The sequence below is a fragment of the Drosophila persimilis genome, unplaced genomic scaffold, assembly GCF_003286085.1.
Source record: "Drosophila persimilis strain 14011-0111.01,24,50 unplaced genomic scaffold, DperRS2 tig00000520-arrow-pilon, whole genome shotgun sequence".
NCBI classification, from domain to species: domain Eukaryota; kingdom Metazoa; phylum Arthropoda; class Insecta; order Diptera; family Drosophilidae; genus Drosophila; species Drosophila persimilis.
In genome coordinates this window covers 2,073,879-2,218,057 of record NW_020825317.1, presented here as the reverse complement: position 1 = coordinate 2,218,057, position 144,179 = coordinate 2,073,879, and the positions used below count along the sequence as shown (strand labels likewise).

Genomic DNA, 144,179 nt, shown 5'->3' with positions numbered 1-144,179 from the left:
ACTGCAAGATATGATGTTAGCGATTTGTATACTAATGGAACCCTTGACTTAGGTCAGTTTTTCCAAAGGCTTGAAACGCAAGCCGGTAAACAAAAAATCAGCCAACTCAAAGTGGCACCGTGGGAAAATATCTTTGAATACATTTCAATAGATAATTTTAAAAATATGGGCAATAAAATATTACGAACAATAAGAGTAGCGCTACTCAACCCGGTGACCCTAATTAAAAATGAAAAAGAAAAAGAAGCAATACTGTCTACATTACATGATGATCCCATACAAGGAGGACATACAGGCATAACAAAAACCTTGGCCAAGGTCAAAAGTCATTATTTTTGGAAAGGTGTGACTAAAGAAATAACCAATTACATACGAAAATGTCCAAAATGCCAAAAAGCTAAAGTAACCAAGCACACAATAACTCCATTGACTATTACAGAAACCTTTTGATAGGGTAATAGTGGATACGATCGCTCCACTTCCTAAATCAGAACAAGGAAATGAATATGCAGTCACCTTAATATGTGACCTGACAAAATACCTTGTCGCCATACCCATTAGAAACAAAAGTGCAAATACAGTAGCTAAAGCTATTTTTGAAAATTGTATTCTAAAGTACGGTCCAATGAAGACGTTCATTACGGACATGGAAACAGAATATAAAAATTCAATAATTGAAGACTTATGTAAAAATCGAAACATCAAAAACATAACTTCTACTGCACATCATCACCAGACTGTAGGAACCGTGGAGCGAAGCCACAGAACATTTAACGAATTCATACGCTCATACATCTCAGCTGACAAATCAGATTGGGATGTATGGCTGCAATACTTCGTATATTGTTTTAATACAACCCCCTCTATGGCACATGATTATTGTCCATATGAGCTAGTTTTCGGTAAGACTTCAAACTTACCAGTTCAATTTAATACTATAGATAGAATAGCACCTCTATATAACATAGATGATTACTCTAAAGAGAGTAAATATAGATTAGAAATAGCATATAAACGAGCAAGGATTATGCTCGAGGAGCATAAAATTAAAAATAAACAGCTATATGACTTAAAGTTAAAAGATTTAAATTTAGCTGTAGGAGATAAAGTTTTATTGAAAAATGAAACAGGACATAAGCTAGATTTTAAATATATAGGACCATATAGAGTAGAAAGTATCGGAGAAAGAGATAACGTCATAATCTCCGATAATAAAAACAAAACTCAGAAAGTACATAAGGATAGGTTAAAGATTTGCAATTATTAATCATTTTTGGTATGGCCATACATAAATATAAACCATAAAAATATACTATTCTGCATTTATATTCAAATAACTTTTAAATTTTATCAATATTAATTAAAGTTCAATATTCTAATAATTGACTAAAAAGAAAAAAAAATATATATATATAAATTGTCTTTTTAAGAATACATAACTTGTATACATATATAGTAAAAGCTAAAAATAAAATAACTTCATTAGATTACGTTATTTTTCAAAAGGAGGGAGATGTAGTATGCTCATATTAAAGTAAAGTAAAGTATTCATTACTTCGAATACCCACTGTACCGACGGTACTTAAAGAATACACACTGTAACACTTTGTTTCAGTGTTTACGTAACAATAAAGTCCCAGACATTCTGGGTGATCGTATTACGATTCACTCAAGAATGCCTCGAGCGACCCAAGTGCAGCGTCAGCATGTTCCCATGACTTGACGGCACTAATATACATGCATACACACATATATCTTCCCTCGCGCTCTCGCTGCCAACAGCGCTGAGCATATTCACACATATACATACTAACATATAAGAGATAAGAACACATAGTTCTGCCGCTCCGCTGCCGGCGTCACTGGCAACGCAGCTCCGCGGCTTTTGGCTTACAAAAGCCCAAAACACAATTGTAAAATTCAGAACATAAAACACAATAAAACAGATCGGAGGGTTGAGCCCCAACGATCCAACAAAAGGATTGAACATCGTTTTACACATCCAAATCATGACCACCCTGCTGACACTCCTCGCCCTCACGGTTTCCGCCCAAGCGTCGGTCAAGCTGAACGACTATTCCACGGAGAGTTATATCCCGATTGTCGACGGCGACGTCATCTGGGACAGGCCCGGATACTTGAGCCACACAACGAACGTCACATCCTACGAAGAATACTCTGACCGAACCCAACAAACCATCGAAGAGTTCAAGGTGAACAGGATGGCCCAGGTGATACGCGCCGACCTAGAACGCATCAGAGACCTGGTCGCCACCCTGCGGATCCACCATCGGGAAACCCGAAGCATTAACATACTGTAGTATGTGCATATGTTGAGGCTACACTGTACCCAACGGTTAACCATAAATATATCAGCAACAAATTGTTGCAGTACACAAAAAAAACCGAACGCAGTAAGTAGAGTGGTATGTGTTGCAGAAGTGGCGGCGTAGTAAAACGCCTGAGAGCCAGAAAGTCCAAACTGCTCAAACTGCTAAATAGCAACGAGAATTTGCCGTGGAGCACATCTGTGAAATTACACACAGAGCTCGATCACATCAAATTGTTGCTAGCAGAAAAAAAAAAGAAAGAGCCAATGCACACAACCACCTACACTGCAATAAAAAATATCAGTAAAATACTAATCACAACTCCACCACCCCAAGCGACAGAAATACTAAAGTCAAGGAAGACCTGCCCGAACGACTGCGAGGGACCTCTACACACGCCGCATTGCGAGTACACCTGTGCAGCCTGCACCGGCCTCGTCTAGCGCAACAAGCTAGACCCGGAGCAGTGAACCGACAGCGCTTCTTAGAGCGCCCACCGCTAAAAAACCGATTCAATAGCAAAATATCAATGCCGCAGTAGTAAAAATAAAAGAAAATTTTGATAAATCATTCAAGTGTCTAGCACAAAATAGGAATATTTCAAACGAAACTATAAGTAGACACGCGACAATATTAGTTGCATGTTTATGTCCCTGATAAACGACAATAAAGAAAAGTTAAATACTCAGTATTTGTCGTATGTAAGTTAACGAGTGCCCCTCGCACATTGTTGTGTAACATAAACAATCGCAAATGTTAGCCAACAGTTGCACTCAAGATGCCAAATCAGCGAACTTCAGTTCAGCGCCCTGAATGTGACGGTCAACCGGCGGTAATCTGATATCTTGCACATGCCGCAAGATCAGCATTATCGCTTATGCCAAGTCGGCTTACCGACTGTAGCTTTGTAGCTCTAAGTACATATATTTTGTAGCTTTGCATTCTTTGGCAATTAAATACTTAAATTAAATACTCCTAGTTTTAGTTCTGTTCTTAAAACGAAAGCTAACGCTTGTTAATAAACCTTGCTCCGGCAACCAGCCGTAAACACTTTGAATTATTAATTCTATACCACTGTACCACAAGGCCAGTGATAAGAGAGACAGTTATCTCTCCAACATAATCTTCATAAAGGATTCTATACCACGGAACCCGCACGAGGACCACCGCATCAAGCAGCTAAGGCTACTTGGACATACGGACAACTTAATTGGCGCCCAACGTTAATAAATCCACACCCAGGATAGAATTAAGAGTTTCTCTCACCAATTCGAGAATCATGTAAGTGGAATGTTTGATCAGCATATGCAAAATAAACACAAATATAAAACATAAAGCTGTTGAAAAATAAATAAAAATAAAATAAAAAAAATTGCACAAGTGATCGTGAGTTCTTAAACCGAATATAATTGTTGTTGTCATTATTTTCTATCTGCTAAAGGCAGAGATATAATAAATTTCTATTCAAGTAATGCCCATTGCCGAATATATTTTTCCTTTCGGCCATAATTTAATGTGAAGTGTCATTAAAGAGTTATTTTCTGCAAAGCTAATGACCAGTTTTGGCCCATATAGGGTAGTCAAGAAAGAAATAGAAATTGAAAGTGATAGTGAAAACGAGTGGGAACCCCACCAAATAGGCTTTCAACCGTCAATAAACATGGATATGAACCAAGTGCAGGCGTTGGTAGCGAATGCCGTCAGTCAGGCATTAGCGGCACAAGAAGCCAGATTTAATGAACAGCTGAATGTAATACAACAAGATATTCGAAGACTGCACGTAAAAGCACCTCAGGTCGAGTCATATCAGAGGATTAGCATAAATCCAGCCATCCCGTGTGATTTAAAATTAGACATTATAAAATCAGTACCCGAGTTCAATGGAACTCAGGACGATTATGTGGCATGGAGACAGTCCGCCACAGATGCCTATGAGCTTTTTCAGCCATATGTGGGTAGCAGCGCGCATTACCAAGCAGTGACTATCATTCGAAACAAAATCAGAGGTACAGCTAGAGCGCTATTAGTGTCACATAACACCGTACTAAACTTCGATGCCATTATAGCGAGGTTGGACTGCACATACGCAGACAAGACATCACACAGGCTTTTGCGTCAAAATTTGGATATGGTTAGGCAGGGCAATTCTAGCCTCATGGAATATTACGATGAGGTTGAACGAAAATTGACAGTCGTCGCAAATAAAATTGTAATGACACATCAAGCGGATACAGCAGCAGTGCTCAACGAAGAAGTTAGAGCTGATGCGCTGCATGCTTTCATATCGGGCCTTAAAAAATCGCTAAAAGCAGTTGTATTTCCGGCTCAGCCCAAAGACTTACCGTCTGCACTAGCTTTCGCAAGGGAGGCGGAAGCGAGTATAGAGCGTAGCATTTTTTCGGCTACGTATGCAAAGGCTATGGAGGACAGAGCCCAGGCAGGTGAAAATAACAAGTATCAGGCACGCCCTCATGATAAACAGGGAAAAAACAACGGAGCCGAATATGGCCAAGACAAGAACCCACATTTTTGTAAAAAACAGGGTAAACAAAACAATAGTAATCAGAGTCCCAAAGAGGACAAGGGGTCAGCACCAGAGCCCATGGATACGGCATCTGGTACTTCTAAGTTTAAGCAGCCTACACTTTTTGGAAAAAATCAAGGTGCTAACACCCAAAACGAATACACGCAGGCTCAAAAGAGACAGGGCTCTGAAAGAATGACGGGTCAGAGGCGCCAACGCGTCCAGAACACCATTCAGCAAGCAAACGATGACCAAGATCAGGAATACTATAGGGTAGCTGAAGCCGCGGTCGCAGAAATTCAGGAGGAAACCGGGGAGGCAGGTGACAACGACTTGGTACATTTTTTAGAGAGCGCTCCCGGTTGCCGTTCATCGAACGACAGCTGGCTGGGAGAAAACTAAAAATATTGATTGACACCGGAGCGGCCAAGAACTATATCAATTTAGCCCGTAAAGGAGCTAAATAATGTAGTTCCGGTCAGCTCCCCTTTCACTGTTAGTTCCATCCATGGTTCTAACAAAGTAACCCATAAATGTTCAATGAAAATTTTTGGGAAATCAGCTTCATTCTTTTTATTAGATTCCTTAACGCCATTTGATGGTATTATAGGTTTCGACTTGCTAACGCAGGTAGGAGCAACCCTAGATACTGAAAATGGTACAATCAACCATGGATCTGCATCTGAAAAGCTGCAGCACCATTATTGTGACAACGTCAATTTCACTAACGTAAATGATATTGTAGTACCGGAAATCGTAAAAGCTGAATTTAGGAGTATGATTTTAAACAGGACAAAGGCATTCACGAACTCTAACGAGGCGTTGCCGTTCAATACGTCTGTGGTGGCTATGATCCGTACAGAGGACGATAAGCCAGTTTACTCAAAGCTATATCCGCATCCCATGGGGGTCAATGACTTTGTCAAGAAGGAAATTAAAGATTTAATTGACAATGGCATCATTAGGCCTTCAAGGTTACCGTATAACAACCCAACATGGGTTGTTGACAAAAAGGGACATGACGAAAATGGGAACAGAAACAAGCGAATGGTGATTGATTTTAGGAAACTAAATGAAAAAACCATCGCTGATAGATACCCAATGCCCAATATCTCAATGATATTGTCAAACTTGGGCAAAGCCAAGTACTTTACGACATTAGATCTAAAGTCCGGCTATCACCAAATTTATCTAGCAGAACAGGATCGCGAGAAGACGGCCTTTTCCGTAAACGGCGGAAAGTACGAATTCTGCAGACTACCGTTCGGGTTGAAGAATGCGGGAAGCATCTTCCAAAGAGCGATAGACGACGTACTGCATGAACAGATTGGCAAAACTTGCTATGTCTACGTAGACGACGTGATCATTTTTTCCGAAAACGAAAAGGATCATGTGTAGCACATAGATTGGGTTCTAAAAAGCTTATGTGAGGCTAACATGAAGGTTTCAAGAGAAAAAACATCTTTTTTTTCAAACAAAGCATAGAATATCTAGGGTTCATCGTGACTTTGGGTGGGGCAAAGACAGACCCGGAAAAAGTAAAGGCGATACAAAAATATCCAGAACCAAAATCTCTGTACGAACTTAGGTCATTCTTAGGATTGGCCAGTTATTACAGATGTTTTGTCAAAGACTTTGCAGCAATTGCAAAGCCGTTGACAAACCTGTTGAAAGGAGAGAACGGGACCATCAGCAAACACATGTCAAAGAAAACAACCATAGATTTTGGTATTCCAGAACGAGATGCGTTCGAAAAATTAAGGAATGTACTAGCCTCAGAAGACGTCACTCTCAGATACCCAGATTTCAAAAAACCATTTGACCTAGCAACAGATGCCTCTGCCTATGGCATTGGTGCAGTACTGTCTCAGGACAACCGACCCATAACGATGATTTCAAGGGCATTAAAAGATAGCGAGACGTATTATGCCACCAACGAAAGAGAACTATTAGCTATAGTTTGGGCCCTGGTTTGGCCCTATATGGTACAAGAGACATTAACATATTCACAGATCACCAGCCATTAACATTTGCGGTGTCTGATAGAAACCCCAATGCAAAGATAAAAAAGATAATCGCCGACCTTGGTCATCCTTTCAAACTGTCAGACAAGCTACAGTGAAAGGATTCGATCTGGACATCAGATTGAAGCAGTCAACAGGACATCTTCAATAAAAATTTGGCACCAGGCCATACACTTACGGTAGCATCTCCTACCAATAAGTATCACTCTGGCAAATCTGACATATTCAGGTTATCAGCCCACAGAAAAACAGCTATAGAATTCGACTACCACCAAGGTAATCAATTTTTGTTGTTCCGTGCGTTCCATAGTGTAGTATGCTCATATTAAAGTAAAGTAAAGTATTCATTATTACGAATACCCACTGTACCGACGGTACTTAAAGAATACACACTGTAACACTTTGTTTCAGTGTTTACGTAACAATAAAGTCCCAGACATTCTGGGTGATCGTATTACGATTCACTCAAGAATGCCTCGAGCGACCCAAGTGCAGCGTCAGCATGTTCCCATGACTTGACGGCACTAATATACATGCATACACACATATATCTTCCCTCGCGCTCTCGCTGCCAACAGCGCTGAGCATATTCACACATATACATACTAACATATAAGAGATAAGAGCACATAGTTCTGCCGCTCCGCTGCCGGCGTCACTGGCAGCGCAGCTCCGCGGCTTTTGGCTTACAAAAGCCCAAACACACAATTGTAAAATTGAGAACATAAACGACAATAAAAGAGATCGGAGGGTTGAGCCCCAACGATCCAGAAAAACGGATTGAACCTCGATTTACAATAGATTGGAAACAGCACAAATCCCTCCATCCAACACATCACCTGTACTATTACCTTTCTGACCGACAACGGTTGCGATTCGGAGCGTATCCAGCTGCAAAGCAAATAAAACACTCCCAACGGGTCGAAAGGAATAAGTACAAACAGATAGAATGGATAAACATATGGAGGCAGAAGCTGCCGCTACAATGGCAATGGATGTGCAGCAAGAAATTGGTGAGGAAATATCGAGGTGCATTCGGAACTATAAAAAAGATTCCCAAGAACGAAAGCAAACGGCATCTTATTTTCAAGCCAAAATATCAGCACTAGAAAATGCGTGGAATCGCTTCAACAAAAACGACTCCAAACTTCGCGATACAGACAAAACGGATGAATACGTAAAATTCCGGGAAGACTTACGTACAACATGTAAGCAATACATTGCGATGTTTACCGAAGGCATGGATAAGCTATCACAGACGTCTAGTGCTCGTGGGGAACGTCAAATCGTCTTTAAAGAAAGGCATGAGAATCCTCCGGTAGCTCCCAAAGAAAGCGGTCTGATCCAGCAGTCCTCGAAGGATTACAGCAAACTTCTTTCACTATGTCGCCGACAAAAGGCTATAGTAGAGTCCGTTAAGCGCAATCTGAAACAACTTTCAGAGGCGGAAGGACGCACATCAAGTGATTTGATAAAATCACTATGGACTCAAGCGCAGGAAGTCCACTTCACAATTCATGAGGAATACGAGGACCCAGTGGAAGGAGGATACGACATGGAAGCCTATCTAACACTGGAAAGTAAGGTCCAAAGAGCATTGGCAAAGTCAGCCACACCAAACACGGATAACGTGCAGCTGCCACGGATCAGCATCCCAAAGTTTGATGGGGATCTATTAAAATGGACCCAGTTCTTCGATCTGTTCTCATGCATGGTGCATGAGACCAACATGCCTACGGTGAAAAAGATGTGGTATCTTAAAACCACCGTCACCGGCGAGGCAGAAAGACTGATTCGACATATCGATCTAAAGGAAGAAAATTATGAAGCCGCTTGGGAAATACTAGTTGACGCATACAACAATCCCAGGGATGTTTCAAACACGGTACTGAACCGCTTCCTCAATCACCAGACAATTAATGACGATCCCAAGTCATTAAAAGAGTTGTATATAACAACCATAGAATCCCTTGCATCACTAAAGGGATTGGGCATCAATATATCTACATGGGATCCGATATTGATTGCCATTATGAGGAACAAACTGGATGTAACAAATAAGGCCTTGTATGAGCAATCATTGGGAAGCTCAAAGGACATTCAGGCGCTGGATACGATGCTTCAGTTCTTGGAGCAAAGAATTCGGGTTCTAGGAACCAGTAAGAAACACAGCATCAAGGAGAGAGCCAAAAGGCACGACATGTGCATCAGCAAACACAGGGAGAGCGCGAGCACCCTTATGCACATTCTGCAAGAAAGCAAGCCATTGGCTCTACGGATGCGAAGAATTTCGCTCCAAATCTCCATCAGAACGACTAAACTGGGTACAAAAGCAAAAAATGTGCGTCAATTGTTTTAGAACAAATCACAAAACAAACGCATGCCCCGGTCGAAACTGCTTCAAGTGTGACAAGAAGCACAACACGATGCTACATTTGGAAACAGCATCAGGCGCAGCTCCGACGGTTGGTGCAGCAAGTAACAATAGTTACAATCTTCTGGCCACAGCAAAGGTGGCAGTAGAAGCCAACAACGGGCAGGTTGCTAATTTCAGAGCACTGCTAGATTCAGGATCACAGATAAACTTGATCTCTGAACGAATGGCATCAATGTTGTCACTCAAACTAAAAGACACAACATTGCGGATCGAAGGAATTGGAGGTCAATCAAAGACCAGCAGAGCACGAGTAAATGTGCTCATGAAATCCCTTCACAATGGGTTTACGCAAAGAATTGAAGCGTTCGTATTACCACAGATAATAGCTGACCAACCAGCTCAGGCACTCGATTCAGAGAGCTTAAACATACCAAGCAGGATCTCACTGGCAGATCCAAACTTCCATACGCCAGGCAAAATCGACATGCTAATCGGAGCCGAGCATTATTACTCGCTGCTGCTACCAGATCAACAGCAGCTAAGGACAGGAGGCCCGTTGCTACAAAACACGAAACTGGGATGGATTGTGGCAGGAAAAGTCAAATCTGCCCACAATTCCTCACCCATTTGTGCAACGGGAGTAAACGAGCTCATGGAAAGATTCTGGACTCTAGACAATCTAGAGACGGAAGACAAACCACGCACTCCAGTGGAGGCACGATGTGAAGCTCATTTTATAGAAAATCTCCAGACAGCATCAGACGGCCGCTTTATTGTAAGGCTCCCATTTTCCGAACACCCTTCAGCCCTGGGGGAGTCGTTGGAAACCGCAACAAAAAGATTCCTAGCGCTGGAGCGGCGAAGCTCAACAGAAACTTGGAAGAGTTATGTGGACTTCATGGAAGAGTATGAAGGACTAGGACATATGAAGATTGTGCCAGCATCAAAAGTTCCCAAAAGGCACTACTTCATTCCACATCATTGTGTACTCAAACCTGAGAGCACCACCACAAAGCTTCGGGTAGTATTTGATGCCTCATGCAAATCCACAAGCGGGAAATCTTTGAACGACATTCTGCAGGCGGGACCCACCGTTCAGAGCGAACTTATGTCCATTCTGCTACGATTTCGGATTCATAAGTACGTGTTCACAGCGGACATAGAAAAGATGTACCGGCAAGTGTGGATGAACCCGGAGGATCAATTCCATCAGATGATAGTCTGGAGAAACAATCCATCCGAAGAGATCAGGTACTACCGCCTGAAAACAGTAACATATGGGACAACAGCTGCTCCGTTCCTAGCAACGAAATGTCTGGATCATTTGGCAATACAATACAAAGACAGACTACCAGTCGGATCAACAACATTAAAAACCGATTTCTATGTTGACGACTGTCTAACTGGAGCAAACACGATTCCAGAGGCAATTCATGTTCGACAAGAACTAAATAAGATATTACTACCGTCCGGATTCAAATTGCGCAAGTGGTGCTCCAACAATGAGCAACTTCTCCAAGGAATCCCCAAAGAGGATATTGTAACCGATGTAAAACTAGGAGAGACACTAGAGCACTACAGCGTGAAAACTCTGGGTCTCATCTGGATGCCGAAGAAGGATACATTGTGTGGACGAACACAGAAAAGCCAGGCTACACGCATCACCAAACGGGTGGTATGCTCCGAACTGGCCCAAATCTTTGACCCACTAGGACTCTTTGCACCAGTGGTAGTCAAGGCAAAAATCTTCATGCAACAACTTTGGGAGCTCAAACTGGATTGGGATGACGAATTACCATTGCAACACCAAACCGAATGGAAAGAATACCGGGACGACTTACAAACTTTGAACAAAATGCAAATTCCCCGGCATATCTACGATGGAAAAATTCCAGTTACACAAGAACTCCACACGTTTGTAGATGCATCAGAACGAGCATATGGCGCAGCAGTATATGTACGCGCTACATACAAAAACAACCAAGTGTCAGTAAGACTGCTCTGTTCGAAATCACGTGTGGCGCCGACAGCCAAACAATCGCTACCACGGTTAGAACTTTGTGCTGCAGTCCTCGGTGCCGAGCTCACAAACCGAGTCCGACAGGATCTGCACATGGACATTAACACGGTTTCAGGATGGCTTTGGAGTGATTCCACAGTTGTGTTATCCTGGATAAACGCACCGTCATCAACATACCATACCTTTTTGGCGAATCGAATAGCCAAAATCCAGGCATTAACAAACCAGTCACAATGGCGTCACGTGTCATCGGCCAACAACGCAGCCGATGTCCTGTCGAGAGGAATCGCAGCAAGCAGGCTGGCAGATCACAATCTGTGGTTATATGGACCACTATTCTTGCACGGATCTCGAGACAACTGGACGAAGGCACCCAACATAGAACCTAGCAATCTTGAGAGAAAGGCCAAACATGTGAGCTTGCCAATCACACCTAGTGCACTTGGGGATGAATTATATACTTGCAAACATAGCAACTCGTTTCACAAGTTGCAACGCATTGTGGCATATATGTTACGCTTCTGCTACAAAACCAACAGAGCGAACACCACAACGCTCTGCGCAGAAGAACTGACTCACGCCCGCACTATAATCCTGCGAACCATACAACAAGTCGAGTTTACAGCAGAGTTAAAACAGTTCCAACGATATAAGACTGTGGATAAAAAGAGCTCGATCATATCGTTATCTCCCTTCCTAGGAGACGATGAGCTCATCCGAGTTGGTGGTAGACTTGAAGAAGCCCTACTTCCATACAACGCAAAACACCCAGTTTTGCTGCCTTACAATGACCCAATCGTTAAAATGATTTTGTGGGAGCTACATGAGGAGAACATGCATTGTGGTGCTCAAGCATTAAGGGCAATCGCAAGACAACAATATTGGATTATCAATGACAAGACAATGGCTAGAAGCATCATCCACAGCTGTGTTAGATGCACCAAGGCTAGACCAAAGCTGATGCACCAGATCATGGGCAATCTCCCAGCACAACGAGTCACACAAGCACGCCCGTTTCTTAACGCAGGCGTCGACTACTGTGGACCAATCGCGATCCACCATAAGATCCGAGGCAAAAGACCTGATAAGGCATACATCGCCGTGTTCTGCTGCTTTTCCACAAAGGCAGTACACCTGGAGCTGGTAAGCGACTTGACCACAGATGCATTCTTGGCCGCCCTGCGTCGATTCTTAAGTAGACGTGGGAAGTGCCAAACTATTCATTGCGACGACGACAACGAACTTTGTGGGTGCAAACAACCAGCTTAAAGAATTAGAAGACTCTATATTCAGCTCAAAGGCAAGCGCTCTGATCACGAATCATTGCAACAAAAAACAAGTGGATTTTAAATTCATTCCTCCCAGGGCCCCATTGTTCGGCGGCCTCTGGGAAGCGGCGGTAAAGTCAGCAAAAAAGCTGTTGATAACAACCACCAACACAGCCTCATTGATATTTGAAGAACTAAACACAGTGATAATCGAAATTGAAGCAATTCTCAACTCTCGACCCATCACTCCAATGTCAAATGATCCCACTGATACAACAGCGCTCACCCCAGGACACTTCTTGATTGGTGAACCATTGACAACGCCTCCTGACGTCAATGCTGATCATCAAGGAAGAACATTGCTCAAGCGCTGGGAATTGGTATCGCGCCTAAAGCACTCATTCTGGAAACAATGGTCTACAGAATACCTCCGAGAATTGCAAGCGCGGCATAAATGGAAGACCGCTTCACCAAACGTACCTGAAGGATTATTAGTTTTGGTTAAAGAAGACAACCTTCCTGTAATGAAGTGGCCAATGGGTCGCATCATTAAGACATATCCTGGACAGGACAACCACGTACGAGTGGTTGACGTTAAGACAGCATCTGGCGTATACAAGCGCCCGATCACTCGTCTAGCGCCGCTCTTTCCGGAAGATGTGGCAATCAAACGCCCCCACAACGTGATCAGTGACACCACGGAGATTGATGAGCCACCCACACAGCGAACAACAAAATTGTCACCTACACTAACATCAACGTTAGTGGTGCTGTTGCTCATGCTTCCATTAGCATTGTCACAGTCAATAAATGTGACACAATTCGCAAACAAGCCTGGAATATTTTATGAGAAACTTGGAACATCAAGAATAGCAACGTCTGAGTGGACCATGATCGTATACTATGACTTGGACCCATATTGGAAGGATATGCAACTAATGTCTGCCGGAATTTCAGAGTTACGATACATGTGCCCTGAACTAAAAAATGTTCCGGCATGTAACTCCATAGTTCAACACTTTCAACATGTGTATAACGAGCTACAAGCAGGAAGCGTTTTAATGAAAAACTCTCGAAAACGCAGATCGCCGCTGGACATCATAGGAAATGTAGCAAGCAGCCTGTTTGGTGTTCTCGACGCAAAATACGCAGAAGAGATGACTCAAGTGATTGAGAAAGTGAAAACCAATGAAGACTTTCTACTACATCTGCTCCAAAACCAAACATCAATTGTCGACGCGACAATAAACGTAGTCAGAAAGGACAAATTAACAACTGATAATCGCCTAAATCGCCTAAGGCGTCGACCAAATGTTAATGTGTGTGTGTGTGTAGGAAGCTGGGTTGCATACGGTACATAAACCGTCTACAGTTTGGTCGTCGCAACTAGAACTACTAGAAAGCGTATATCGATGAACATAACGCAAAGATCCACTACAAGCCGGGTAAAGAAAACCACGTAGCAGACGCACTCTCGCGACAAAACGTGAATGCTCTGCAAAGTGAAGTAATATCCGATGCTGCGACAATTCATAGCGAATTATCCGTGACCTTTACGATAGAAGCCACGGAAAAACCTTTGAATTGTTTCAGAAACCAGATAGTTTTAGAGGAATCAAGGTTTTCTCTAAAACGAGACTTCATACTATTTGGCGAAAAAACGCGCCACAAAATTCACTTCACTGACAGAAACGAGCTCTTAAACGAAGTTAACGCAGTAGTTAACCCTAATGTGGTCAACGCCATATATTGTGATCTGCCAACGCTGGCGTATATCCAGCACGAGTTAGTGAGAACCTTCCCGTCAACAAAGTTTTGGTATTGTAAAAATATGGAAAAATAATAAAATCGACATAGTTGACAAAACAGAACAAAGGGAAATTGCCACAACAGAGCACAATCGGCCGCACAAGAGAACATTAAGCAAATTTTAGAAGAGTATTACTTCCCAAAAATGACCAGGCTGGTTACAGAAGTTGTGGCCAACTGCAAAATTTGCACTAAGGCCAAATATGACAGGCATCCGAAGAAACAGGTTCTCGGAGAAACACCAACGCCATCGTTTTCCGGCGAGCGGTTGCACATTGACATTTTCTCGACTGACAGGAAATGGTAGCATGGTAGACCCATGGTACCCATGGTAGACAATACCGAAACAATTCCTGACATGCATTGATAAATTCTCAAAATTCGCATTAGTGCAACCAATACTGTCACGTACCATAGCGGATATAAAAGGCCCTATCACTCAAATAGTAAACTTATTCCCCAAAACAAAGGTTGTGTATTGTGATAATGAAGCAGCATTTAATTCAGAGACCATTATTATTACATCGTTATTAAAAAATAATTTTGAGATTGACGTTGTAAATGCACCTCCATTACATAGTGTTTCTAATGGCCAGGTGGAACGATTCCACAGCACATTGTCGGAAATCGCTAGATGCATTAAGCTGGAAAGAAAGATCGACGATACCGTCGAACTGATCTTACTTGCAACTATAGAGTACAACCGTTCACTGCATTCAGTGACAGGCAAAAAACCGATAGAAGTGATACACTCATCGACTGATGAGTTTAGGAAGGCCTTTAGGGCAAAAATTGAGATAGCTCAACAAATACAACTGGACAGGAATAACACACACAGACAAAACAGAGTGTTTGAGGTAGGAGAAAAAGCCTTCACCAAGTCCAACAAAAGACTAGGAAACAAACTTACCCCCTTATGCTCAGAAGAGGTAATTCAGGCAGACCTAGGAACGTCTGTACTTATTAAGGGGAGGGTGGTCCACAAGGACAATATAAAATAGATATTAGTTTAATATTCATAAGTTGGTAATAGAATTAAGAAACACAGTAAAGTTAATACAATTTTATTTTCTCTTGCAGGCTTATTTGGTCGCTTTTATTTTTAACAAATACAATAAATGCTCGGATCACCGACTATTCCCACTCAAGCTACATACCCATAGTAGATGGAAATGTAATGATTTGGGAACAACATGACTATGCTAGACATTCAAGTAATCTATCGAATTTTTGAGTATAATAGAAGAAACAGAAAAGTTGTCCGAGTATTTTCCGCAGTCTCATATGAGAAAACTACTAGAAGTAGATGCAAACCATACTAGAAGCCTTTTGTCCGTTCTAGAAGTGCATCATAGAATTGCCGCCAGAAGCTTGGATTTCCTTGGGACAGCACTTAAAGTCGTGGCTGGCACACCAGACGCTAAAGACCTAGAAAAAATTAGAATGACCGAAACAAAGTTAATCGAATCAAACAACAGACAGGTAATAATAAATACAGAAACCCAGAAACAGATAAACCAGCTCACTGACACGGTAAACCAAATAATTAAAGCAAAAAAGGCTGATTTGATAGACACACCACATTTATATGAGGCATTATTGGCCAGAAATAGAATGTTAATAAATGAAATCCAAAATTTAATGCTCACAATCACTCTGGCAAAAGCCAATATCATAAACCCAACTATCTTTGATCACGATGACCTAAAATCTGTGCTTATCGAACATCCCACAGAAATTCCTATAGTTAGTCTGATGGAAGCATCTAGTATTAAGACTCTACAGTCCAAAAATATTGTCCACATTTTAATCAAATATCCCAGAATTAAGCTTATATGTAGAAAGGTCAGCATCCTCCCCGTGTCCCATGAGCATACAATACTTCAGCTTCAAGATGACACCGTAGCTGAATGCGACAAGGACGTTCTAGCAGTAACAAGCTGCACCACAACAACCTACGCATCGATCTGCAAGTTGGCCACACACGACACCTGCGCACGCGAATTGCACGCCGGACGCACAGCGCGTTGTAACACGCAGCCCAGTCACTTGGAAAGTATCACAATGGTAGACGATGGCATCATGGTCTTGAACGAGAGTCTCGCTAACATCAGCACCGATGACGGCTCGACAATATCAGTCAACGGTACGTTCCTCATCACATTTGAGCGCGTAGCTGTCATCAACGGAACGAAATACGTGAACCAACGTGAGATCATAGACAGGATGCCGGGCATAGTAGCTTCGCCAACACTTACAATCATTGGCCACGACCCAGTCCTGTGCTTGCCACTATTACGAAGGATGAACAACCACAACCTACATGTCATCCAGGAACTTCAAGAAGAGGTAGCATCGGCCGGGTCACCTAAGGCATGGTTTGCTGCCGCAGTTGGGTTCAGCCTGAGTCTCAGCAGTTCCATCCTCCTCTACCAGAAGTTGAGGAGAAGACGAGCCTCACAGAAGATACAGGAAATCGTGGACAACTACAAGATGAACCGGGACGGTCATACTTCTGAGGGGAGAGTAGTTAACGAGTGCCCCTCGCACATTATTGTGTAACATAAACAAACGCAAATGTTAGCCAACAGTTGCACTCAAGATGCCAAATCAGCGAACTTCAGTTCAGCGCCCTGAATTTGACGGTCAACCGGCTGTAATCTGATATCTTGCACATGCCGCAAGATCAGCATTATCGCTTATGCCAAGTCGGCTTACCGACTGTAGCTTTGTAGCTCTAAGTACATATATTTTGTAGCTTTGCATTCTTTGGCAATTAAATACTTTTTATTTAAACACTTTAAGCACTTTGAATTATTAATTCTATACCACTGTACCACAAGGCCAGTGATAAGAGAGACAGTTATCTCTCCAACATAATCTTCATAAAGGATTCTATACCACGGAACCCGCACGAGGACCACCGCATCAAGCAGCTAAGGCTACTTGCACATACGGAGAACTTAATTTGTATAAAGATTTTTGCATAGATTAAAAACAAATTTAAATAGCATTAAATCAAAATATTCGCTAGACATAACTATACCTTGGATTTTGAAAACTCCAGTATTAGTCGAGGGAGAAACAAACACAGATTTAGAGAGCGAATCTGAAATCGCATGCGGTTCAGATACACATATAAAAGAAGAAGACCTAGGCGATCAGAGAATCTACAAAGTTTTATTGATGCTCTTGTAGTATGTTGTATGCCAAATAATCATATGCCCACCGTATTGTAGTGTATACAATATGTCAAGTGATCATATGCCCAAAGTTAATGTAGAGAATCATGCTCATAAACATAAAGACACTTTGTCGCAATGTTTACGTAACACAACCACACTCAAGAACCGTAATACGATCAGTCTCTTATATGGGACTGGCCTGCAGCGTGAGAACTGCAGTGTCGGCAATATATTCCAAGTGGTCAAATGAGCATTCCAATGTATATGCCTTCTGCATATACATTTATACAAATATAAATATAGACATACATTTGGCATGCGACAGAACACATTTGGCATGGACGACATCGAGGTGCCGCCAGCTGTAAAAGATGAATTTCTCAAAATGATGGCCAGTCGCGTAAAGGCTTTTGCAGATCCAAACGAAATGCTGCCCTTTAACACGGCTGTAGTAGCTACTATCAGAACCGAAGATAAAGAGCCAATTTACTCAAAAATGTACCCTTTCCCAGTAGGATCCACTGATTTCGTAAATGACGAAGTGAAGGACTTATTGCGGAGCGAAATTATTCGGACATCCAGATCTCCCTACAACAACCCCATATGGGATGTTGGAAAGAAAGGAACCGACGACTCAGGTTCAAACAAAAAACGGTTAGTCATAGACTTCCGCAAGCTAAGCACCAAAACCATACCAGACAAATACCTGATGCCTAGTATCTCCCTGATACTTTCGAATGTGGAAAAAGCAAGATATTTTACAACCCTTGATTTAAAATCGGGGTACCACCAAATCACGCTAGCTGAACGCGATCATGAGACGACCTCATTTTCGGTAAACGGAGGTAAATATGAATTTTGACGTCTGCCATGTGGCCTAAAGAATGCTTCAAGCATTTTCCACCGGGCCATCGATTATGTGTTGCGGGAGCATATCGGTAAGATATGATACGTGTACGTCGATGACGGCATCGTATTTTCGAGGAGCGAGGCAGAGCATGTCAAGGACATTGACACTGTACTCAGCAGCCTCCATGACGCAAAGATGAGGGTGTCAAAAGAGAAATCCCAGTTCTTCAAAGAAAAAGTTGAATTTCTAGGATTTGTCGTGTCAACCGAAGGCACAAGAACGAGCCCTGATAAGGTCAAGGCCATTCAAGAATTTAGACAACCATCGACCTTGTTTGGGGTGCGATCATTCTTGGGTTTAGCCAGCTACTACAGGTGCTTCATAAAGGACTTTGCTCAAATAGCAAGACCTATCACCAGCATTTTAAAGGGAGAAAATGGTAAGGTCAGCAAACAGCGATCGAAATCCATTCCTGTTCACTTTGGCGAGGTACTTAAACAGGCCTTTGACAAGCTTAGGAACATTTTGGCGTCGGAGGATGTTATTCTCCACTACCCAGACTTTAACCAGTCGTTTGACCTAACCACTGATGCCTCATCCAGTGGCATTGGGGCGGTGCTGTCGCAAAAGAACAGACCAATAACGATGATATCTAGTACCCTGAAAGACAGGGAAGTGAACTACGCGACCAATGAACGAGAGTTGTTGGCCGTAGTATGTGCACTAGACACACTTCGCCATTACCTATACGGAAAGAGCGACATAAACATCTATACAGACCATCAGCCGCTGATTTTTGCAGTTTCCGACAGGAATCCCAACTCAAAAATAAAGCGCTTACTTATGTAATCGAAGCCGTTGAACCTTTGAACTGCTTCAGGAACCAAATAATCCTGGAAGAATCAAGTATGCCTTCCAAGCAGTTTCACATCCTCTTCTCCGAAACAACACATCCTTACATCCTTGGTTACCAATTTAGTGAACACTTTATTCGAACGAGCCCCACCTAACCCTAACACCGACTTCCTCAACGCAGTTGATCAAGAAGTAAACCCTGCACTTCCTCACAATGCGAGTGACTATGACAAAATCTAAGTCTGGGACTGAGTGAAAAGTATTCGGGAATTTTCGGGAAGCCTATCCGAATTTCTTGGAAGCTCTTGGAAGAGGGGAGTAGATAGGATTCTAGGGGACTTTGCAGACATAGTAGGAACCCGAAAGTACGTCGCGATCCTTCAAGTCCTTCGATACAAGATTGTCGGGAATGCTGATACGGCATTGGAATCATACAACATTCCTCTGAATATAAACGCTATTTCCAAATGTTTGACCCTACACTATGGTGATAAGAGAGACCTGAGTACATTCGAGTACCAGATGATGCTGGTGTGGGGAAAACACAGTCAGTGGAAGATTATCATCAAGTTGTTTATCACCAAATGTATAGGTTGCATGGAATTGGGAAGGGAGGCAGAACAATTAATGACCAAACTATACCGCGATAAAGCATTAGATACTTTTGTCAGAGGACTACGAGGAGATCTTCCTCGATTCCTGGGTATGAAAGAACCAGTAGACCTCCCATCAGCTCTACATCTTTGTTTAAAATTAGAAAACCAAAACTATCGTTCTAGTTATGCTAACGCCAAAACACCCACTATTGGATTTAGGGGATCAAACCAAAAACAAATTCCAGCACCCCGATCAAATATCAATTATAAAAACTTTAGGCAACCTCTTCAGTACCACAAGTATAATCAGAATAAACCTTAGATTCCTCCCAGACAAAACTATAATTACCAAACACCTCAAGTTACACAGAGTTATCCCCGTCAACAATTCCCTCAGAATAACATTCCGAATCGTCCGATCGCACCAAAGCCAATGCCAAACCCAGAACCAATGGAGATAGATCCAAGTCTCCATACTAGAAATGTCAACTATATGAATCGTCCGCATTTTCAAGCAGGAAAACGACCCCCAACAACTCAAAATGTAATAGAAAAAAGACAAAGACAATTCAATATCCAAACTGGCGAAACCGACGAAACTCAAGCGAACTCTTCGCCTGATGCAATAAATTACGCAACTTTGGCTGAATACGAACAACTGAAAGATGAGTATGAAAACGAAAATGACTTTGAACAAACCCTTGAGGAGCATGCTCAAGAACCAGATACAGACAATAAAGACTCGAATCTCGAACAACTAAGTGACTTACATTTTTTAGAATAAAAAACTCCTCACTACCCTATATAGAGTGTAGATTGGGGAGTGGACAAACCTTAAAAATCTTAGTAGATACCGGCTCTAATAAAAGCTATATTCAACCCCAACATGTTAATAACCCAATTTTAAACCAAAAACCTTTTAACGCTATCACCGTTAGTGGTAGCATAAAAATAACACACCATAAAATGGCAAACCTTTTCAATATCCCTCATATTAATGTAAAATTCTTTCTGTTACCCACCTTAAAATCATTTGACGCCATACTAAGAAATGACTACCTCAAAGAATTAGGAGCAGTCATTGACATAAAAAAACGAACACTAACAATAAACAATGGTCATGTTATTCCGATAAAGGAAAAATTCTTGGAAGCAGTGAATGTCATATTCAATAGGACAGAACATCTAACAGAAACACAAAAACTAATCCTTGAAAACCTCTTTAAAACATACTCTAATTTGTTCGCAGATCCAAACAGAAAACTTACTTACACCACAAACATTAAAGCAGATATCCGCACCACCTCTGATACTCCAGTTTATTCACGATGTTACCCCCTACCAGTGGGATCCAAAACAGAAGTAGAGAAACAAATAAAAGAACTACTAGATGACGGGATAATTAGACCATCTAGGTCCCCGTACAATTCCCCCGTATGGCTGGTTCCGAAAAAAATGGATGCCTCTCAAAAGAAAAAATTCAGAGTAGTTATCGACTACAGGAAACTAAATTTAGTTACTGTTGCCGATAAATATCCCATTCCAAATATAAATGAAGTTTTAGCACAACTAGGAAACAAAAAGTTCTTTTCAGTACTAGATCTTAAAAGTGGTTTCCATCAAATTCTATTAAAAAAATCAGATATCGAAAAAACTGCATTCTCCATCAACAACGGTAAATACGAATTCACACGTCTCCCCTTTGGACTAAAAAATGCACCGGCAATATTCCAACGCACCCTTGACGATATTCTACGACCACATATTGGTGAAATCTGCTATATTTAAATTGACGACATAATTATTTTTTGGGAAAGATGAAAAAACACATGCTAACAATCTCGTGACCATATTCGATACCCTTGAACAAGCCAATATTAAATGCCAACTCGACAGATGCGAGTTCTTTAAAAATAAAGTAGAATTTTTACGATTTATTATTTCCGATAGAGGCATAGAAACCAATCCTGCAAAGGTGGAAGCCATTTCCAAGTATCCTTGTCCGAAAACATTAAAGAATCTCAGATCCTACTATAGAAGATTCATAAAGGACTATGCTATGCTAGCCAAACCACTTACCTCATTATTAAGAGGGAAAGATGGTCGCGTATCTAAAAACAATTCGAGCAAAAAAATCATTCACCTTAACCCAGAGGCAATGGAAGCTTTCGAAAAGCTCAAGAACTCCCTCATTTCGACAGAAGTAATTTTACAATACCCAGATTTCAATAAAGAGTTTCAACTCACAACAGATGCCTCAAATTTCGCATTAGGAGCAGTTCTTGCTCAAAATGACAAACCAATATCCTTCATTTCCCGAACCCTTTCGAAAGCCGAAGAAAATTATGCAGCAAACGAAAAAGAAATGCTAGCAATAATATGGTCATTGAAGTCTTTGAGAAATTATCTCTATGGGGGAGCAAAGGTAAAAATTTACACCGACCATCAACCCTTAACCCATTCCATGAGCGATTGGAATGGAAACGCGAGAATAAAACGATGGAGAACATTTTTGGAAGAGTACGACTATCAGCTAATCTACAAACCAGGAAAAGCCAATGTAGTAGCTGACTCTTTGTCCAGAATCAAGGAGATAAACTCCATCACGACACAACATAGTAGCCAAAGTTCCTCCGAAAGGTTAATTCATAGTATGGAAATACCAATAAATGCTTTTAAAAACCAAATCTTTATTATTCCACGAAACGAAAATAATTACAAATTTAGTATACCATTTCCAACATTTCATCGACATGAAATTACACAAAACACATTCACCGAAGCTGATTTATTACAAATATTAAAAAAATACCTTAACCCCTCCGTTATTAATGGAATTCAAACAACCGAACATATTATGGGACAAATCCAAAAAATATACCCATCAAATTTCTTCCAATACAAAGTTAGATTCACACAAAGTAGAGTAGAAGATCTAGGTAACGAAAGCCAACAAGAAGAAGAGATCACAACAGGGCCCACAGGAATGCCGTAGAAAATCAAAAACAACTCATCAAAAAATTCTATTTTCCAAAAATGAAACAGAAAATTTCCACTATAGTAAAGCAGTGCCAGATTTGTAAGGAAGTAAAATACGACAGACACCCCACTAATCCCGAAATCGTGAAAACACTAATACCACAATATCCAGGTCACACTATTCACATTGATATTTATTCCACAGAAAGAAATTTAGTTTTATAAGCAATAGACAAATTTTCCAAATTAGCCCAAGGAAGAATCATCAAATCCAAATCCATCGAAGATATAAAACCATCCCTGCATGATATTCTGTTTTATTTCGGCGTACCAAAAAATGTAGTAATTGACAATGAAAAATCCTTAAATTCAGCTTCCATAACGTTTATGATGAAAGACCAATTGGGAATTCAGATATTTACAGCTCCACCTTACAAAAGCTCAGTAAATGGACAGGTAGAAAGATTCCATTCAACCCTCTCAGAAATAATGCGGTGTTTAAAAAGTAAAGGGATCTATAGCACATTTCAAGAATTACTGAATCAGGCCATTTACGAGTACAATTTCTCGATACACTCAGTAACCAACAGAAAACCGTTAGAAGTATTCTTTGGTAGAAACGTAACAACAAATTCTGACCAATACGAAATAAGCCGACAAAATAATATTGACAAACTTAAAAACAAACAGGACTCGGATTTAAAAAATCACAACAAGAAAAAAAAACCGATAATACTATACTCACCAGGTCAAGAAATATTCGTAAAAATAAACACACGGTTAGGATCAAAATTGTCTCCAAGATTTAAAAAAGAAACAGTAAAAGAAGACAATAACACTACAACTAAACACTAAATAACACTAACACTAAAACTGTGTCAGGAAAAATTGTTCACAAAAGTAACATAAAAAGTTAATAACTGTCCGATATTCATAGGGGCATGTCCATGTCCGTTATATTATATGAAATAACTACACCAAAAACTAAAAGATTTATCCGATTGCGGGTTCCATCCGATTATAGCTCCACGAATCGGAAAATACCCGAAAATACAATTTTTTTACGATATTCTTCATTCTCTTCCAGATTGATAACATCATTACTCCTCCTACAATTAGTAGCTGGATCTATCGAAATTACCAACGATACCGATAGCCATGTTTTAACCATTCATACTAAAACAGGCAAACTAACCTCAGAACATACAAAACTAATTCATGTCATAGATTTAACACTTGTAGTATGTGCATATATTGAGTGTACACTGTACCCAATGGTTAAAAATAAATGTATCAGCAACACATTGTTGCAGTACACAAACAAAACCACTTCAAGTGAGCGTGCAAATATGATCGCCGCTTATGCGCTAAGCTAAGTCAGCATTCCCACTTGAAGCATATATATACATATATACACATATGTACATACGGCTCTTGCCCTCTCGATTATGCTGATAAGACAAATATGTATGAAGCCGTTCCGCTGTTGGCGTAACCGGCAGCGCAGCTATGCGATCTGAGTTATAAGAATATATTCAATAAAGATATTCTAAAAACCGAAGTCAAACGGCACAGACGTGCCCGTGTTATTACTGAACAAGTGACATATTACATGGCGACCGTGACAGGATGTCACGAACATGTAGATGTTCAAAAAACAAAAATATATTGAAAATAAACAAAGTTAAAACGGTCCGCGTTGCCCAAATAAAATCATTCATATAAAAAAAAAAATAAAAAAAAAATTCAATGAGGCACGAAAGCGGACAACAACAGCAGCTGCAGCAGCAGCAGTAACATCAAAAAACTAACAACGAAATGGAGCGAAACTGAACGCAGTAAGTAGAGTGGTATGTGTGGCAAAAGAGGCGGCGTAGTAAAACGCCTGAGAGCCAGAAGGGCAACACTGCTCAAACTGCTAAATAGCAACGATAATTTGCCGTGGAGCACATCTGTGAAATTACACACAGAGCTCGATCACATCAAATTGTTGCTAGCAGAAAAGAAAAAGAAAGAGCCAATGCACACAACCACCTACACTGCAATACAAAATATAAGTAACATATTAATCGTAACTCCACCACCCCAAACGACAGAAATAGCAAAGCCAAGGAAGACCTGCCCGAACGACTGCGAGGGACCTCTACACTCGCCGCATTGCGAGTACACCTGTGCAGCCTGCACCGGTGCCCCAACACAGAAGCAGTAGCAGCCTGTGCAGCCTGCACCGGCCTCGTCTAGCGCAACAAGCTAGACCCGGAGCAGTGAACCGACAGCGCTTCCTAGAGCGCCCACCGCCAAACAAAATTTTTTCTAAATGCCTGCGATGCATAAAACTTAACTGTAAAATCTAAAATCTGCCCAATTAGAGTGAGGCCTGTAAAGCCACACAAACACTAGGCAAAAAAAAAATGTAAAAACTGAGAAAAAAAAATAATATATATATATAATTATAAATTAATTTCAAAAATTAACAAAGAATTTATACAGTAGTATAAAAGAAAAAAAAAGAAATTTGTTTTTGCATTAAATTATATACATATGTCACAAACAAACAAAATAAGTAAATTTGAAGAAAATTTCGAAAATTTTTACACAATGGGTTTAGTAGATGTAAAATCGGTAGATTCGACAGCGAATGTAATAAACAAAGTCGAAGTCAATAACACCGACCTAAAGTTAATAACAATACTTATTGCTATTATTTTCATTATAATCATAGGACATCATTTATATAAATTGTATAAACTACATAATAGATGCATAAAGAAACGCTATCAAAGCCGGGCAGATGACCTGGACAAAATTTAAAACAAATTTATAATGGTAACAAAAATTGGCTAAAAATAAAAGAAAAAGTCCAAAACGAATCATGAATAAAAATATATCATTATTTGATTGAAAATCTATAGATGTTTTTGCACATTTTAATAATTTATTTTAAAATGAAATGGAATGGCAAAATATTAATGCCGCATTATTTAAAATAAAAGAAAATTTTGATAAATCATACAAGTGTCTAGCACAAAATAGGAATATTTCAAACGAAACTATAAGTAGACATGCGACAATATTAGTTGCCTGTTTTAACCAAGCTCGTTCCCTGATACACGACAATAAAGAAAAGTTAAATACTCAGCATTGGTCGTATGTATCAAGATTTTTGAATAGATTAAAAACAAATTTAAATAGCATTAAATCAAAATATTCACTAGACATAACTATGCCTTCGATTTTGAATACTCCAGTATTAGTCGAGGAAGACACAAACACAGATTTAGAGAGCGAATCTGAAATCGCAAGCGGTTCAGATACACATATAAAAGAAGAAGACCTAGGCGACCTTACGATACCAGCGGTAATCACACTAACCAATCTATTTGATTCTGAATCAGAGTCTATTACTGAAGTAAAAACTCCAAAAATGGCCATGTCACAACTAGAATTTCCTAAGCTAGCCGCTTCACTCATACCTGAGTTTAGTGGAAAGCCTGAGAATCTACAAAGTTTCATTGATGCTCTTAGCTTAGTGGATTCACTTAAGGGAACACATGAAACTACAGCAGTCAACCTAATAAAAACTAACTAACTGAACAGTTGACAAGGGCTTTGCAATCGGCACATATGATTAACGGTGTATCGCAAGAATATGCCGAAGAATTGAGCCTACAAGTTGCTGTAAAATCAATCATAGTAAACAGCACAATTGACGAAGTTAGGTCTGTAATGAAATCACGAAATTTCAATACAATGAGTGAGATTACAACTGTGTTCGTCGATAGTTGCACAGACGCAGTAGGACACCCAAATACAGTCCTATATGCTGCACAACAAAGATATAACACTAACCGAGCGTATAACCGCGGAAACTACCGTGGAAATTACCAAAACAATAATTTTGGCAACAATAGAGGTAGAGGCCAATATAGAGGAAACTATAGAGGCCGCGGTAACTCATACAGAGGCCATAACAATAATAATGGCATTAACAACAATGTGAGAATTGCCCAGAATGCATCGGGAAACTCACAACAGCCCTTAGGTACACAGCAATAGACAGTAAAAAGGTTCATTCGATTAATCTTAGTGTAAATATATTCGTAACATTCACAAACGTAGCTACAGGCAAGAAATTAACATTTTTGATAGATACTGATGCAGACATATCTCTGTTAAAAGACAATTCAGACACTTTTAATGACATAAACATGGACAACAAAATAAATATTCAGGGAATCAATCAAGGATTAATTCAATCTAAAGGAATGACATCCTTAGAAATACAAACAACTAAATATATAATTCCACACAACTTCCATATTGTCGAATCAACCTTTTCTATACCGTGTGATGGAATTTTAGGAATAGATTTTATTAAAAAATAGAATTGTCAACTAGATTTCACACCTTCAAAAGATCTGCTCATAATAAGACCAGACAATCTAAACTACCCTATTTATGTTCCCATAAATTACAGCTCTGGTAACAATACAATAGTGTTACCAGTCCGTAAAATTGAGTTAACTTCAAATGAAGATAGCATTTTTATTCCGAACCAGGAAATTCAACCTGGTATACATGCAGCAAACACAGTCGTAACAACTGCAAATGCATTCGTCCGTTTACTTAATAAAACTAGTACCGACCAAATGATTAATATAAATAAGTTTAATTATGAACCATTAGCAAATTATGATATATCCGAAATAAATAATGAAACTAGAACGAACGATGTTATATCAAAGTTATCTAAAAATTTTCCAAAACTATTTAACAAACAATTAAAAGAACTTTGTTGTAACTACGCAGACATATTCGGACTTGATACCGAATCAATAACAACCAATAATTTTTAAAAGCAGAAACTAAGATTAAAAGATAATGAACCTGTATATATAAAAAATTATAGAAATCCTCATAGTCAAAAAGACGAAATCCAAGCTCAAGTCGATAAACTAATCAAATATAGAATAGTTGAACCGTCAGCCTCAGAATACAACAGTCCACTGTTCCATCCATAGATAACAAAAAGAAAAAATGGCGATTAGTAGTTGACTATCGCCAAATTAATAAAAAAATAACTATCCGATAAATTTCCACTTCCTAGGATCGATGATATCTTGGATCAACTAAGAAGAGCAAAATATTTCTCTTGCCTTGACTTAATGTCAGGATTCCATCAGATTGAGCTAGACGAAAACTCTAGAGATATAACATCCTTTTCAACGAGCAATGGCTCTTATCGCTTCACGCGATTACCATTTGGTTTGAAAATAGCTCCCAATTCATTCCAAAGAATGATGACTTTCGCATTCTCTGGACTTGAACCATCACAAGCATTCCTCTATATGGATGACTTAATAGTAATCGGTTGTTCCGAAAAACACATGCTTAACAATTTAATTAGTGTTTTTGACATGTGTAGGAAACACAACTTGAAGCTACATCCTGAAAAATGTTAATTTTTCATGCATGAAGTCACATTTTTGGATCACAAATGCACAGATAAGGGAATCTTACCAGATGACAAAAAGTTTGACGTCATATTAAATTATCCAGTTCCACAACACTCAGATAGCGCTAGACGTTTTATAGCATTTTGTAATTACTACAGACGATTCATCAAAAATTTCGCCGATTATTCTAGGCATATAACAAGATTAAATAAAAAGAATGTTCCATTTGAATGGACTAATGAATGTCAAAATGCATTTGAATATCTTAAAGCTCAATTAATAAAGTAACAGAGTATTACAATATCCAGATTTTACGAAAGAATTTTGTATAATCACAGATGCTAGTAAGCAAGCCTGTGGTGCAGTGCTAACACAAGCCCACAACGGAACTCAACTCCCAATAGCTTACGCATCGAGAGCATTTACCAAAGGAGAAAGTAACAAAAGTACGCCGGAACAAGAGTTAACAGCTATTTATTGGGCAATCACCAAATTTAGACCCTATGTCTACGGAACTCATTTCATAGTAAAAACAGACCATAGACCACTAACATTTTTGTTTTCAATGACAAACCCCAGTTCTAAATTAACGCGTATGAGACTTGAATTAGAGGAGTATAATTTTACTGTAGAGTACCTAAGAGGCAAAGATAATTTTGTAGCCGATGCATTGTCACGGATAACAATATCTGAACTAAAAGACATACAAATTAAAGTCCTGAAAGTCACTACCAGGTATCAAAGTAGACAAAAATTCTGCGCAGAAAACAACAAAGTAGAGATGCCAAAGCAATCTACCGAAACAGCTTCTCAGCCCAACGTATACGAAGTCATTAATAATGATGAAGTACGTAAAGTAGTGACCTTGCATATAAAAGATATGCTATGTTTCTTTAAACATGGTAAGAAAATTATAGCAAGAATTGATATTGGAGATTTATATACTAATAATGGAAATATTGACTTGGGACAACTATTTCCGAGGCTAGAAAAAGAAGCCGGTATATTAAAAATCAGCCAATTGAAAATGGCACCGTGGGAAAATATCTTTGAAAAGGTTTCAATAGATAATTTCAAAATTATGGGCAATAAAATATTGAAAACATTGAGAGTAGCGCTACTCAACCCGGTGACCACATTAACAAATGTTAAAGAGAAAGAAGCTATATTGTCTACACTACATGATAATCCAGTACAAGGAGGTCACACAGGCATTGCAAAAACCTTGGCCAAGGTCAAAAGACATTATTACTGGAAAGGTATGACTCGTGATATAACAGAGTACATCCAGAAATGTCAGAAATGTCAAAAAGCAAAAACAACAACAAATATTAAGACCCCTTTAACAATTACTGAAACCCCGATGAAGGCTTTTGACAGAGTGATAGTGGATACAATTGGTCCACTACCCAAGTCAGAAAAAGGCAATGAATATGCAGTCACGCTCATATGTGACTTGACTAAATATCTAGTTGCTATACCTGTCGCAAATAAAAGCGCAGCAACTGTTGCAACGGCAATATTTGAATCATTTATTCTCAAGTACGGTCCAATGAAGACGTTCTTTTCGGACATGGGAACGGAATATAAAAATTCAATTGTAAACGATTTGTGCAAATATTTAAAAATAAAAAATATAACATCAACTGCACACCATCATCAAACTGTTGGAACAATAGAAAGAAGCCACAGAACATTTAACGAATACATACGATCCTATATATCAGTAAATAAAACTGATTGGGACGTATGGCTTCCATATTTTGTTTATTGTTTCAATGCAACCCCCTCTATGGCACATAATCATTGTCCATATGAGTTAGTATTTGGTAAGACTAATAATCTACCAAAGTATTTTGATAGCATAAGTAATATAGAACCTATATATAACATAGAAGACTACGCTAAAGAAAGTAGATATAGATTAGAAGTAGCATACAAAAGAGCAAGAAATATGCTCGAGTTAAATAAACAGAAAAATAAGGAATTATATGATTTAAAAACTAGGAACATAACGCTATCAATAGGAGATAAAGTTCTACTAAAAAACGAAGTAGGCCATAAGCTAGATCTTAAATACACAGGGCCCTATATAGTTGAAAAAATCGAAGATAATGATAATATAGTTATTTCCGGAAATAAGAATAAAAAACAAACAGTTCATAAAGATAGGTTAAAAATTGTTAATTCATAACAGACACAAAATAAAATTAAAAAAAAGAGAGAAAACAAAAATTAATTGTACAAGATGTGCCAAAAGATATAAAAAAACATTATAATTAAATTAAAAATACAAAAAAAATCCTCAAATCAAAAATTGTTTATATATGTAAAATAAGTTTAAGTAAAATAACTACATTTAATTACGTTATTTTTCAAAAGGAGGGAGATGTAGTATGTGCATATATTGAGTGTACACTGTACCCAATGGTTAAAAATAAATGTATCAGCAACACATTGTTGCAGTACACAAACAAAACCACTTCAAGTGAGCGTGCAAATATGATCGCCGCTTATGCGCTAAGCTAAGTCAGCATTCCCACTTGAAGCATATATATACATATATACACATATGTACATACGGCTCTTGCCCTCTCGATTATGCTGATAAGACAAATATGTATGAAGCCGTTCCGCTGTTGGCGTAACCGGCAGCGCAGCTATGCGATCTGAGTTATAAGAATATATTCAATAAAGATATTCTAAAAACCGAAGTCAAACGGCACAGACGTGCCCGTGTTATTACTGAACAAGTGACATATTACATGGCGACCGTGACAGGATGTCACGAACATGTAGATGTTCAAAAAACAAAAATATATTGAAAATAAACAAAGTTAAAACGGTCCGCGTTGCCCAAATAAAATCATTCATATAAAAAAAAAAAATAAAAAAAAATACAATGAGGCACGAGAGCGGACAACAACAGCAGCTGCAGCAGCAGCAGTAACATCAAAAAACTAACAACGAAATGGAGCGAAACTGAACGCAGTAAGTAGAGTGGTATGTGTGGCAAAAGAGGCGGCGTAGTAAAACGCCTGAGAGCCAGAAGGGCAACACTGCTCAAACTGCTAAATTGCAACGATAATTTGCCGTGGAGCACATCTGTAAAATTACACACAGAGCTCGATCACATCAAATTGTTGCTAGCAGAAAAGAAAAAGAAAGAGCCAATGCACACAACCACCTACACTGCAATACAAAATATAAGTAACATATGCGATCTGAGTTATAAGAAAAAATTCAATAAAGATATTCTAAAAACCGAAGTCAAACGGCACAGACGTGCCCGTGTTATTACTGAACAAGTGACATATTACACACTAATAAGACAAACTCTAGACCAAACTATTTGGTACATAGAAAAAGACCTAAAAAATAATGATTTTTATAATTCCTTGGACCATGAAATAAACCAAACTTACCTTATATTAAATACACTTACACCCACTCGACACAGTAGATCTATAGATATGATCGGCACGGCATGGAAATATATAGCCGGAAGTCCCGATCATGATGACCTAAATATGATCCAAAATAATTTTAATGATATAATTTCAAATTATAATAAGCAAATAGTAATAAATACACAATTTGAGAAACGAATAAACAAACTCACAGAAATAAAAAATAGACTCTTGAATACAATAAAAAAAGACAATTCATTCAGCAACGAAATAGCCATTAGTCTACAAATTCAAACCCGACTTATAAAAGAAGAACTAATCAATGTAAAATATGCAATTCAATGGGCAAAAATAAATATAGTAAACACATTCCTTCTTAACGAAAACGAAATAGAGACAATTAAAGAAAACTTTAAGGAAATACTAACCCCACTCAATTCAATAGAAGAAATGCTTGAGTTTGCAGACGTCTCAATTTTATATAATAAAAACACATTACTCTATATTATTAAGATCCCTAAGTTAGAAAAAGAAACCTATAAAGATATCATTATTCCACCGGTCGTCCGAAAAAACCTCAGTGTTAATTTACCTTTCCAAGAAATATTTATTAATGAATTGAACACTTACGGAATTAATAAACCATGTAAAGACTACAAGAACGTAAAAATTTGCAAAACAAATAATGTAATCAACTTAAACCACGATAACTGTATTAGTAGATTAATGATAGGGAAAGATTCCTCGTGTAACTACAGCAATGCAGAACACATCGAATCTATAGAAGAAATAGATTCCGACTCACTCCTCCTAAATAACTTCAACGGAACAATAAAATGGCAAAACGGCTATGAAAAACTAAGGGGCACGTACTTACTAAAGTACTGGAACGATACAATAAACATTAACGAAAAGAAATTTACAAACATTCACAAAACTATAACCAAACCACAAACTCCAAGGGTACAAGTAGGCCCATTGCAAGAAAAACGCATACAAATAATTTCTCTCAAAGCACTCGAAGAACTTCACATCAACAATACACAACACCTAAACTTCCTTCAAACTCACTCCTCCATAAATAGTATGACTCTTATACCGCTATTCACAATTGCAATAATACTGATTAAAATATCACATGTGTGTTTAAAAACCCCAATAGTTTATTACCCAACTGTAATAACAATGCGCAAGAGTTCTGTCACAATTTACACAAAAAGTAAAAACCATTTCCTGCCTAAAACAAGAACCGAAACATTGTATTTCTGGAAGTGCTTATGCGTTCCACTTCAAGTCAGCACTTCACGAGAAACCATCGCCCCCACCCCATCTTCGACGTCGCGACTGCGATAATTTCGACAATGCAATTCTGATGACTCCGCTGTTCTTCATCCACAACATCGACCAGCAACATTGATTTCCTATTGCCGGTCAATAACTACAACTCCGCTGTCGCCACCGACGCCGCCGCCTACAATAATTCTGATGACCCCAACAACTCGGCCGCTGCCGACGTTCCTCTGCCGCGATCATCGATAGGTTTCTTTAAGAATTATAATTCTAGATTTAAGCAGTCGCATTCTGATATTCAATAAAAGCACTTCGCTAAAGTGAACCGAATAAAAATAATCTTTTATTTTGTCCTTCCAATAAGGATAAAATTAACTTTTATAAGCGCGTATATAAACGCAGTGACATAAAACCCTATTGCTTATGTTACACTTTCTTTTGAATGGCAACATGATCTACCTCTTGAGCGCGGATCCGCTAGCTGTCCATACCGCAGATTAAGAATTTACCCAAAACACAGGCAGAACGCAAACGCACTCATACTGATGCTAAGGGTCTCTTCCAATAAGCCACTTAATGCTGATCATGCATTTCCATAGACCCAGGAAGACCCAGACTAATGCAGCGATACTCTCTTCGTAAGATGCATGGGAGAACTCTCGCTCTCTGATAAACATAAGAAGAATTGTACCCTAGGCTACGATTCAAAAAGATACCAATAAACACTCTTGAATAAGAACTCAAACTAAACAGTCGCACTCCCAGCATTATACTAGCATATTAGCGAGGTCCACGACCAGAGTTACAGGCGCGGCGGATGTTTCGCAACAATGTGCTCTTTGCAAACCAGACAAACAAAAAACACGTGGCCTATGCTCTATCGCGCCAAAACGTTAAGGCCCTACAAAACAACCACGCGGAGTCCGATGCGGCCACGATCCACAGTGAATTGTCCCTGACTTACACAATCGACACGACTGATAAACCGTTGAATTGCTTCCGTAACACAATAGTGTTGAAAGAGGCCCGGAACTTTATCTAATTCGGCGAAAAAACTCGCCACTTGATAAACTTCACCGACAAAGAAACCATAGTGGAGAAAGCTTTTACCAAGGCAAAGCAAGTCTATTGCGTTAATGAGCCTGCTCTTAAGTCCGAGACCATAAGGTCTCTTCCTTTGAACAATTATGATGAAAGCATCGTAAACGCACCATCACTCCAGAGCGTATCAAACGGCCAAACCTGTTAGAAATAGCCAGGTGCCTCAAACTCAAAAGAGGAATCGTAGACACAGTCGACCTTATCTTGCAAGCTACTGTCGAATATTATAGCTCCATTCAGCTAACCGAGCAAAGGCCCGAGGATGCCGTAACCACCGCTTCGCCGGAATGCATCCAGGCATTACAAAAAAGATAGAGTAAGCTCAGATCGAGTAAAATACCAGACTAAATAAAAACCGACAGAACAGGATCTTCCAACTACGCGAAGGAGTCCTAGTAAAAACCAACCGCAGGTTAGGGAACAAACTTTCGCCCCTCTGCGATGGAAAAATGGTTGAAGCGGACTTGGGGACAACGGTCCTCAACAAGGGGAGGGTGGTCCGCAAGGACAACCTCCGTCGGTAATTTTTAATTTTAATCATTTTTTCCTTATAACATTTTAGACTTGTAATCTTCACACTTTCGCTCTTGACCACGACTATACGCAAACTATATTCCTATCGTGGACGGCAACATACTGCTTTGGGACCAGTACGGATACTTACGACACTCAACCAACCTCACGGACTACAGACTTATGACCGACGAGACAATGAAGTTGACAAACTTGTTTTCACAATCCCACATGAGAAAGTTGTTAAAAATAGCCACAGGACACGTACAAGACATGCTAACTGCCCCCGACATTCACCATAGAAGGGTAAGAAGCCTTGACTTCCTGGGGACAGCCCTCAGAACACAAGAAAATATCAATCAACTCACGGACACAGTCAATAAAAGTCTGAAAACCACAAAGGAAAAAAGTGAACGTAATTAATCCAGAAATCATAGACCACTCAAATATCGAATCAATTCTCACTGATCAAGTAACTTCAAGTCAAGGATCAAGGACTTCTATTACTAATTTAATGAAAGTGTCTAATATTAAGATAGATCGTAAGGAAAACATCATCAAGTTTATAATCCAATTCCCCATTGTAAGCAAGTGATGCAGGAAGATCACCATAGTTCCAGTCGCGCACAACGGGCTGGTACTCCAGCTACAGGACAACCTGGTAGCCGAATGCAACGGAAACGCATAGCTCTAAAAGTCTCCGAAACAGTCCAAAACTATGACGTGACCGAGGGCGGTCGATCTTGAGAGGGGGAGTAGTTAACCACCGACACTGGACGTGTGCCGACTTAGCATATTAGCGAGGTCCACGACCAGAGCCACAGCCGCTGCAGCAATCCGACACCACACACAAGGCTCAAGTCAGCAGTTCCCACGGGTGCCGAACAGCTGCCAGCGACGGTTGAGTTCCTGTAACGGCGACGACTGCAGCAATCATAGCTTTTAATTCCGAAACCAACAACCAAACGAGGAGGAGAAGTAGGAAAACTCCTTAGCCAAAACCACTTAGAGGAGGACCTCTTGAAATCATCAACAGAAGAGGAGGACCGACAACGCTGCATAGAGCGTATTGCACAAATCAAGTCAACACTTCGCCAAAGAGCGAAGAAATGCAAAGGGGCCGCAGAAATGCCCAAGCCTTAATTTTCCTTATTATAAGCTCTACAAACAAAGCAAGCTGGTGCATGAAAATGCAGCTTGCGAAATACTAATTCTGTTAGGCTTGTTAGAGACACTTGCCCAGACAGCCCAACAACAACTATGGGGCCGTGGAACGTGGGAAACAACGGCGCGTGTCCCATGTCAGCAGATTAATGCACCGGCGACTGCGCAGCCGGCGGCCGGGGACCGAATATTAAGACATTCATTCTTATGTAAATTTAGATTGTCTAAGACCTCCAACGAGGAACAAAAAATCTCGCTTCGACGGAATAAATAATAAACATGATAATAACCGTTGATTCTACTTTACTGGCGCCCAACGGAATTTTATCCAACGCGAGTGATTGTTAAAAAAAAAAATCGTAAGCCAACGCTTCGGGCTTAACAAAAATAAAATAAACAACAAATGAGGTGAAATTAATGAATAAACCTAAATTTTAAAGGAGTTGAAAGGCAATCCCTCGCTCCCGGCATCAACATCTACAAAAGGAACGAGGGGGAACGTTGTGAGTTGCTGCGGACACCGCAACTCTACGGTTATACCCGATACTAAGTCAGTATGGCTCTCCTCCGGCAGACGCCGCTAATATTTAACGACACGACAAAGAGTGCGTGCGAGAGAGACAGAAAATCAGTCTGAGCGTGACGTCGGGCGCTGCGTAGCCACTGCAAATTGATTTGTTCCTTTTGGCTATAAAAATGATCTGATCTGATCCAGATTCAGCGTTTTTAGTTTTCTCAAATCTGCAATATTGTGGATGCAACAGATTTTCGTCCTTTGTGGGGGCGGAAGGGGGTGGGGCGAAATTTTGAGATATACGTTTTATAGTGAGATCTAACAGGAGTACGGACACTAAATTTGGTTACTCTAGCCTTAATACTCTCTGAGATTTGTGAATATCCCCAGATTTGCATCCTTTGCGGGGGCGGAAGGGGGTGTGGCGAAATTTTGAAACAAACTCGTCTCGGTCCGATATATTAGGAGTGTGGATACCAAATTTGGTTGCTCTAGCTTTTATAGTCTCTGAGATCTAGGCGCTAATGTTTTACTCTAAGCAAAGCCGCCTATGCTACGTGTGTGTTAGAGAGAGACAGGGCGAGAAAAAATGAAATTGTTTTCTTGATGCTGGCTATAATAATAATACGATCCAGTTCAGATTCTGCAGTCTAAAAGATATGGTCATTCTCTACGATTCTGCGTTTTTGGTTTTCTCGTATCTTTAAAATTGTGGATGCCACAGATTTTCGCCCTTTGAGGAGGCGGAAGTGGGCGGGGCAAAGTTTTGAAATATTTTTGTAGCAGTGACATATCACAGAAGTCTGGATCCAAAACATCGTTGCTCTAGCTCTTATAGTCTTTGAGCATTAGGCGCTGAAGGGGACGGACAGACGGACAGACGGACGGACGGACAGACGGACAGACGGACAGACAGACATGGCTCAATCGACTCGGCTATTGATGCTGATCAAGAATATATATACTTTATGGGGTCGGAAACGATTCCTTCTGGACGTTACACACATCCACTTTTACCACAAATCTAATATACCCCAATACTCATTTTGAGTATCGGGTATAAAAATAGGCTGAAGGGCAATCCCTCGCCTCAAAAAGAACAAACTGAAAGGCAACCCCTCGCTTCCCACATCGCCCCCCACACAGGAATTAATAGTTAAGTGAAGGAAACTAATTAGATCAAATAAAACACGGTACAAGCCGCAGAAAACCATATAAGTAAGTGAGCTCTTTTTGTAAAATTGTATTTTGTATTGCATTTTGGTAATCGCGGCCCAATAAAAATAAAATAATAATGAGTGGTGAGGCTGAGATATTTAAAATCAAAATCAAATTCATAAAAAAAAAAATACAAATAAAGTACGAAGTAGAGATAACAATAAATCCCGATGTCCAGTGTGATCAGCCATTGGACATGGTTAAGTCCGTCCCCGAATTCGACGGCAAACAGGAAAATAATGTGGCTTGGCGCCAGGCAGCGCTGGCGGCCTATACAACTTTCGAGCCCCATGAGGGCAGCGCTAGACATTACATGGCTACAGGCATCATCAGGAATAAAATAAAAGGTGCCGCAAACAACGTCCTGTCATCTTTCAATACAGTCTTAAATTTCAAGGCAATTTCGAATAGATTGGATAGTTCGTATTCCGACAAAACTCCAGTGAGCGTGATACAACAAAAACTGGCCACCTTGCGGCAGGTAAACCGGTCCTTGACGGAATAATATGACGAGATTGAGAAGCAGCTCTCTCTCATTACCAACAAAAACATTATGGTCCATAATGCGGTCGCAGCGGGCATTCTAAACGAGAAAGCTAAGGACGACGCTTTAGACGTATTCGTTTCAGGCTTAAGAAGAACATTGAAAACAGCAGTATTTCCGGCAAGACCGAAAGATCTGCGGACCGCTCTGGCCCGTGCCGAAGCGGTGGAATCCAGCGAGGATCGCAGCGTTTTGGATGCAAATTACGCCAGGGCCATGGAGGAAAAGGCCCAAAAAACGGGCCAGCGCAAAACTCAAGCGCAACCTCAGGGCAATTTTAGGCAAACTAGAGCTGTGGACTCCTATAAAAGTCCTCATTACGACAAAAGGCAAGACGCGTCGAACGCCTAGCAGGGAATCTCCAACCAACGATCCAATAGCGGCAGGACTCGGGCCCAAGGCCCGGAGCCCATGGATGTAGATCCTTCTTCTTCCAAACTCAGACTGCCCACTGCTTACCAAAAACCTTTCGGGTCGGGTGGACGCAATCAAAATTTTACGAGGAAAACAAACGCGTCAGAGCGCACCTCGAGAAATTGGCAGCAGAGGATAGAGCACACTACAGCCGGGGACAACCAGACCGACACGGCCTACAATGGGGCTGCGGCCGAAGCTGTCGCTGAGATAGAAGCGGAGGGCGAATTAGAGTACGAGAGTGACTCAGTCAATTTTTTAGGGGAAGATCCCTGCTGCCATTCGTTTGGCGGAAAATAGCAGGGATATATACATATGAAGCTTCTCATAGACACGGGTGCGTCAAACAATTACATCAAGCCATGTAAATGGCTTCGCGGCGTCATCCTTGTCGAGACCCCCTTTCCCGTCTACTCAATCAACAGGACAAATGAAATTTCGAAGAAATGCCTTCTGTCAATATTCGGCAAGACCTCCCCATTTTTTTGTTGGAATCATTATCAGCATTTGACGGCATCATTGGCCCTGACCTGCTATCGCAGGTAGGGGCGACATTGTGCTTAAAGAGCGGTACACTCAGATAAGATTCGGTAACACGACTGAGGTAATCACATGCCACAAGTGCATGGACGTCAACCACACAAACGTTATTGACGTCGATGCTCCCCCAGCCATAAGGGCAGACTTTATAAAAATGTTAAATGAGAGGAGTAAGGCATTTGCCGACCCTAACGGGGCTCTGCCTTATAATACTTGGGTCGTGGCCACTATCCGCACTGTGGAGGACGAACCAGTTTACTCCAAGCTGTACCCGTACCCTATGGGTGTAGCTGATTTTGTCGAATCCGATGTCAAAGCCTTTTGAAAGACAAAATCATTCGCAAATCCAGATCGCCATATAATAATCCTATATGGGGTCTCGAAAAAAAGGCACTGATGAAGCGCGCAATAAAAAGAAACGTCTCGTAATGGACTTTCGGAAGCTCAATAAAAAAACAGTGGCCGACAAATACTCAATGCCAAGCATTTCAATGATCTTAGCAAACTTGGGTACTGCCAAATACTTCACAACACTGGACTTGAATTCTGGATACCACCAAATAACCTTGGCGGAGCGCGACCGACCCAAAGACTTCCTTTTCCGTAAACGGAGGGAAGTATGAGTTTGGCCGACTGCCCTTTGGTCTACGAAATGCAGGTAGCATTTTCCAGAGAGCAATCGATGAAGTTTTGCGCGAACAAGTCGGTAAAACATGCTACGTCTATGTCGATGACGTAATTATTTTCTCAAAGTCTCAAGACGACCATGTTAAACACGTCGACTGGGTGCTGAAAAGCCTCTATGACGCCTCTATGAGAGAAGTCCAATTTTTTTAAGTCGAGCGTGGAATACCTCGGCTTTATTGTGACTAACGAAGGCACGATGACGGACCCTGAGAAGGTGAAGGCCATCCAGGAGTACGTCGAGTCAACAACGATGCTTCGTGAAAGATTTCGCGTCAATTGCCCGACCGCTTTCTGACATTTTAAAAGGGGAAAATGGGACCATCAGCCAATACAAATAAAAACGAGGGGGAACGTTGTGAGTTGCTGCGGACACCGCAACTCTACGGTTATACCCGATACTAAGTCAGTATGGCTCTCCTCCGGCAGACGCCGCTAATATTTAACGACACGACAAAGAGTGCGTGCGAGAGAGACAGAAAATCAGTCGGAGCGTGACGTCGGGCGCTGCGTAGCCACTGCAAATTGATTTGTTCCTTTTGGCTATAAAAATGATCTGATCTGATCCAGATTCAGCAATCTAATAGATATGGTCATTATCTATGATTCTGCGTTTTTAGTTTTCTCAAATCTGCAATATTGTGGATGCAACAGATTTTCGTCCTTTGTGGGGGCGGATGGGGGTGGGGCGATTTTCTGAGATATACGTTTTATAGTGACATCTTAAAGGAGTGTGTGCACCAAATTTGGTTACTCTAGCCTTAATAGTCTCTGAGATTTGTGGTTGCCTCAGATTTTCGTCCTTTGCGGGGGCGGAAGGGGGTGTGGCGAAATTTGGACAGGAAACAGTCAAGGTCCGATATCACAGGAGTGTGGATACCAAATTTGGTTGCTCTGGCTTTTATAGGTTCTGAGATCCTTGAACTCATATTTTGCAATTGGCAAAACCGACCATGAAACCTGTGTGTTAGAGTGAGACAGAGCGAGAAAGAGTGAAATTGTTTTCGTGATTCTGGCTGTAATAATTATACGATCTGGTTCAGATTTTGCACTCTAGAAGATATAGTCATCTTCTACGATTCTGCGTTTTTAGTTTTCTCGTATCGTCGAAATTGTGGATGCCACAGATTTTCGCCCTTTGTGGGGGCGGAAGTGGGCGGGGCAAAGTTTTGAAATATTTTTGGAGCAGTGACATATCACAGAAGTCTGGATCCAAAACATCGTTGCTCTAGCTCTTATAGTCTTTGAGCATTAGGCGCTGAAGGGGACGGACAGACGGACAGACGGACGGACGGACAGACGGACAGACGGACGGACGGACAGACAGACATGGCTCAATCGACTCGGCTATTGATGCTGATCAAGAATATATATACTTTATGGGGTCGGAAACGATTCCTTCTGGACGTTACACACATCCACTTTTACCACAAATCTAATATACCCCAATACTCATTTTGAGTATCGGGTATAAAAAAATTTTGAGCGAAGTCCAACGACAACAACGAGCCTTTCAGAAATTAAGGAACATTCTGGCATCAGAAAACGTAATTTTGATGTACCCAGATTACAAAAAACCGTTCGACCTAACGACCGACGCCTCTGCCTATGGCATCAGGGCGGTCCTTTCACAAGGCGGCCGCCCAATAACTATGATTTCAAGCACACTAAGAACGGTGAGCGTCACTACGCTGCCAATGAACGGGAGCTTTTAGCGATTGTGTGGGCCTTGGGGAAGCTTCGTCACTACATTTACGGAGTCAGGGACATTAATGTGTTCACCGACCATCAGCCACTCACGTTTGCGGTTTCCAAAGGAAACCCTAACTCTAAAATAAAACGGTGGAAGGCACGCATTGCCGAGCTCGGTGCCAAGCTTTTCTATAAGCCAGGCAAAGAAAACCATGTCGCGGACGCGTTGTCTCGACAAAACATCAATGCACTGGAAGACAGCGCGCCACAATCTGACGCAGCGACAATACACAGCGAAGCGTCCTTGGCTTACACCTGTCAATTGTTTTAGGAATCAAAAAACGCGACATATAATAAATTTTGCGGACAAAAATGCGCTCACTGGGGTCGTGAAGACCTCAGTAAACCCTACGGTTGTAAACGCAATCCACTGTGATTTTCCGACTCTAGCCTGCATTCAGCATGAGCTAGTACGCGCCTTTCCGTCGACCAAGTTCTGGCATTGCAAGAATCTGGTCACAGACATTTTTAATGGAAATGAGAGAAAGGAGATTGTCACAATCGAACACAATCGAGCACATAGAGCTGCTCAGGAAAACGTAAAACAGGTCTTGGCCGATTACTATTTCCCAAAAATGACTAAACTCGCAAGCGAGGTAGTCATGAATTACAAGATTTGTTCTAGAGCAAAGTATGATAGGCATCCAAAAAAGCAGGAGCTGGGACCAACGCCAGTCCCTTCGATCACTGGAGAAATGCTTCACGTCGACATTTTTTCAACGGATAGGAAGTACTTCCTAACATGCGTGGACAAATTCTCGAAATTTGCCAATGTACAACCGATAGCTTCCCGCATGATTGCGGATATAAAGGCTCCACTCTTGCAACTTATGAACATTTTCCTTAACACCAGACAAATCTATTACGACAATGAACCGTCGCTGAGTTCAGAAACCATCAGGTCACTTCTGCGAAAAAATTTTGGAACCCACATTGTTAATGCTCCTCCCCTCCATAGCACTTCAAACGGCCAAGTGGAAAGATTCCATAGTACTCTGTTGGAAATCGCGAGATGCCTCAAGATAGCGAAAGGAATCGTCGGCACAGTCGACCTTTTCCTCCAAGTAACAGTAGAGTACAACAGGTCGGTACACTCGGTACTGCACGCCGCTGCAGCAGACTTTCACAGCGAGGTACAGAACAGGGTACGGAAAGCTCAGATTGTGCGGAACAATCGAGTCAACCAAACGCGTCAAAACATAGTTTTTAAGAGTAGGTGAAAAGGTATTAATGAAAAGCAACAGACGCCTCGGAAATAAACTAACCCCGTTGTACGTGGAAGAAACGGTAGAAGCGGACTTGGGAACAACGGTCCTAATTAGGGGGAGGGTTGTGCACAAAGACAATCTTAGGTAATGCCCCTATGCCTATACGTAAGCGTTCCACTCAGCCGACTATTTTTTACGCTCCATTTACATTCATACCCAGAGACTGGATCACGGATTACCAAGCTACCTTTTCTTTCATTCCTTAGGTTGTTTCACATGATACTCCTTCTGGTGGCCTTGCTAACAGACTACTCGCTCGCATAACAGACTACTCACATTCTGATTAAGTACCGATACTGGGCGACGACATACTCGTATGGTACGAAATAAGTTATCTTAGGCATTCGACAAACTTAACGGATTACGAACGAATGGCGGACGAGGCCGCAAATTTTACTAAGATATTTCCACAGTCGTACATGCGAAAACTACTAGTGGTGGATACCGACCATATCCGAAATATATTAGCCCCGATTAGCGTGTACCACAAAGTTGCTAGGAGCCTAAACATCCTGGGCTCGGTCTTAAAGGTGGTAGCCGGAACTCCATACGCGGACGACCTAGAAAAGATACGAATAAATGAGGCCAAACTTATTGAATCAAATAACAGGCAAATACGCATAAATTCTACATCTCAGGAGCAAATCAAATTTCTAGAGGCAGCAAAGGGAGAGCAAATTGACTCGGCTCACCTGTACGAGTACTTGCTGGCTAGGAACAGAATGTTGGAATCCGAACTAAGTAATCTCATACTCACCATTTCCCTCGCAAAAATTAACGTAATCAATCCGGTCGTATTAGACCAAGACGACTTGAATTCTATTTTCTCTAAACGGCTCACCAATGTTATCGTAACAAACATTTTGTCACTCAATTCCCTAAGATTAAGTACATTTGCAAAAAGATAACTATTTTCCCGGTCGCCTACAACTTCACCATCCTTCAACTGGACGAAGGACGAGGTAACAAAAGTGACTACGATATAGTCCAAGAAATTAGCAATGATAGACACGAAGATGTCATAAAAAAGCTAACTTAAAACTTTCCGACACTATTTAAAAAAAAACTAAAAGATTTATGTACACAGTATATAGACATATTCGGACAAGAGCTAAGATTGAAGGATAACAAAAAATTATAGAATTCCAAACGCACACAAAGGCGAAATCAATAAACAAGTAGAAAAACTAATTCTGGATAAAATAGTAGAACCATCAGTTTCTGAGTACAATAGTCCAATACTACTTGTACCCTAAAAAGGTTTCCCAGAATCTGAGAATAAAAGATGGCGTTTAGTCATTGACTATCGTTAAATAAATAAAAAATTATTGTCCGATAAATTTCCACTTCCAAGAATAGATGATATTCTTGATCAGTTGGGTAGAGCCAAATATTTTTCATGTCTAGACTTAATGTCTGGATTTCATCAAATAGAGCTGAAGCAAAACTCTAGAGATTTAACGTCCTTTTCAACGAGAAATGGCTCGTACCAATTCACTAGACTACCTTATGGTCTTAAAATACAGACGATGACGCAGATAGCGCTAAAAGATTCGTTGCATTTTGCAATTACTATTGACGTTTAATTACAGATGCAAGTAAACACGCATGTGGAGCTGTTCTAACACAAAATATGGAGATAAACATCTCCCAGTTGCATATGCTTCACGCTCATTGACCAAAGGTGAAAGCAACAAAACTACTACAGAGCAAGAGGTAGCAGGAATAAATTTTACAGTAAAGAGAGACAACAGATCATTAACTTATTTGTTTTCAATGACAAATCCAAGTTCATAACTAACCAGAATAAGATTAGATTTAGAAGAATATGATTTCACAGTCGATTTCACAGTCAAGGGTAAAGACAATTTCGTGGCAGACGCCCTATCCAGGATTACAATATCCGACCTAAAAGACATGCACAACAAAGTCCTGAAAGTCACTACCAGGCAACAAAATAGACAGAAAAATTCCTGCGCAGGAAATGTACAAGAAGATTTGCCTATGCAAACTCTTGACAACGCTTCTAAGCCCAACGTATATGAAGTCATTTGTAATAACGAAGTACGAAAAGTAGTGGCCTTGCACATACAAAATCAGATATGTTTTTTGAAACATGGAAGAAAAGTTGTAGCAAGAATTGATGTTAGCGATCTGTATACCAATGGAACCCTTGACTTAGGTCAGTTCTTCCAAAGGCTTGAAATGCAAGCCGGTATACTTGCGATCAGCCAGCTCAAAATGGCACCGAGCGAAAAGATCTTTGAATTAAGTTCAATTGAATCTTTTAAGAACATGGGCAATAAAATATTAAAATCATTACGAGTAGCCCTACTCAAGCCGGTGACCCAAATAGAAAATGAAAAAGATCAAGAAGCGATACTGTCTAAATTTCACGACGATCCAACTCAAGGTGGTCATAATGGCATTTCGAAAACGCTATCGAAAATAAAAAGACATTACTATTGGAAAAACATGACTCGTCATATCAAAGAATACATACGTAAATGTCATAAATGCCAGAAATCTAAAATAACAACTCATATTAGGACCCCAATGACACTAACGGAAATACCAACCATGACTTTTGATAGAGTGATAGTGGATACTATAGGTCCACTACCATGCTCAGAAAATGGCAATGAATATGCAGTTACGCTAACATGCGATTCAACAAAGTATTTAGTATCCATACCAATTCCAAATAAAAGCGCAACAACCGTTGCCAAAGCAATATTTGAAAACTTTATTCTGAAGTACGGTCCGATGAAGACGTTCATTACGGACATGGGAACAGAATATAAGAATTCAATCATAAATGATTTGTGCAAATATCCTAAGATAGACAACATAACGTCCACTGCACACCACCACCAGACCTTAGGCACAATAGAACGAAGTCATAGAACATTCAATGAATACGTTCGTTCATACATATCTGCAGACAAAACCGATTGGGATGTTTGGATACAATATTTTACTTATTGTTTCAACACAACACCCTCGGCATCGCATGAATATTGTCCATATGAACTAGTCTTTGGCAGATTACCAAGACAGTTTATAGATTTTAATAAAGTAACTAGAATAGACCCATTATATAACATAGATGACTATGCAAAAGAAATAAAGTTTAGACTAGAAATAGCATATCAAAGAGCTAGAATATCGCTAGAAAATAATAAAGCCAGAAATAAGAAATATTTTGATAACAAAGCATCAGATGCAAGATATCCAAAAAAAAACAAGATTTTCAAATAACTACATATGTAATTATATTACGTTATTTCTCTAAAAAGTCAGGTGTAGTATGTTGTATGCCAATTAAGCATGTGCCCACCGTATTGTAGTATATACAATATGTCAAGTGGTCCTATGCTCAAAGTTAATGTAGAGTATCGTGCTCATAAACATAGAGACACTTTTTTGCAATGTTTAAGTAACACAACCGCCGTAATATGATCAGCCACTTATATGTGGATTGTCCTGCAGCGTGAGAACTGCAGTGTAGGCAATATATTCCAAGTGGTCAAATGAGCATTCTAATGTATATGCCTTCTGCATGTACATACATATAAATACATATATATGTATATTGCGCTTATTCGTATGGGCGAAAAAAATGTGTCGGAATCAAAAATCTCAGGGTCTAAAAATGTTACTTTTGTTATAAAACAATAAAATATAAAGTTTTAGCCTGATTCGACAACGTTTAGAGGTGGCGACTTGAGGTCAAAGTTCAAAAATACGATATTTGGCCAATGATTCCTATGGCAGCTATACTATATATTGCTCTGATTGGATTTTTTTTGTGATTTAGAACATTTCAGCCCAATTGGTTAACATTTGAGCCAACAATAAATAGTTAAGCGACCATTTTTGTATTATATTAAGGAATTTTTATTATTCAATGGATATTGACAAGCATATTCTTTTGCGACGTTTAGCAACTTCTGAAACTTATCTTCTTTTTATACCCGATACTCAAAATCAGTATTGGGGTATATTAGATTTGTGGTGAAAATGGATGTGTGTAACGTCCAGAAGGAATCATTTCCGACCCCATAAAGTATATATATTCTTGATCAGCATCAATAGCCGAGTCGATTGAGCCCTGTCTGTCTGTCCGTCCCCTTCAGCGCCTAGTGCTCAAAGACTTTAAGAGCTAGAGCAACGATGTTTTGGATCCAGACTTCTGTGATATGTCACTGCTACAAAAATATTTCAAAACTTTGCCCCGCCCACTTCCGCTCCCACAAAGGGCGAAAATCTGTGGCATCCACAATTTTAAAGATACGAGAAAACCAAAAACGCAGAATCGTAGAGAATGACGATATCTTTTAGACTACGGAATCTGAATTGGATCGTATTATTATTATAGCCAGCATCAAGAAAACAATTTCATTTTTTCTCGCCCTGATCTGATCTGATCCAGATTCAGCAACCTGATAGATATGGTCATTATCTATGATTCTGCGTTTTTAGTTTTCTCGAATGTGCAATATTGTGGATGCAACAGATTTTCGTCCTTTGTGGGGGCGGAAGGGGGTGGGGCGAAATTTTGAGATATACGTTTTATAGTGAGATCTAACAGGAGTACGGATACTAAATTTGGTTACTCTAGCCTTAATAGTCTCTGAGACTTGTGAATATCCCCAGATTTGCATTCTTTGCGGGGGCGGAAGGGGGTGTGGCGAAATTTTGAAACAAACTCGTCTCGGTCTGATATATTAGGAGTGTGGATACCAAATTTGGTTGCTCTAGCTTTTATAGTCTCTGAGATCTAGGCGCAAATGTTTTACTCTAAGCAAAGCCGCCTATGCTACGTGTGTGTTAGAGAGAGACAGGACGAGAAAAAATGAAATTGTTTTCTTGATGCTGGCTATAATAATAATACGATCCAATTCAAATTCCGTAGTCTAAAAGATATCGTCATTCTCTACGATTCTGCGTTTTTGGTTTTCTCGTATCTTTAAAATTGTGGATGCCACAGATTTTCGCCCTTTGTGGGGGCGGAAGTGGGCGGGGCAAAGTTTTGAAATATTTTTGTAGCAGTGACATATCACAGAAGTCTGGATCCAAAACATCGTTGCTCTAGCTCTTAAAGTCTTTGAGCACTAGGCGCTGAAGGGGACGGACAGACAGACAGGGCTCAATCGACTCGGCTATTGATGCTGATCAAGAATATATATACTTTATGGGGTCGGAAATGATTCCTTCTGGACGTTACACACATCCATTTTCACCACAAATCTAATATACCCCAATACTCATTTTGAGTATCGGGTATTATAAAGATAACTATTGAATAATAGGCAGCTTCAATGGTTAACTGGAATAATGGGAAGATTTGAAGTTTGTGCCCACCTTCTTAATACATAATTAACTCGACGCGAATGCAACGAATCAGTCCAATCTTGGTTATTATCAACATGATTTATAAGCTTCGAACCAAACCGACTTTAACTAATAGATATGGGGCTTTACTATTTTGTAATAAACGACGGTTTATTTTATGGTAATATTTTTTTTTTAATTAAAAAAATGGTATTGTTTAATGGTTTTTTCAGAGGCAGTGCTTTCAATACTACTAAACACTACCGTAAACGACGCCTAAAGACACAAGCAATCATTTTTCTTCGAATTTTCTTTACAATTAGATAAAGATACTTAAGTTATGTGAAAAAAGGATTCATTCAAAAATTTTAAAGTCCCAATTCTATCAGAAAAAGTTGGTTTTATTCGAAACGTAAGTAAAAAGCAATTTTGGTGCCTAGTGTAATTATGAAACGAGGGGGAACGTTATGGGTCGCAGCTACGGCCGCGACTCTACATTTATATACGATGCTCAGTCAGTCAGTATGTGTGTTCCTATCTCACTTTCCTTCGTCAGAGGGCACAGAGGCTACGCAACGGCTTCCACACGCTTTCGCATTCCCTCTCTTTCAGACACTCCTTCTGGTGCAGGGTGCGCCCTCTGACTGACTGAGTATCGGGTATAAATGTAAAGTCGCGGCCCTAGTTGCGATTCACAACTCTAAAGCCCCGGAGCCATCTCATGTACTGGCATACCAAATTCCATGCTAATAAAAGCTAAAAAACATAGTAGTAGCCGAGCTCAGGTTAATTTTTGTTGGATTTAGATAATTCAATATATTAGAGATATATTGGCGGAAAAACTTTTATCAAGAATCATCTTTCTTTTGGGAGATAATATTAAAGAAAGTCATGACTAAAAAATACCAAAACATACCAAACTAGTAAACTTTTGGTTATTTTAATAAGTTTTCAGATAAAAGTGAATAAAATTACATTCGAACTTGCATACATATATTGCATATATATAATTTATTTTTGCAGAACATAGCATTGCAGAGTTCTGAAAATAAATTCGTAATAGAGAAGTTCTATGCACCAATGCTCCTATGCGATATCAATTGCGAGTGTTTGGTTTGCTGGGCGAATATTTACATACATATGTACATATGTATGTACATATGTATAAACAAAAACTGTATACTATGTAAAAAAAAATCTTACGAACAAGCATAGAAGTAGTTCATATTCATAGATGGATTCAATTCAATTGCATAAACATCCTCACATGAATCTGCTTTTCAAAAATACCAGGCACATGAATGGCTGAGCTGGGCTGTGAATCGCTGCCACTCGCCCATCAGTGCACCATCAGCTTATTTTGCTGGTTAATAGCCACTTAGGATTCTACATACATATGTATATGCAATCGTATGTGTGTATGTACATATTTACTGCCAACTTACTTCCATCTATATGGAAGCCTCTCTCAATATACTCTTCATATTTGAAGGTACATATGTATGTACATATATGCCTTCGCGTTTTGGATAATATCAATCAGCTCAAATAATCGTTGGCACAGAGTCCGCAAAAGAATCGATTTGAGTATCTTTAAATATTAATTGAAAAAGTACAATATACATATGTACAATATTGTACTATATGTCAATTATAATTTGGTTCGCTCTTTGAAAGTGTATATAAACCAGGCCTCGAGTTTGGTGAACGAATCCAATGCCGCCGACAGAAACACACAAGAAAATGAACTCCCGGAATATGCTTCCTAAGAAAAAAAAAATCCCTGACTGGACACACAAGAGAATCTGGTGATCCGACTCTCGACCAAACACAGATGTGGTGTCGCATAACATACCTTTTTTCTGCTCAGCTTAAGGCAATAAATACATTTAACAGTCTATGCATATGTATGTATGTATGTATTTATGTATGCAGCATGTATTACATATGTATCTATCCACACATATATGTGTATGTCCTATATGCCGGTCAACGCAATAAAACTAAATGCAATGTTGATGCTTATTGGAATATTTTCCGATTCAATTATTCAGTTCTAAGTTTCAAGGTCTAAGCAAAATCTTTTTACTAATCGAACCTAAACATACATATTTTTATTGCTCAATTTAATTTTTCATGCTGACATTACATGATGGTATTTCAACCACATTTTTGATAAAGTTTTTTCAATAAAATCCTATAGTGTTGTTTCCTAGGAACTCTTTAGCACTTTAAATTAATAACTATGTACATATGTATGTTCTCAAATGCAAAGCCATTATTTTCGAACCACTGTTATGTCCGTTCATTATTCTAGCATACCTTGTTATTCCACGTTCAAATTTGTGATTAAAAGAGTTAGCGTCAAGTTTCTAAAAGGTCTCCTTTAGATAGGTTTTTTTTTTATTGAATGACCTTTAAATACACAATGACACAGGCACATTTATCTTCAGAAAACTTGCGTCCCAATTGAGAAACACTTTGATATATTTTTCTTTTTATTTTTCTTTTTTTATAAATTTTAAACGAGAGACTAGAAAAAATACTACCGTCCTCACTCGCTGCCGAATCGGAAGTGTTTTTCCAAAGCAACATTTTGAAGTTTCGCTTGGATTTTTGGATTCTTAAATTAATTTTTAACGCTGCATACTTTTAGACACCAGGAACTAGTTATCGGTCTACCAAATTTGTGTCAAGTGCATGAAGTATTTCAGTCTGAGTGCATGTTCCCCTCGTGTAGAATAAGCAGATAGATTCAATATATACCCTTCTCTCTATTAAAATCCAAATTTGTTTGAATTAAATAAATCAATTTTTTTTTTTTAATAGCTGCATCTTTGGGGTCCTAAATGCGACGTCAGGTGTCGCCACAGTGCCATGTAGTTAGGCTGTTGAGAGTGTGTAAAACAGCTTTTAGACATGTACATGCATCGGGCATATTTTTATACCCGGTGGTATTCAAAGAATATAATTGATTAGTGTAGATGTACATACATACGTAAGTTGTTCGAGGAAGCCGAGTATCTGCTACAGTACTTAATATAACATAAATCGATTTTTAAAGCAAAAATGTTAATCATTTTTTTAAATAAATTCTTTTTAAAAATCTTGAGCTTTAAATATATTTACGCAAACCGTTTGGTAAAGTTTTTAGATGAAGGCATATAAAAAAATATATTAAGGTTAATTATATTCACTGTACAGACCAGCAAGTTAAAGTCCCAAAAGTTGACTTTTTAAATTTTTGTTTTCTTTACCAGCATCAATTTTTTTTTGTATTCTTGGTCTCTACATTTACTTTAATGACGACGGTTGCCAAAATATCTGTCTTTAACGGCGAAAAGTTAATTTAGTCTATGTTTTCTTTATACCATACGGAAAATAAAGCTTGCCTTGCAACTGACATGTCAGCTGAAAAATATCACCAATTCATGGCACCAATTTATGTATTCAAGTTCACAATAAACGAAAATAGCAGAATATGTGTGTCTCGCGGGTGCTGGGGAAACTTCACCCTCATATATTTTTACTCCACGAACTCCACGTAATCAAAAAGTACCTGAATAGTACCTGCAGAAGTTTTAAGCTTTGGGCATGGATAGTGTTTCAATAAATTTAATAGGAATTCTTTATTTTTGGAAAGCAACACTAATTGTTCCTCGAAAATGGTTTCGTTAAATTTCCATCTTGTTATAAGGATGCAATATGCAATCTTAGCTTACGTAGTATTATATACAGTATTTAGCTAGGGACTATAAGTAAGTAAGTAAGTAAGTACTAGGCAACTACCCTGTAATTTAATTTCCGCCCTTCCTTGGCATTCAGTAAGTGTACGTATGTACGTATGCAAGTGTGCCCTCGTGCAAATATACATATGCATGTGTCAGCAGGTATGTATGCATGTATGTACGTGGGTAAAACACCACGGTACTTTGGTAAATTCAAGGTGTAAGCATTGAGAGTGGTTCTGTTCTGTTATCGTTTCAGGCTATGTACAACTTTGGACTAGATGCTGTGGTTTTGTGGAGGAATATATGTATATATTTACAATGCGAATACCGAGAAGATCGAAAAATGATGAGGTTTGAATGCATCGAATGCTCTACAAATTAAAAATACTAGGTGGTTAGAACCGAAGTAAATACAAAGCCACAATTATATGAGGCTATAACTAAGCCAGCCGGTAGGTATATACAGATAGATCAATTCATTATTGATGTGTCGCACGTTGAGGCAACATTTGGGTGTGATCCGTCAGTGGGTCAAAATAGGTCAAATATAGTAGTCCGCTGCGCTGCCTGTTGGGGAAAATCTCTTTATTCTCTCTCCTCCTCCGCAATGGTCCGCGTCCTATATGTGTAGAATGGCTTCCGTCGAGGATATTGATCGGCTGGCACTCGACTTGGACGATGTCTGCGGCGGCTCCATATCCTTGCTCTGTTCCAGATCAATATCGATCACCAGGCAGTCGTAGGACGGTGGCGGCAGCTCGAATTTCAACACGCTTTCATAGCTTGGAGGCAATGAGTCCACAATGCGCAACACATCGTTTTGGGAGTTGATCTAACCAGGGGAATAGAAATAAAGAGTCAGCGATGGGACCTCTATGCGATGCTATCTCTACTTACGTGCGACATTGCTCCGTTGGTTGGTCGATTGCCGGCCTCGTCTATGGGTCCTGCCCAGATGCAGACGCCCATACGGTGCGTGACATAGCCGCAGATAATCACGCTGATCACCAGCATTCCAATGCCCAGCGCAAAGACCAGCCAGCGCGACTCGACGCTGTTGTCGCGCAAATTCTTCTCCAACTGCAGGGCGCACAGAATCAGTACGGGCACTGCCACCATGGCCACCAATAGATCAACTATCGGACGCTGTGTGCTAGGTCCGGCGTTGAGCGGAGCTCGGCCCGTCCCTGAGTGATAACCAAAGTTATGGTTGCTGCTGTTCGGCGTCAGTGTAGAACGGGCCACAACTGTATTGTGGTTCTGTAGCACCATGCTGAAAGGCAAAGAGGGGGCAGAGATGATTTAGTCAATCTAGTCTCATGTTTATTCGATGGGAACCTAGGGTAATTGTTAATGCTCAATGAATAGGTATGAGATCCGACCCTCCTTTGATCGCACGATTCCTCCCCTTTATGCTACTTGCGAGTAATCGCTGAGATAGTTAAACAATAGATTCGTCACATATTGTATGAAATCCATTATATTTACAAAAGTCTTTTAAGTCTTTCCCAATTTAGTAATTCTTTTCAAACCATATAACTTTCGATGCATTTGAGAGTTGAAAATATTTTTGAGACGCCTTTCCTCGTTGAGATCTAGACTCTTCTGCAGATTTTTAAAGAGCTATGGTAAATACGTATGTATATATATACATATGTATATGTATCATCATAGTATATGATTAACTTCTACGGCTTCGACTAAGTGAGCTATGTTTGTACGTAAGATCTGATCTGATAAGAACTTTCATTCGAATCCTATCTTACTCCTATGCTTGCTAAATATTTTAGGTACTATATACCCTTCGGTCATAATGATGTACATACATATGGATATATACATATGTACCACTATTACTACTAGTGGTGTGGCATTTTGTACGTGGTCATACCTGGGATCAAAGGCGTTAATCAGCCACAAGTCATAGACGGGCCGCATTTCGGTATCGGTTTTTGGTTCTCTCTCTCTTTTCGGTGATTTGTTTTGATTGATATCAATTGATTAATTTATTGTTGCGGTCATTCAGTTTTTTGATTGCATATTGATTCAATGATTCCAAAAAGTAACTTATTGGGTATGGATATTTTCACTTGAATATCTGATCTTCCCTTGAATCCATTGAAGGGAAGTTGGAAGTGTCTGAAGTGGAGCCAGGGATTAGTTGTGAAGATGTTACCCCCCACTGAAAATAATGCACACGGCTATAGGCAGATAGGTTTCAGAAAACCTTTTGGTTTGATTCAACTTTCAACCTTGAGCCGTTTATAAATAAGTATTTTTTTAGTAGGAATATAAGACTCCATGAATACATTTCGATTTCAATTCTGCATTGGGTTTATTTATTATTTAAGCTTCGGTAGGAGACATTGCTTACTAAAAGTCCCTGTTAAAATAATATCTAAAACCTGCTCGCGACAACAACACTGTGTTCACACATATATACATACACATATCTTTGTTTTCTGTTTCTGCAGTGGTTTTTCGCGAGGAGACTCTTCTGATTACGTTTTCACCGGCTAGAGCTCTTGGCCATAAGCAACTCAAGCGAGGAGCAGCGAATCAGGGCCAGATGTGATCAATGGGATCCACATTTGTGTCGCTCAAAGCGGCGCATACTTGTAGTGTTAGTCTCCCCCTTTCCAACTTCGTCCGCAGTAGGACAAGCTTATCAACAGACAATACAGTAGGAGAGATTGGAACCAGGAGTGGCTCTGAGCCGAGAGGGAGGGGGTTCACTTTACACCAGCGATAAGGAGAGGCCACCGGTTGCACGTGATATGAGATATTCTTATAGAAAACACTTTTGAACGCATTATATTTCCACATCAGTTGCCAAGGCGGCGTCTGTCAATTAACTCTTGAGCATTGGGTTTCGGTTTCACAGGCAAAAACAATAGAAATTTAACAACAGCCAGCTTGGTCGAGCTGAAACCGACTTGGGGCGAACTGGGCCGGTCAAGTGTTTGAATACAACTGGAAAAGCGTCCCCACAGCGAGGCCAGCGAGAATAAACGGAGTACTATTTCGAGGGTCGTACCCGAGTGATGTACTTCCGACTACCGGGATACCCAGGGGTCACAATACTGCAGGGTATATACCACTCAAATACAAACTATTTGGTACATATCAGTACCTAGCATACAACTGTATGTGTAGATTGTATGTGTAATAGAATCCCCAAAACAGCCAAATGCCCAAAACACCTTCTTCTCAATGGGTAGTACCCAAAAACATTAAATTGCAATTTAAGAATGACAAGCGAAGCAGAAATTACATATTTTTGTCAATGCGGTCGTGTGCGCAGTAGACACATTACCAGTGGAGAAGGGGGCACAGCCGAGGGTATTGGGTATTGGGAAAGGTGTAAGAGAAGAAATAACAAATTGTAGCAGGGAAATTATAAAGTTTCCTCTCGGGCATTATCTAGAAGCGAAACAAAAGCCCAGCAGAAGCAGAGCCAACGAAACCGGTTGCCGCCAGCTCGGCTTGTTCAATATATTTTGAGCTTTATCTGAACTCTGCCAGAGTTCATAGGAGTGCATAGGAGGTACCGATACCGCCGAGACAAGACGCAAATGGTCGTAATTAACGCTGAAGTCTTGAAAGTGTGGATTGGTCTACTTATTTCTGAAGATCTGCATAATTTTCTTTAAGATTACCCTAATGGAACAAGATGGAAATTTAATTTTTCTAAAAGTAAAATTTCCTAGAAATAAATGCTAGTTAAAACGAGAAAGATTGACTAAACGAAAGTTCTGTGCAAAGTTGCAGCCAAATAGCTCCAGGAACCACTTAGCTTGCATTGAATCAGACAGACGGACTTAGCTATTACGATTCGGCTGTTAGTCCAGATAAACAATGTACGTACATACAGACATACAAACTTTGTAGGGCCGCAAATACTTATTGATAGCTCCTGGAAATCGTGTAACCGAACTTTAATGGATAAACCCATTAAACCCTTATTCAACTCCGTGTAGAAATTAAAGTGTTTGCATCGATCAAACTTAAATTTTCACTTTGGACTAAATTAATTAAATAATTAAATTAAGTTGGATAAAAAGCAGATATAAAAAGTGTTGATTATTTTATTCTTAAAATCGTTGCATTAACAGATCAAAGGGCAAATATATTGCCATCTGGTAATACATTGGCACGATGTAAAAGGTTGATTTGATCTAGTTGTTTGCTTTTAAATAGTAGTATTTGTAGTAGTAATTTGCATCGAAACTTTTTTTGCTACCTAAGTGGATCCTATGAATTTCGTCGAATACTGAACCGGCAGCATATACTTACATATTATATATGTGTCTCAACTATGTATGTGTATCTAAAACGCTCTGATTTCCTTCGATGGTGAAGAATTATGGATATATGAACTTGAGTCCGAAACAAACCAGTAATCGACGGTATGGGTATTTTACCGCGGTCCAAATGTCACAAAAGTAGTTGCAACGAACCATTTTAAATCAACTGGTCGCCTGATTGTTCGAAAACTGGTCAACTGTTCATCCTCTAATTCTGAGTGGTAATTAACAATTTTTTGGTCGAAAGATGTTGTAACATTGAGAAAAACCAACCTCTAAATACGGATTTTACTTTTCTACCTTTTTTACTTTTTTCTGAAAGCTCACGCCGAAAGAGGCAGATGAAGTCTTCGTTTTAGTATCTCCTCCTTCTGAGTACTAACAGTGCTGCGGAAATATGTTAAAACGTTGCAAAATATGTATTAATCTTCTTGGAGAATAATTTGTATCCCCCTCCCCCCACCACAAGGGTACGCCCTTGCCTCAGGGACTTCTTTTCTCTACCTCTGCATCCCGCTACTGCTCACATGACAAATGCAAATATGGAAATGTCCATAAGTGTGCATCATTATCAGCTCAGACAGCTTCGGACTGATAAGATGCCTCTGTCTCCGCTCTTCCGAGGCAGGGCCTGTCCGCATATACAACCGGTTGTAAACACTTTGTCATTCGCCCTCGTTCTGGTCGTACCGTACCCTCTTCGAGGAACTTCTCGTTCGCAGTTTGATTTGAATGATTTAGTGCCCAAATGTGGAAGATGTCGTCGTTAATTTATGAATCCTTCGGCGGTTTCGGGGCGAGGACCCAGTTTTGGATACAAGAGCCGTTACAAAGTGTTAGGATTTTAATGGACTCTCGTTTACGTAAGAGGGTCGTTGTCGGAAATGTCAGCGCAATAACCCTTCCCTATATATTTATAATGTAAGTTTCGTTGGGATCGGTTGTCGGATCAACATACTTATATATTGTATACAATACTATACAATAAATATATGTACATATGTATGTGAATTTTAGACCACAGCTTCGCAAAATAAAATGTACAGTCAAACTTCCATTCGGTTGTACGGTTGTGGTACGGAAGCGCGTAATAGAGAATTTCGACCGTATTATCTAATAATAAAGCAAACTAAATTCTACATGATCCAAAACTGATATCAATCTCAATTTTTAGTTTTTTATGCGCTCTGTGCAAGTAGAGTATACTTATATATGTATGTATGTATGTATGTGTCGGCTTTCTTAAGCACAGAAACATTTCAGACAGATATATTACGCAAAAGTTGAAGATACAAATCATGTTTGAGCTATCAACTTCCGTCTTGCGTCAGAATCGGTAGACTTCCGCTCAGGGCCTACCTCAGCGTCCGCTACCCCTTGCACAGTGCCAGATAATATGCGAAGTACTACGTGCCCACAAGAATTTAGAATAATTTTTGCATATTTTCATTTGTGAATGAGGAGCATCTCATCAGCATCAGCTCGAGTCGATGACCAGATGCTGAATGCAATTAAAGGCATGTACGTGTACATGATAAACTCGTATAAATTATCATACAGGGTACTCCCTCAAGAGAACAAGGCAGCTTCCCAGGCCCTCCAAATAGAAAATCTCGATCCGCTATTGCATGTCACCACCAGGCACGTAGTCGTCAAAGTGTCATCTGCCTGACGAAATGAATACATTTTCTAAATACAAATTAGCCTTGTGACTCTAATAGCCATACACGCCCACAAAAAATACAAACATTGAAACTGAATAAAAAGTATGCTTTATATGGGTATACCTGTTGCTGACTTTACTATACCCTAATCTTATACAAGTTTCTTTTCGCGAAATGTGCACTTACTTCATGAGCTTGATTTTAACAAAAAACAGAGTGTCAGCTGAAAACTAGGCACTGGCCCAGAAACCCAATTGGGTCCAAGTGCAAAGATCAGACATAAGAATATATCAGTATAGTATAGTAAATGCTCGTGAAAATATTTTATAGTCTGCAGATATCGAATTACTGATGACTCTGCTTGACTTTTTTTCGAATAAGGTGTAATTCTTTTTTGAGCAAGTTTGCATTTTCAGTTTTCGGACCGATACGTTCGTCTCTTCTTTTGTCTCTTCGTAAGGGTCTACGGATCTTCGGATTCACGGATGAACTCGGTAGGGTAATTCATTTTTGTAAATATTTCCTTATTTTCTTTAGCTAAAGGTATACTCAGAAAATATAACAAAGATTCTGAAAACCACAAAACGATATGATTGAGTAAATTTCCCTATTAGCTTAAACCGAAATGCGTTATATCCGAGCGCCAGGTTCAAATCATACGATTCAAACTTCATTCTTTCCTTCGCTTTATAAGGGAAGTACATTTAGCCTCGTCGTTGATCTTCTCGTGCTTATCAGTCCCCTACTACAGCAACGGAAACTGCGCAAGCTCCTCGACCATATAGCGCTTAAGCTGTATGAAAGCATTGGAATTTCCAAAGAATTACCATGGTTTTCCCATGTCAGAAGTTATATAGAATAAATTTCTACATAGAACGTTTTGGGAGAAGTGCTGAATCGGCGGTGCTGTAGTGGTTCGATAGATAAATATATGTATACATATGTACCATTTTGATATTTTTTTAAGTTCATTCAAAGTGTTTTCAAGTACTGATGCATGACGAAACGAAAATATCACAAAGATTCTGAAAACCACAAAACGATAACGACGATATGATTTACACAAAGTGAGTGAATTTGGCTATTTGGTTTCGTCGCAATGCGTGATAGCAAAGCGACAGGTTCAGTTTATACGATACGGTACTAGCGAGTTTTTTGTCCTGAGTAGAAATTTGAGTAAATTTGCTACTTTTTTGAACCTATGATCCGACATCCCTTAGCATTATCGGTCGTGGGGCAAGCCATAGAGCACACAGAACCGCAACAGCCGCAATGTTTTTAATTGTGACGATAAGTACAAGAATCATAAAACTAAAGCAGAGGCAAAAGACAGAGGCTTAACAAAACAAACGCCCACAGGGCAGAACAAATTCTTGGGAATCGTTTGGACTAACTAGCAAGGGAGTCACTCGGATATACATATGTACATATGTATGTATATCGCTTACGTTCTCAGCCATAGGTACATATGTACATATGTATGCACGTACATGTGTATGTACGAGTATACGTATGAGCCTTCCATAACTTAAGTGCTTTACATGAACCAGAATGAAGCAATAACGATGATTTCCCAGACCGATCCAACCAAGGAAAGAGAGTATTATTAATGTATTAATTGATCCTATCCGAGTGTTGTTAAATTGTGAATGGGCGAATGTGTTGAGGCCGTTGTTGATGCCTTTTAATTGACCGAACCGAGCTTGTGAACCGAGGGAGGGTGGATGGGTCCCCTTCTCATTGAAAACTGAGCATACATGTACATGTTGTATGTATGTAGATCTCTTTAGCTTTTTCTTTCCTCTTTTTGTACCGTAATTCCTGTTTGGTCACGTAGCCTAGTTTTGACAATCATTGGAACGATCGTAGAAACAATATTCTTTTTAATTTTGTCCTCGTTTTTTTGCTTTTGTTTGCTGCTGGACTACGCAAGAAAAAACATATATGTATGTATATACATACATATAAATGTACATATGTATGTACATTTGTATGTATAGTTTATGCATGTACATACATAGGGACATTTTTACACACAAGCAGACATATACATATAAATAGATGTACATATATAGCAACTAATAAAAGCTCCTATCAATAAATTGTATTTATCTGTTGTTCTCTGGCTAATGATTCGCGTTCTCCTTGCTATAAAAATACGTAAAATTTTACCTACATATTTCAGAAAAATGTTTCATATGAATGTTTACTTGAAATTTTGGAACAGTTTTAGTTTTACCATGTTATCGGATCGCAGTTGGAATTTGATATTTTTTTTGGAACCTTTCATGGAATGATGCAACTTTATTCCGAACACTATACGATACTATCGCTGCCGAAAGGCAAAAACACCTGTTTTTCTTATCTACCTCTTGGATAGTTCCAATTTTGTGCGCCTCCTAAATTGCATGGCATGGCCCACATAGACCATCACGCACATATGTATGTACATGTGTATGTGCACACTAAAACACAGAGCATCATTTCCGTAGCTGTCTCTCCTCCTCCTTTTCCTATTTTGTGAGTTTTATTTATAGCCGTAGAATGAAGGGTGAGGAGTAAACATGTTTGTCGGCATTTCGTACTCACTTGAAAATTTCTCTGTTCGCTTCTCTTCCTCTTCCTCTCGCTCTTGTTTCTACAAAATCCCCTCACTCTCTGTTTGTATCTCTTTGGGGGCTGGCTTCTGCTCTTCTTCAAATCGAGTTGTCTTTTTCGCACATTTGAGAACAACACAAAACAGAAAAAGAAACAAAAACAAAAAGTAAAACAAAAACCCGAAAACGTTGTGTTTTTATCGAGAATTATGCACGCGATTGGGTTGGTTTTAAGATCGCTGCCGCAAGTCGGTGCAGCGGCAAGTTGAATGGACTGTCTATCTGTGCTGGCTCTGGGTATATTCGTAGTGCTCCTCCTTGCTTTGGTTGGCCTCCTCGCTGCTGCTACTGCCTACTCTCTCGCAATGGATCCAATGCCCGTGAACCATCACAACTATTCCACTGTGAGTAAGTGGTTGATGTTCGCGGATAGTGCTGCCTCCTTCGGCAGGATAGATACATATATCGTTTGGGCTCCGATGACCTTTGGACAGCGGCGGAACGCGACGCGAATATAATAGGAACAATACCGAAGATGACCGGTCTATGCGTAGGAACAACGTTCATATACTCGTGCACTCGGAATCTACAAAACTTTTTTATTTTTTCCTCCTTTCATTTGATTTTTCGAATCAGTCGCGGAGATCCGATCGGGATGAACCAAGGCGAGCATTGACTAAGCAGCAACTGTGCCGATCGCTTTTGCGTCTGCTCTGGCTTCGACTGTCTCTACTCACGTCTGCTGCTCACGTCGACGTCTCACAGTGGGGCATGTTTGGAATGTTTTCTCCCCAAAAACCAAGCTGTAGAATACGAAAAACCTCGGGACCACAGTATGAAAAACAAGTCGGAGGTAGACAAAATTAACATACATACATATTTAAATATATACATATTTGATTGATGGAGATTTTTAGAAAATCGGATAATTAAGTATGTATGAAGCTAGTAAGGGATGGCATAGAAGCATATACAGACTATTCGGCACTTTGATTTTGCATTATTTTAAGCTTAAACGATTATTAATCTTATTAATTTTTATGCTGAAATACTTAGTTTAAAAATGATAACTTGTATATTTTTTAAAATAATCTCTTACTGATGATATGCGAAGTTGTTTTGACCACCATCCATACTGATGTGCTCCACTGTGCGTCGACGCACATTCAATGACGTTTTTGTTGCTTCTGTAGAAGATTCTCTGCTGTTGCTGTTGTTGCTAAGCTTTTGCTCTCTTTCAGAGATGCGCAAGGGCTGAAAAGTGGCGATCACAATGAATGGCATGCCAGCATATTATTTATTCTCTTTTTGGTACCCCACCCAGACCATTAAACGGTCACAGATTTGTTGATGTGTTGTTGATTCCGTACGATTGATTTCGACATGGTTCGTTTGATGTACTTGCTGTAAGCGTATTGAGTTATTTCAAATTTATAATTTTTTAATACAAATGAACCTTTACGACATTTTATTGTTAAAAATAAAATGAGTTCCTTTTTGTATTTTCTTTGGATTAACCTGGAGATAATCCGAATCTCTTTCAAGAAATCTGCTGGAAAGCCTATTCAGATCTGGCATCACTAGAACAAGTTGCGCTCTCTCGTATCCACACAATTTTCATACCAGGGTAAATTTATAACAAGATATGTATATCTGAGTGACTGCCTCTTTTTGAGTAGAATAAGCATAGACATAATACCACCAAAAGAGACGGATAAGGAGGCTGACAAGCAGCTTCTGCTGCAGTGAGAGTATAGAATAGATCCCCTGTGCTTACTCTAGCCCGTAGCTAAAGAGCTTTAAAAAGATCATCACGCTCTGAACGCTCTGCTTGCGACACTGCGTAATGGCACCAACAACTGAAATTTTAAGAAGTTCGAATGTACATACTTAGCTACTAGGATGTAGTGGATGGAAAAACTGGGCATAATAATGGCTTAAATCTAAGCAAACTAAACGATATTTTCAACTTTTTACAAATTTGTAACCATGAATTTATTTTTTAAAGCTGTGACCTAACCTATTTAAACATTTACGAATGAATTTTGTAATTTGTCGATCCTTCTGAGTTGACAATAACCTCATAGATCCGATTTGGAAGTGACTCGTATGTACATATGTACATACATATGTGCATATATAAAATGTATGTACAGTTGAACTTCCAGAGGTTAGGTTAGGTTAATCCGGACGGCCCTCAGCGGGGCTCCACATGGGCCAATATGGCCCTTAGTTGTCCGGATAGGGGGGGTATGAACCGTCGCGGCAGTATTTACATTTACATTGTAAAAGAAACATCGATTTAGTTTCGTAAGCCGATCGCCTGGACATGAAAAGCAGACTGAGCATCTCTTTCAATTTTTTCTTGCACTGAGCTTCGCTTGAGAGATAGAGGAAAAAACATAAAAACATGTAAATATGTATGTATATTCTTTATGGGGTTGGAAACTCGTCCTTTTGGCTGTTTCTAAGCGAATAAAATATACCCCAATACTCCACAAAAAAAGGCAGCACTTTTGTGATTAATTAATGAAATTTTTTTTTTAAAACTTAATAATATTTGTTGTTGGTTTTATTTAAGATTCAATATTTTTCTATTAGTCATTTAAAAAATATAATACTGTGAGGTTTGAAAATTGCACTAGTTAATCTAAGCATTTCGTGCTTTTTCGGTTAAACTTCGACGTAAGACGTCATTTTCGATTTCAACCAATTCAGTTTGAGCATTGTTGATTCGAATAATGCGTTTTTTTCTAACCATTCAGATATCTGATACAGACATTATTTGTACTTGGTAAACGAAAAATCTAAATTTGCGAAAAATTGTATTTATTTTCTGCCGTCTTCCTGGGAGTCAGTCCATGAATGTTTTCACAGTCATTTTTATACGTGGTACTCGAAGCGTATAGGGGTATATTCGATTTTTGATGAAAGGGAATGTGTGAAACATAGACGGAAGCGATTCCCATAAAGTATATGTATATATTTTTAATTAGCATCAAAAGCCAAATCGATATAACTATGTCTGTCTCTTCGTTCCGATGAACGCCTACATCTCAGAGACCATAAAAGCTAGATCAACCAAATTTTCTATCCAGTCTCTAGTAATTTCACACTGTTCCAAGTGTATTTCGCCCCGCCCCTTAACTGCAGTGGCTACGCAACGACTTCAACGCACGTACTCATTTCCTTGTGCAGTGTGCGCCCACTGGCGGTGGGAAGCGAGATAGAAACACACATTTGTACATACATATGTACACACATACTGACTGAGAATCGGGTATAAATGTAGAGTCGCGGCCCCAGCTGCGGTTCACAAAGTTCCCGCTCGCTTACTCTGCGAATTTGAGAAGCCTTTTTGTTTACAGAAAATTTCGAAGAAAAGATAAGTTTTAAGTGACTGACTTGATGGCTGATCTGATTGTTTTTTATACCCGATAGTCAACAAAAATATAGGGGTATAGTAGATAACAGAAGACAGTGGATGTGTGTAACACCCAGAAGAAAACGTTTCCGGCCGCATAAAGAATATATGTATATGTACATATGTATTCTTTAAAAGCATCAATAGTCGAGTCGATAAAGCCATGTCTGTCTGTCCGTCTTGTTTGATGCCCAGTTCTCTGAGACTATAAGAGTTTGAGCAACGAAATTTTGTATCCAGACTCCTGTGATATCACAATGAATCAACATAGGACGAAAATCTGTGGTATCCACAATTTTGAAGGTACGAGAAAACAGAACTTCATAGAATGACCATATCTACCAGATTGCCGGATCTGGATCAGATCTGATTATTATTATAGCCAGAACAACACAATTTGCAGCGGCTACGTAACGTCGTCCACGCGCTTACTCATTCCCTCTCTTTCACACACTCTTCCTGGTGCAGTGTGCGCCCTCTGGCGGAGAGAAGCCATACTGACAGAGTATCGGGTATAACTGTAGACTCGCGACTAGGGAGACTAGCTGCGACTCGCAAGGTTCCCCCCTCGTTTGCTATCGATTGAGCAATGAGTTCAGATTTCAGCACCCACTGCTACGTACACACAAGCACGGATGAATAGAAAGTGGAAAGAGCGAAAGCGGCGTGGTTTTCCGATGAAGCTATCTTGTCGCGATACATTTGACTACGCAAAATATTGCTAAAACTGAAAACTAAAATACACAAGAATATAAAAAATCCATATACGCTAGACTTTAAGAAGCTGTGCAAGCTATTTTTTTAAATAATTTTTGCTATTCAATCTATGAAAATAGGTAGTTAACCAGCGTCGTTTGACACTGGATTCTTTAGTATCAATTAAGATCAATTTCCGAATACCAGCACTGACAAGAGTAGACAGTGAAAGATCATACATACATATGTATGTATATATGTATGTATATACTTACATGTATGTCATTTTTTATTGACATTCAATTTATTGGTCTCGGGGACCTTTATGTGTGAATGCACATTGTAGATAAATACATATGTATGTACATACGTACGGCGCCTTTGTTACAGAAACAGCTCAACGAACAAATGTGTAAGATTTGCTGCGCATTCAGTAAAAGTTGTTAAATATACAAATAGCCATATCACAATAAAATATCAATATCTTAAACAAGATTCATGACAAAAATAAATAAATACAACATGTGTTCATACCACCTATTTATGTATATAAATACATATCTATGCTGTATGTATGCACTGGTATAGTATGATATACTACATACCCTTCCATTAATCAAAAATTATTCACATGGGCATATGTACAAGGTGTTCCCACTCTTTGAGTGTCACCTTAAATACATCCACCTTGGTTCCAGCTTTCTTGCTCTCTTTGGGGTCGCAGCATCTTTGTTTTGCTACCGGCAGCGCGTTGATAACAGATGCCGTTACTGTTGGCGTTGCCTTTGTCGCTTATCTGATTGCCAATGTGACACATTGAGTCGACAATGGGCAAACGCCTGCGTGGATGTGAATGTGGCTGGTGGCTGGTGGCTGGTGGCTGGTGCGGAGAGTTGTTTGCTTCGCGATCTGCACACGCACACAAAAAGCGCAGTCACCTGATAAGGCAGACTCTCCCTCCTTCACTTCTGGCGTTTCTTCGACCACAAATGACAAAACAATTCCCCTCCTAATCTGTTTGCTTGCTGAGAAAGTGGTAAAGTTTTGCACTTACGAGTGTTTGTCTCTCTTGTTGTGCCGAGAATCTTAGAAATATATGTAGGATTTGGATACGTATTCATGTATGTGTGTAAATTGTACATATGTATCTATGTATATTCTTAAATAACAAATATGTACATGTTTATGTGCGTATATATGTATGTAATTGTGTGTGAAAAATGGAGGTTTGGGAATATTTAAGCTCTTAAGAATCCCACGAATCCCCGAAATAGATTTCTCTTATCAGTTTCTGTGAAAACCTGTTGAATTGGCATTAAATAATGCGGATTGCGTCATTGCTAATATCGTTCATGGGATTTTAAATCAAAATACAATTGGGTCAATGGATTATCAATGCAGCGAATGACATATGAAATAGTCAATCAACTTTGATATGGCAACAGTTGAAGTTAACATAGAAGCGGCGGAGAAGTACAGAAATTTCAGGATCATTTCAGTAATTTCACACTGAAGATAGACGAGTTCGATGTCCACACGAACAGTAAAATGATTTTCAGAAATATTTTCCAGGTAAAGAGAGGTAAGACAAACAGAGAGAAAGAATGACCCCTGCTGGCCCCATTTAAGGGTTTATAGCAGATACGTGATCAGGCTGCTTCCCCCTCATCATTCCTCACCAATCAGGGCTAGTCTCACAATGAATCGGAAAAGCTTTTGCAAAATGCTGGTCACGTACATATGAACATTGTATCTGTATCTAACCCATTGCTGAGGCTTGCAAGAGCCTGCCAAAGCGATTAAACTACCAGAGACACAAGCACACCGTTACATAGATAAAACAGGCCATATCCCAAAGGCAAATTGATAGCACAATCATCTTTATTGCGCTTGTACGGGACGGGAAGTCGCATCACTTGGGCTTATCGCAACCTCACTGAAAATAAGGTAAACAACAGCCATTCGGTTATCAGAGGGCGAGGTAGATACGACTTTACGGATGTACACACTGATATCATGTAGCACAACATCTAGTTTGTACATATGTATATTGGCTTGCCCGCAGTTAGAAAAGATACTATGTTTCACCATTTTAAGAAGTAATCGTACTTAGTAAAAACATACTATCCTAATGATCTAGGATGATCACGCTATCAGCCCCATTAAGACTGTCTTACATAAATGTAATAATAAACATGGGGGAACGTTGTGAGTTGCTGCGGCAAACGCCACTCTACATTTATACCCGATACTTAGTCAGTATGGCAGACGCCTCTAATATACAACAGAAAATCCGTCTGAGCAGGTCGTCGGGCGCTGCGTAGCCACTGCAAATTGATTTGTTCCTTTTGGCTTTAAAAATTATCCGATCTGAACCAGATTCAGCAATCCTTCTTCAAATCCATTTTCACCACAAACTTAATATACCAGTATACTCATTTTAAGTATAATTTATAAAAATAAAAAAAATAAATACTTTATCAAGAAAATTTGGACGTTGCAATGACTGCATCTTACAAGAAGCGATGCAATTACTGCAGAAGGCTGTTAAGCGCGGATCCCAGGCAAATTGCAGCCCTCCTCCAGCCCAACCGACCGAGGGGCGCTGCCGCATGACGCGCGAAGCGTTAACCGAGTCGAACGCGAACATGCAGGAAAGATAGCTGTTAGACTAATATACGAGGAAAATTAGCACTAAACTTACTAGGAGAACTAAGCATACATTCAAAATACAAATACGAATACCACTATAATTACTAATTACTAGAAAGGTGTGTGAGGATTAGTAATTTAATAAGAGGAAGAGAATTAGTGGTGGATATAATATGGTAATATTATAATCCGAGCATAAGACCTTAAACGGTTAATGCAAGGAATAATTCGATCTAAAAAGTGGAAGGAAGAACGGTATAAAATTTCTAGTAAGTTCAATGGGAATCGTGAAGTTTATGCGGCCCAACAGATCAGGGCTGTCTATGTCACCCTTGATCAAGTTGTTCACAAAAATCACGCCAAGCATTTTTCTACGGTTAACTAAGGATGGGAGGCTTACTAATAGCAGTCTATTATATTATGAAATGCATGAAACCGTTTTCTTCTTAAAGTTTTGGAGAAAATTAACAAAATAACGAATTTTTATACCCGATACTCAAAATGAGTATTGGGGTATATTAGATTTGTGGTAAAAGTGGATGTGTGTAACGTCCAGAAGGAATCGTCTCCGACCCCATAAAGTATACATATATATTCTTTATCAGCATCAATAGCCGATTCGATTGAGCCCTGTCTGTCTGTCCGTCCCCTTCAGCGCCTAGTGCTCAAAGACTATAAGAGCTAGAGCAACGATGTTTTGGATCCAGACTTCTGTGATATGCCACTGCTACAAAAATATTTCAAAACTTCGGCCCGCCCATTTCCACCTCCACAAAGGACGAAAATCTGTGGCATCCACAATTTTAAAGATACGAGAAAAACAAAAACGCAGAATCGTAGAGAATGACCATATCTTTTAGACTGCGGAATCTGATCGGAATTGGATCGTCTCATTATTATAGGCAGAATAAAGAAAACAATTTCATTTTTTCACACACGTAACATAGCCGGCTTTGCTTAGCGTAAAACATTAGCGCCTAGATCTCAGAGACTATAAAAGCTAGAGCAACCAAATTTTCCACACTCCTGAGATATCGGACCTTGACGAGTTGGTTTCAAAATTTCGCCACACCCCCTTCCGCCTCCGCAAAGGATGCAAATCTGGGGATATTCACAAGTCTCAGAGACTATTAAGGCTAGAGTAACCAAATTTAGTATCCGCACTCCTGTTAGATCTCACTATAAAACGTATATCTCAAAATTTCGCCCCACCCCCTTCCGCCCCCACAAAGGACGAAAATCTGTTGCATCCACAATATTGCACATTCGAGGAAACTAAAAACGCAGAATCATAGAGAACGACCATATCTATCAGATTGCTGAATCTGGATCAGATCAGATCATTTTTATAGCCAAAAGGAACAAATCAATTTGCAGTGGCTACGCAGCGCCCGACGTCACGCTCAGACTGATTTTCTGTCTCTCTCGCACGCACTCTTTGTCGTGTCGTTTAATATTAGCGGTGTCTGACTTAGTATCGGGTATAACTGTAGAGTTGCGGTGTCCGCAGCAACTCACAACGTTCCCCCTCGTTTGTATTCTAAAAATTGTGGAGACCACTGATTTTCGTCCTTTGTGGGAGCGGAATTTTGTAACAGTGTGATATCATAGGAGCCTGGATACAAAGTTTGGTTGCTCCAATATACATATTCATTCGGCGTCTGAACTATCTGAGCTGTTTCCTCCACGCTTCCTTTCCAAGGGATGATTTATTAAGATTATTTGAGATATTTTAGAAAAAATTATTTTTCTTGTGACATATATTTTCCTATAAACCTCTCAATAATTAACAATGTAAAACTTGTTTTAAACTATTCGAAGATTAACTAAAGCACGCCTAAAAGTGGTTAATTACAGCTGTTAAAGCATATATGTACATCATACATATTGTTTGTTAGGCATAAAAAATCGATAATAGATTCTGGAACAGATTCTGCTACGAAATTTAATTTGCGGGGGGCTCATCCGCTCAGTCATACCGCGAATACACCATTCGAGCCATATCTATCCGGTCATTGCTTTCTCGTTAAAGCTTGTCCGAAACTTCAACTACACATATGTACATATCTATAAGCTTAAAGCTTCATCTTCCATTCTGGTGTGGTACGTCTCGTTGCGATGCCAGTGCCTACTTTCAGGCTATTCATTCATAACCAACTGAAAACCAATTAAAATAGGAAAAGTAGAATTTTGCGGTATTTTTTGGTATTTTCATAGTCGTATTTTCTTTTACTATTTTATATATAAGTGGTTCTGGATAAGTGGACTGTATAAATTTGACTAGGTTTTATTAAATATATTTAATGATTATATTATTATTATTATATAAAGCTAATAAATAGTTAAAACTAGGTATTAACAAAGTATGGGGCTATAGCTCCTAAGGCCCTAAGCTCACTAGATTATTATTATTTATTATACTATTTCTGTGCATTTATACATATGTACAGGGATGGTTTTATATGCGGTTTTATGTAGTGAAGGATTTTTGAGTGATCTAGATAGTTGAGGATTATTTTTTAGTTTCTGTTGGTAGGATTGGAGATGTATTGCATGGGCTCGGTGTTGTGGAATATTGAGGATCTTTGTACAGAGAGGGCGGGGCATGAGTATATAATATGTCTTAAGTCTATGGTTGAGTTGTGGCACAGTTGGCGTGCGATGGATGATGTTTTAATCCCGTAGTGACCATTGGTGAACCTTGTGTGACCTTTAGATAACTTGGTGTCTTCTGTTTACGTTGTTTAGGGGTTTGGGGGGAGGATGAGTGGAAGACAGCTTGATAATTTGTTGGTACCAAGGCCCTGGTACCCCCTGCAGGGGGAAGTTTTAATGAGGGGGTCGGTTTGTTTGGATAGGAGAATTTTCTTACGGAATTGGGAGATGTCGTTTTTGATATGATTTGGGGTATATATGAGGGGTCGTGTTTGGAGGTCATTTGGGCTGAGGTGTCGGCAATTTCGTTCCTTTTTATGCCAATATGGCTAGGTATCCAGATTAATGTTATTATTGGGAATAGTTTGGTTTCAAGATTACGGATTGTGGAAATTGTTGGGACTGATAGTTGCGGATATAGAGGAGAGTGAGTCTGTGCAGATAGCGTGTCTTCCGCAGATCCAGATTTTATGGTTGATGTCTCATTGAAAATGCTATAGCTGGTAATGGCGGCTGCTCTGGACCCGTCTGTGAATATCAAGCTGGGTTGGGGGAGGTTGGATTAAATGGTGGGGCAGAGCTGTAGGAAGACTATTGGGGGGCTGGTGTATTTGGATAGGGTGATGTTGGTTGATTTAAGGATGGTTGTAAGGTTGAATTTATTGGAGTTGGAGGTTTTGATCGGGGAGAACGGGATGAGGTTACTCTGGGATACTTGTTTGGCTCTGTCAATCGTGCTAAGCAGTCTGTGTTTTTTTAAGGTTTTTTGGGAGGGTGTTTAGGGGGGTTCATTTAGCGTAGATGAGGTTTTTAAATATTTTTCCAGTTAGAAAATTTCGCTTGTTTTCCAAGGCGTATCAGTTCGCTTCAGATAGTAGGTAGTTAGTGGGTGTGCGAAACAAAAAATTTTAATGTATTTTCAAAAAGAAAATTTTAGCGAAAGGTGTAGCTCTGTGGTCCTTTGACAAGGATATGCAATAAAATTGGCGAACATTCTAGCTCAGAAGCCGTAAATTCCTGTTGAGTTTTATTTTAAGCGAAAAAAATAAAAATCATAGATAATCATTATTTTTGAGTTTTATTTTTTTTTTTGATCAAGAATTATGATTAAGTCTAAGTTTTATCAAATTACTCAAAAATAATGATTATCTGTGAAGAAAATCGTAGAAAATCAAAAGTTTACAAATCATAGCGGCAATGCAGAGATTGTACAAAAATAAAGATTTTGGTGTAAATAGTGTTTTTCTAGGTCCATTAAAAGTAAGAGATTAAAAAAAAAATAATAATAATGATTATTTACGGTGCCTGGATTAGAGATTTGATGATTTGTAAAAGTGATGAGGTGTGGCAGCTGAATCGTTTCCGACCCCATAAAGTATATATATTCTTGATCAGCATCAATAGCCGATAGCATCAATAGTCTGTCTGTCCGTCCGTCCGTCCCTATTAGCGCCTAGTGTTCAAAAACTATAAGAGCTAGAGCAACGATGTTTTGGATCCACACTTCTGTGATATGTCACTGCTACAAGAATATTTCAAAACTTCGCCCCGCCCACTTCCGCCCCCACAAAGGACGAAGATCTGTGGCATCCACAAATTCAAAGATACGAGAAAACCAAAAACGCAGAACCGTAAAGAATGCCCATATCTTTTAGACTGCAGAATCTATCAGATTGCTGAATCTGGATCAGATCGGATTATTTTTATAGCCAAAAGGAACGTTGGACGATACACACATCCATTTTCACCACAAACTCATTTTGAGTATCAGGTATAATTAGAACATCGTCCGTTCGCCTCGTCTACTCAATATTAAATGAACCCATAGAGATAATTTATTATGTAAATACTCGATAGAAACGTACATTACTTCTCGCTTAAAATAATTTTATCGAGTTAGAATATTCAGTTCCGTTTCGTTCGTTTCGTTTTTAATCAAAGTCGACTTATATTTCCCAATTATTATAATTGGACGTTGACATGCAGTGACTGCATCTTTCAAGAGGCGATGCAGTTACTGAACCGTCAAGTGGCCCGCGTGACACCAGCAGAAGGCTGTTACGCGCGGATCCCAGGCAAAACGCAGCCCTTCTCCCGCCCAACTAACCGAGGGGCGCTACTGCATGACGCGCGACGCGTTAACCGAACCGAATGCGAACATGCAGGAAAAATAGCTGTTCGTCTTACATACGAGTATATGTGAGGAAATTTAAAACTAAACATTGCTAGGAGAATTAAGCGTCTATTCAAAACACAAATACCACTACAATTACTAATTACGAGAAAGGTACATACATGGTATGGTAAAGGGAATTATAATCCGAGCATAAGACCCTAAACGATTCATGCAAGGAATAATTCGATCTACAGAGTGGAAGGGACAACAGTATATAGTTTCTAGTGAATCTAAAGGAGTCGTGAAATTTATGCGACTCAACAGATCAGGGCTATCTACGTCACCCTTGATCAAGTTGTGCATAAAAATCACACCAACCATTTTTCTACGATGAACTAAGGATGGGAGGTTTAATAGCAGTGTGCTAGAGTAAGACGGGAGTCTCACACCCGCATCCCAGTTAAGGCCCCGCAGAGCAAAGAGTAAAAAGTTTTTCTGTACTGATTCTCTACGGTCCTGGTGTATTTTGTACTGAGGGCACCATACACAGGAGCCGTATTCTAAGATCGGACGAACAAGCGAGGTATAGAGAGTCTTTGTTATATAGGGGTCGTCAAATTCCTTTGACCACCTCTTTATAAGCCCAAGCACGCCCATGGCCTTATTTACCATGGTGGAAATGTGTTCGGAAAACTTTAACCTGGGGTCTAACATAACAGCCAGATCATCCACCAGGGTAATTCTCTCAAGAGAACCACCAAATAGGGTGTAGGGAGCCAACAAAGGGCTAGAACGATGAAATGTTATAACTTTGCATTTCGAGGCATTAAGGTGTAACAAGTTTGCACAACACCATGACTGAAAGTTATTGAGATCGGATTGCAAGCGAGAATGAAATGAAATGTCCTTATACTGGACACAGAGTTTAACATCTTCCGCATACATAAGTACTCAAGAGTATGTTAATACCGAAGGCAGGTCATTAATAAAGAGTGTGAAGAGTAAGGGGCCTAGATGGCTACCCTGTGGTACTCCCGAAGAAACCTTTACTGGTGAAGAGAGGGAGCTTTTGAAGAGGACTACTTGTGACCTGGAACAAAGATGGCTACAAATCCATCTCAGGATGTTGGGCGGAAACCCTAAAAGGTAAAGTTTATGTGCTAGAAGGGAATGGTTTACAGAGTTTAATGCTTTACTAAATAACATCCGTCTCTAAGTTACATTGAAAGCCTTTCATAATGAAAAAGGTAAACTCTAACAAGTTCGTTGTAGTTGATCGCCGCCTTATAAATCCATGCTGAGTTGGAGATATAAGTGACTTGCAGCTATGTTGAAAGTGCGGAGTTAAAACCTTCTCAAACATTTTAGGAATAGCGGATAAATTAGCTATTCCTCTATAATTTTTTGCGTCAGACTTGCTACCTTTTTTGTGGGAAGGTATTATTAACGGATTCTTCCAGATCGGGGGGAAGATAAAATAATCGATGGACAGGGTGAATAGCTTAAGCAAGGGTCCACACAGTGCTTCGGCGCAGTACCTGAGTACACAACCTGGAACCCCGTCTGGACCCGGTGAACACCGGCCTGACTAGTCGAAGATCATGAAGTAAAGAACAATCATTTAACAAGGTACTGAACATGCCGTTCGACCTCGGTAAACCGTATGGGTCGAATGAACAGAATAGCTTTCCTCAGAATAGGTCGTTTGGAAAAATTGGGCAAAAAGGTCGGCAATTGCCTGATCATTATTTGCCGACGTATTACGATATGATAGCGAGGTTGGGTGGGCGGCCATTCTACGCTTACTGTTTGCGAAGCAGTAAAACTGTTTAGGGTCCTGCATCGAGATAGGTAGTTCTTAGAGCATTGTGCATTAAAAACTAAAAAGTTTGACCGAGCTATTATATAGCGAGGAGAGCCAACTTCTTGAAATTTGTTAGAAAGTCTTGATTTTAAGTTTTTAGAATGGATACTTCTTTGGTAAACCAAGGGGGTTTTCCAGATCTAATCGGATAAGCCCAAGTATAAGAAGGACCAATCAAAATCCATAATGAGGTTATTAAGCTTCGCAAACTGGGCTTTACGAAAGCAGCGGACACGTTTAGATACCCCACTCGACCGATCCAATACAGTTGGTCCCATATCTAGCCACACTTCGAATGTAGGATGTTAGGCGCCTACAGGTATAGTGAAGTGCTCGGGTTAACAACACCATGGTCGGATCCGATACAAAGCACAGATCAAGCAATCCACCCAAGGAATTTTTCACATAATTGTCTTGAGATAGGGACAGGTCAGGAAAGCCGTCAACAAAGTCTTGTCGTGACATGGGCACTAGGTTACTAGACTAGTTTACCGAAGACCAAACAGTTCCTGGCAAGTTGAAGTCACCAAGAACTATCATACGATCTTTATCAGATAGCGAGGAAGAAACAGCGGTTAACTCTTTGTCGTGTCGTTTAATATTAGCGGCGTCTGCCGGAGGAGAGCCATACTGACTAAGTATCGGGTATAACTGTAGAGTTGCGGTGTCCGCAGCAACTCACAACGTTCCCCCTCGTTCTGTTTCTGACTAACACAGCCTCTAAATCTTCCAAGGAAGAGAAAGGATTTTAATTTTTCTTGGTTGAGTACATTTCTTCGTCTACATCCTTTGCTTCTGATGTTATTTGTTCGTTAAGGAATTCCAGGTATGGCCCAGCTTTGTCAGGGTCGAAAATTTCTGGGGTGTCCTCTTGACAGTTTTTTAGATTTTTGAGGAATCTCCAGGCTTTTCTTGAGTTCGATTTTACATTTAACTCTGTTAACTTCCTGGCATATTTTGGCAATTTTAACAGATTTTTTGGTATTCAAGTTGAAGACTAAGCAAGTCTATTACGATGGTCCTAAAGCTTCACCTGTTTGACCTTGGAAATATCATTTTTCGCCGAAACTGATTTGGCATGCTCAAGGAGATTTTTATTATTTTCTCCATTATCGGCCAGTTCTGTTGCCATTTTTCTTTTCAGCCATGATCCTGCATCACTGCAGGATACAGTCGTGGTCGTGCCATTTGATTACCTGAAGCACTAACCATACAGTATACCAAGTACCCAGTCAGCACAGATCGTGAACATTAAATCTATAGATCATATTTTAGGGTATCCCAACCTTCTGTGCTGTGCAAGAGACCAGACAGATGGCCTATTGAAATATACCCCACGCTTCTTCTTTCCTCTACAGGTACAGACGGCGGCCATAATTAATGTTGCGTCCAGGTCTTTAAGCAAAGAATCCGAGTTATTGTGTCCCTGGCTTCCAGGTCAGACATACGGATGTACAAGGATGTCACAAGCCTTCAAGCTAATTTTAAAGACTTCACATCAAATCAATGCGATTTGGCTATGGTTATTCCAAATTCTGGAAATTACTTTGACGAACTAAAACTACTGCGGAGTTAGAATGTGGCACAACGTTCAACGGAACTGCAATGCACAGGTGAATGGCAACCTGCACCTTAAAAAGAAACTCGAAGATTAATGGCGGTTGATTTGTGTGATTAAACGCTGTAGGCTGATACGCGCACGTTGATGAAAAACATGACCTGGGTGCCGCTTTAACGAATCCGTTGCAGGATCAGCGGGAAATACCCAGTGTTGCGGGCGTGGCCGCATCACACTATTCCTTCGGGGCGTCTTATAACGTGCAGTATCGCTTGCAGCGAGGAGCTATGGTGGAGATCAAAATTGGAGGATGGAGTCAATTCCCAAAGATCAAGAACGAGGAGCAAAGGGGAATCTCTGTGGCCTGTGCTAAGGTGACTTGAATCTACCATCCACTTACACTTATAATCCCAGTACCGCCTTCCAACAGAGGGGCTTAAGCCGAAAACAAGCTGAATTTTATTGGTCAAACGTCCTCACAAGCGGTTCGTACCGAGTGCTCCCCACACAGGACAAAAAATGTAATAGCTTTGAGCCAGAGACCTCCGTTGATCGCACAATAGTGCATCCCAATAACGTGCAGTAGTTCGAGGTCAATCACCAGTTCATTCAGGACGCACCTAGGCCTGAGAACACAGGTAACAAGCAGATGTCTGATTGCACATAGCCACGCCGGAAATCCCGTTGTGCGAAGCGCAAGAAGCCGAAGTGAAAATAAACCTGAGAATTTCATGCGCCATAAAAAGTAGCATATAGAAAAAAAGACAAAAAAAAATATTACAAATTGGCTTAATGGGACCGGGAAACCCCCAAGCGAACCCAACATGGATCTGAAGAAGCCTCAATGGTGACGAAGTTGCGAGTTGCGTTCCACGATCCTCAACCGCTGCCGATGCCCAGCCAAGCAAAGAAGTTTTAGAGTTTAGAGTTTTGAAAAGCGCACTGATACTATTTGGGACATACACATAGTAACATACAGAAATCTGACCAATAAATGTTACCAACGTTCAGTACATATTTGGGGGTTTCGTTATCATAAAAAATTTTTCTTTTGCTTAAATTAACCTTTTATTTAGTGGGGTTTAGTTTTTCTTGCTGAACAATTTACAATTAACACGGATTCTTTTCGTAGTATTTCTTGATTGTAGTTTAACAACACTATGCGAAAGTAATTTTTTACTCTGCACGAGGCAAAAATTAGGTTGTTGGCTTGGATAAAATGCCGCGATTGGGTGACTTGTCACCTTTAAAATTTTTTTTACTAGTCTGCAGCGCCGATATCCACGGTACGACCTTTCGCAGTTTTTTTTATTCGTGTCGATAGAGTGGATATACCTGAAAATGTAGCGACCAAAAGAACATTTTTTTTTTTTCGATTTTTAATGTTTCTTTACCTTTTTCATTTTTTATAATATTTTTTGTATTGCATGGTCCTTATTTTAGACGTTAGCTCTTTAGTGGCATTGATTCTCAACGAAATTAGCTATTAATCATTAAAATTTAAAAAAAAAATCAACCCCGTTTAATAATACACTAAGCAATGCCTACAGGCCCATAACCTAATTTATGTCTCGTGCAAAGTACATTTTAAAAGTTTCATTTTGTCGCACAGTGTAATAATTGTTGTTCTGGTTGTGGTTGTTGATGCAGCTTTGGTATACGATAACCTAAGAAAAACGTTTTGCTTTGCTGTCTGGTTTATTGCGGGTGAATAGCTTCTGCGTACAGTACATACATACATATATAGAATATTTATTTAATTTTTTGCATATTTGTTTAGCTGTAAACAGGCGAAACAAGTGGGTGCCAAGCTTTGCCACTTTTCTGGAATTTTCATTAATTTACTCCTTGCCTCAATATAGTTTACAAGGATGCTTTATATTTTATAGTAATTTATTCTAATTTTAGTTTTATACAGAGGTGGGTGGAAAAAAAAAACAGGAAGGAATGCTGAAAAGAACATCTTATATGTATGTTTTGTATTCTATTCTACATTCTAGCAAAAAGTAACGATAAGAAGCCAAAGATGAAATCAGAGTGCGTGGATACACAGATTTGGTTTTGGTTTCCTTTTTAGAATAACTATTTGATGTTTCCGAAATCGATTTGGGTTTCTACTACTCACATACAGACGCACATTGAGATATAGTTAGTATTTGTATATTATACTTAAAGTAAATATTTATATGTATATGCATGTATCTATATATACACATACATTTGTATAGGTATATTATTAACTATTTCCTTTGTTTAAGTTTTAGACACCATTTACAAACACACAGTTTACACCACTACAAACGGGAATCCATTATAATTAACGTTTAAATATGCTTTAGTTACAATACACAATTTTTTTCTTGATTTTTGGCCCAAAAGTGGACAACGCTTCCGGCTCCTCTGGCAATTGTGTACCTTTTGTGTGCATGTTAAATATGTATTTACGAGTAATTCCTATAGTTTTAGTATTCCGCCTTTAGTTTACTTTCCATTTGGCTTAATTCTAGGTCTAATTGCTACTTCAAAATGTGTGGAGACTTTCCCCAAAATCAGCTTGATGTTAGTGTAAATACATTTACATATATCATATATATGTAGGTAGTTATTATGGTTTAGTTATTATGGATTTCCCCGGAATCTGCTGTAATCCACATTTGTAAAAGAGAGAGAGATAGAGAGGGAGGGAGTGAGGGACATCCAAACTCTGGCTGGCACTCTAAGTTATGTATATACTCTCCCAGCTGGATCGTCGCTGCTATCTCCGTTATTGTAAAGCTCTCTTTTGGCTAACTTCCTATCAGCTATCACACCTTTGACCCTATTTACCCTAACTTTCTCGTGTACTTTTTGTCCCCAGCTGAACTTGACTTTTCCTTTTTATCACTCTGTCTCCCATCTCATATCCAACAACTAATATTCAAGAGAAAATAGTTTAGTATACATTTATTCAAAATTAAAGCCCCCGCTCTCTTTAACAGAAGTTTACGCACGCTGGACAGAACAATTTTACATGAATAAAATCATACCTATGTTTTTCTTTCCAGCTAACTTCTTATCGATATGTGAGTGCGCTTGTCTAGGCTTAAATCTGTGTCTGCGCGTGCGCATACTGTGTGACTGCAACGAAAAGGATAGAAACAGCCCATAGCCATGGTAATGCTGCTGACACACGTTACATTTTCAACGAACTCACATGAAAATCCTCGAAAAGGAAGGAACTCGAAAAAGGTGGAATGCCGAAGTGTGTATGGGAATGTGTGGACAGAAGATGCTTGACCAGAAGTTTGGTGGATTCTGTTTTTCTTTGTTTGCAAACTTTTTTTCCAGTTCAAGGTTAATTTTCGATCGATTTTCATTTTAAGCTAATTACTTATGCGATTATAGTTCTTAGACTCCGTTAAATGTTTTTTTTTCTAGGGTATTCGTTTTTTCTCTTCTATGATTCTTTTTTTGTTTTTGGTTATAGTTTGACAATTCAGTTGGTTGCTTTTTTTTGTGTGTTAGCACACTTGTTTTCTTTAGGTTAGGTTGTCATTTTTTCGTATTGTTTTCGTATTTTGTATTTCTACTTTTTTTTTTAAGTATTATCGGTTACACTTGACAATTGCTTGGTTTAAGTGTTTCGGTATGGTGTTTTTCCTTGTTTTTTCATAATTATGTACTGAATAATTTTTGGAAATGTTATGTATTTATATGCATCATTTAATCGAGAATAAGGTCTCGACGGTTTTTGGTGTTGGCTTTGCTTCACTTCCATGTTTGATTTACAATTTATTTTTTTGTGTTTGTCTCCATTTTCTAACATTCTCTTGGCAGTTTCTTTTTCATCTTAAGTGGTGTTTTCGTCGAGAAAGAAAGAGACAGGGTCACAGAAGGGGGACACAGAAAGAGAGAGAGAGAGAGAGAGAGAGAGAGAGAGCGCGAGATAAAGTATGAAGAAAAGGGCTTTCAGGAGGAGAATGGGAAAGTGCTGTGAGAATTGTGATTTTAGAGGGAAAACAGAACGAAGCTCCTTGCAAGATCACGATGGGCACGTCGAGGTAACTAATATGTATAACAAATACTAATAAAAAATCTCCATAAACGAGAACACGCGACACAGTGGCAAGTAATAAATAAGTAACATCGCTTAAATACATACAAATACGAGTTTGAGTACCTGACTGGAGTATGTATCAAGGTTCTTCCCCCCGCTAACTTTACGCGTCCAATCCACAATTACGTGATCCAATCCAACATCTCACGCAACCTGAAAGCGTGGCAGTCCACGGAGTGTGTCTCAACGTTTCACGCCAAACAGATTCGGTATGGACTTGATCTTCTTTCGCGAGCAGTTCAAGTAGTCCTTGTACATGTCAGAGCGCAGGTAGCGCGAGTACGAGTCGCTCTTCATCAGGTGGTAAACATGTGAAGCGGCCACATCGAAACACCAGCGATTTGGGCCGTTCGGTGAGTTGACCGCCTCCCGGGCCAGTTCCACGGACTTTGAGTCCACATTTACTGGGCACGGGGCGTCGGGAGCGAGAAATTCCTGCCAGATCTTGTGTATGGCCTCTTTGATCTCCGACTGTGGCAGCGCCTTCATCTCTTGCACTGATTCCCAGAACCTGAACAGAAAAATAGCAGATGGCATTAGTTTGCATATCTAGCTTTGATATCACTTTCGCTCACTTCAGATTTTCGCCGCTGTACTCCTTCTCCAAGAACTTGGTGAACTGATCACGTCCAATGGCATCGTTCAGCAGCTCCCGCAGACTGAAGGCCCAACGCTTTACGCGGCGAACAGGAACTTCTTTGCTGTAATGGAGAGATAGTACAAATCAGTAGTAATCATCAAGGGATCTAAGTGTTAGGCTGAAACCATGGTGCCCAATTAAGTACGATCTACCAAGGATACAAAATTCGAAACGAAAATGCATGTATTTACTATGTCCATAAATATATATAGTTATAAATAAGTTTCACTTCTTTCATGCTGATACAATACTCCTCAATGGGCAAAAAAAAAACGTGCCCATGAGAAAATTTTCTAGCAATGTGGACGTGGAAATTATTTGATTGGAAATACAAAACCAAACAAATTTTATTAATTGTGTGGCCTAACAGTTGGAAGGCCATTATTGAGCAATTCGTAATGATTTCCATAGAGAGTAAAATATAGTTTTGTTTTACGAAATTGGAAAGATTTAATTTTAAAATTTGATATTTTTATCGTTTTTTCGAAGTAAGTATGGATTATATAAAACATACTATCCATGCAAATGTAAGCTTTGCTCTTAAACGTTCCAACAGAAATAATAAAAAAAAAAACACATAGCAAACGGGGGACAGGGGGAGTAATAAACATGTACTATATGCTGTATATGCTAATCGAGAAGGACTTAAGTCCAGACTTATGTAGACATGACTACTTTGACAATCAATTGGGAATCACGTACCTATTCTTCTCCGTATCCCACATTTCTGTGCTGTCCGTTTGCCAGGGATTGGGCAGCTCAGGAGAGGTTATAAAGTAATCGAACTCATTGTACTGATCGTAGTAGGCAACCAAACTGCGAACCACACAAATTCTGTATTAATCGAGCTGGAAAATGTGGGCCAGCACTTACGCCTCGGCCGCCTTGGACACTTTGATTGTGCGCCGCTCGAGCTTCTGTTTCCGCAGGGCAATGATGCGAGACAGCTGCTCGATTGGATTCTTGGCCACGGAGGCGCCGGAGGAACCAGTTCCATGGCTGGAGCCGCCTCGTCGATAAGCCTTCTTGATGTCGATCTCGGTTGTGTTGACGCACCCTGGCATGGGACGGTGCACGTCCCAAAAGGCGCGCTCTTGTGAGTCGAGCACCTTGCGCTCCAGCTTGTCCCGCTTCTTGGCCACTTTGCTCTGTGACTCGGCCTGTTGGGGGAATGTAAAGCATAAATAGGGTCGTGGCTCAGTTCCTATTCGATACTTACCTGCATGAAGATGAACTCCCATTTCCGAGAGAACATCTTCTGCAACTTGGCCAGGTTCTCGGCTTCGTAGTCGGCCAATTCCAGGCGCGTTTTGTTCTGCATGGTGCGCTTGCATAGGTAGACCGCATAGTCTGTGTTTTCCGGCTCCCAGCAGTTCGAGGGCCAAAAGTAGGGCGTCTGAAATCTTGATAATCATATTACGATACCTGTCGAAAAGCATGCTGTGAGCTTGGACCGCAAACCTGTAGAAGGTGCCGTCGTTCCTGACTGTCAGCGCATGATCGTCGATGGGAAAGATGTAGCCATGCGAGCTTAGCAGGTGGGCAAAGTGCAGGGCCTCCGTCACATCCTCCACATCGAAGTTTTTCAGTATCCATGCCACCAGATCCGCGCCCGTGAACACAGACGGAACTTTGCTCATGAACGCTTTCACAGTGCGCACGGCCACACCGGTCGACTCCGCCTGCATCTTCTCAATAATGGTTTCCATCTATAGTGGGAATATTTTACATTGAGGTTATTATATCCAATAATTAATAGAAAAATCAATACAAAAATGTCAATTATATTGAATAAGTGTGACTTCTCTCATTTGGCAAAGAATTATCTGGAGAATACTCTTTCTAGGTGATATCCAGATCGGTATGGCCCACATCGACAGGAAACATCGACGCATCAGAAATTGCATCTTAGCGAAAATTCTGTTCTTTTCTTCGTCATTACTATTGTTGAGATTAAGAATTAAGAATTAAGATTTCGCAGCCCCCACCTTTTTGTACACGAGTATGTTGGGTGCATCTTCGTTCTTATTACTGCGCTGGTGCTGTGACGACGACTGCATGACCACCGTAGACGGGGTCGCCTGCTGCTGCGACGATGTCGACGACGACGAGGACTGCTGATGATGATGATGATGGTGATGATTGCTGTTGACTGTCAGCAGGCCGCTAGACTTGCTAGCCGAGCTGCTGCTGACCCCCGCCGAGGTAGTGGTATCGCGGACATTCACCGTCTTGGCCGAGGGGGGTGGCGTGGCAGCCGCCGCCGAAGTGACCACCCCTCCCGCTCCGTTTACCGTTGCTCCTCCTTCTGCCGTAGTGGCGGCCGCGCTGCCTGAGCTGGTGGTGGCCACCACTTCCTGAATGTTGGAATTGCTGTTGCCATTGGCCAGAGCTTCTGGGGCAGGAGTGGGAACTGAAGTTTGAGTTGTAGCTTGAGCCGGAGCTGGTGGTGATATTGCAGCTGGGGCGCAGCTTTCTGTTGCGGCCGTGGCTGTGGCTGGTGGGGATGTTGGAAGTGAACTAGTGCTCTCCACGGCTGGGTGTTTTTCAGCGTTGCTCATGGCCAGGGTAGCATTGGTTGCTTGAGTTTTGTCTGCCTCCGAGTTCATTGTTACCATTGTACAACCAGCCTCAAGTCCTGGACTCGGCAAAGCTAAAGCTATTTATAATCGCCGTGCTGCGTGGGAGCCGGGTCACGTAGGTGGTGAAGTAAGGGCGACGGAGAGGCCCTGAGCTATTTTGGCCTTCTCGTTGTGTGCGTGACCTGTTCGTATCCGTGTGTGTGTGTGTGTGCGTGTGTGTGTCTGTTCATAAAGGGACACGGCGATCTATTTAGTTGCGGGGGCACTCCTTTCCGAAGAAGTTCCACAAGTTCACCTGCTGCTGCTGGTGGTGCTGCCGGTCATTTCCTCGGTTTGCTTTCCATCTTAACGAGATTTTTCCTCCGCCTTGTGCGAGGCTTCCGTTTTCTTCGTCGCTGACTCCGCTTTTCTGCTCCCCTTCTCACCGCTATGTGCAGAAATTTACTGGAGTTACGGCAAGACCCAGGTCCAAGCACACACACGCACACACACACGCACGCACACGAGCATACACTTCCGAGAGCGGGGCTCCGACTTGGGTTTTATTGTATTTTAGGGGATTGAATTGTTACTAGAATAGCATAGTATTATTCAGCAGTTTAATTTGCAATTTGCTGGGGACTCGCACTCCTGGGTTGAACTTCGCCCGTTTTCTGTTCTGCTGCTTCATTTGCTGTTGCTCCGCTATCCCGCTCTCATTTTCACTTGCACAGTCTCTCTCGCTGCGACGCTCTTCCACACGCACATGCTCTCTCACTCTCTCAGCGTCTAGTTTAGCTTTCGGCCTGTAATCATTTTACGGCCCAAAGTCAATTCAAGTGCCTGTGGAGGTCCTCGTCAAGGGGGACCTCCCTCATCGATTTTTGTTCAAGCCTCCCCCATTTAACCTGCTCACTGGCTCCTGGCTCTCTCCCCTCCACTGCGCATGCACCGGACTTGTTTACATCGCTCAGCTGTTAGGGTTGCCAGATGTCCGTATATCTGAACTAACGATGGCAATGACATGTAACATTTTAAATTTCAATTTGATTCGCTTTATTTCGATGATAAAATTTCTCGTCTACAAATTATTTTCTTTTATTACAATAAACAAAAAAAAAGGTCGTATATCTAATTGTTTAAATTTTAACATATGGTATTTGCGTACGATTATTTATCATGTTTATTAGTTGCATAACGTGATTGTTGCAGCGTTTCTAGTAACTTACAGTGACCTTAGTTGTTATGGCTTTTATACAAAATTTCGCATGGATTTTGAAAACATTCAAAGGGAAACAATAAATAGTACATATAGTGTATGTGGTATAGCATGTGTGTATAAACAGGATTGAACAGAAAATTAAGGATATCAAACAAAGAAAATTATCCGTTTTTTCTCCCTTAAACTAGGTTTTGTGTAATGCACGAATAACTTTAATCGATTATTTTGCGTACACTTCATCGTTCACATAGGTTCACGAATATATTTATCATGTTGCTATATATACATATTTATGTATACATATATAGATATCTGTGTATCTTGCATATTAGCTAAAAGCCTTGAAGCGCACATCCAGTTTGGATAGATGTGTAACCCTGTAAGCGATACGCGATACGTATATCGATGCTTGTCACAAATGAGGCGAGTGAACAGGCCTCAAATTATAATTTATCTTAAATGACCAGCTCTACATAATATATTTATTTATAATTTGTAGAATATAACTCGGGGAGCAAGTTTATAACGTTTGGAAGGGAAGAAGTCGATGTAAACCATAAAAATCCCATGGTAATATTTGTAAGGAATGAAGAACATTAGTTCTTTCCTCATTTTCCATCACTAATTACTTGTGCCTCCCCATTGAAAGGAAGGCTATGGAGCCAGATCCGGGTATGCTGATGTTGTTGTATCGGAAAGAAGAAATGGGAACAAAGTACATACATATATGAAGCCTCAATGCCAGCTGTGTGCATTGTGCAATATTGGCTCCACCTCAAATAAACGCGTCAGCTCCTGGTAGAGCGTTAAGCCTAGCAAATACTTGTAAAACCATTGCCATCAGATCTGACGGACAAGGACGTACGCGTTGGATAAAACAGATAAAACTATCTCTACTTATCCACTGACAAGGAATGTGCCACTGAAATACTTTGGTCGGAATGGAGAACTTTGAATACATGGAAAAGAAGAATCGAAAATGAGGCAAAATCAGCATCAGCAATACTATAATTTAATTTTGGGAAAAGCTGGGCTTACTGTTGGATTGTCCTCCCCATAGATCACATTTTGACATTACGCTTATCAATGACATAGAAACCATCTTTATCTCCATCGTCTACTGCTGCTGCTGCTGTTGCTGTTGCTCAGTATACTGGGCACGTGGCTGCCGCGCCGGCTTCTCACGCTCCGACCAGAGCGGACCCCCCAGACCCTGGCCACTCTGGGCCTGGTAAGACAGAGGCGGTGGCGGTGGCGCTGCCAACTGAGCCTGAGGCACTAACTCCGCCTGGGGGTTAAACTGATTGTTGCTGTTGTAGTTGACCAAGATGTCGCCGGCCAGGCTATGCCCAATGTTGACGGCTCTGTCCGGATAGGACTGCGCGTGGGGAGGCACCTGAATGGGCTGCGACTGCTGCTGGGCCTGCTGGAGAGGATGTTGAGGCTTAGTGCGCCAGTGTTTGTTCTGGGCCACAGGTACCAGACGATAGAGAGGCTCTCCGGCCGGGGCACTTGGATAACTGGGCACGAAGTACGGTGGATAAGGGTGGAGGTGCGGATGAGGATGCGGATGCTTACTTCCTTGCCGCACGCGCTTGAACTGGGGCGGAGGACGCTGCCAGAACTGCAACGCACCTGTCTGAACAGGAACAGGAGCAGGAGGACGCAGATGGACTCCTCCCCTGACCTGATCGTCAACGTAGTGTGGCCCTGGGGTGCTGAAGATTTGGGGGTCGTAGACCTGCTGCTGCTGCTGCTGCAGCTTGCCTACTCTCAGTTGCCGTTCGGGTAGATAGGAGTCATCCGTGGTGTCCAGCTGAAGCTGCTGCTGCTGTTGCTGCTGCTTTCCCACTCTCAGCTGTCGCTGGCGGGACGGGGGAGGCTGATATACGATGGCCTTAAAGGCATTCTGGTCTTGTTCGTCTGCACTGTAGTTAACCATGGGCAGGAAGGGCTGTTTGTCAAAGTCTGGTGCATGAAAGCGACCAGTTACGGTGGCTGCTCCTGTTGCTGGTGCTGCCGATATGAGGTTGCTCCTCAGAAGCTGCCCCAGGGCGGCATCGTACTCCGCATTTAGCTGAAGCTGGGCGTTCCGCGGCTTTGGAGTGATGTTCACAACATCTGTCACGTCGTTGGACGGACCGACCGATGCCTTGTAGTGAAGATGATGATGAAGGTGATGGCGCTTCGGCGATTTGGTGGGCAGAAAGTCCTCGATAACATTGGACTTGATCGACCCCGGCTGGCGCTTAGCCTCGAAGTACTCGTAGTAGATGGGGTTGGACTTTGAGAGCGGCGGATCCATATCCTGGGCCTTGCCCTCCGTGGAACTGGGCACAAACACAAGCTTGGCCTCGGGCCTGGGCGTGTAGTTAATGGGGTAGATTGGTATGGGAACCGCCACGGGCACTGGCACCCGCTCAACATACTTTGGAGCAGGGTGGTGCTGGCGAGAAGTCGGCAGGTAGCTGATGGCATTGTATTTGGGCTTGTACGATGTCCTGAGCGGTAGTGGAGACGTAGGTGGACGTGGCGTGGTTGTGCTGGTGGTGGTTGTGGTGGTGGTGCTCGTGGTGGAGATGGTGCTGCTTGTGGTGGGTCTGCGAGTGGTGGTCGTTGAATGGATGTCCAAGCGGCTAAAATGATCTGGCGGAGGGGGTAGGACAATCCCAGGAACTAGCGGACCCGGCGGCACCGGATTTGAGTAATTACTTTTGTACACAAAGCTATAGGCCGGCGGATAATAGAGTGAAGGGTCGTCCTCATCGAAATCGCTGCCATTCCCAGGAAGAGCTGCAGTATTCCCTGTCAGGGAGCCGTTGCCATGCAGCCCGTTTATCAGCCAGGGCCCCAACAGTGGAGGCGATGATCTCAGCAGGCCATTGCCCGGGGTCGTTTCATTGGGGTATAGCAGCCACTGGGCATAGGGCGCCGGATAGACGTAGGGGGGCGTAGTTGCCTTAGACGCTGTTGTCGCTCCCGCCCGGGAAGAAGGATGCGCCGTGTGGGCCGGGGTGGGAGCGTAGCCCTGGTTGGACGCCTGCTTGGGTAGGTCAGCGGATAGCGTTGCATTGCCAGGCGGCGGATGGAGGATCTCGAGTTGATTATCTCGGATAATCTGCAGCGGCCCATGCGGCTCGAGCTGCACGGGAAAGGGAGGCGGAACCGCTGGATTTGCTGGCAGCTTAATTTGTCGCGGTGGCGCATCGTAATCGTCTATGGGCGGCCATTGGCCCCCGCCATGATCCTCATCCTCATTAAGGCTGCCTCCCTTGATCACGAGCAGGTGATCCTCAGAAAGCCAGATGTCCTGCTCGCTGAGTCCCCCGTAGTTACGTTCATTATCCAGCGGCACCTCGGAGTTGCGGGCATAGCTCAACACCCCTGGTCGCTTGGGTATGCGGCGAAACAGCTCCTTCTCGATCAGCCCGTACTTGCCATCCCTTACCTGGTCGGCCAGCGTCTTTTTCGCGTCCTCCTTGAGCGGCTTCTTTGACGGCGCCTCGGCTTCCTTCCCCGACCCCGCACTCAGGCGAAGAATCCCGTTGTCCCAGTTGTCGAAGTCATCTGCCTCATTCAGCAACGCCTCGTCATCGTCGTTGTCGTTGTCATCAGGGTTTGGGAGGGATGGTGATATTGATGGGGATGGTGGCGGTGTTGGATATGGCTTGGCGAGACGATAGCTGCTGCTTGCCTTGCCATTGCCCCGTGAGTGCGACGTGGGTGTGGATTTGGCTGTGGTCGTTGTTGGCAGGGAAGTGGAGGCCGAGTGTGAGCTATTGGCACTCACCGCCGACACCTCGTAGGTGGAATGTCCCTGCGCATTTTGTATGTGTCCAGCCACTAATCTCTGGATCATCCGCGGCCTGTCAACGAATGGAAATCGGTGAAAAATATTTGTCATAAAATTAAAACAATTAACGGCACCTCAAGTGGGCCGACGTCTGAAAGCAATATAAAAGGGAAACGAAATAGCTATGGAAGGATATATTTGGCGGGTGCATTGATATGATATGAGATCTATCGTATATCCATTCTATAGGGTACGATATGATCATGTACTAAGACTCACGTTTTTAACGCGCCGCCTCGAGAAGCCAAACTAGATGTGGATGCGAAATCGGAAGTGGCAGTATTGGCGATGTGGACAGAAGGAATGGCACTGCTGGGTAGAGCTTGCGGCTGGCCCCAACTGCGGCTGATGCTGTTGCTGCTGCCACCGAATTCGCTGACGCTGCTCAGCGCGGGCGTGTCGCGGGGCTGACGCGCACCTCTCACGCTTCCCCGGTCCCGCAGGGTCTTCGCCGAAGGTGCGACTGTTGTAGTTGTTGTCGATGTGGTAGTGAAGCGGCGACGCTGCTGCTGCTGCTGCTGCTTATTATCTGATGTTTGTGGCAAGGGCGGGCTGGTGGTGGTGGTGCTGCTGCTGCGGCTCAGACTCCGACTGCGACTCGAGAACAACTGGATTTCAATTGATTGCGTAGTGGGCGGACGGCGCTGTCGGGGCGCCCGCAGCGTTGGCACTTCGGTGCTAGTCGTGGATGCTGCTGCTTTTCCTCTGCCCCGCTGCCGCGTTGCTGCTGTTACCGTTGTCATAGCTGCCGCCGCCAGAAGAGTTATCACTATCAAGTGCAAGGTTAACGATGCCATCTGTAGTCGAAAAGAATTAGAATTGGATAAACGAGGGCACCTACTAGAAGTGATGGTAATAGCTGTAATTGCTGTAATACTCGTCATAAGTATAGGGTGAGAAATATGTGGCGACATATTGCAACTTTCTGCTTAATGTAGAATTTTTTTGTATGTCAAAAGCTATTTTGGAGATACAGTTGATCTTCCATAAGTCGAACCACTATTATTCAAAGAAAGCGCTCGAATAATAGAGACATCGACTTACAGATTTGAAGGTAATTTCTGTTCGAAATGTATAAAATTCCTACGGACGTTCCAGGTATGGAAGTTCAACTGTAGTTCTTTAGTTCTTTACACACATACATATACATACTTACACTGCTCGTCAATATATTAGACGCATCTATTCTTGCATTAAAACTTGAATTATAGCTTTTTTATTTTTAAAGAATTGAAAAGAGCTATTAATTATTCTTCAAGTATGTTCTTCGAAAAAGTACCGAAATTTTGCAAAATAATGTTTTTTAAACAGATTCTTAAAGCTCTGTTAAATAAGGTACTTTTATCTTGGTCATTAGACGCACTAAAACTAATTAATTTTTTGAAAGAAAAGTAACCTATATAAAAATTTAATTTTTAGATATTGTAAATCTTAGATTTATCAGAAAAAGAAACAAAATATTTTCAGTAATGAGTACTGCCTCCCTTGTTCGAAATATGTAACTTCATATATGCAGTCGTTCATAGAATAGTACAGGGAGTCTTCGTAGCTTAGGGAAATCTCGCTCCAGGCACGTTGAATTGCTGCAGTTAGTGTTTCCTTATCTTCGTATTTCTTTCCTAATTCGTATATTTTCCGCGCAAGCCAGCCCCATACATTTTCAACAACGTTAAGATCTGGAGAATATGGTGTCCATGTCATGATATTAACGTTTTGACTGGCAATAAACGACTTCACTACTCGAACGTTATGAATCCGGGCATTATCTTGTTGGAAAATCCATGGGATTGGTCCGAAGAGATCATTTAACTTTGGAAATACGGATTCCAGCAGTGTTTTGAAGCGCTCACCGTTCATTTTCTGATCTATAAAAATGAAATCCATTGTACCATCAAAAGTGATGGCACCCCACACCATGAATCTACCTTCTCGGCTGTGATGGCGGCTTAAATACAGCTCCACTTTTCGCATCTTTTGTATCCAGGCTTCTGTGATATGTCACTGTTACAAGTGTATTTCAAAACGTCGCCCCGCCCCTTTCCGCCCCCAAAAAAGGAAGAAAATCAGTGGCATCCACAATTTTAAATATTCGGAATAAGACCATATGTACCACAACGTTCCCCCATGTTTTTTCTTAATTTTTAGACGCTTTAGATGTTTAGCACTTTTGATTGTACGCTGAACAGTTGAAAGGCTTGCGTTTACTCCGGCGAATTCCTTAATTTTAGCTGCTGACTTAGTCGAAATGGAAGCGATTCGTACTATTTTACGTTCAGCTCATGGAGTAAGTGCCTTTTTTCGTCCTTTAAAAAGTTTTCCATATGATTTCGGAGCTTTTAAATATTTATCAACAGTTCTGGAGCCGCGCTTTAGGGTCGATAGACCCTGTGCGTACAAAAAAGTCTATTTTTTGACGTTCCAGCAAGCTCAACGTAGCAGCTTTTTCTATTTTTATACCCGATACTCAAAATGAGTATTGGGGTATATTAGATTTGTGGTAAAAGTGGATGTGTGTAACGTCTAGAAGGAATCGTTTTCGACCCCATAAAGTATATATATTCTTGATCAGCATCAATAGCCGAGTCGATTGAGCCATGTCTGTCTGTCCGTCTGTCCGTCCCCTTCAGCGCCTAATGCTCAAAGACTATAAGAGCTAGAGCAACGATGTTTTGGATCCAGACTTCTGTGATATGTCACTGCTACAAAAATATTTCAAAACTTTGCCCCGCCCACTTCCGCCCCCACAAAGGACGAAAATCTGTGGCATCCACAATTTCGACGATACGAGAAAACTAAAAACGCAGAATCGTAGAAGATGACTATATCTTCTAGAGTGCAAAATCTGAACCAGATCGTATAATTATTACAGCCAGAATCACGAAAACAATATCACTCTTTCTCGCTCTGTCTCACTCTAACACACAGGTTTCATGGTCGGTTTTGCCAATTGCAAAATATGAGTTCAAGGATCTCAGAACCTATAAAAGCCAGAGCAACCAAATTTGGTATCCACACTCCTGTGATATCGGACCTTGACCGTTTCCTGTCCAAATTTCGCCACACCCCCTTCCGCCCCCGCAAAGGACGAAAATCTGTTGCATCCACAATATTGCAGATTTGAGAAAACTAAAAACGCAGAATCATAGATAATGACCATATCTATCAGATTGCTGAATCTGGATCAGATCAGATCATTTTTATAGCCAAAAGGAACAAATCAATTTGCAGTGGCTACGCAGCGCCCGACGTCACGCTCAGACTGATTTTCTGTCTCTCTCGCACGCACTCTTTGTCGTGTCGTTAAATATTAGCGCCATCTGCCGGAGGAGAGCCATACTGACTTAGTATCGGGTATAACTGTAGAGTTGCGGTGTCCGCAGCAACTCACAACGTTCCCCCTCGTTCGTTTTAATATTAGCGGCGTCTGCCGGAGGAGAGCCATACTGACTTAGTATCGGGTATAACCGTAGAGTTGCGGTGTCCGCAGCAACTCACAACGTACCCCCTCGTTTTCATTAGAAATTGCTCTAAAAAACGTTCTTTTCTTAATTTTGAGTTGTTATTTCGTAAAAAAAAACTGCAACTCTTACCACAAGAGTATCAAATGCGAAGTGCGTCTACTCCAAAGACCAATTACCATGCGAAATGGATTTCTTCATTCTGTCTATAGTAAGGAATTGTCTATTGCCGAGACGGAAAGCTGGTGGATATGGTCATTCACTCTATGATTCGGCGTTTTCGCTTTGGCAATTTTCTGAAATGCATACACCTGGTTCCGTGTAAAATCACACGATTGTAGTCTCTGAGAACTAGGTCACATGGAGTGCGGACAGACAGAAATGATATACATATGTATGACCTTAATGGGGTCAGAGGCGCATCCTTCTGGCTGTTACACACATCTCTACAAAACGAATATGCATGTATGCATGTATGTATATTCCTATGCTCTTTGATTATCGTGTATAAAAATCAGTGAGGCCCCGGGCGGGTATTTTTAATACACCAAGTCAATTTGCAAAACACCCAAAAAAAAAGATAGTTTAAGTTGCAAAAAACAAGAGTGACTTTCAATACGAGAGAATAATTGTTTTTTATAAACATTCCGATTGGATTTCGTCATCCAGAAGATTGTGAACTGTAAAATTTTCAAAGTGCAGAGTCTGCAGAAGGCCGGGTGAAGGCAAAGATTGGGATTTTATATCTTTAAATCATTTAGGCGGAAGCCAAAGATTAAGATTGTTTAAAACTCTTATAAGAGCTCAATAGACCTTTGATTCGTGTCCAGGGCCCAAAAATACATATGGATATGATACCCTGGCCAGCTTTCACATTTGAGTAAGCGTACTGTAGTGTTCTTACTTTTATCCAACTGTATGTAGCGTTCTTAGTTGTTTAATTCCAAAAGTTCCCATGACCTGCCATTCGAGTACTTACTCGTAAATGGGTATATTTTTTGGCAAAAGTAGTTCGCTCGCAGCTTTCACGGAACGGAACTCCGGCGGCACTCTTATCTACACTTGTCATTAGCAACTCCTCATTTCAGACACTCGACTACTCTGGCACATACAAACACATGGGAACACCTCGCCACGCCCTCCTGACGGCTTGTTGCCCATTGTTGACGGCGGGAAAGTTGCCTTGCCACGAGAAGTCGGGCGATGTCTTTGATTAGCTGTGTGATCTGATCTGACTTTTGGCCTCCATCGCTAGTCGGCGAGTGTCCGGGCCTTTGGACGCCTCTGCCGCGCTTTCTGTTAGATTCGGCTTCTCTGGGCTCCTTTACTCTTATAATAATCCAGATCGCCAAAGGGTACTTCAGTTGTGGTGAAAATGGATATTCTTTATCAGCGTCAATAGCCGGTCGATTGAGCCATGTCTGTCTGTCCGACCCTATGAGCGCCTAGTGTTCAGAGACTAAACCAGCTAGAGCAACGACATTTTGCATCCAGACTTCTGTGACATGTCATTGTTAGAAGTGTTTTTCAAAATTTCGCCCCACCCCTTCCGCTGCTGCAAAGGACGTACTCTTTGTCGTTCAATGTTAGTGGCGTCTGTCGGAGGAGAGCCATACTGACTAAGTATCGGGTTAAAAAAGAGTTTATGAATGCACAGCTTCATCAGCCAATTGATGTCGAGCTCACAGGTAAAGTTAAAGTCTCCTCTCAGGAACTCCTTGTCCCAGAAGTAGGTCGGCAATTCGATCTCCAGGACTAGGAGAGAGTTGGGCTTGTTCACACAAGCCCCTTGTTCGGTTCATCGTCCTTTTCGAACAGGGCCCTTCCACAGCACTACACTGCGTATGCCGTACAGTCGAATGATGCACATACTGCACAAGCCGTTTGGTTTTATTCTTTTTTATAGTTTATATAGTTCGTATTTCGATTAATTCCCCTGTCTAGGTCGCACAAACACTCACCTTGCTTATTTATTGGCACCTTCGTTTATTTTAATTCATTATTATTGTTTTTAAGTATTTTTAAAATCCATATTTTTATTGTTTGTTTTTACATCGTTGTAGTATTTTCCAGAATTTTCTATGACGCGTTACGGACTCACCTTCGTGTCCACCACACCACACAAATGTATAAATGCCATTGTAGACATGTCCTAGCCATCATAGAATACCAATACCAATACCATTGGGCGCCCTGTTGGAGGCATCTTCAGATGATGCCAGCACCGCCGCTCCGAGGCGCCTTGTCGCTTCCCGTGAAAGAGTCGGGCTTTGCAGGGTTTCGATAGCTCCAGCTGCTGCCTTTGGTGATGCCATGTCTGACTGCATATACCGCCGTGTGACAGTTAGGCCGGAGTATTGCCACTAACAATCTGGAGTCCCTTCGTGGTAGTAGTAGCAGTAGTTAGTAGTTTTGAATATTCTATGCGTGATGAGGGTTGAAAATGCCAATTGAATTCCCCTTTTTTATATTTATATCAATTACATGTTCAACTTCATTGCCTAGAGTTAACCCATTCTTGTTCCACACATGACAACGCATCAGCTCTCCAAGCCACTTCAGTTTCAGTCAGAACTTTCTGACCTTTGTTGATTCCGCGTTTTTTGGATTCCATTTTGAGTCTGGGCTTGTCCACCCATCATCGATCCAATCCAATTCAATTCCAGCTCAGCCCGTCACTCGAGGCCCGAAAACGGCGAAAGCGAAATCAAGGACAAAACTTTCAACAAATCGAATCATAAATAACAATCTACTTTTGTTTTCTTAGCTGTCGGTGGGTATTACTCATACGTGCCGTGGCTAATTGGCCAAAAGCTGCAAAAGCGCGACAGGTTGAAGACTTTTGTCCCCAGTTTTTTTTTCTTTCATTTTTCAATATATTTTTATTTGTTGTTTTGGGTCTTTTCAGAGCGTTGGAGGCACCCACAAGTGCAGGCGCCAAGCTCTAAAATGCCTGTTGTTGGGCGCAGTTGCCAAACCCGAAAAGACAACTGCAACCGCAGTTAAAGCCAGCAATAAATCCAGCGCAAAGTGCAATAACAATAGCAGCAACAGCAACAGCAACAAAAACAAAACAAAACTAGAAACTATGCTAGCTACAAAGGCAAAAAGAAATAGAAACAATCAAATGGAACGTGATTCGAAACCGAAACCCAAACCCAAACTCAAACCCAAACCCAAACCGAGACCAAAACTAAAACTGGACCTGGAGTCGGTTCGCGACGGGGAGAGGAATGCTGTGGGTCTTGTATCGTGTGCCTGTCCAGTGCGCTCCAATTTTTGCCTTTATTTTATTTTTACTTTTTTTTATTCGTAGAACGAACCACAACAGCAACAGCAACAGCAACAGCAACAAAAAATTCGGCGGCAGCAGCCAAATAGTTGTTTGGTAATCAAAAAATAAGTTAAAACAAAAAACTGCCGAAAAAACAGAAAGAGTTGGAAAGCAAACATTTTTGACGAGACAACGACGTCTGGTTGCTCTATCTTGCTAAATCTAAATTCCATAGACACGGTTTTCTACTAACTCTACGGCTCTAAGACGATCCCAACATATGTTTTTTGAATGTTTAAATTTAAAAAAGTTCAAGTAAACACATTGGGCAATGCACTTCATTTCAGAACATGGGTTTTCAAATGCTAATGAAAGCAATATCATTAAAATTTGTCGAGAAGAACCAGCTGGAATAGTTAATCAACTTGGCTAAAATTTATAATAGGGTGTCGCTTGGGTCATCGCGTAGTGCATATACTCGTAGTAGTAACTCATTTTCAGTGCAGGGTAACATAAACAGTAAATAATGAAAACTGTTTGCGTGCGCTGCGGTCGCTGCCTAACGCTGCCTAACGGTGCCTATAGTGACTGGGCGTCCCACTCCCCATCTCCCTCTCCATCCCCATCCCCATCCCCGTCACCGTTCCCATCCGACTCCCTCCCCACACAATCCACACAGTCCACACAATCCGCTCTACTGGAAGGCGGTCAAACAGCGTCGCCATCAGAAATTCGTCATAGAGCGACCACGTTCCAGACCAAGCCTTGGAGTTGCTGCCGGCGACTTGCAGCCATTTCCATACCCTAGCTTGGGGTACTTCAACTACTCGCCACACCAGGCTATATTCTTTACCTACACGTGCACAAACATACACATAGTATTATCAATTATATTCTTGGAGCACCTACTCCTATTGATATATCCCAGATTTCATGCCTTGGGATAAGTGAATCATACGGGTTTTGCAGTATATTGGGTATGTATGTTTCGATGAATGTAGAATGTCTTTTAATTCTTACAGATGCCAGATCGAAGATTTATCCCTTACATATCGCAAGGGTATTTGCAGTCGTCACGCCCGAGCACGCCTTCGGATATACTATATGTATTTTTTTTTGCTTTTGCATTTTGAATGAAAGGCAACGTCAGCCAAGGCAGCGTCTGTCTCTGGCTATTGGCAATAAATAATTCTTTGTTGTTGCTGCGCCTGTTGGTTTGCTTAAATTTAATTAGTTTATTTGAAAGCAGTTTGGGGCGATGGTGTCATAGATTAAATTGGACTCAATTCATTTTTTCATTCCCTCTTTGCCTTGTGCTGCCTTGTGCTTTGTCTTTGCCCAATACTAGCTAATTGTTCTTCTTTTCCCGAATTATTGATGTCCAGGATTATCTAATATAATTTGCCAACGAAAAATTTGTTTCCGGCAACACCTTTAATCAAATTCAAGCCCAACCGAAAACAAAAAAATGGCTGAAAATTTGATGAATGGAGAGTTTTATGGCAATAGAACTAATAGAACTAAGTAGAACCTCCCCCCGTTCGACGAGCTAATATTCGCCTTGCTCTAATTAATCGATGCTAGAGGAACAATGGAAGTAGCAGAGCAAATCCATGACAATGAGCTACGAACATTTCATATTTAATATTTCATAAAATGCTTTCACCTGATTTTTTGAGCGATTTAGAGCAGAGAAAGAAATTTTCTCCCTCCCTGATTGTGCAACCGAATGAAATGGGCCAGACATGGAATGTTGTGCGTTTGGTTGGGCATAGCTAGCAAAGCGAATTGGAGGGCAGGATAATCGCCAGCGCCTCAACAATGATTGATACGAATGGAAAGGGGGCCAGTCCCAATGCGTCTGAAGGATTGCGTTAGCCAGGTAAAGAATTATGGATTGTGACAGATGCAGTTGTAAAAACAAGGCTAATTGAGGGCTTTATTTCAGAAACACCAAAGGCAACCTCATGGACTTTTGGCAAAGACGAAAGTAAATCATTTGGCCATATACATATGTATATGTACACAGCTTATTTTTATATTTTTATTGTAGATAATTATCTATTCAGATGAATTTCCAATAGGTTTCGGTTTCGGTTTCTGTTGCTTTATTTTGGTTTTAGTAATAGTCCGATAGCCTGACTTTTGTGTGATATATTGTAAATAGAATGCATTCCTTCGACATGCATCCATCAAACACAATATATGTACATCCCCTCCTGCTCTACGAGTGACGGTGACGGTGACGGTGACGATGGAAACATTGCACCAGGGGGCGTCACTGTGGGGGCGAACTTCGCTGCAGTGCCCCACTACAGCAGGCGTCTAGCAACTGCTGATGCTTGGATATGCGGCGCCCCAGTACGGTTTCCCCAGTGCGGTTTCCCCAGTCGATCGTTCGTGGCTCTGACTCGGAGACTCGGTTTGCATATGCGAGTGCGAGTACACTCGTATTTGCCGCCAAAGAGCCGGGCGAATTTCCAGCTTAATATCGGTGCTGTTTCGAGTATGAACCGTACCTTTGGTTGCTGCTGCGACCGCTGATCGCAATGGTCTGGAATTTTAAATAAATTCGATTTACTCGTAGTTGTGCAACATTTTACTTTACTTTACTTCTCACTCTGGCACTGTGTCGGTGACTTTGGTGCCGAGCGGTCACAACTTTTACTGAAAATGTATGGTAAATAATTAAGGTAACGAACTAGTGGTTCCAGACGAAACTGAACATTCCAGGAGGAGAAAATTTTGTAATACCGCACACAGTCGTGCACGGGCTTCCCCGAACTAGCACGAGCGCTATCATGACGCTTAACTTATTTAATTGTTTTTGTTATATTTGCACCGTCACAGGTTTTAAAATTATAAAATTATAAACTACCTACTAAAGACTACTTTCTGTCCAAAGGTCCTGCCGAACAATTTTTCTATTTTTGGATACCAATCAAAATTGGGTCAAATTTACATTTCGAAGAATTATCGGAACTATCATTTTTGCGATACAGCTAAATAAGTAAAATATGATACAAATTGAATGACCCTGACACAGGATCGATGTGCGATAGGCCAGGGTATGAAAAGCTACGGCCATCAAATCCAGCTTTATTTGTTGTTCGTAAGCGATAGTACTCAATGATAACTTGAAAGAATCCCAAAAATATCTTTACAGTACACACAGAAAAGCGCTCTTTACGATTATCTAACCAAGCCTAGCTCTAGGCTCTAAGGCTCTAAGCAATGAGCATGGCACCGCAGTTGACTCTGTTTTTGTTTATTGGCAACGAAAACAAATATCACAAGGCAGTCGCCGCGGCGTACTAACCAACACCAACACCAACACCAACTTAATTAACGCTCCATCTGTATTATACAAGTACGACGAGTACTTGTGCATTATTTCATTCTGTATTCCATCGAGTCTGGTGTGAAAGCGAGAGTCCGTGGTACAAGTAGTTTCTGCCGTCGCGACGTTGTTACGGTAAAGTTATGCTCGACGCGTAACTGGGCCAGTAAACACATACAACAGAAAACAACAACAAAAAAACAACGAGAAACGTTTACAAAATATTCATTGATTCAAAATGTGGAATTTCTGGGTTTATTGCTTCCCATTTTTGTTGCTTTTGCTTATGGGTTTTTGTTTTGGGTTTCTTTCTGTAGTCGCTTGATTGATCAGGCTCTGGAGTGAAGTAGTTTGTAGGGAGTCTTACTGCCACGGAGCCACGCTAACTTGATTTTATACAACGCTATTGGACTATTCCCCCCAAGTCTTTCACTAATAGGCGCAATGCCTCGTATACGCAATCTGGTTCAAGTCTCTGGGTAATTTCAACTTCAACTTCTGCTGAAATATTAAAAAATAACAGTTAGGCAGAACCTTGCGTCCCTGCAGGTAATCGGAATTCAGAAGGAAGCTTTTAAAACATGCGCCAGAGAGCAGCATGCAGAGAGACCAGGGACTACTGACTGTGAGGGGGAGCAGCGCCATCAAAATTTAGGGTGGAGCGCAAATCGAGCTATAAAAATCACTTGATTAGAGCTCACTCCTCAGCAGAGGTCTGGGGGGGATCAGGCAGTTGCATCGATTCCATTGCAACTGGGCGTGGGAAGCGTGCCCCAAAGCCGAAGCCGAAGCCGAAGCCGAAGCCAAAGCCAAACAACTTTATTATGCAAATTGGCAGCGCCTGGCCAGAGAACGTACTCCTCGACTGGGTCGCGCGGGTCGGACCCTTTCCATCATGCTTGTAGCCTAATGACAAGCTGCTTAGCAGGACAGCTTTCTGGTTGTTCAATTTGACAAGGGCTTGGGAGCCAAAGGGCGACTTCCCCGAATTAGGTTTATGGGAACAGAATCACAGATGGCTGCAAAACACTCAAAATGTTTGCTCTAGTAGTAAAACTCTTTATCATAAACATCGAAGGATATACGCACATATGTATGTACATACATATGTACGTAGAACTTATTAATTCCGAACAGTTGTGGTTTTGGTCTCAGAATAAGAAAAAAAGCAATGCTGCTTTCTTCTGTACTAAGTCTTCCCCTCATGAGATCGACACCTGCGACTTTACGTAGCTGTACAGGGTAATATACGCTTGTAGCTAAGAATACACACATACATATGTATGAATTTACATACATACATATATGTACTTACATATGAATACACCCTGCAGTGCCTGCAGTGCCTGCAGTGCTAGCAGTGCCAGCATTGCGCGATGACGAATGTCATCTGCATGGCATCTAGGCGTTGACGCCAGCCAAATCGATTTGTTGCTTTCTTTTCCGGTCGTGCCGTAGCAAAATTCGGTTCTGCCGATCGTGAGCAGTGGAATATGACTTCGTTCTTTCTTTTCGTCTCTTTTGCTCCTGCGTCGGCAGAGCTCTCTTGATTTGCTCGCGTGGCATTTTTTCGCTTTGCATTTGATACGATTGTGCGCAAAAGGGTGAGAGCCGAAACTGCAGTAACTTGGTGAATAATTACACTGCCCCACAAAAAAAAAAAAAGTGTCGTGCGCGGCTGACCAGAGTATCATATCCCTATGTATTTTGGGGCCCTGAACACGAATCCATCACGTCAGATTTCTGTTTCTAACGTCAAAAAACCAATTTGCCGAAACATGGCGGATACTTATTTTAAAGCTCGTCGGATTTGCTTGAAACTTACGAATTTGATGTCAGATTTTAAAGATTAAATATAACGGACCCAAAATGGCGGCCATTTTTGAAAATTTGATCTATTTTGCTTCAAACTTGTTCCAAAGGGGTTTTTGGTCTTTAATATCAAATCTGAGGTCCGTTTTTAAGAATTAAATATGTTTTTAAGATGATAATTACCATCTATTATTATCAGGCAAGTGCAGTGTTTAAATGGAAATATCAATTGCATAAAATGTTAAATTTGTCAAAATTGTGAAAAACTGTGTTCATATTATACTAATGGCTCGCTGCATTCACATTACATATATGTACATATGTACATATGTCTTTCTTCTTTTCGTATGCTCTTGCTTTAAGGTTTCTTTACGCTCCGACTACGATAGTCGGGAATAAAAGAAAAATAGAGAAATGGACTGTAGATCCTTATAAGAAAATTTAATTTTTATAAACTACGGTGAGCAGTCCAGCAACAAAACAAAAGAAACAACAACAAAAACCGTCATATGCACTTATTCAATAATTTAAATTATTCTTTTTATATATTTGCAGCCAAAATAATAGTATTTCATATAAAATACATACATACATATATGTGTACGTAATCTTCTTTTTTTAAATTTAGATCAACAAAATACGGAACACAATGGGGACAGGCACATCCTGGGAGGACACGGAAATCAGTCAAACAAAAACATAATAAATTAACCCATATTATTTCAGTGACGGTGCAGTTTCAGATACCAGATGAGCCCGTGGAAAAGGCCATACGCAAGACCATGTATAACGTTAGGAAAACTAAAAAGTACAGGTCTCAAGGATATGTACTAACATAGATACTCTATACACACATACAATTCTCGCATATTATACATACATACATATGTATGTAGTTTAAAAGCACATAGAACTTACATATGTATATCCCAACCAATACCATTTCCCAGTACGATCAGTAGATTGGTAAGCATTCCGCTGGTAAGTGTTTGGCCTTTCATCCCCTTTCACACTGCATTGGCTTCCTGCTTATGTATATCTTATCGGGACTGTTGTGTGGCATACGACATGATACGACATGGTTCTATGGGGCGATCGGACCGATCGTAATTAGTCGATCATGATGCAGGGGGCGTCTCGCTTCCATGGTGGGTGTAGCTGGCTTTCGTAATTGGAAATTACCCGCATTTCATATGCCAATCGGCTTCGGGCGAAATAGTGTTGACAGTGCACTGAGCACTGAGTTGGTATCGTAACCAGTTAAGCCGGGAACGGGAACGAGATCGGGATCGGGAACGGGTTACATTCTTCAGGTAGTATCAGTGACAATTATAGAGCAAATTATGCTAACTAAATAGGCGACGTGCAAAGCCAAGACTCATAGCACACAGCAGGAGGGCTCTCAGCTCTGGGCGTGGTCCACCGGCGTTACTCCAATCCAATCCCAACCAATCCCAGCCAATCCGATCCAACTCAGGTCACCATTGCATAAGTATGGTTGAGCAATTTTCCTTTTTTCCTCTGCCCGTGCCTGTGCTTGCGACTGACAATTATAATTATAGATAATCAGTGAGCCACGAAAGAAAATTCAATTTTCAGGAAAATTTGATTTCTCTCTTGCGGCGCGGATCGGGATCTGGGTGGGTGGCCGCGTTTGAGGAGCAAGCCGGCAAGCCGGCAAGCCTGTGGAAATATGTCACTTGGCTGCCAAACCGAATAAATGAACATCGAGAAATGCTTCTGTTGCTGTTGTGGCTTTGTGGCTGTTTCTTCTCATTGCGTCACGGTAGTTAAAAGGTGTCAATCAATGCCGCTGCAGCTGACCAGGCGGCCTGGCACGAGCGACTATGAAACATGCAACACGTAGCTTGCTCAGTCGGAGTCGGAGTCGGAGTCGGAGTCTCCCACTCTTGCTAACTGTGGCCATACCCAATCTCGACCGTGATGCGGGTTCAGGCTACTCCATTTGCGGTCTCAGGTTGGGAAATTTGTATGTGGCGGCACACTTGAACCAGTTGGGATCTACTTACATATGTATACTGTGAATATGGGCTGAATAAATAAAACTGGCATCAAAAGAAACCCTAGCCTTCAAATAGATCAGAGAAGTATTATCCCACAATGAGAACGGTCCACACATTCAATTGCGAGCCGTCCCTCTTGTGCTCCCTCCTAACCGCTATCCACATTTTGCAGCCCCCTTTTGCATTTGCAGTTAATTCATTTCCGTTTCCGCGGGCAGTTGTCCAAAGCTTTTTGATTCTTTGGTTTCCTATGGAAGTGTACGACTATGCTGAGGTCTATGCGACTCACCTTTGGGTCTTGAGATATCACAGAATGGTTTTTCGCACAAGAAAATGGAGACACTTGTGCTTGTGGTTCTTTTAGTGGTTCTTGTTGCTGTTACTCTTCCAGTGCGGTTTCTCAGTTGTCTTGTTTTAGTGTGAACCAAAAATATACTGAAAATTTTCAGCTATTCTTGCGTTTGTAACTGCTGCTGGATTTTGTTCCACTTTGATCTTATACCAGCTTGATAGAGTTATACTGTCTGCTTTTATTGTCTCGTGATTCTGATTTTGTTTTTATGATTTTTGCAAATTAGTTTTCGTAGTTGCTTGTAGTGGTTGTTGTTCCTGTTGTTGCTGGACATGATTGCGATGGCAGCAACAACATGACGCAGCGCTGGGACGTTCAATCAATGAACTGCAAGAAATAAAAAAAGAAAACATAATTAAGATTACAATTATGTTTATTCCTTGCATTTTTTAATTTGTATTTATATATTATTATCGATTGCTTATTAGCTTATAAATCAGATCGTTGAAAAATGGCCGTGGCCTAATCCAATTAAATATTGTTTAATGACTTCCGAGATTTTTAATCAGTTCTAACAAGTGGCGGCTGGCCAGGCAGCTAAAAAAAGCAGTCAAATGTGTTGGAGAAAATTATAGAATTTTATCGAAACCGCTGGGAACAGTAAGGCCCAATGAATGTGGCAGCTGGATCAAAAGAGAATTGAACTTTTTATTGAGCGTTGAATTACAGAGTTCAACTACTTGTGAGAGCGGAGCCCCATTTCAACTCAAAATCGGAACCGCACAGAGACTCTAAAAGAAGGCGAAAGGCGGAAGCAGGCCGATTCCGCAGACTCGCGGACTGGCAAACTGGCAAGCTGGCAAGCTGGCAGACTCTCTTGGCTGGCTGCTGGGGCAGAGTGAAGTCAAGCCGCGTCGATGAAACACCTGGAGATTGTCACAATCCGTTTGGATGAATGTCCAGCATTTTGATGGTGCTTAAACTCACACTCGCGTCTGCCTTCCGTTACATTTAATTGCGTTTCTCCCATCTCCCATCTACCTATTGCCATTCCCCATTCCCCACTCCCCATTTCCCATTCCCCATTCCCCATTCCTCTTCCCTTCTTTTGCGGGACACAGACTTAATTGCAGCATACTAAAAAAAATAAATGAAATATAGGCAAACGTTTTTTTCCACTGTTTGCTCAGTACATCAAAATTACATTAGGCCGCATAGAAGCATATGTACACACATCCATGCAGATAGACAAATACCATATGCATGCATATATGTATACAATGTACGTATGTATTGTGCGAGAGTACTGACCTATATATTAACGGCTGCCAGTCGGCTCATACTACAGCCGACTGTGATGTGTTAATTAGTCAAATGTTGGTCAACACTTGGCCTGGCTTGGCTTGGCTCACTTTGTGTGACTTTGGAATGGGTTTCGAATGGGCCGCACTGCGAGTACGGTACGCGTGCAAGGGGTTGCAAATGCTCGTGTGACTATTGAGATGTTGATGTACTTTGTGGTATTGCAAATACTATCAGCATAAATATTGCTCGATTAGCGAATCAGCCAGAAACAATATGGATGTTAGCAAGAAAAGAGTGTGGTACAGTAAGCATGGGTCAAATATGTATATACATACCTACATATACATGTGCATGCCATACTCGTACATACACCTGTGTTCTTAACAATAATAGTGCCGCACCTCAAAACATTTAAGACTCTTTATTTTAGAAACAAGAACATTTTGATTGAAGGGAAGGTAAGCATTTGAAAATAAAAATAAAAACCGTGTACATAGGCTCCGGCCTGAGCCTGAGCCTGAGCCTGACATGGGCTAATAGGTCTGGCCAAATCAATGCTTCAATTGGATTTTAGCCCATAGTTCTTGAACCCCTTGAATCCAGCACTATTGTTGCTTGTAGTTGCTCGCCTTTTACATGGCAGGCGCTGAAGTACGATAAAAGACGGAAACCCAAACACAAACAAAACAAAATGATTTAATAAGTTGTTGAACAACCGGATACCAAATCGCAGAGTCCAAGTCGAGGCTGAAGCTGGAACAGAGTAAATGTTTTGCAATTTCCCTAAGATTTCCATGTGTCTGCCTGCCTGCCTGCCTGCCTGCCTGCCTGCCTGTCCGTCTGTCCGACTCTCTGGGTGTCTCGGTGTGGCATGTTGCAATCGGCAAACGGCAAACGGCGGCAGGCAGCCGGCAGCCGGCAGCCGGTAAAGAGACAAGGGGAAACTGTGCGTGTGCCACGATCTCTGCTCCATGTGGTTCCTCAATTAAACGGCACTTGAATGTACAATTTTATTTCTCCCTCTCTGCGCATACTTTGAGCTCCAATAAATTAAGGTAAAGCAAAGTCTCTTAATTGATGTTGGGACTTATCGTCAAGCGTCTCAATGACTCCGATAGAGGTGTTGATGATATTCATCATGAGCTACAGCCAACACCACCTGATTTACGAGTTCCGTTCGCAAAGGCTGCCGCCCGCAGTGGATGCCACTCGACTCATTTGCGGCACTCATCGAACCCATTCATAGCCAGCCGAACGACAGACAATCCGACAGACAGCCAGACAGCCAGACAGACAGGCTGTCCACTGGCAGCACTACCAGCAATAATTGGTTTTTTATTGTTTAATCACCGACACCTGTTCTTTGATTTGGGCCGTTTTTCTTCATGCATAATAGAGATGTAGTCCACCTGCAAACGGAAGGCCTTACAATCATTTATTCGGATTGAGATCCCAGCATGATCGGACAGAAAACTTGTTTGGGCATTCGGGTCCCACTTTACATTTATCCTTTTTGACTGGTGCGTGATCTTGTTCGAGGTCAATCGATTTCGACCCCATAAAATAGTAAATATATTCTTGACCGGCGGCAATTTCCGAGGCGATATCTCTTTTTCTTTCTATGTTTCCCCATCTCTCATGACAATTTATACCACAATCCTCCTTCCAAAGCAGCAATGCATTTAAATTAGCGGTAACAGTGAGAAGAGGGGATCCAGCAAATAATATGTCCATGTCCTATAAAACAGTGAAAGGGAGGCGGAGAAACGAACAAAAATTATTTCAGGCGTGTGGTGTACATGAACGAGAATGGAGCAAGAGAGTTCTTTGGTGAGTTCTCTTAATCTACATATGTATGTATGTATGTATGTATGTATGTATGTATGTATGTATGTTGTTGAGTTCCTACAGAGAGCGCGGGTGGCGTGAGAGCGAAGTCAATGCTGTCAGCCGAGTCTGGCAAAGCTGGCTGTTAACGATGCATAGTCAGCACGTGGAGCTTTTGGGACTGGGAGGATGCATGCTTTGTCTGCACGCTGCTGCATTTCTCACACACACAGCATTCAAATATTAGTGTTGCCATTTCGCTTGTACGTGGGCCTTGGAATAATGTGAGAGAGAGAGCACGAAAAGGGAGAGCCGAAGCTCAAACGTCATGACTGAGCGAAAATATCTAAATGCATTTGAAAATCTCTGTAGCATGGGAATGCGTCACATGTACACATGCTGCAATGTTGCCATGCTGCTGATGCATCGTTTACAACCAGCTTAAGATGACTTCACGAGAACAGAATAGAAACCGATTCTGCAAGACAGAGATAGCATGAGAGGCACAGCGATCGAAACACCTTAGTGTTGGTAGCTGTCTTCAGTTACTTCTCCCAGCTATCGGTCGAAGAGTTGAGCCACTATTTGTGACAAAGGATGTTTTCCAAGAGTAGGGGAGTAGTGTGTGTACACACACAGTTTTACAGGTGAAAAATTGAAGCCCAATCCTGTTATTTTTAAATGCTGAATATGCTATACTATATGCTATACTTTATATATGTACATTGAATGGAAATCCATCTCCTTCATTCAGACTAGTGTGTAGTTCTATTCACAACAATTACAGCGGATATACCATCTCGTTTAGAAAAATAATGACTATTCACTGATTCCGCTGGGTCCTGGCCAACATTATAGTTCTAATAATATAAGAAATCGCCTGCCAACAGTGAGTGATTCATAGCCCCATTCCATTATATATCCAATTTGACCAATTTGCGTATATCAGATTGGTCGGTACTTGTTGACAAGGAGCCCAGAGAAGCCGAATCTCACAGAAAGCGCGGCACTGGCGTCCAAAGGCCCGGACACTCGCCGACTAGCGATGGAGGCCAAAAGTCAGATCAGATCACACAGCTAAACAAAGACATCGCCCGACTTCTCGTGGCAAGGCAACTTTCCCGCCGTCAACAATGGGCAACAAACTGTCAGGAGGGCGTGGCGAGGTGTTCCCATGTGTTTGTGTGTGCCAGAGTAGTCGAGTGTCTGAAATGAGGAGTTGCTAATGACAAGTGTAGGTAAGAGTGCCGCCGGAGAAATCCGTTCCGTGAAAGCTGCGAGCGAACTACTTTTGCCAAAAAATATACCCATATACGAGTAAGTACTCGAATGGCCAGGTCATGGGAACTTTTGGAATTAAACAAGTGAGAACGCTACAATCTATACCCCGACTAAAAGGTGGGAGATGACAAAGTTTCCGAAGTGAATAAAATTTTATTTTGTTTGATCAGACGTACATATTTAGATATATATATGTGACAAATAGCTGTTCTTTTGGGTATTATACCATTTTATAGTTTTATTTATTATTTATTATGAATACATTTTTGGGGAATAGTTTTCCATTAATGATTATATGATTATATATTTAAAGACGAAGAACTGTCTAATCGGAAAGTCTATGATATATAAATATATATATGTACATATATAGATATAAAGATATCGAAAGAAAAATACAAGATCATATTTCGAAAGACACCTCTATTTTCGAAAGAAATGTTGATCTTTTATATAAATTCAAAAGGGTTTTTTTTCTGATTTTAATACAATTCAGAGAGTAATCTGTATTTGTTTGCTTTCTTTTGTTACAAAAGAAGCGAGTAATGGAAGTGTCGGCAAACCAATTTTATACCGTTCGTGCAAATTTTATTGTACTAATTGTATTGTATATTATAAATGTACATATGTAGATAATAGTCCTGAGGATCTGGCTAAGAGTATACTGCACCGTTGTCACCCTTCTAAATTTGTGAAAGGAACTAATGACAGGTCGTATAATTCGTACAAAATACTGTTTCGCTTGTGTTGTGGTTCTGTTTGTCGGGACGGTGGTAGGCAGTAGGCAGTAGGCAGTAGGCAGTAGGCAGCCCACACAAACATGGACGAACGCACAACGGCTGGGTAGATCATGGGACATGAGACATGAGACATGATCATTATGCAGATTTATGACTTCAACACTTGAAACTGATAGTGTGACCACTCCTCCAGCGCCTCTCCGGCCGCACAGTCCGCAGCCCCTCTCGCACGATTTGTTGTTAACAAAGTTGTTTGTTTATGAGGCGCTTGGCTTGAATTATTGCTGGAAATTAACAACAATTTAGCGGTTCAGACTTGTCGCCAGCTCCAATAATCATTAGCAACGACACTTGCACTAGACAAAAGTCAGATATGTGCGAGTACGAGTATACCGAACAGATAGTACTCGTATATAATATGCATACGTACATACATATATACCTATCTCAGCCAATAAGCTAGCATATATGTATGTATTTCCCATATCTACATATGTAGGCCTCTCCTCTCGGTTGGTCCAAGTGGGCGTCTCAAATTGACTTGAATTAATCATTTTGTCATAGTACTCAGCTCTAATTAAATTCAATTTAAACAAGCCAAGTGTCTCTGGGTAACGGCCAACGATCGATGGATCAGTCGATCGATCGATCGGCCAGTCAGTTCAGTTTTCTAGGTGTATGAAAAAATTATATAATTAAATTATTACGAAATCTGGCCTAACCTCGAACCGAGTGATAGGCGCTCTAATTGTTTTTATATGATTGGTGCCGGTATTTCATATTTATATATTATACAAGTATTTATGTTTTTATTGTTTATTTCTTTTAATTTTGACACTGTGGGCAAAGAGAAAACCCACTAATTAAAGAACGAAACTATGTAGAAAATGCATTTAAAAAAGGTCCCCTTATTGGGTTATGGATTGAGTTATGTAAGGCCTGGGCTGGTTAGATTACATGCGGAATTTTTTGTAAGCTCTAATTACGAGTATTTCATCGAGCTATGTTATGTATGTTTACAAAGAATTGCATGTCATGGGTCTAGGAAAAGAACACATTCTTTCCCTAAAATGATTGATAAAATACTCTCTCAAAGGCCCCTCATTGGAAACAAACATACCAAACATGTATACTATATGTACATTTTAATCTTAGGGCTAAGAAAATAGCTTGCATTTAAACAGACGGAAAGGCGGAAAGACGGAAAGACGGAAAGACGGACATGACATGGCCGTACAACTGTTCCAGAATCGAAAACAAATGGCCTGGGCCCCACCATGCAGCAGTCACAGACTGCGTGAGCTAGTTTTCCTAGCAAGCTGGTTAAATATGTGTAAATATCTGTGCTCCGCATCTGTGTCGACTGCAATTAAGTGCTAGTATCGAGAAATGTGACCAGCCGAGAGCCAGGCCCCTCTGACCGCCGCCTCTGCCGGACCACCTCCGCCTTGTATTTGTCGTTCTTCTGGTTTATTGCACTTTTGGCAGCTAATATTTATTAGCCATAATTATCGGTTGCCGTCGCTGGCTGTTCTAACAGTACACGATCTTTTGGGCACGGCTTCCGGGCCATGGAAGGCAGTAGTAGTACCCGCAACATGCAAATGACTCGCCCAGGCTTGGTTGGCTTGGCTCTGAGGAGAGTCGATTCGCACTGCAAGATCATGCGATGGGAAAAAGCTAAGACATGAATGCATTGCCGCCATGGCCATAAAAATGCCAGCTCATCTTTCACCATTCAAATCATCAAATGAAAGACTCCAACCCGAACGATCCATCCTTCTCTGTCTTTATATTGCGAAAAGCGGCACGGAAATTCTGAGGTGCTTTTCTTTTTGGCATTGAATGAACGAAAGTACGAAAGTGAATGTCTGCTGCCACTGCTGCAACAGTAGCAACTTGAAGTCAGTTTGTGGCAGGTGGCCAGGCGGCAGCTTGGCTCCATCTTTTGGCCGGAAGCATCGACAAATTTGCACCAAATGGCGTCGTGGCACGCGCATCATCATCATCGACATCATCATCGTCATCATCAACGTAATCATCGAGGTGGTGGCATTCAACTGATTTATTTTCATTTTCGGTGATTATGCTGATTGTTTTTTTGTTGTTTTTGTTTGTTTGTTTTCTTTTTGCTTGTTTGCTACTCCATTTGCTACTCTCAACTGTTTTGGCCAATCTCAGGTTCCGTTGATTCGGAAAATAAAATACAAATTTTTTAAATACACAAATGTACCTACATTTGACAATATCTACTCGTAAGTAGTGTACGCGTAGTGTATGTACATATGTATGCGCTTTTTGCAATAGCTGCCACCATTTCGTATTCCGATTCAGATTCCGTTTGCGATTCCGATTCCGAATCCATATGTCAATGGCTTCTGTGGGTTCTCACAGTTGCGACACATTGTTTTTATTACAGTCGGCAGTCGGCTGCCGGTAATTAACTGCGATTTAATTATGAGTCAAAAAGAGGCCGAGAAATAAGGCTGGGCTTGTTCAGCCGTTGCCCAGTGCAAATATTTATTTGTGTGTTTTCGTTTCTTTGAAATTAAATGCAAATGAAGAGAGCAAAGCATGTCTGAATGTCTGAAATTGTTGCACGGTTGCGCATGCGTGTGACTTGATTACAGCAACAAAATGTTGACAAAGACTTTTATTGGCAGGTAGCAAATAGCAAAAGCAATTGCAATAGCAATAGAAATAGCAAAAATATCAAAATTGCAGCGCCGCAAAGCAGAAAATAAAAGGAAAATGCACTGAATGCTCACGCATACCAAGCAAATTATAGTGGGGCCAAAAACCCGACCAGAGGCGAAGCTTGCGGTGCATCAGGGGAGGGGAGACAACAGGCGGATTCCACCTCGCGACATTCCATCGGGGGGTACCCAATTATGACACTTGTCATTACAACCACCATTTGAGTGTGCATAAATGGGTTTACAAGAAGAGTCTGATCGCCCACTCGATTGCCCTAGGAATCAAAAAGGAATCTCTTATACCCACGGTTTTTTTTTGATCAGTCATGGTATTTTTGGTATCGTTGGCCGATATCGAAGGATATATAGGCACATAAATGGCATACAAAATTCAAAGACAAGTAGGGATCGTGCCCACACGATCGATAGCTCCAAATGGTCAATATCTTGTATAGAACAGACATATATCAGAAGGGTCAACAAGCTCTTAATCAGAAGAAAGCAATTATAGTGCATGTGGATGCCACTCATAATATTGTAGGAAAAGGACTGTCAGCAACAACGATCTGCCGCGGGACCTCAAGGTCAGCGAAGGCTGGGGAAAGGATGGGAAGGCTGACGTAAGGATCATCTTACAGCTCTTCTTGGCGACCGACAACCCCGGAACTAGAATGGCGAATCAAAAGTTTTGTTTTTCGGTTTTATTTGAGCCAAGAGCCTCTAAACAAAAAACAAAAGCAAAAAGAAAATACATGAAATACCCAAAAAGTAAATAAACATTTTCATTGTCAACGACAAAGCAGCTACTTATCGCATTTAATTGGGGCTACAATTGGGAGTATAATTTGTCTGTTTACAGCTGAGACAGCGGAGACCAAAGACGGCAATTAAGCCAACGATTAACAATAATTTCGATGTGAAACACTTTAAAACGCCATAAAAAAGACTTACCAGTATGGGACAAATGCCGAGCGCAGTTGGAATCGCAGATGGATAGGGGAGGGGGATGGTGATGGTGATGGTGATGGTGATGGGGAGGGGGAGAGGGACGTTCAGGTTGAGGTTGAGGTTGAGGGGAGCGATTTCGAGAACGCAGAGAATGTCCCACATTTGGTCATGGCACCACGAGCGCAGCTCGGCCCAAAAGTGGTCAAGAAGCGTGAGGCCAATTCGAGCCAAAAAAAATGTGTACAACAGGATGCAATCAATGTCAGAAATGCAATAGCAAGCGGAATCGAAGCTATTTATGAGTTTATGCCTCCGCTAGAATCCGCCGAATAATTGAAGGCAGTTGATTGCACAGGAAGCGAATAAATTGAGTCGGGCCGAATGAAATTGACATTTCCCAGAATCAAGAGCAGTCGGCCCCGATAGAAATAGTCGACATGTGCAGTCGACTTATGACAGCATCATTGTGGGGCAGCAGTAGGCAGGCAGCCGGGCAGCTGGGCGAGACGGGACGGGACGGCATAAAAACAGATGGCGATCTTATCGGTTGACATGCGGACAAGTTGACCGATTGATGGGACCACCACAGCACGGACTGAGACTGAGACTGCTGCAGCCTGTCCGGCTGCGTCCAACCTAAAGTTATCGCTGGCGATCGCCACGATTTGGACTTTTGACACCAGAGAACCGACATGTGCCTAATAAATCGAACATTGGCAGAGCCAAAACACTCGTCAGACATACATTTTATGAAGCTTAACATTTGTACATTTGTGTACCCCTCAATCCTTTTTCCCCTCTCTGTCACTCGTTGAATATTTGATCGATTTTTGAAAATAACTTTATCAATTTCCCTGAGCAGTATCCTTAGGAGCCTGCATTTCTCTGCTGCATCAGGAAACTTAGAAAAATCTGCCATATGCTCGAAGCCTTGAGCTGTAGCTTATGGGCGAAACTGGGCGAAATGGTATTCATACTCGAATTTACAGAGTCGAAGTAGAGTACAAAGCAAGAAAGAAAGCCCTTCTTTTTATTAGTATTAGAATTGGTATTAAATTTAGAGTGGGAGCTGAGCTCCATGCTCCATGCTCCATGTGCATGAGCAGAATGCAGATACATATATTTGCAGATATATATGTATGTAGATGTGTGCAATATTTTTGTGCTTATTGTAACCTTGAGTGCGTAGTCAAACCCGTTGCGGCCAGACGGGACGGGCATTATCTCTCCTTGGGTGAACATTTTCCGAGACTGGGCTGGCTGGCGGGGCCATAATTAGGCTTTAATTCATGTCAGTCGAAAAGCAAGCAGCGCCGACTGAAAAACGCAACTAAATCCACTGAACTCGAACCGAACTCGAACCGAACCGAACAAATTGAAAGTTTTCATATAAATTCTAGTAAAGGGAAGTGACTAATATTGGTGGTTGAGGCTTGGACTGGCTGAGGCTTGATTCGTTTTTGCACACATCATACACATCATACTCTGTCGATTATAGCGAAAGACACATATCACAGCATATCATATCGAATTACCGAACGCCATGCCGTTAACAACACAATTAATACTCGTTTTCGTTATAGTTTTCGTTGGTTTCGCCGAACTACGAGTACAGCCAATTCAATTGGCCTAATGACTGCAACGAATTTGACAGCAGCCTCCAGACCTCAGAGTGGCCTGTACCCGTTCTCGGGTATGTGCATATCCACAGATACGATGCCATAACCATAGGCATATTTGGATCTGTCGACGCAGCTAATCCATTACGCGATGGTCGGCAGCAGATTCCAAAAATTCGTTCCAAAAATATGTGAAAGGGCCGTCGCCGTCGCCGTCGCCGTCGCCCTTTTGTCAACGTGGATCGCATACACAAATACGAGTAAGGGTACCCCATAGCATACCATACCATACCATATCATACCACAATATGCAGATCTACGCTTATATAGTCAGAGCCTACAAATCATTGAGTCACGCCAATGAAATTTACATATACATATATGAGCATACAAACAAAGTAAGGAAACAAATGTTTAAAAAACCAAATGGATTCTTGCTCGCTCGACCATCAACGAACAACGAATTCTCTGGTTAGAAGGGAAAGTCGGAGGAACCATATAGGAGCCATATCCAACGATCATAGCCAACTGGCATTCAGTCAGCCCAGTCGGATATTCCCTAGGGCCTAGGGTATCAAAAGTGCAATCCATTAGCCGACAATAAGCATAAGGCCATAAAACTACCGACTGACTTAATGGAGTCGTTTGAGCGACAAAATTGCTCCCTGCTGTCCCCTCCATGTCGACTAATTTCCCCTTGATTTGGCCACGCCTATGCCATATTTGCATCGAGCAGTGCACAAGAAACCAAAAACGACGAAATACAGTTACAAAATAATGCTAAAGTTCGTTTCTTAAGTCTTTCGCTTGGCCGCGCTAAAATTGCGCAAACAAATCGGAGGGAAAAATAAAATAAAATAAAATAAAATAAATCTCCTGAAATCCCCGAAATCATCAGACTCTTACTTTTATTCGCTAGTTCGTGCCACAGCACCAGCAGCAGCGCCAGCACTGCCACAGCGCTGCCACAGCGCTGCCACAGCGCTGCCACAGCACTGCCATCTGAACGGCCGCAACGGCCAAGACAGCAAAAAGCTGTCAGGGCAAGTAAATTATTTTGCCGAGCCTGGGGATAATTGTTCGTTCGGCTATCTCAAATATGTTTCTTAGTTTTTCCTTCCCTCAAACCACCTCCACCACCTCCACCACCTCCGCAAGTGGTGCTCCAATTTAAAAGAGCGAAGAGGAAAAAAACACCAATCCCAGTATCGCAACAAAATCAAAAGTAAGACAAAATGTCTAGCAAATATTTTTTCATCGTAATTATTGTTTTTAATCGATACTCGTACGGTTATCTGGGGGGACTAGTGGGCGTGTCTCATTCAGTCTTAGAATGCGGTAGAGAAAGGCCTGCCCAGACCCTGCCACCACCATTACCATCCCCATCCCAAGCCCCGGCCCAGCCCCAGCCCCAGCCCCAACACCAGCCCCCAAAAACATCGAATGGAATTCAGTGAGGCAAACAAATTGGTGCCAAGGTTGGCCCGAGACAACAAATAGAGTCCAAAGCCATAATTAGATCAAAAGTCATAATTTTTCTCGGTTGCTTTTTCGCGTCTCTCGTTGTTGCTCGTCGTAATTGTTGCAATTGTTGTAACAACAAACAAGCAACAAACCACAAAAGGTGCCCGTAATAAAAAGCCGACATAAAAAGGCTGAAATTTGAAGCCGAAAAAATCACTTTTACGTGTACGACTCGCTATCTATGTATCTGGGGGCATTTAATTTTGTCAAGCGACTCCAGCGGTGGCTGCTAGTCTGGGTCGGGTCTCTTTCGTGGCACTAGACCTCAAGTACAATACGAGTAGAGCACGTTTTGTGGGGCGATCGGTCAGACGGAGAGCTCGCTCCCAATTTAAATTTCATTGCACCATTTCCCGCTGCTTTCCCGCTGCCACCCGCCGGACAAACTTTTAATTATAAATCTTATAAAGTATAAAAGATCTTATCTTTCAGTGAGCTATCTGCAAGAACGAAAAAATAAGTGAAGTTGAGGAAGGTGTTGCCGAGGATTAGCAGTCGAAGCAGGCGGGGTCGATGAAGGTGGAAGTTCACGGTATTGCCGTGGGGTTAGTCATGGTTCACGGAGGCGTCAACTATCCACTCACAAAGTGATTGGATCCCGATCGATTTGGTTAGATAAAGCAAACAAAACACAGAAAACAAAAAACAGAAAACAGAAAACAGAAAAAAGCTAACTAGCAACATTGGATTGGAAAGTGAAAGACAAACAAAGTGGATTCGGTCGGTTCTGGGCTAGGTCTCTGGTCAAAAGGTTAGGATCGTGGAGGTGGGGCCGTCCCCGGTGTGGGGCACGAGAAGATCTACTTCGAAATCATCAGCGAGTGGTATGCACACATCTTGGACCCCCCAAACACCACTCGGAAAAGTGCGACGTCCACACTCTTTTTCTTTTCTTGTCTTATTTGAAATGTGGTGCATCGTCAAACCTCAATCATTTTAACTGATTATAATAATGGCTTTTTTCGGCATCAAAACTCCCATGGACAATTAGCGAATATAAAACCTAAACTGCTTTTAATTTCCCTCGTTTTGGTGCCACTTGCACCAATTCACACCACTTGACACCACCCAGATCCACTTCATTATGGAACGTATGGATCGTATGGAACGTAAGGAACGTATGGAACGTATGGAACAAATGACACGCGCCTATGCATCACGCGAGACGCATCCTTTTATGGCATTCCTGATGGACTTTCGCTGTGTCCATGATAGGATCAGTGAAACCACTGGCGACGATGATGAATTTCAGCTACACTCGAAAACTTATACAAAATACAAGTGCTCTTGTTTTTTATTAAAAACTGGGACTACTCCATTTGCATACTTAAAGCATGTTTTTATACCCGATACTCAAAATGAGTATTGGGGTATATTAGATTTGTGGTAAAAGTGGATGTGTGTAACGTCCAGAAGGAATCGTTTCCGACCCCATAAAGTATATATATTCTTGATCAGCATCAATAGCCGAGTCGATTGAGCCATGTCTGTCTGTCCGTCTGTCCGTCCGTCCGTCTGTCCGTCTGTCCGTCCCCTTCAGCGCCTAATGCTCAAAGACTATAAGAGCTAGAGTAACGATGTTTTGGATCCAGACTGCTGTGATATGTCACTGCTACAAAAATATTTCAAAACTTTGCCCCGCCCACATCCGCCCCCACAAAGGGCGAAAATCTGTAGCATCCACAATTTCGACGATACGAGAAAACTAAAAACGCAGAATCGTAGAAGATGACTATATCTTCTAGAGTGCAAAATCTGAACCAGATCGTATAATTATTATAGCCAGAATCACGAAAACAATTTCACTCTTTCTCGCTCTGTCTCACTCTAACACACAGGTTTCATGGTCGGTTTTGCCAATTGCAAAATATGAGTTCAAGGATCTCAGAACCTATAAAAGCCAGAGCAACCAAATTTGGTATCCACACTCCTGTGATATCGAACCTTGACCGTTTCATGTCCAAATTTCGCCACACCCCCTTCCGCCCCCGCAAAGGATGCAAATCTGGGGATATTCACAAATCTCAGAGACTATTAAAGCTAGAGTAACCAAATTTGGTTACTTTGATTTGATGCAAATCTGGGGATATTCACAAATCTCAGAGACTATTAAAGCTAGAGTAACCAAATTTGGTATTCGCACTTCTGTTAGATCTCACTATAAAACGTATATCTCAAAATTTCGCCCCACCCCCTTCCGCCCACACAAAGGACGAAAATCTGTTGCATCCACAATATTGCAGATTCGAGAAAACTAAAAACGCAGAATCATAGATAACGACCATATCTATCAGATTGCTGAATCTGGATCAGATCGAATTGATTTTGTAGCCAAAAAGAACAAATCAATTTGCAGTGGCTACGCAGCGCCCGACGTCACGCTCAGACTGATTTTCTGTCTCTCTCGCACGCACTCTTTGTCGTGTCGTTAAATATTAGCGGCGTCTGCCGGAGGAGAGCCATACTGACTTAGTATCGGGTATAACTCTAGAGTTGCGGTGTCCGCAGCAACTCACAACGTTCCCCCTCGTTTTTTTTGGAAAATATTGACTGGCAACAAAATATTTGGGAAATAATTCTTAGCTCGCTGGACCTAGCAACCATCGACTGGAAAGATCTTAGGAAGCGGATCTTGAACAACCTGCCCTGTTCGGAGGCCGTCTGCCGAAAACAAATAAGCAGAAACAGTCTATCATGTGCTATGAACCTGATAGCCTATCCCCATTCGGTAGCACCACCCAAAAGCAGCACTTGACACCACCTTGTCCCTGACCTGGCCTTGCCCCATCGATCAGTGAATTGGCATTCATTTGCAATGGGCCGACCGAGCTCTTCTATCATTATACGGTGACACCACCTAACGAACCAGAGATCCGACCCTCCCTCTGCACCACCGAAGTGAGAACCGAGGATTGGTTCGTGCCGAACTGCGGGCAAATAGAGCATAGCCATGCCAAATGTTTGACCAACTGTGTCTGCGCAAATTTGAAAGTAATACTTTTGACTGATACTCGAGATGGACAGCCAAATGGATGGATGTGTTGCACCACAGCAGCACAGCACCACAGCGAGGGATCCACTCCGCCCCGCCTCGACCCATGCAAGTACAGTACGTACTCGACGTTCGCGCCACCTTATCGAGAGTTCTCGCATTGCTGACCCACGCGGTATCCATTGGACTTAGCTTCGTTGGTTTTGTTTTTGTATGTGGCGCGAGGTCTTGACATTGTACCTTGAGCATTGTCATGATTTTATGTTGCAGTGGTTGCTGCTCCAATCCGCTGGGGAGCCGGAGATTGCTGCTGCTGCTGTTGCTGTTGCTGCTGCTGTTGCTGCTGCTGATACTGTCATCAGTAAATGTAAATGAAAAGCTGCCAAAGCAAATCAAAAGCAAATCGTTTCGCCGATTCGAAGGCACGGCCATCCAGCAGCGGACGTCTCCACACCCAGTGGGCGTTCCACATACGAGAGACCCAGCCGATCCGATCCGATCTCGTTGCTCTCGGCGCTGTTGCTCCAGATTGTGTGACTCATGAGTAGGAGAAGGAGAAGGAGAAGGAGAAGGAGAGCCGTGTGTGTGGCTCCCCTTATGGCTGATCGGAACTGCTCGGAGCAGGGCTTTTGTGGAAAACAAAAGCCAAGACTCAATGCGGTGTAAAATGCAATTGCAAAACACTGGCAGAAACAACAACAGCAGCACAGCAGCACAGCAGTATGGCACCACAGCACCACAGTAGCACAGCACCACAGCACCACAGCACCACTGACTAGAATCGATAAACCAAATAACGCGCTTGAGTGGTTGTTCGTGGTTGTCAGTGGATGTTTGCTGGCTGATGGCCTCTGCTGCTGTTGCGCCATGGAAATTCTTGCCAAGGTTCATTTAGCTGGACATGCCTGCTTGCTTTAATTCGACTTTTTAATTCTGTTTGCTTTGTAGAAACGCCAAGCCGCTCCTGCACAGCGACTCGGAGTCTGCAGTCGGACACCCTTTGATGTTTTCGCCCAAACGGGTGCGATCCATAAATGATGACGCTTCACCGAAAATGTGGGCGGATGGAAATTTGCATTGAAAATTGTCTTTGGTCTCGCAAATTGCGTTACTCACTTCGCGGCTAAAATGTAAGAAAGAAACTTTAGGGGATCTGGAATCTGGCAGATCGGAAAATGTTCGTGTACCCACATCCAACCACTATGATTTCAGCTAGTTGTCGCCTCATAGCATAATCATATCAGCATATCAGCTGAGTCGATATCGTAGTCTACTACTATGTATGTAGTCCCCTACTCCACAGTCCATATTTTATTGGCTAGTTTTATATGTACAAGCCACAATAGATTGGAAAATGCTGATTGCACTTGAATGATCATATTTTTGAACTACGCGACCGAATCTCTATTTAGAAAATGTGATTTTAAATATCACACTCCTGTCACACGTTTTTCCAATACATCGGTTGATCGATATGAAAGGGTCCACAGATCTACAGTTTTGGTCCCAGATAACTCTACCTTTCCTGCTGTTTTTTGTTTTATTTGTTCCTTTTGTCACTGCTTCAACTGTTGCTTCTGCTCATTTGGCATCGTAGCAGATCAGCTTGAATCTGGTGTGGTACTTCGTCATGTTGCAGTGGCATTTCGGTGATGTGAGCACTCCACACTGTCTCGGCTGGCGGTGGAGGTGGCATGTGGCATGTGGGCGAAGCATAAACGAGTATGTGGCAGAGATAGACAACTGGCCATTGCAGTCGTCAGTTGGCAGTCGCCAGTTGCCATAAGATAAACATGGCCAAGGTGTCCGGGGCTTGAGGCACTCGGCATAATTATATACAAGAAGCTGTCGGCGGGCAGAGGAGCAAAAGCAGCCGAGGGGCACAGCCGAGCGGCTACAGGAGCAGCCACAGAAACAGCACCAGCTTCAGTCAGATACCAGTGCGAGCACGGGCATAAGCGTAAGCAATAGCGCAAGAAAACAGTTTGCAATAACTTTTCGCTTACAAATTTGCCAAACAATGCAGATCGCTGGGCACGAATTTGCAGTTGGACTCGCCACCGCTCGAGAGTTTCTGGCTCTGTCTCTGTCTCTGTCTCTGTTTCGGTCTCGGTCTCGTTGTTGGTGTCGCTGTTGACTCGAGGTCCCCGGCTATGCTGCATTGATGGAACCTTTTCCACAGTGTTTGTATGTTGGTGTGCGAGTGTGTGTGAGTGCGCCATCAACGAAGTGAGGGGCAATTATGGCTGCCCTGGGACTTGGTCTCGACTCGTGCCACGCGTCCGCATTTACAAGAGAAGCAAATTGTGTATGTGCCCCTTCCCCTTGCTACCGTCAGCAGTGAATTAGTGATGCGGCTGGCAGCAGCGCTCATCAGCTCAGATGCCGAATGGGGCTATTCCATAGGTAAATCGCTAATCGGCACACCGAGGTTCTACTATGGCTCCAACACCAGCACATACGTACATACATATGCAGATCCTATCAAATGCCAGAAAGGGTTCGCCGATCTCCGAAATGGAACAACACTTTTTTGGGGAAGCCGCTGCAGCAGCACAGATTAAAAAGTTTGCAAACTTTTGCGGGGCTGACTGATTTATTTTCGGTTTCTTGTTGTTTTTTTTTTTTGTGGTAGCAGGTTTATAGCGAACACGGCAAGAGACCTGCAGAGAGAGACCTAAGAGAGAGAGAGAGGTCGGGAGGATCGGGAGAGGTCGGGAGAGGAAGAGGGGAAATGGGAACGGGAACGGGAACGGGAAGCTGTCCAAGCTATCCAGTTACCCATGCGCCTCACGCAGTTGCCACAAAGCAGTCGAAACGAGAGCAAAAGTAGCCACTGCTTCGGCTGTCTTTTCGGCTTAGCGCCCGTTGTCCGTGATTGTCCCCATGCCCCACTCCACACAGCCACACAGCCACACAGCCACACAGCCAAACTGCCACACTGCCACACTGCACTCCGTTCAGTCGTTCCAGTGTCCACGTACCAACATTGGCCTAATGTTGCACATTGTATGCCGCGCTGATCTTGTTTATTATGCAAGAAAGCTGCCAAAGTGAGCCAGCGACACACAGATATACGAAATGTACGAAAGCCAAAGCCAACCAGAAACAGAAACAACAAAAGGGGTAAAAGAAACAGCAAGAGCAACAGAAACTGCCTCAACAATCACAGAAAGTAAACTTACAAAAGTTTCAATTGAACAGCATGCCGTATAATCTGGATGAAAGCCAAAAGAAATGGATACTCGCGAGATACTAAGCAAACTATTGTATGTAATATCTTATGACAAACACCATACATACATATGTATATGCATGTATGTTCATATGTCTGTATATGCATTGTACAGAAAATCCCAAATTTATTACTCTAGTATTAAACATTAAGATAACCATTAAGTTTACACGCATTAAGCCATTTCATCCGAACTCATTTAAGTTGAGGAACCTCAAAGGAACTTTCACGATTTTAGGAATAGTATAATCGGATGTAGCACATATTTACAACTTTACAACTTATTGGTGGACTCAACCATCAGCAGTAAAACGGATAAATCTAAGAATCGGAGAACCAAACAAAAGAACCCCCAGACTCCCAACCAAACGGAACGGCGATATCAGGAACGAAGCCAATCTCTAACCTAAACATGGAAGACAATGTTTATATTAATTAATATGAAAGTTAGAGCGCGGATACTGCTGCGCGTTCAGGAAGTTTAATACAATAAGCACTTACATACATAAAATATTTATTTACAATGGAATCCCAGTTTTCCGAACTAAGGAGTCTTGCCGTGGCCTTACCAAACATTCATTTTGTATTTGGTTGGATAGGAGCGTGAACCGGTAATGTGTTTGAACCAAAGTGTTTGCCATCACTTTCACCAGCACATGGAACTCTGTCCACATAAAGTGGCTAATTTGTTGGTTAATGTCCGACTGCACCCTTTAAAATCATCGTCATCGTAATACATACATATGTATGTATTACACGTATGTTGTCCCACACCACATGATGCACCTGGTTTCACACCGATCAAATTCCTGGTAGTCCAAAAGTTGAAAATCGCGAAAAATAATTCTCATTTAGATAGAGAACTGTGTGGGCCGTGCCAAGTACCGTTACACCTTTGGTTCATTGACACCGATAGCTCATAAAAATCGTAATTTCGGGCTTTTGAAAAGAAAATAATCATAACACTGACTCTCAACTTTTTCTTCCAACTTCAAATCTTCCATAGGGAATTGAGATATCGAATATTGATACACCAGTATGTATGTACATATGTATGTATTTACATAACTATTTTATGATTTATCACCATTATCATTATCACATATTAAAGTAATTTCTTCAACTGAATTCTGAGAAAAATTCGACACTATTTCTGTTTTTCCTTGTTCCCGGCCGAAAAAGATTGGGGCAGCAAAAAGCAAATCCACATTTCCACAGTTCCAGAGTACCGATCGCCTTATGGCTGGGGAGCTCGCTCAGTTTTGCGTTCAAGCATGAGCTTCTCCGAAGAGAGCGGAGCCTCCGCCTCTCTCGATCTATTGGATCTTCGAGAGAGGGAGAGAGCAGCAGAGAGCAGATAGCTTTATATGAGCAGCTAAACGTTTGCAGAGTATTGAGCATGCAAGTCTCTATACCCTATGCACAATGTTCTTTACATAAACAAGCATACATTTCATATTTGATATATTCAAAGATTGAAACCTAAATACGTATAATTTAATGTAGAATCTTTTTTGGAATAAATATCAAATGATGTGATATTTATATTTAAACATTTTTAAAAATATCAACCACCTTGGAGTGCGCAGGAGACGTCTGGGAGTACTTGGCAAAGGCAGCAGTCGGTCGAGTGGGCTATGAAGCGCGTAGGCCCAAATGTGAATGCAATTTGCTTTTTTCGCATATGGGACAACTCGACACCAGCAGGCAGCAGCTCAGACCGAAGAGTGACTACCAACAGACGCTGTTCTTTTCTGACATATGGAACTGAAACTGGGTCGGGTCAAAGGTAAAAGCTGTTTAGTATTTTGTTCAGCCAGACTCCGAGCCGGGCCTGGGGTTGAAGTCGGAGTCGGATTCGGAGTCAGGCAGAGAGGCCAGAGACAAAAGTTTCCTACTCGCAGTCATGGCTCGGACCCTTTTCTCTTTCATAGTAAGCACTATAATTTGTAAGCCAAGTTGGGAAACTGACCAGGGCCTTTATCACTGAGAGATAGGTGAAAAGGTGTGTTGCCTTGAATTCTGCATTCGTTGAATTTTCAAAATTTTCAAAAATTTCGATCGGACAGTTTGATTTGTATTCCTTTAGGTATCCCAGTATTCCAGGATGGTTTTGATTGGTCTTGGGCTAGTATGTTTCTTTAAAGTCTCTCTACTATTTTCAGATGAGTCTTCAGAATCACATCCACAAGCACATATGTACATACATATGCACATATTTGTGTGCAAACATATTTGTTCTAAATTTCCACTTTTGGTGTGAGTACACTTTTTGAATCAATCAAGATTGCTGCTAATAATTTACTTGCTGAGATGCTGAGATCCCGTTCAAATTGGCCTATCAAGAAAGGATTTCCCTTTTAGTATTTGAGCGTGTGCCCTGTTTTATCCTTATGTACGTACGTATGACAAAAAAACGGTTCTAGTCCTATTACTTGTGAGAATTGCTGCTCCTACAGAATTTATTTACATACATATGTATGATTTATATGATTTAAAAATACACAAACATACATATTTCCTTGTATGTCTGATTGACAAAATACAACATAAAATTTATTTCTTTTAGGTAATTTTATTGAATAAATTTCTAGATTATCTAGAATATATGAGACCTACATACATACAGATGTATATACATATGAAAAAAATCATGCAGTATTTCAGAAAGTTCTCCCAAAGAATAGCAAGCAGAATGTTCCGTCTCTGTACCTTATAATTGTTTTTTTTTTCAATTTCAGTCACAGCCTTGGCCTTGCCTCGATTCCGCAATACAGTTAACTTACGATTCATCCTTTAGTTCAACCGGACTTCCTCCAAAGACCGACCCTCACAGAAAAGAGCAGAGCGGCTACCCAGCCAGCTCTGTGCTTTCATGGGCAAGGTCGTCTTTCAGCTCTGAATGAACCTCAGATGACCGTCTAGATGGTTGCGGTTCAGTGGGATCGGAAGTGTTTTACTGTTTCGTCTTTAGGGTTTCAGGCTGGTCAGCCCAACCCAGCACAGCACAGCACAGGCCAGGCCAGCGTTGCAGAACTGCATCAAAGTGATCGGAGAGAAGATCAGCTAGGTTGGATGTTAATATGCATAAGTAAAACAATGGTGGAACCAGGTCATTCGCTGGCTAAGCGCCTAATAACTTTCAGTTCACAAGTCTCGCTATGGCTTGATAAGCTATTATTTATCAGAGACGTATTTCAACGCAATATTACGGGCGTGCATATAATGAAAGCAAAATAAAAATAAATCAGCTTACCTCAATCTCAAAGTGTCCCCACGGCCGCGTGATTCCTCCGCCACTCCAACGCAGGTCTATAACAGAACAGGTTCAATTTTGAATTTTTTTGGGACTGAGTCTGCTGTGATTATTATTATTACTTTTTACTTTTGTATGTTTTGTACACTTGCAAGGGGCGAAAAATATTCTTTTGGATTCTTCGGACTGCACAATAAGCAACTCATTTAATTTGCATACAAGAAATGTGTTTCTCGTTCTTATAGATATACACGAGTATATATTATTTTTCCCGTCTGTGCGCGAGAACAACAAAAATATGAGTAATTAATACAAAATTCACCAAGAAAAACACGGCCAATTTGCATAACCAAAAAAATAAGTGAAAAAAAAATTGTTCTGAAAGCAAAATCGTTGCGATTAGCAACAATTCAATTCATTACAAAACCATTAGCCGAGAAAGTAACAATCCGTCGATGGCTCTGGCAAAAATCACTGATCATTGGGAAATTTCACTCAAACATTCCAGATGTATCGTAATCGTAATCCCACGTACTATACAAACACGAGTATATTTGATAATTTTATTTTATAAGGCACTGCACTTCACACCCGTTCAGTGAGCTACACTTCTCTGTGTTGGCTCCTCAGTTAGCTGGGCTGCCGGCGTTCGTCAAGCACGGGCTTTAGCATTGGGCTTGGGAGGGAGGTCGTCAGCTCTGGCCGAAAGCTCAACACTGATTGGCGAGGCAAGCGCCAGCCGCACGATAAAACCCAAGCGAAACAGTCGTTCCGAATGTCTGCTGGAACGACTGGGAGCGAGTGGAACAGGGCAAGATCGGGACGTGATGGAAACGAGACTGGCAGCGAACGGGGCAAGGTGTGCCTAAAATATGCTAATAATAGGCCGCTGAAATATTAGGCTCTGGATTAGCCAGCCAGTGGGTGTTGGAAGCCAGTGTAAGAGTCTGAGATTTTCGCAAATATCTGAATACTAGTTTTTGCGGCTTCGATCAAGACTGGAGGCTCTATATAGGTAATTCATGAAATATTTTTATTTTGAAATTGTTCTTTTGAATAGAATTATGATAGAAGATGTCCGAAATAAATTTAGAATTTTTTAATGGAAGTTAAAGGACCATTTTATATTCAAGTTTTAAGAAAATGTACACATGTACATTCAAGCATTATTTCTAATAATAATAATAATAAATTTTAGTAAAATATTTGTCACTTATGAAAAAAGGGAAAAAATTTCACAGCTGATTCTTTTGTGGCAATTTTTATACTCTCACCTTCTGAGACTTCCTCAAATTAAAAAATTCCACCTGAATTGCCTTCTGTTTAACATTTGTATTCTATAATTTAGGCCCAATGATACACAAGTACAAAGACGGAAGTTGCAATGAACAGAAACTAAGGCTGAAACGAAAAACTACACAAAAGGAAAATCAAACCAATAATCGAAATCATTAGACAAAGGAAAAAACTAAAGTAATGGCTGCAATGACTCCGACTACAATGACGAAAAAAATACTGGTCCGATCGAATCTAATTGGTGGAGCGGGTGGCAAGGTGGTGCGATGGTGCGGAGGTGCGGTGGTGCGGTGTGCTGAAGTCCGTTGGGTGCGGCGCCAACGCTAAACATAACGGCACAATTATAATCGACTTCAGATATGTATGAACGGTAACAGTTCGCATATGTATATTATAGTTTTACAGTTTTTTCCTATCTTTTTGCCACATTCTCCAAGGACAAACAACATTTTAGTGAGCGACGACGACGACGTCGCCGCCGGCGGCTAGCAGCACCAGTAAGCCAAGATTGATCTACAAAACTTCAGCTCTGAGCCGAGTTTTTCGCGTTGCCAACTTTCCTTTTTCTATCTATGTATATCTGTGTATGTGTGTCTGTGTTTACAAAGTGTGCGGGCGCGCATTAAAACAAAAACAGATACTGCAAAAATAAAGGAAAAAAATCGACCAAAGCCAATGCTCTACGCGACAAAAAGGTGTGGTAACCTCGCAACGTTCTGTTTTTCAGAGGGTGTGTGCGTGTGTGTGTAGAGGAGCTACAGTTACACTTGCATTTACATTTACAGTTTACAGTTTACAGTTTACGGTTTACAGTTACAGTTACACTTGCATTCACAATTTCAAAAGCCCCCAGCTAAAATGGCATAAATAACAAAATTGTTTGGCTATTCAGCAGCAGCTTGAAAACAAAACTCCAAAAACAAAAGCAACAAAAATAAAAGCAAATTAGATGAAGAAAATTTGTTTCCGATCAGCGAAGTTTTTATACCCTTGACGTCCAGGGTACATCCATAATCTGTCAAGAAAAGAACACGCACTGTTTTGTGGTTTTATTTTGATATATCAGCCTCGGATGGGACTTTTTTTCAAAAAAATTTTAGCGAGCTCGCATGCAATTGCGCATGTATGTATGTATGTGATCTTTGAAATTGTTTTCGATCATTAACTTAAGATAACTTTCTGTCTACTCCCAATTTATTGAAGACTTATTATTTTAGTGCAAAGAAAGGTCCTTTGGCAATAATATAGATGCATATTCTACTGACTATTCTGAGCGATAATTAGCGAAAAGTTGGCGTTTGTAGCGGTAATACAAAATTGTGCTGATTTTTATTTATACACTGAAATCATTGAAGAAGTAGTGCATATTATTTTCCCACTAATCTCCTAATCTCCTACTAGCTATTCTACCTATCTGAGAGGTCTTTGCACTTTCTTTGGTTTCCATCAATTCATTAATATATACTGTAGTTAGCAGGAGCAGAAGGCAGGCGGCTTGAAATTAAGCTACTATAAGCTTCTATAACCCTTCTAAATAAATTCAGGCAGTTTTTGGCGTTGAGCAGCTAATCCAACAATGAAGTCAGCTGATAATAATAATAATAATACTTATTTCACATTTATTTAAAACACTGTCCCACCACTTTGTACTGCTTACCACAGGTGTTTATTGCGTATTGTTCAGAAGAACTTTGAGAAGAAAAATCTTAATCACGGATTGCAGATTTGGTCGTCTTTAAAAAGATGACGAGCTGGATTCAACAGCTGACTCTGATTACATTCTAAATGGATTTCTTTACTATCCATCTTGAACAAAATGAAGATACGAAGATATGGTTACAGGGGAGCTGAGGGTGTATTCCAGTATTCCGTATTCCAGTTTATGTATTGTATGTATGTATATTCAATCCTTGCCTGTGAAAAGTGTACATTTTTGGAACTTATACCGGATAACAGGACGTTGAACCATAGTGCGGGGTAAGAAAAGATTTTTTTTTCATTCAATTTTGGCGCTTGCCATGTTGCTTGAAAAAGTATTCAATGTTTTGGTGACACTTCACTTTTTGGACGTAGATTTAGAATTGTAATCGCAATCAAATCGGGGCGTTCTTTTGGCGTTTTTTGGTTTTGCGCAAAACCAAAATTTATGGCTAGCCACTTACCCAGCAACAAGGTCAGAACACTTCGAATTGGCGGCTGCGACTGTTGGTTGCGACTGGTGCTGCTCCAGCATGGGACCCAGGAGTAGAGCCAACAGGTCGAAGAAGCAGGAGCCGGTAGCCCATGAGTCAGCGACGGCAACTGGGGTTTGACTTTGATTTGTTGCACCTTTGTGCCAATATAAATCAGCGACCAATTGCACGGTCCCAAGGCCGCTAAACCACAACAAAACTTTATACAACTGAAAATGGCACTGGTACTTGGTACTTGGTACTTGGACCTAACCCTAACCATGACAACCATGCCAACCAACCGAACAACCGCAACAAAGGTCAAGTCAAGTGAAATTTAAGCCTCTTGGCTTAAGGGACAAAAATGAGAAAGCAAGCTGAAGAAGAAAACCGAATAGCAAATAAAATTATGTCAAAATTTGAATTAGCAGCTGGGAAAAAGAGCAGACAAGACAATGGCGGTGCATAAATTAATTTTCCTATCAGCTTGCAGCTGCGGAAAAGTGCACCCAACATCTACAGGGGTTTCACTTTCGTGTTTTCCATGTGGTGACGGTGGTATAAGTAGGTGGTGGTGGCTCAGTTTCATGCTGAGAGACGAAATGTTGCGGCCGTGAATTGAAGTGGCGAGAATTGTTTCTGTCAAAGAGATAAGGCAGTGACAGAAGCTGTGCACAACCGTACAACAAATGATTTTCCTTTTTCTGCGGTTTTGCCCTTCGCGTGCGGTGAAAATGCTTTCTCGTCAGGCGAGAGCGCTCCGAAGAATGGGAAAATGTCAAATGATAAAATATGCAACCGTTAAAATTGGTTTTTATTATCATAACACATTTTCCGAATGTGTGCCATGTGCCATGCGTACAAAATAGTTGGATGGATTTCATTTTGAAATACCGCCAACCAAGTTATCGATATAATACTTATTGAAAAGTATCGAACCGTAGGCAACTACTGTATTGTATATCTTCATATACTTATGTAACTAGTTTGTATATTTTTATAAGTAAAGTTTGCTTAGTCTAACTTTGCCCAAAATATGTAAGCAGCCTCTTCTGTACATATACTCAGTTTTCTATTTCTATAGCAACTTAATAATTTTCAGGTTTTTCATTTCGAATCTCCCGCCAACTCTCTATGGTGAAGAGAGGCCGCAGAAGTGCGATAGAAAATATCGATATGTGAGCAGCTGTTTCACTCGAATTTTTTGTTGATACTAAAAAATAAAAAAAAAACACAAAAATCAATGTGTTTAAATGAAGGTATATTTATGGTATATTTTGAAAATGAGACCGTACATTTTGGTATATCCGTCCGTCCGTATGCGTATCCAGATATCTGTGATATGTCACTGTTACAAGTGTATTTCAAAACTTCGCCACGCCCCTTTGCCCACCCACAAAGGACGAAAATCTGTGGCATACCCAATTTGAAAGATATAAGAAAACCAAAAGTGCAGAATCGCAGAAAACAAATATTTTTTCTAGACTGTAGAATCTGAACTAGATCGTATCATTAATATAGCCAGAATGATGAAAACAATTTTATTCTCTCTCGCTCTGTCCTTCTCTAACACACACGTTTCATGGTCGGCTTTGCCTATCGCAAAATGTGAGCGCCTAGATCTCAGAGACTATAAGAGCTAGAGCAACCAAATTTAGTATCTACACTCCTATGGTATCGAACCTGTACAAGTGTATTTCAAAACTTCGCCCCAGCTCCTTCCGCCCTCACAAAGAACGAAAATCTGTGGCATCCACAATTTTAAAGATACGGGAAAATTAAAATCATAAAGAATGACCAGATTGCCGAATCTTGATCAGATCGAATTATTATTATAGCCAAAAGTAACATATCAATTTTCGGTCGCTACGCAGCGCCCGACGACACGTTCAGGCTGATTTTCTGTCTCTCTCGCATTCACTTTTTGTCGCTCAATGTTACGCGGTGTCTGCCGGAGAAGAACCATATTGACTAAGTATCAGGCATAAATGTAGAGTTGCGGTCGCAGCAGCAACTCATTATTTATTATGATTATATTATTGCAACTTGCAAGTCACACAGTCGGAAAATCATTTACAGATCGGTGTAGTGCATAATAATTCACTTTTACAATGAACAATGAGACGGCGCCATTATATTATAGTGCGGAGACAGTCCGACGTCTCCTCACCTGGCCGCTTGTCAACGAAGCAGTAGAGTCAGCATTGAAGGCAGTTGTGTCTTCACAGAACCGTCCTCCTAATGCGGCCTATGTGAACCAGCCAAAGAGGAGCATCACCGCGTGCAAGGATCCGGGCCAATTCTTGTTCACGATGCCCGCCTTTGTGGGCAACTTCACGCTGCCCTCGGATTGCTATGTTGGGGATGCGGCCAACGTTACACGCTCGACATTGGCCTGCAAGGTGGTTTCATCGTTCAGTTCTAATCCTCAACAAGAACCGCCGCTGCCCAGCATAAATGCAAACATCTTACTCTTCAGCATTCAGACTGGAGAGCTGACTGCTATTATGGCTGGCACAGATGTAACTACCTGGCGCACAGTGGCTGCCTCAATAGTGGCAACCAAGTACCTCTATTTTCGTCGTTTTGGCCCTAGCGCCGAGCACGAGCGGGAGATAACGGTTGCTATAATTGGTTGCGGAGTACAGGGAAAAATGCACGCATCGGCATTTTGTTCCATGTTCAAAGTGAAGCAATTGAATCTATTTAATCGCAGCACTGCCAGGGCCTTTGAGCTAGCCGAGCAGATGAAGCAGGAGCTGGGATGCGCGGGACAGACAAAAATAAGTGTATGCAGCAATCCAGAACAGGCTGTGAAAAGCGCCGATGTCATTTGCATTGCCACTTACTCGACGGAGCCGCTGATCTTCGCATCAGATCTGCGCGAAGAGGGATCTGTCCACATTAATGGTTTGTCCAGCATTTCAAGCACTGACTTCCTTTCGTTTATAGCGCATTTGCTTTGCCTTTTTTCCATGCAGCTGTGGGCGCAGGCGAAATCCACTACTCGGAGGTGGCGACAAATATATACGAACGTGCCCAGGTCTATGTAGATTGCTTTGCCAATGCCGAAAGCGAGTTGATTGGCCTTCCCGCGCCTATTACCGCCGAGTTGGGATCAGTCATCAACAGTGGGCATTATCCCGAAGCGTCAGACATCACCATTTTCCAGTCCATGGGTTCGTAAGAAGTGAAGTCCGTAGTGTTCATAATATATCCGTACAGCTCTGAACTCTGTTTTCAGGAATGGCTTCTGAGGATGCTTGTGTGGCGCAGGCCTTGCAGGACGCTTCTCTGTCCGGCGTCAAGTAATACAGCCCGTTGTCTTTTTACAGCCCCAAACGATTGTGATAAATAGCTAGACATGTGCCCTATTTAGAAATGACGGAGCTGAAATGTTTATGTTGAGGCATTTATGGCAAATAATAAATATTTCATGTATATAAAAATCAATTGGAAACGTAACAATCTGTGTTTACAAACTACGCAATGCATTTAGCTTAGCATCAGCATTAAAGTTTACTTCCAAATCACAGTCACATTTGTGTCTTTCTCAATATCCCGCTCAATGGTGCAGGGTGAAAGGCCCGTCTTGCAGCAGATCTCGTCGAAGCTGATGAGGCCCGTGTACATCTTCTGGCGTCCGGATGGCACCGATCCCGTGAACACCGGATACTTGTGGATGCATCGGATGAACTTGTGCTGCAGCCCAAAGATGACCATCTTACGCTCATCGATGTTGTGATGCTGGGGACACAAGCGCTGGCAAATGGCTCTCAATGTCACGCCGTGCGTCATCGAAGCATAGAACTGGAAGATGCGCTGTACGCTGGGCAGAGTTTTGTCGGGTTTGAGCGCCACGTACTTGCGACAAGCGTTGCTCAGCGATGCACTCTGGATTAGGTGTTTTAGGTTCTGGGTCATGTACACGTTGCTGTATTTGAGGATGGGCAGCAGTTGAACCACACCGTAGTAGACCAGATTCTGTATGCATGATTTGACCAAATCCGTTTCCACGTCCGCCTCGGCGGCGATGCGCGCTACATGATTGATTCCATTGATATAGGGCAATATCTGGATAAGAGGGAGATGGAGGTATAAGTGAAGAACTTTAAAAATGTGTCAAAATTATATTTCATTGGCTAACCTGCTGCGTGGTTAGGTCCCAATTTTCTATCGGCGTGTCACGCAGATTAGCTAGCAACAAAGGCACCATGTGATCCTTGACCGCAGGAGGATCCGGCTTGTGCATCACAATCTTCAGATAAATCGTATTGTCGCCCTCCACAATGGTGGCCACCTTGCGCTCGTTCAGGTCCCTAAGCACGGTCTGGAAGATATTCTGCAATCTCCGCTTGTCGTCCTCGCGCGACAGAAAACACGATTCCTCCTCCATCATGATAAGGTACTCCGATAGCTTCTTCACTACGGGCTCATATTGCACAGACCGGGCCCGCGAATCGCAGACGAAGCACAGGTTGAATAGAAAGGCATTACGGGCGTACTTCTGCTGATCCTGTATGCCCACCGGATAGCCAACAATCTTCACGTCCATGGCGTTCACGGTCAAGATGCAGCGCTGCAAGTGCTGCTTGGGAATGATGTACACGTTGATGGCATCGAAGACATCCTTGGAGATGTAGTTATCAGGCACCTGCGGGGCCAAACAAGGTTTGTACGAAAGCTGGTTGATGAAAGGATTGAACGTACTCACTTGGCAGCTTATCTTGCAGCCAGCTGTGGCATGGAATTCGCTTAGAAATATGCACCGTATTTTGCCCTCTGTGCTACCGGCACTGCTCGTGCCAGCAGCGTCATTCGTGTGGGAGTGCATTCTTACCGCTGGTTCACCGCTATCTCCACATTTTTGGGCAAAGATTTTGTTGTCCTCTTCTCATTCGACGAGCCGAGAAACATTTATATTAGAATATCTGGTAGCGTAGCCCTGGGTCAGAAGGGAAGGCGTTAGTGCAAACAGATGCTAACCATTATCGATAGTATAGTTTTCAAATCATCAGTGCTGTGTTGTGCTGTGCTGCAAAACGCGTGTTCAGTGGCCAGTGCTGCAAAATATTTCACTGTGCAGAAATTCGTCTCAAATTGGGTATATCGCTATTATTTAGCAAAATTAAGCAAAATGACAAACGAAAACATTAGCGTGAGTACAAATGTCGCCGAACGTCTTAAGGTGGGCATCCGCGAAGGCGTCACCTATCCCATCGTGATGAAGTACTGCGGCCACTGCACCATGCCCATCGAGGTAGGATTCAATACATTTTAGGCCGGAAATTTTATTCATATGTTAGATTCGATGATATTTACAGTATTGCGAATACTATCCGGAATATGAAAAGTGCAAGGAATGGCTGGAGCGTAATATGCCCGATGACTTTGAGCGCCTTAAGATCGAGGAAGAGCAGGCTGCTGCCGACGGCACTGACGATGACAAAAAGCGCCAGAAGCGCGGGGGCAAGGGACTGCTGCGTGTCAAGAAAAAGGAGGATGTCCCCAAGCGCATCTGTGTGTCCCGAGCTGCCCGCGGCAAAAAGAAGTCTGTGACTGTAGTCACCGGCCTCAGTACCTTTGGTCAGTCCTTTCTTGATTCCCTTATTTAATGTTTTTACTGCATATCCTTATTTTGTTTATTTTCGTAATTTCTTACAGATATTGATCTCAAAGTGGCTGCAAAATTCTTTGGCACCAAATTCGCGTGCGGCTCGTCAGTCACTGGCGACGATGAAATCGTCATCCAGGGCGATGTCAAGGACGAGCTGTTTGACGTCATACCCGATAAGTGGTCGGAAATCGACGAGGACGCCATAGAGGACCTTGGCGATCAAAAGCGTTAAGCGCCATAAAGTTTCACTAGCAAGCAGCACATATTTTTGTCTTCTTTTATACGCTACAATAAAATATTAAACGTTAAATTACTTAAATGCTATTTCTTCTGCTGCTCGGTTTGCCCATCTGCCGGTGCTGACGCCGGTTGCTTTTGCTCTGTTTTTTTTTCTTTGGAAGAAGACTGGGTTTGGGTTTGGGATTGCTGTGGCAGCTGCGGCGTTGTTTCCACTCCGTAAAAGTGCTTGTATGTCAGTTGGATGATTTTCTCATTCTCCTCGTCCGTCAACGGAGCTTTGTTGTCATCAATCAGCTGCATTATGCAAATGAAATTTGAGCGCTGCTGGGGCATATATTCATCTCAATACCCGCATCTTACCAATTGCGTGTGCAGCGGACTGGTTGGCGGATCGTTCACCATTTGGAGTACTTCGTGGGACTTCAGGCGATAGCTTGCTAGGTCTTTTACGTAGTTTGTGATGGACTCACGTGTCTGAGTCTTGCAGGGCGACTCTTCCAGATATTGCAAGGCCTGAAAGAAAAATGCCATACGCTCTTCGGTGTCGAAGAATAAGGAATTTACAGTAAGTACTTATACCATACCTCATAGGTTACTGTGGCCAGGTTACGCATTCCAAACTTCTTTTTGGTGCTTTTGATTTTCTGGAGCACCTGCATCACCTCCATGTTCGTTAGGTACGAGTAGGTAGCATTGACACTGAAAGAGTTGAATAATTATATAGTTTATCTGTTTCTTGTATTCAATAACTCACGTTTCCATTGTGATGAAGCTATCGGCTTTCCACACAAAATGTAAACATATTGTAAGTGAACTAGTTCCTATGGAACCAGTTTATTTTCAACGACTTAAAATATCGCGTTTTCAAACACAACCTAGTAGAATATAAATAAAAATAGTGTTTGATAATTGTTGTTCTGTTCGTTGCGCTAAAGAATATTATTTTTTTTTTCGATTTGCAAATTTATTTTCTTGTTCATAGCAAGGGAATAACAATTGACTCAATGTTGGCGCAAAAACCTATATGACATTACGTTGATCTGGCCACACTTGTAAAAAACTGCATCTGTCAAATCGAATCGACCCGACGGTATATTTATTTCATAAATTTATTAATTTTCATTTTCAAAGGTATATTTAAGAACAAAGGGAACAGAAATCCAGTAAAAGCTAGTGTTAAAAATAATTAGCCAGTCAAGTAGAAAATTGATTCATTAGGCGTATACAATTATGTGGGCTGGGCTAGCTGGGCTATATAGCTGGTAATATTCGACGGAATATCAGAAACGAGGAATATGTATAACAGAACTTTAATTCGTTAGTATATTTACGGTATATATATAAAATGAGACGGTATATTTTGGTATATTTCTGATGGTCAGACGGGGAATATTTTATCGATAAATCCAACACTGATTCAAAGCTTTGCGTAAATTAAATTAACAAATTAATAACAAGCCAACAGATATAAATCTATACCATTTAGATTCCGTAGTGAAGTGAAGTCTTCACAATGGCAGCAGACAAGACGCCCCCAATAACCGCAGGATGGAAAAAGGCAAAGCACCGCCTGCCGAAGCGGCGATTAAATGACTTGCACCAGTGCAAGGCTTCCCTCGGCTCGCACCGCCATTGGGGCCACAGCCGTGTGCGTCGATTGATTGCCGATGATAAGTATGATGCGCAGCAGTCTCCACCCAATCATACGTGGATGTTTCAGTCCTGCTGGTGCATCGTGATGCTCGCGCTTGGGGTTTTGATTTGCGGCTTTGGCTGCTACTATGACGGAGAGAATGTGAGCAATTTTATGCTCAACTACAGCAAACAGTACCAGGCCATCATCCACAACAAGCAAAACTATTGTGATCATACTTTGTCGCTAAACGAAATGTTTGGCCATATTCGCCGGCATGTGCTGAACCAAGAAACTGCTCTCGACCAGCTGGAGCAGTCTTTGAGCAAGCCACAGTTTCAGTCAATTTCCCTGCTGGGATCTTCGGGCGTGGGCAAGAGTTTGACGGCTCGTCTGCTCCGGGAGCTGTTCCCCTGGCCGGAAAATGTACACGCTTTGACCAAGAGCGATGTCTCGGACTTGGTCAGAATGAATTCGGTGCTCACCAAATTGGACTTCTGTGGTCGCAATCTCATTCTGGTCGACAACATGAACAGCACGGATCAAGAGATTGTGCAAAGGGTCAACGACCTAGTCAGCAGCTTTGGCGACATCGCCGGAAACAAAAATACTCACAAAGTAAACCTCAAACGCCTGTCCATCGTTTACATTTTCAATATCAATCGCTTTCTTGGCGAAACTTCTGTTGAGCATTTCGCCACCGTGCTGCAGTTGCCCGACAATCAAGTTATTCAATTTGACACGCTCGAGCCGCAGCATTTGGAGAGTTGCATTCGACATGAGGCGGACCTGGAGAATCTGCTTCTGGATCAGAAGTATGTAGAGTCCATGATCAATACCACAGATTTCAAGATGTCTGGATGCAAGACACTCCGCGCAAAGGTCCTAATCTACGGACAACCCAAATCGAATTACCAAAAAGACTGATAAAAACACAAAAAATGTTGAAGTTCCTAAACATAGTGATATTGAGATTCCACGTAAGCATATGTATTCCTAGCACAAAAAATCGACAATCCTGTACAACTTCAGAGTTAAGTGTAATTAAAAATATATGTGTACATAAGAATATAGTCCTAACAATGTTAATTCCATAATAGTGAAGTTAGGTTAGGTTAAGGCGGTAGCCGGGGATGGGGTAGGATGAAACACACACACACACAACCACCACTACCTCCAAACCGGGTAACATAAGAGGCCCATTGTGTTGGATGTATTTGGACAAGGTCCCTGGTTTGATTTGAGACAGGTCCGAAATGTCCGTGAGGAAGGGGGCCCCGAGAAGCCGCAGACGGTTTCCAAGGGCCGGGCAACGGCAGAAAAAGTGGGTTTACTGCCATCTCCTATTTGCACTTTGCTCGAACAATTCGTGCGTGAGAAGCCTGCACGTGAGTGATCGTGGTACCCTCGTCGGCGGCGTCGTTCCCCTCGATGTCCCTGTGACCGGGAACTTATATAAGGAAGAGATCTAACTGCTCTGCGATCTCATGCAGAGACCTCCGGCCGTCATGTACAGTCATTGAATTCGACGATATTGAGCACAAGTTTTTAATAGCTGCTTGGCTGTCCGAGAAGACGCACACTATGTGCGTGTCTAGAAGTAGTTTGAAGACAATAGAAATGGCCTCCTTGATGGCCACAACCTCCGCTGGGAACACACTACAGTGATCCGGGAGCCTGAAGCAATGACTGATGTTTAGCTCGCTACAGAAGACTTCGCCTCCCAAGCGGCCGTCTAACTGTGAGCCAAGAGTGTTGAAGTGGACCGCATTTACAGGATCTGGTTTGCCCACCTCCCAGTCCTCCCTAGGTGGGATTGATACCTGGAAAGGCGTCTAGAGGTGATCACTAAGGATACAATAATCAGTCCTCTCCCGTAACTGCGAGAATCTCGTCAGGATTCCCGAGTGCCCAACCGTAGACGGTTTCCACAGTTTGACTTCTCTCATTCTAAGGGCGGAAAGTGTTGCTACCTTCTTTCCCTTGAGATCTACTGGATGGAGGTCCAGCACGGTATCCAGGGCTTCCCCTGGAGTAGTGAGTAGCCCGCCAGTTATGCATAGCTCTTCCATGCGTTGAAATCCACTGAGTCTGTTGAGACAAGTTCGTATTACTTCATATATTCGATCTTTTAAGGACTTGTCATAATTTTGTAAAATATTGATCGATGAAACTTCCCAGTCTGATTTAATGGCGTCAATTAGGGTCTCAGGGTCCCCAAAAGTTTTCTATATTATTTAGGTCGGGGGAGTACGGCGGCCAGTCTAGCAATTCCCCTTTTTTTTTACTTATCCACTCCACAATAGGAGTGGGGGCATTGTAGTGCAGCAGATAGATGGCAGCAGTATCGATATTATCGATATATTCGGCATTGTGTGCTGGTATATCCATGGTTTCGTTCCAAAAACAATACAAAAATGTGGGCATGCCTTTTGTATGACAGTTTTGTACACATTTGCATTCATTTTCGATGAAAGAAACTGTAGCTCGGTTTTAATATAAAATCAACTTCACCTAGTTTACAGTCTCTAACTGAATTTTTTGAGTTTATGCCAACAATTCGGCTGTCCGACCCAATGTGCTTTGGAATTATCCTCGATCGATAATTCCATTGCTGTACATATTACGAACATCAATTCTTGCTATACCTTTATTTCCATGTTTTAGAAAACATTTAGAGTCTGTTATTCGCAAGGTAACTACTTTTCGTACGTCATCTTTTGCAAAGACTTCGTGTACGTTGGGCTGAGAAGCGTTGACAAGAGTTTTCTTTGGCAAATTTACTTGTTCTTTGCCTGCACAGGCTTTGTTTAGTTTTGACATTATGATTATGAGTTATTTTTTTTTAAATCTCTTATTGTAATTCGTCACAGTACATCTGCCACGAAATTTTCTTTGCTCTTTAGGTACTCTACAGTAAAATTATATTCCTCTAATTCCAATCTCATTCTGATTAGTTTAGAGCTTAGGTTAACCATTGGAAAAAGGTAAGTTAGTGGTCAGTTTCAACTAAAAAACGAGGGGGAACGTTGTGAGTTGCTGCGGACACCGCAACTCTACAGTTATACCCGATACTAAGTCAGTATGGCTTTCCTCCGGCAGACGCCGCTAATATTAAACGACACGACAAAGAGTGCGTGCGAGAGAGACAGAAAATCAGTCTGAGCGTGACGTCGGGCGCTGCGTAGCCAATGCAAATTGATTTGTTCCTTTTGGCTACAAAAATTATCTGATCTGATCCAGATTCAGCAATCTGATAGATATGGTCGTTATCTATGATTCTGCGTTTTTAGTTTTCTCAAATCTGCAATATTGTGGATGCAACAGATTTTCGTCCTTTGTGTGGGCGGAAGGGGGTGGGGCGAAATTTTGAGATATACGTTTTATAGTGAGATCTAACAGGAGTGCGGATACCAAATTTGGTTACTCTAGCCTTAATAGTCTCTGAGATTTATGAATATCCCCAGATCTGCATCCTTTGCGGGGGTGGAAGGGGGTGTGGCGAAATTTTGAAACAAACTCGTCTCGGTCCGATATATTAGGAGTGTGGATACCAAATTTGGTTGCACTAGCTTTTATAGTCTCTGAGATCTAGGCGCTAATGTTTTACTCTAAGCAAAGCCGCCTATGCTACGTGTGTGTTAGAGAGAGACAGGGCGAGAAAAAATGAAATTGTTTTCTTGATGCTGGCTATAATAATAATACGATCCAATTCAGATTCCGCAGTCTAAAAGATATCGTCATTCTCTACGATTCTGCGTTTTTGGTTTTCTCGTATCTTTAAAATTGTGGATGCCACAGATTTTCGCCCTTTGTGGGGGCGGAAGTGGGCGGGGCAAAGTTTTGAAATATTTTTGTAGCAGTGACATATCACAGAAGTCTGGATCCAAAACATCGTTGCTCTAGCTCTTATAGTCTTTGAGCATTAGGCGCTGAAGGGGACGGACAGACGGACAGACGGACGGACGGACAGACGGACAGACGGACAGACAGACATGGCTCAATCGACTCGGCTATTGATGCTGATCAAGAATATATATACTTTATGGGGTCGGAAACGATTCCTTCTGGACGTTACACACATACACTTTTACCACAAATCTAATATACCCCAATACTCATTTTGAGTATCGGGTATAATAAATACATATATGGTTGAACATGTCTAATAGCCCAATGAATAGCTTCTAGTTTTTGCTCAGTTGTACTCGTATTAATTTAAGCTTTCGAAAATGATCGGGATGCGTTTGAACTAGATGCTGGAGTCCGTTTCGTGTTTGAGTGAATGATGCTCAACACGCTTGCTTGCTTGCATCATTATTATTCTTTGCTGAAAGTATAATAATAGAGGATTAATTAGTTTTTAATTAATCTTTAAGATGTTGGAATGCATTTGGCATTAAGCTGGCAATTCGAAGAGAACATTCTTTCTACATAATCGTGTTATGTGCCGTAAATAGTCGGCGTAGTTTTTAATAAATGTTATGCAATAGTTGCAGAATGCAACGAAGCATCTACCGCTGTTCGCATCTGCTGGGACTGGATAGTTTTGGAAGATTCCTTTATCATTGAAATTACGTCCTAAAAATGGCACTTCATGCATGAAAAATTAACATTTTTGGGGTGTTTGAGATTTTATTTCCTAAACGTGGTGGTAGTCTATTAGTAATCTTTATAACTGATACCCAAAAAGAGTATAGGGGTATATTCGATTTGTGCGGAAAATGGATGTGTGTAACACCCAGATGGAAGCGTTTCCGACCCCATAAGGTGTAAATATTCTTGATCAGCATCAATCGCCAAGTCGATAGAGCCATGTCTGTCTGTCTGCCCGTACGTCCGTCCGTCTTGTAGACGGCAGAATCTGAACCATATCGTATCATTATTATAGCTGGAATAAAGAAAATAATTTCATTGTTTCTCGCTCTGTCTTTCTCTAACACATACGTTTCGAGATCTGCTTTGACTTTCGCTAAAAGTTAGCGCATAGATCTCAAAGACAATGAGAGCTAGAGCAACGAAATATTGTATACAGACTCCTGTGATATCACACTGAATCAAGATTGCATTTTATTGAACTTTGCAATTTTCAAAAGCTGATAAGTGAACCTCAATCGGATTCAAATTAAGTATTCAAGCTGTATTTTTTGAGGTTTGGTCAAACGGATGCACCTTAACCGTTTATCCATATTTTTTTTAAAAACGATACCTTAAACGACACCAAATTAATTTACATATACAAGAAAAATATAAAACCTCAAGAATTATTTTTCCGAGTTTTTGAAATCAAAATTTAGAAGAAAACGAGGGGGAACGTTGTGAGTTGCTGCGGACACCGCAACTCTACAGTTATACCCGATACTAAGTCAGTATGGCTCTCCTCCGGCAGATGGCGCTAATATTAAGCGACACGACAAAGAGTGTGTGCGAAAGAGACAGAAAATCAGTCTGAGCGTGACGTCGGGCGCTGCGTAGCCACTGCAAATTGATTTGTTCCTTTTGGCTATAAAAATGATCTGATCTGATCCAGATTCAGCAACCTGATAGATATGGTCATTATCTATGATTCTGCGTTGTTAGTTTTCTCGAATGTGCAATATTGTGGATGCAACAGATTTTCGTCCTTTGTGTGGGCGGAAGGGGGTGGGGCGAAATTTTGAGATATACGTTTTATAGTGAGATCTAACAGGAGTGCGGACACTAAATTTGGTTACTCTAGCCTTAATACTCTCTGAGATTTGTGAATATCCCCAGATTTGCATCCTTTGCGGGGGCGGAAGGGGGTGTGGCGAAATTTTGAAACAAACTCGTCTCGGTCTGATATATTAGGAGTGTGGATACCAAATTTGGTTGCTCTAGCTTTTATAGTCTCTGAGATCTAGGCGCTAATGTTTTACTCTAAGCAAAGCCGCCTATGCTACGTGTGTGTTAGAGAGAGACAGGGCGAGAAAAAATGAAATTGTTTTCTTGATGCTGGCTATAATAATAATACGATCCAATTCAGATTTTGCAGTCTAAAAGATATGGTCATTCTCTACGATTCTGCGTTTTTGGTTTTATCGTATCTTTAAAAATGTGGATGCCACAGATTTTCGTCCTTTGTGGGGGCGGAAGTGGGCGGGGCAAAGTTTTGAAATATTTTTGTAGCAGTGACATATCACAGAAGTCTGTATCCAAAACATCGTTGCTCTAGCTCTTATAGTCTTTGAGCACTAGGCGCTGAAGGGGACGGACAGACGGACAGATGGACGGACGGACAGACGGACAGACGGACGGACGGACAGACAGACAGGGCTCAATCGACTCGGCTATTGTTGCTGATCAAGAATATATATACTTTATAGGGTCGGAAACGATTCCTTCTGGACGTTACACACATCCACTTTTACCACAAATCTAATATACCCCAATACTCATTTTGAGTATCGGGTATAAAAATACCGAAAAAATGATCATTTCGTGGTAAATTCATTACTCAATAAAATGTAAATTATTTCTCCATTGTGAAGCAAACCGACTTTTTTTAATAGATTTAAAAATGTTTCATAGTATTTTTGTATGGCTTAATTTTTTTTCTTTTAAGTCTAATATTTTTTTACTGCTTTTTTCAGAGGCAGTGCATCTATTTCTCACATAGTATCTGACATCTGATTGTATTGAACTTCGTAATTCTGCAAAGCTGACAAATGCTGCTATAGATCTTACCCGAATACTTTGTAGCTAAAGCTTATGGTCTAGAAAATATTCAGCTTTCAATTTGAAAATTAAAAATATTTTTGGTGGTATTTTTAAACTAAAGTTTGACTTTAAAACCTCTAGAAAAGCTTGAAATAATTGTATTCGTTTGCCATACTTGATATAGGTACATTAAATGGCCGTCGTAAAAATCTATGGATAAATGGCTAAGATACAGCCGTTTGATCAAATCTAAAATTTACGCGGTCCAAATGCCGAAAAGGGATCCCTCAAACGAAAAGGATTTGACGAATCCTTGGTATGGATACATATCAATGTACACTCCACGTGATCATGTCTTTATGGGCTGTAAACATTTTTGACAGTTACTTTTTTTCGTTAAATATAATCTAGGGTAAGAATGAATACACATAAATACATGTTGGCGCACAAATTAGACCTTTGTCGCTTCAAACGATCAGAATAAGATCGTGTTTTTTTTTTTACTAATCACCTGGTTTCTATTTAAAAGCAATTGAAACGGATAACTCAAACCAATCGCTTAAATGTCTTTACAAAGCAGACACGTTTTGCTGCATTTGTGCAAATTACATGATTCCCAACGAAGAAAAATTAATTTCAGATGCAAATTTGCGGGAAAAGTATGAAGAAACTTTTAATGTAAAGCCCATAAGTTTTCTTGAAGTGTGGGCACCAAGATGTGTTTGCAAATTATGTACATAATACGAAAAGTACGTTACCCTAATCCACAAGCTATTAAGTTTACAAAAAATACTTAACATAATTTTTTTTTAAATAAACAATTTTAGTTTGGTAGTCCTTTGCTGTGGAGAAAAACAGATATTTACGGCTCCAAGTGTTTAAGTCTTTTCCGGTCGCGTCATTTGGCTCACGCACTATTTTACCCGATGACACGATAGTTTCGGACTATTTAAGCCACTGTGTTAGGCTTACAATGCTAAACAATGGAAATAGAAGCCGTCTCTTTCCATCGCCCATGCTGTTAATATGAAAGAGTCCAAACAATCACTAAATTGTTTGAAAATATAAAATATAAAGAACACCAGTGGAAAGTTGCGTAGGACCTAAAAGTTTTAGCCATGTTATCTGAATTGCAAGGAGGATATACAAAATACTGCTGCATCCTGTGCATATGGTTTTATTGACTTATAAGTAGGTTGAAGCCGTAGAAGGTAGAAGGTTGGCCGAACAGTATTTTGAGGAGTAAAATGCGGAAATTTTGGATTTGATCAAACGGATTGGATTTGAAAGCTTTATATTTCTGATACGATACGCTTAAGCGCAAAGTCTTTGGGTAAGATCTATAGATGCATTTCACAGAGTTTTAGAATTGCAAAGTTCAATAAAATCAACAGTCAGATACTTAAGTTATGTGAAAAAAGAAGCACTACCTTTGAGTTTTGAATCGTTACAAATAAAATAACCAACTCCTCATTTCAATGGTCTGATTTTCTTGGAATATTACCCCAATATTACGCCGATTTTACCCAAAGCATGAGCTTATATAAACTCCCGTATCTGCCGATATATGATACTTTTAATTGAAAAATGTACGACGTAAATTCTTCATGTGTAGACCACAAGCTAAAATCATTTATCCTCAACATATTTAATTGAGCTATAATAAAAAGGATTTTTTAATGTACTGTTCTGAAACAAAACGAATATCTCATAAATATTCGTACGTGTCATAGAGACCGTAAACTTTCTTGTTACATTAACAATAAAATAATCTATAATGTACAAATTATTTCACCAAAATCGATAAGTTGATAAGCGGCTTTACATTTGAAAATTGTCAACCTATTCAGTTGACTGCATATTGCTATATTCTAAACACATTTAAAGGACTTGTAAATGAAAATGTAATCTACAACAAATGCAATTCTCGTCAGAAGCCCCAAAGATGGGTCCAAATAACAAGCTAATTTAAAATTTTTACATATTTAGCTAAGAAGTGGTGTACATACATTTGTAACTACATATGTATGTATGTGGAACCTTCAAAAAATAAGTTTATTATGAACTTAATGTTTATTTGAACGTACACGAAGCTGCACTATTAGATATGTAAGTCCGAACCAGCTGAATCTTCGCACGAAAGATCAGATCAATAGCATTTCCAGGTGAATTAAAGGAGGCACTTACATATTTAATTACATATCTACATACATATACAATACGTCCTTTTTAATGCTGCGCTCCTTATACGCTCTCCTGTTCTTCGCCATTGATAGTATGGCCCATTAGGTTAGGTTACTTTAAAGTACTTTAGGTTACTTCATATGGTTCAACCATACGTTAAACTCGACTGAGATTGTGAAGAAAGTGTTTCCTGCCCAGAGCTGGCCACCACTACCACTCTGTAGACCATAATTGGTCGTATGATGGCAGTGTAGATCCACCGAACTATATACGGTCATTCCCCATTTTAGTCCGATGGTTTTTCTGCAGGTATATAGTCCTCTGTGGCTTTCTGTACCCTATCCTTTAAGCTCAACTTAGAGCCAAGCCAGGCCAAGATATTTGGCATCGCTGCTTTCCCCGCCGAGTTTTGGGGGAGTCAGTGTCGGAATCTTTTACTTCCTAGTGAAGAGCACAAGTTCCTTTTCAGACGCCTTAACACCTAAAGACTCGTCAAGACTGGTCGGCTTTCTTCAGGTAGCCCAGGGTGGATGTTGTCGTAGAGAGAACTCAGCGCAGGCGCGAAACTTCCGAGTTGCTCTCGATTTCGCTGCAGAGCTGACGTCCTGTGTTCTTTGTCTTAGGGTGTCCAGTTCTATTCAACATTCAGAGCTTTAGCTCTTTAGAAGAGTTTCGCGAGACTTTACTGAGATCGATGGATTTGGAGTCGACCATTCAGGATTCTTTCAACCTCTGGCTTTACTAGACGGGCAGGGTTTATCGAGCGTCTTCCTGCGGGCGTCGGTAAATGTTTTAACGAGACGTACTGTGGCCTTCCGCGAAATTTCCTTCTTAGAAAGGGACTCAGGGAGAACTCTGCCAAAGGGTGGATAATTTCTTCGGCTTAATACAACCATGTCTTCATCACTCCGTTCATTAGTGTCCCACTGACAGTGACTGGCGGGGAATCTGGCACGATCGTCTTGCCCCATTGCCTTAGCTTGATCCCTTTAGTAGACGATAGAAATACTGGATCGTTTTTAGCAGGATGAAGGCCCCGCATCTTCTCTCCTGGTATTCTGAGACAGATATCGCGATAT

The 144,179-nt window shown here is 41.2% G+C and overlaps 8 protein-coding genes and 1 long non-coding RNA gene across 16 annotated transcripts; 4 read left to right on the top strand and 5 right to left on the bottom strand.

Annotated features, from left to right (window-relative positions):
- Nucleotides 1-51,632: 51,632 nt before the first annotated feature.
- On the bottom strand, nucleotides 51,633-60,985 carry LOC6602699. 3 transcript variants are annotated; one of them, XM_026990026.1, is made up of 4 exons: nucleotides 54,201-54,684; nucleotides 53,645-53,892; nucleotides 52,651-53,026; nucleotides 51,633-52,585 (listed from the first exon to the last, which is right to left on the bottom strand). In XM_026990026.1, exons 2-4 carry the CDS (start codon nucleotides 53,689-53,691, stop codon nucleotides 52,373-52,375), a joined length of 636 nt encoding a protein of 211 aa, XP_026845827.1. In that variant the 5' UTR covers nucleotides 53,692-53,892; nucleotides 54,201-54,684; the 3' UTR covers nucleotides 51,633-52,372. The 3 variants fall into 3 exon arrangements, with proteins under 3 accessions (XP_026845827.1, XP_026845829.1, XP_002027726.1); XM_026990028.1 differs by lacking the exons at nucleotides 53,645-53,892; nucleotides 54,201-54,684 and adding an exon at nucleotides 60,314-60,985; XM_002027690.2 differs by lacking the exon at nucleotides 54,201-54,684 and having other exon boundaries at nucleotides 53,645-53,979.
- On the top strand, nucleotides 56,552-78,683 carry LOC113566082. Its single transcript, XR_003408930.1, has 2 exons — nucleotides 56,552-56,981; nucleotides 78,331-78,683. It is a non-coding gene; the product is annotated as an uncharacterized LOC113566082 (long non-coding RNA).
- Nucleotides 78,684-78,735: 52 nt separating this feature from the next.
- LOC6602697 (regulator of G-protein signaling 7) lies at nucleotides 78,736-83,478 on the bottom strand. The gene is made up of 7 exons (XM_026990025.1): nucleotides 82,011-83,478; nucleotides 81,484-81,731; nucleotides 81,242-81,425; nucleotides 80,896-81,182; nucleotides 80,725-80,838; nucleotides 79,958-80,083; nucleotides 78,736-79,893 (listed from the first exon to the last, which is right to left on the bottom strand). Exons 1-7 carry the CDS (start codon nucleotides 82,638-82,640, stop codon nucleotides 79,566-79,568), a joined length of 1,917 nt encoding a protein of 638 aa, XP_026845826.1. The 5' UTR covers nucleotides 82,641-83,478; the 3' UTR covers nucleotides 78,736-79,565.
- A 165-nt stretch (nucleotides 83,479-83,643) lies between these two features.
- Nucleotides 83,644-123,959, bottom strand: LOC6602696 (mucin-5AC). Of its 5 annotated transcripts, none has more exons than XR_003408945.1 (5): nucleotides 123,282-123,390; nucleotides 101,856-102,245; nucleotides 87,878-88,455; nucleotides 84,844-87,671; nucleotides 83,644-84,754 (listed from the first exon to the last, which is right to left on the bottom strand). XR_003408945.1 is itself a non-coding variant. In XM_026990171.1 (5 exons), exons 4-5 carry the CDS (start codon nucleotides 88,453-88,455, stop codon nucleotides 84,923-84,925), a joined length of 3,327 nt encoding a protein of 1,108 aa, XP_026845972.1. In that variant the 5' UTR covers nucleotides 101,856-102,245; nucleotides 123,282-123,337; nucleotides 123,866-123,959; the 3' UTR covers nucleotides 83,644-84,922. The 5 variants fall into 5 exon arrangements, 4 of the variants coding, with proteins under 4 accessions (XP_026845972.1, XP_026845970.1, XP_026845971.1 ...); XM_026990171.1 differs by adding an exon at nucleotides 123,866-123,959 and having other exon boundaries at nucleotides 83,644-87,671; nucleotides 123,282-123,337; XM_026990169.1 differs by adding an exon at nucleotides 123,873-123,959 and having other exon boundaries at nucleotides 83,644-87,671; nucleotides 123,282-123,337.
- Nucleotides 123,960-128,656: 4,697 nt separating this feature from the next.
- On the top strand, nucleotides 128,657-130,213 carry LOC6602695 (ketimine reductase mu-crystallin). Of its 2 annotated transcripts, none has more exons than XM_026990015.1 (3): nucleotides 128,657-129,658; nucleotides 129,730-129,927; nucleotides 129,974-130,073. In XM_026990015.1, the coding sequence occupies exons 1-3, from the start codon at nucleotides 128,860-128,862 to the stop codon at nucleotides 130,003-130,005; spliced, it is 1,029 nt and encodes a 342-aa protein (XP_026845816.1). In that variant the 5' UTR covers nucleotides 128,657-128,859; the 3' UTR covers nucleotides 130,006-130,073. The 2 variants fall into 2 exon arrangements, with proteins under 2 accessions (XP_026845816.1, XP_002027722.1); XM_002027686.2 differs by having other exon boundaries at nucleotides 128,660-129,658; nucleotides 129,993-130,213.
- Nucleotides 130,214-130,252: 39 nt separating this feature from the next.
- Nucleotides 130,253-131,666, bottom strand: LOC6602694 (GATOR complex protein NPRL2). Its single transcript, XM_002027685.2, has 3 exons — nucleotides 131,463-131,666; nucleotides 130,896-131,402; nucleotides 130,253-130,822 (listed from the first exon to the last, which is right to left on the bottom strand). The coding sequence occupies exons 1-3, from the start codon at nucleotides 131,580-131,582 to the stop codon at nucleotides 130,268-130,270; spliced, it is 1,182 nt and encodes a 393-aa protein (XP_002027721.1). The 5' UTR covers nucleotides 131,583-131,666; the 3' UTR covers nucleotides 130,253-130,267.
- Nucleotides 131,667-131,853: 187 nt separating this feature from the next.
- On the top strand, nucleotides 131,854-132,684 carry LOC6602693 (density-regulated protein homolog). Its single transcript, XM_002027684.2, has 3 exons — nucleotides 131,854-132,008; nucleotides 132,073-132,334; nucleotides 132,413-132,684. The coding sequence occupies exons 1-3, from the start codon at nucleotides 131,886-131,888 to the stop codon at nucleotides 132,595-132,597; spliced, it is 570 nt and encodes a 189-aa protein (XP_002027720.1). The 5' UTR covers nucleotides 131,854-131,885; the 3' UTR covers nucleotides 132,598-132,684.
- Nucleotides 132,604-133,391, bottom strand: LOC6602692 (DNA-directed RNA polymerase III subunit RPC9). Its single transcript, XM_002027683.2, has 4 exons — nucleotides 133,360-133,391; nucleotides 133,190-133,304; nucleotides 132,966-133,118; nucleotides 132,604-132,899 (listed from the first exon to the last, which is right to left on the bottom strand). Exons 1-4 carry the CDS (start codon nucleotides 133,365-133,367, stop codon nucleotides 132,687-132,689), a joined length of 489 nt encoding a protein of 162 aa, XP_002027719.1. The 5' UTR covers nucleotides 133,368-133,391; the 3' UTR covers nucleotides 132,604-132,686.
- Nucleotides 133,392-134,019: 628 nt separating this feature from the next.
- On the top strand, nucleotides 134,020-135,311 carry LOC6602691. Its single transcript, XM_002027682.2, has 2 exons — nucleotides 134,020-134,034; nucleotides 134,092-135,311. The coding sequence occupies exon 2, from the start codon at nucleotides 134,119-134,121 to the stop codon at nucleotides 135,163-135,165; it is 1,047 nt and encodes a 348-aa protein (XP_002027718.1). The 5' UTR covers nucleotides 134,020-134,034; nucleotides 134,092-134,118; the 3' UTR covers nucleotides 135,166-135,311.
- The last annotated feature ends 8,868 nt before the right edge of the window (nucleotides 135,312-144,179 follow it).

Bases quoted from the DNA above. Each gene is read 5' to 3' on its own strand.
- LOC6602699 (XM_026990026.1), bottom strand. From the start codon at position 53,691: ATGCGGCCCGTCTATGACTTGTGGCTGATTAACGCCTTTGATCCCAG. The intron at 53,027-53,644 runs GTATGACCACGT...TTTGCCTTTCAG, and splicing joins ATTAACGCCTTTGATCCCAG to CATGGTGCTACAGAACCACA. The intron at 52,586-52,650 runs GTAAGTAGAGAT...TCCCCTGGTTAG, and splicing joins CCAACGGAGCAATGTCGCAC to ATCAACTCCCAAAACGATGT.
- LOC6602697 (XM_026990025.1), bottom strand. From the start codon at position 82,640: ATGGTAACAATGAACTCGGAGGCAGACAAAACTCAAGCAACCAATGCT. The intron at 81,426-81,483 runs GTTTGCGGTCCA...ATGATTATCAAG, and splicing joins AACGACGGCACCTTCTACAG to ATTTCAGACGCCCTACTTTT. The intron at 81,183-81,241 runs GTAAGTATCGAA...TTCCCCCAACAG, and splicing joins GGGAGTTCATCTTCATGCAG to GCCGAGTCACAGAGCAAAGT.
- LOC6602696 (XM_026990171.1), bottom strand. From the start codon at position 88,455: ATGGCATCGTTAACCTTGCACTTGATAGTGATAACTCTTCTGGCGGCG. The intron at 87,672-87,877 runs GTGAGTCTTAGT...ATTCGTTGACAG, and splicing joins CGAGGCGGCGCGTTAAAAAC to GCCGCGGATGATCCAGAGAT.
- LOC6602695 (XM_002027686.2), top strand. From the start codon at position 128,860: ATGAACAATGAGACGGCGCCATTATATTATAGTGCGGAGACAGTCCGA. The intron at 129,659-129,729 runs GTTTGTCCAGCA...TTTTCCATGCAG, and splicing joins GGGATCTGTCCACATTAATG to CTGTGGGCGCAGGCGAAATC. The intron at 129,928-129,992 runs GTTCGTAAGAAG...CTCTGTTTTCAG, and splicing joins CACCATTTTCCAGTCCATGG to GAATGGCTTCTGAGGATGCT.
- LOC6602694 (XM_002027685.2), bottom strand. From the start codon at position 131,582: ATGCACTCCCACACGAATGACGCTGCTGGCACGAGCAGTGCCGGTAGC. The intron at 131,403-131,462 runs GTGAGTACGTTC...TTGGCCCCGCAG, and splicing joins GCTGCAAGATAAGCTGCCAA to GTGCCTGATAACTACATCTC. The intron at 130,823-130,895 runs GTTAGCCAATGA...CCTCTTATCCAG, and splicing joins GGGACCTAACCACGCAGCAG to ATATTGCCCTATATCAATGG.
- LOC6602693 (XM_002027684.2), top strand. From the start codon at position 131,886: ATGACAAACGAAAACATTAGCGTGAGTACAAATGTCGCCGAACGTCTT. The intron at 132,009-132,072 runs GTAGGATTCAAT...TGATATTTACAG, and splicing joins ACTGCACCATGCCCATCGAG to TATTGCGAATACTATCCGGA. The intron at 132,335-132,412 runs GTCAGTCCTTTC...AATTTCTTACAG, and splicing joins CACCGGCCTCAGTACCTTTG to ATATTGATCTCAAAGTGGCT.
- LOC6602692 (XM_002027683.2), bottom strand. The intron at 133,119-133,189 runs GTATGGTATAAG...TTTTTCTTTCAG, and splicing joins TGGCCACAGTAACCTATGAG to GCCTTGCAATATCTGGAAGA. The intron at 132,900-132,965 runs GTAAGATGCGGG...TGCATAATGCAG, and splicing joins GTCCGCTGCACACGCAATTG to CTGATTGATGACAACAAAGC.
- LOC6602691 (XM_002027682.2), top strand. From the start codon at position 134,119: ATGGCAGCAGACAAGACGCCCCCAATAACCGCAGGATGGAAAAAGGCA.